The sequence below is a fragment of the Leopardus geoffroyi genome, chromosome A3, assembly GCF_018350155.1.
Source record: "Leopardus geoffroyi isolate Oge1 chromosome A3, O.geoffroyi_Oge1_pat1.0, whole genome shotgun sequence".
NCBI classification, from domain to species: Eukaryota; Metazoa; Chordata; class Mammalia; order Carnivora; family Felidae; genus Leopardus; species Leopardus geoffroyi.
The window spans coordinates 74,320,134-74,464,312 of NC_059336.1; the positions used below are offsets into that span (position 1 = coordinate 74,320,134).

The 144,179-nt window shown below is 37.2% G+C and overlaps 1 protein-coding gene and 1 long non-coding RNA gene across 7 annotated transcripts; one reads left to right on the forward strand and one right to left on the reverse strand.

The window, feature by feature from the left end:
- Positions 1-3,111: 3,111 nt before the first annotated feature.
- Positions 3,112-51,885, reverse strand: PNPT1 (polyribonucleotide nucleotidyltransferase 1). Of its 2 annotated transcripts, none has more exons than XM_045446109.1 (28): positions 51,672-51,885; positions 44,693-44,753; positions 44,023-44,097; positions 43,227-43,332; positions 42,652-42,701; positions 41,586-41,649; positions 41,442-41,489; positions 40,437-40,550; positions 33,126-33,312; positions 31,960-32,011; positions 31,541-31,598; positions 29,803-29,899; positions 29,259-29,361; positions 25,624-25,694; positions 23,613-23,649; positions 19,977-20,043; positions 19,805-19,894; positions 17,997-18,050; positions 13,329-13,435; positions 12,767-12,838; positions 12,612-12,675; positions 11,031-11,114; positions 10,627-10,710; positions 9,489-9,595; positions 9,357-9,412; positions 8,278-8,356; positions 4,509-4,556; positions 3,112-3,398 (listed from the first exon to the last, which is right to left on the reverse strand). In XM_045446109.1, exons 1-28 carry the CDS (start codon positions 51,830-51,832, stop codon positions 3,240-3,242), a joined length of 2,355 nt encoding a protein of 784 aa, XP_045302065.1. In that variant the 5' UTR covers positions 51,833-51,885; the 3' UTR covers positions 3,112-3,239. The 2 variants fall into 2 exon arrangements, with proteins under 2 accessions (XP_045302065.1, XP_045302066.1); XM_045446110.1 differs by having other exon boundaries at positions 44,023-44,128; positions 51,672-51,710.
- Positions 51,886-51,904: 19 nt separating this feature from the next.
- Positions 51,905-88,007, forward strand: LOC123580803. 5 transcript variants are annotated; one of them, XR_006703460.1, is made up of 4 exons: positions 51,905-52,035; positions 59,252-59,329; positions 80,206-80,339; positions 87,563-88,007. It is a non-coding gene; the product is annotated as an uncharacterized LOC123580803 (long non-coding RNA). The 5 variants fall into 5 exon arrangements; XR_006703459.1 differs by lacking the exons at positions 80,206-80,339; positions 87,563-88,007 and adding exons at positions 65,823-65,900; positions 70,604-70,912 and having other exon boundaries at positions 51,906-52,035; XR_006703463.1 differs by lacking the exons at positions 80,206-80,339; positions 87,563-88,007 and adding exons at positions 65,826-65,900; positions 70,604-70,912 and having other exon boundaries at positions 51,906-52,035.
- Positions 88,008-144,179: the final 56,172 nt, after the last annotated feature.

Genomic DNA, 144,179 nt, shown 5'->3' on the forward strand with positions numbered 1-144,179 from the left:
GTTCTATTTTTAGTTTTTTGAGGAACCCCATACTGTTTTCTAGAGTGGCTATACCACTTTGCATTTCCACCAACAGTGCAAAAGTATTCCCCTTTCTCTGCATCCTCACCAACATCTTGTTTTTTTTCTGAGTTGTTAATTTTAGCCATTCTGTCAGGTGTGAGGTGGTATCTCATTGTGGGTTTGATTGTATTTCCCTGATGATGAGTGATGTTGAGCATCTTTTCATGTATCTATTAGCCATCTGGATGTAGTCTTTGGAAAAGTGTCTATTCATTTCATGTCTTTTGCCCATTTCTTCACTGGATTGGTTTTTGGATGTTGAGTTTGATAAATTCTTTACAGATTTTGGATACTATCCCTTTATCTGATAGATCATTTGGAAATACCTGTTGGTTGCCTTTTAGTTTTGTTGATTATTTCCTTTGCTGTGCAGAAGGTTTTTATCTCAGTGAGGTCCCAATAGTTCATTTTTGCTTTTGTTTCCCTTGCCTCTGAAGACATGTCTAGTAAGAAGTTGCTGTGGCCTAGGTTGAAGAGGTTGCTGCTGCCTGTTTCTCCTGTAGGATTTTGGTTTCCTGTCTCACATTTAGGTCTTTCATCCATTTTGAATGTATCTTTGTGTATGGTTTAAGAAAATGGTTCAGTTTCATTCTTCTGCATGTCGCTGTCCAATTTTCCCAACACTATTTGCTAAAGAGCCTGTCTTCTTTCCATTGGATATTCTTTTCTGCTTTGTTGAAGATTGGTTGGCCATACATTTATGAGTCCATTTCTGGGTTCTCTATTCTGCTCCATTGATCGAGGTGTCTGTTTTTGTGCTATAAAATAGTACTTTTTCTTAATCACTTTATCCCTTTACCCAGTTGTTTTTCTTTAAAGAACCTACTAGCTGTTATGCTATATACTTTACTGTTGGCTTCCATCCATTAGAACGAGCATTGGAACTTCATCTGTTTTGTTTACTGATACATCTGTAAATGTTTACTGATTCATCTGTTTTGATACTGATACATTAATAGTGTTTGGAACAGAGTAAGTATTGAATAAATGAATGATTACTATGCTTGGCATAATTGAGCTAAGAAAGATATATTTATACTACTATCTTAAATCTGGAAGTGTAAGATACTCTATGAGAAGAAAAAATGATTGTATACAAACTGTAATTTATGGGCAAGGGGTTATCACAATAACTAAGAATATGAAGGAAAAAGTCTTGTACGTACCTGTAGTGCACGAACTACCAAAGATGGGCACTTCAATTTTAGTTCTTATAGCATTTTTAGCATATAATTATATGCACTTTCATTTTTTAAAATATTTTTCAACTTTTCCATTTTTTTAATGTTTATTTTTATTTGAGAGAGAGAGAGAATGAGAATGAGTGCCAAGTGGAGGAGGGGCAGAGAGGGAGGGAGACACAGAATGTGAAGCAGGCTCCAGGCTCCGAGCTGTCAGCACAGAGCTGGATGCCAGGCTCGAACCCATAAACCATGAGATCATGACCTCAGCCAAAGTCGGATCCTCAACCAACTGCAACGAACTAAATGCACTTTTAGAAGTACTTCATGGAAAATAGAGAAAACTATCTGGGGCGCCTGGGTGGCTCGGTCGTTTAAGCATCCGACTTCGGCTCAGGTGATGATCTCACTGTCCGTGAGTTCGAGCCCCGCGTCGGGCTCTGTGCTGACAGCTCAGAGCTTGGAGCCTGTTTCAGATTCTGTGTCTCCCTCTCTCTCTCTGGCCCTCCCCTGTTCATGCTCTGTCTCTCTCTGTCTCAAAAATAAATAAACGTTAAAAAAAAATTAAAAAAAAAAAAAGAAAATAGAGAAAACTATCAATATTTGAAGACAAAAATAAAAGTTCAGACATAAAGTGTAAGCTCTTGGTTTAATGGAATCTTTTTGGAGATTTGTTAGTGGGCTGTATTGTCACTTTATGGAACCAGAGTTTTAAGAACTAGCTTCATTTTTCTCCTAGTAGTAGTACTTGGGAGTCCCTCTGAAAAATAGAAATTTAAGAAAAACATAAATTACTATTTTGAAATTCTACCATTAAAGTTTAGGTCTTAGAAGGCAAAGTGAGAAATGAAAGATTTTGGTCACTATTAGAGAAAAATCAAATGTACAAAGCATATAGTTTATATTTAATGTCATTTTCAATTAATCTTAAGTATTTCAGAAAATGTGCCTACCATAATTATATATTATTTAATATATAATAAATATTATATAATCAGTATTTATGGACTTAAATACTTTTAAAAAATATTTGACTAAATTTTCAGTATTTTATAAACTATGTATGAGTCATGAATATACAAACATTTTATCAGAGTTATAGAAGGATTGCATATTCTAAATTATGGCTTCCATCAGCTATTCACTTTTTTGTGGATTATGTGATAAATGAAATCATGGAAATGAACATTTTATAGCTATTACTAATAATTATGTCAACAGCCTTTATATAGGACTGTTTCAAACATTAACTGAAAATCAAGGTCTTTCCATCCTTTATACCAGGAACATACCTATGTGAGCAACATACACAAAAAATGACCTAGATCCTTTTGATGAGTAAATGATTTTCCTGTATTTTCTAAATATTCTAAATATATTTGCTAAATTTGAAAAATGTACTCCCTCATTCTAGTTAGGATCCCATTTATAATATTTATTCCACTACATTTATGGTTTTGTGACCAATTTGAAAGATGGTGTATCATTAAAAAAACAGATCAAATTAGCTTCTTCACCTCCTTATTATATCTGGTAACTGTACTAAAGAAACTGGCTTTGAATACGGCAAGTCCCGGTCTGTGAAAGTTGTAGGCAAGAACAGCACTTGTGCAGAGGTGAGCTATTACATGACCAAGGGTAAACTGTCACAACTATATACAAAGAAGGAAAAGAAGATATGTAGGAAGAGATCCATTACAGTAGCAAATGTTACCTATTACTTCTAAGGTTTAAGCTATTTTGGAATTATAGGAACTGAAGGGCAATCTTTTTAAAGATGTATATAAATGGTTTAGTTTTAATATTTATTCATTTATAACATAAATAAAAAATAGAAGTAACTCTTAAAATAAAAAAATAGACCACATAAAATGAGCATTTTAATACAAATCATTAGAATATATTTATACTATATATAAATCTATACATTAGAAGACACTACTGAAATTTTGCTCTACAGAATATCATTCTAGAATTCTCTTTAAAACAACCAAATCACTGGGAAGAATTAGATGATGACTGTGAAACAGATTCTCCCATTACAATACTACTTCTGTCATTTAGAGTTTTGACAACAGTTGTAGCTGGAGACTGTAGCACTTTACGTGAGAGCCTCATTCTTCCATCAGCTGGATCACGTCCAAAGTATTTCACCTATATTAAAGAAACAAATTTAGTTTGAAAGTTATAGTACAGTGATTGACATCCAAATTAGAAGATATTTAAATTTACATAGTGCAAATAAAACACTGATTAATGTTTTTACTTGTCTGTTGAAAGCATAGCTCAGTGCTAAGTAGAGGTATATGCTAATAAATATAATTTGGTTAAACAGTGATTATAAAAAAAGAAGAGACCAGCATTTAGCTGTCCAATTATAATCTTCTGTTAGACACATCTGTGCCTTCCAGGTCTCTACACTGGAAGAACAGTGAAAGCCATGGTCAATGATTCTAGATAAGGGATTTCTGAGCCTAATGGTGCTACAAACTATATAGGATTATGCTTGGGTCATTTACACTATTTCTCAAAAAGGACTATCACACTGGAGATTATTTGGCTTGACCTTAGACAACACAAATCAGGGGGAATTGTGGCAGTTTTAAAGTCCCTTCCGATGTTAAAAAAACAATCTTATACAGATATATCTTAGTTTTTATTCTTCTCCAGAGGCTACTTGAACAATGGGACTACAGATTGGGAATAAACTAGAAACCTTAGTTACCCGGGTCATGGATGATAGGTGTAGCTGGAATGTGGTATGGAAGAACAATAAAACAAAAGAAACAAAACCAAACCACACCAGACTGGCAATGACTTCCTTTATCCACTCATAAAAGACTATAGAAAAGGTCAAACAACATGGCTTTCATCAAACTTAAAAACTTTTAGCCTTAAGCAGTGTAGAAGCAATTAAAGTCTCAACTCCTCAAATATGACATTCGAGGCCTTCAACAGAGTTATTACATTTTCAGGGTTCTCCTGTCCTATCTGCAAATCACTGCACAGTCATCATTGACCTCATATATTTTTAAAAGCTCTAAAGGGGACTACTGTTCTAACTAAACTATAAGCTAGGGTAAAGAATTGCATCTTAAATCTTTAGTGAGTCTATTTAAGAGCAAACCTAAAGTTTAAAAAGCACAGCATATAAATAATGTAAATCACAGATGTTGCTTTGATTCTTTCAGCTTACTTAAAAAAAAAAATTCAAACTTCGGATATAATTTACAACATTAAGGGTAAAAAGTTGAATACAAGTACCTGAATTTCTTGGCCAACTTCTAATCCTAAGGCAGTAGGATGTTTAATCTGAAAGAGAACATGTTAATCTATTAGTTGTTGTATATAATTTCCTAATATCCATAGTAGTACACATTTTTTAAGTAGAAACAGCTTTATTGTTTTTTTGATTATAAAATCTATTGATAAAGACTTAATACATAAGTATTCAGATGATAGCAAAAATTACTGAAGACCTCTATACTTTTAGATCACTACTGCTAATACAAGTATTCAAATGTCTACTTAGTGTGTATTACATTTGTAAAAATGGACCTTACTGAGCTTGTCTTATAGTATGTTAATTTTTCATTCAATAATATGTTGAGGACATCTTTTTACAGTGGTGAGAATGGACATCCCTGTTTTGTTCCTGACCTTAGGGGGAAAGATCTCAGTTTTTCCCCACTGAGGATGATAATAGCATTTGTCTTTTGTATATGGCTTTTATGATCTTGAGGTATGATCCTCCTACCCCTACTTTCTTGAAGGTTTTTATCAAGAAAGGATGCTGTATTTTGTCAAATGCTTTCTCTGCATCTATTGAGAGGATCATATGGTTCTTGTCCTTTTTTTTTTATTGATGTGATGAATCATACTGATTGATTGGCGGATACTGAACCAGCCCTGCATCCCAGGTATAAATTCCACTTGGTCGTGGTGTATAATTTTTTTTAACGTATTGTTGGATCTGGTTGGCTAATATCTTGTTGAGGATTTATGCATCCATGTTCACCAGGGAAATTGGTCTATAGTTTTCTTTTGTAGTGGGGGTCTTTGTTTGGTTTTGAAATCAAGGTAATGCTGGCTTCATAGAAAGAATTTGGAAGTTTTCCTTCCATTTCTACTTTCTGGAACAGCTTTAAGAGAAGAGGTGTTGACTCTTAACTTAAATGTTTGGTAGAATTCCCCTGGAAAGCTATCTGGCCCTGGGCTCTTGTTTTTTTTGGAGATTTTTGATTACTAATTCAATTTCTTTACTGGCTATGGGTCTGTTCAAATTTTCTATTCCTGTTTCAGTTTTGGTAGTGTGTATGTTTCTAGGAATTTGTCCATTTCTTCCAGATTGCCCATTTTATTGGCATATAATTGCTCATAATATTCTCTTATTATTGTTTTTATTTCTGTGTTGGTTGTGATCTTTTTTCATTCTTGATTTTATTTATTTGGGTCCTTTTTCTTTTTGATCAAACAGGCTAGGAGTTTATCAATTTTGTTAATTCTTTTAAAGAACCAGCTTCTGGTTTCATTGATCTGTTCTGTTTTTTTGGTTTCAATAGCATTAATTTCTGCTCTAATCTTTATTATTTCCTGCCTTCTGCTGGTTTTGGGTTTTATTTGCTGTTCTTTTTCCAGCTCTTTAAGGTGTAAGGTTAGGTTGTGTATCTGAGACCTTTCTTCCTTCTTTAGGAAGGCCTGGATTGCTGTATACTTTCCTCTTATGACTGCCTTTGCTGCGTCCCAGAGGTTTTGGGTTGTAGTGTTATTTTCATTGGCTTCCATGTACTTTTTAATTTCCTCTTTAACTTCTTGGTTAGCTCATTCATTCTTTAGTAGGATGTTCTTTAGTCTCCAAGTATTTGTTACCTTTCCAAATTTTTTCTTGTGGTTGATTCTGAGTTTCATAGCATTGTGGTCTGAAAATATGCATGGTACGATCTTGATCTTTTTGTACTTGTTGAGGGCTGAGGACATCTTTTTATATCAATGTATGAAACAATAGAGTATTCAATTATGTAATTTGTTTGATATCCTAAAGATGGTCATTTAATGTTTTCAATTCTGGTGTTGTAAATGTTAATAATTACTGAATCTAGGTGTAAGGTATGTGGGTGTTCAGTGTACTGTTTTTTCAACCTTTCTGTAGGTAATTATTATTTCAACAATTGTGTATTCATTTACTCAAATTATACTCTCAAAACAAAGTCCTAATGTTGAACTTCTAGGGCCAAAGGTACTCATACACATTTACCAAACACTCTCCAAAATGTCTGCCCCAATCCTGTCAACAGTATCTGAAGTATATGAGAATGTCCATTTGTTTTACCATATATTTACCCACACTGGGAATTTTCAACTATCTGAAAGCTGAAAAATAGTAACTTAGTTTTATTTGCATTTAAAACAATTGCTATTGCTATTGCTCTTTCTTACTGATCCATATAATCCCTTTGTATATGAAACCTCTCTCATGTTATATACATTTTTTCCCCTAAGTTGCTACTTGCCTTTCAGCTTAATTTTGCCACATACTTTTTTCCCCTTAATGTTTGTTTTTGCGACAGAGTGTGAGTGTGAGCAGGGCAAGGGCAAAGAGAGAGGGAGGCAGAGGATCTGAAGCAGGTCCTGCACTATTGGCACAGAGCCTGACACGGGACTTGAACACACAAACAGTGAGATCATGACCTGAGCTGAAGTTGGACACTTAACTGAGCCACCCAGGCACCCTTCTGCCATATACTTAAAAAAAAAAAAAAAAAAAAAAAAAAAAAAGGTCAAATTTAATCAATTTATTTACATTTTTGGCTTTGATATCATGCTGAAAACTATTTCCCCAGTCCCAATATTATTAAAATATCCCAATTTTCTGCTAGTGTCATTCCTCAACCCCACTCTCCCATGCCCAGATTTTCTTTTTCTTCCCTCATCACCTTAAAATGTTTTTTTGTTTTTAACAGCTCCTCAAAGCAGATGGGATTTTGGTATTAAAAAAAGTAGACATCAGGGGCACCTGGGTGGTCAGTCCATTAAGTGTCTGACTTCGGCTCAGGTCATGATTTCACAGTTCACAATTCTGAGGCCTGCATCAGGCTCTGTGCTGACAGCTCAGAGCCTGGAGTCTGCTTCAGATTCTGTGTCTCCCTCTCTCACTGCTCCTCCCCTACTCACACACTCTCTCTTTCAAAAATATACATTTAAAAAAAAAAAAAAAAAAGAGTCGATAGCAAATCAGCTACTCCAATATGAATTATTGAATAATCTTTGTTTCTTCACAGACTGAAAATGCAACTTTTAGAATGTATTATGTTCCCATGCATATACCTGAATGACTTCTGGTCTCTATTTTCTGTTGCATAAATTGTCTATTTCTGGGTCAGTAATACAGTTTTATTCTGTATAGCTTTATATTTCAAGGTTTGGTAAACCAAATACTCCTATTCTCTGCCCCCCCATAGTTTTCTTGAATAGTTTCGTATTTTTAGCTTTATCCTGCCATGCTTGGTTGGCCAAGAAAAGTGGCAAGACAGGGCTACAACTAGATATTTGTAGTTAACTGCCATGTGTTAACTCTAGATGTAATACTCAAGAATGTTTCTATTCCATCATGAAAGAACAAATATAAACATCTGTGTTAAAGAGTATAAGAACCTTTTGTCATTTTTAGTTTTCTTTATTTAGGCTAGTATTGGAGAAAGTACACAATCCTCATCAACCCAGGTAATTTCACTATGATTATTTTAAGGCAGTTTTATATTTTTTTTTAATTTTTTTTTTTAACGTTTATTTATTTTTGAGACAGAGAGAGACAGAGCATGAATGGGGGAGGGTCAGAGAGAGAGAGGGGGAGACACAGATTCTGAAACAGGCTCCAGGCTCTGAGCTGTCAGCACAGAGCCCGACGCAGGGCTTGAACTCACAAACCGTGAGATCATGACCTGAGCCGAAGTCGGATGCTTAACCAACTGAGCCACCCAGGCGCCCCTTTAAGGCAATTTTAAAAATAATCAAGTTATTTATTTATTTTTTTTACCTTTCGTTGATCAAGTTGTGTGTTATGAAGCAGTACTGCAGTCATATTTGGATATAGTTTAACCATTACTCCAGTGTCTCTGAAAAGGAAATAAGCCTAGTTAAAATAGTAATATCTGTGTATGTACTGATAATCAAACTGATTATGTATTCATATGGGAACAAAGTAAACACACACACACAATAAAAAGTAGGATTCTCTAACTTATATTTTCAATTGAACATACAACCCATATTTAAATACTTGTGAATCAAAGTACAGAGAAAAGATAAAAAGGACAAGCTTTTAAATTGTATATTTTTCTGTATTTCTTTTCATCGTATTTCCCAAAACATTTTGAAATGACATTAAATATTTTATTATACTTTTAAGTGTTTATGTATTTATTTTGAGAAAGAGAGGGAGAGAGAATCACAGGCAGGCTCCATGCTGGCAACACAGGGGCTTGAACCTATAACCGTAAGATCATGGCCTGAGTTGAAATCAAGAGACAGACACTTAACTGACTGAGCCACTCAGGTGCCCCTCCTTTGGTTTTTATTCTTTATTATTCATTTCATATCACTTTGAACATTCAGGCTACATCTGATATAGTTTTTTTTTCTTCTTAGATAGTGGATTTTCTCATTCTGAAAATCAATCTTTTAAGCTGATGTTGAAGCTGACATTTTAAAAAATGTGCTCCTTAGGCATTAAGTAATACTATCTTTACAACAAACTAACAAGAAACTACCAGAAAAAGAAGAAAGAAAAAGGAAATATTGCTAGGTCTTTTCTGGGCCTGTTTACTATTAGAAGATTTAAATGGTGGGAAATTTGGTTTAAGAAAACAATTCAGATATAAGAATATATTAGAATATATTAGAAGAATATATTAGTACAATCGCAGAAACTTACTGAATCAAACTGAAATCTTACTGAAAACAAACTAGTATAGAAAATAAAATATACCTTAAAAATAATTAATGATTCTATGGTAATTGACATAAAATCTAAATACCTTATACTTTCAAAGTACATAATGCAAATGTGAAGTTAATGTGCACTTATAAATCTTATAAAAACCAGAAAAGCATTACCTGATTTCAGTTATTGTGGCAGTATACACTGCTCCAAATTCTAGTTGGTGCTCTTGCTGTAAATGCAAAATAAGTCATAAGATTAATAAACAGCAACAGAAAAGAAAAAAGTATTATAAGATCTATACTTACATCATCTCTGCAGATTTCAGTAATGAAGTCTCTTGCTTCATGCATAGCACTGGGTGTTGGTGCAAATACAGAAAATGTTTCTTCATCCACCTGACTAATAGTTACTCCTTTTAAAAAGATAATTTAACATATTAAAGTTAACTTGCTCATGTGAGGGGTGCCTGGGTGGTCAGTCAGTTGAGTGTCTGACTCTTGGTTCTGGCTTAGGTCATGATCTCATGGTTTGTGAGTTGGGGCCCCACACTGGACTTTGTGCTGACACCACAGAACCTGCTTGGGATTCTCTCTCCCTCTTTCTCAAAATAAATAAATAAGCTTAAAAAAAAAGTAGATGTGACAGCAAGGGATTGACCTGTAAATAGCTGGGCAGGGTTGTGTTGTATTTAGTCACTGCTTTAGGAATGATAGGATTCATTCACCAATAAATACATATTGCACACCTGCTATGTATCAGACATTGTGCTAAGCCCTAAGGAAACAACAGTGAGTCACTGTTCCTGTGCCCTTGGAGCCTACAGTTTGGCAGGAGAAAGCATATATAAGTTCTAGTTTTGGAAGGTTTGGCTTTGCTCTCTTAATTATGAGTAGAAACTATACTATAATGTTTTCCTCACCTTTTCTTCTTTCTCTTACCCTTTAGAGTGATGAACAGACGGGTAAGGGATGAAATTATGTCAGTTTATCAACTAAAAAGCTGGTTAAGGCAACTCTGCTTCTCATTTTCCCTCAATAACTTCAAAGCTGGTAAGTACTAGGTAACTTAGATTGTTTCCAGAAAAAACAAAGTATACTATTTCTATACATACTCTTTAAATAAAATAGCTTAAATAAGACTAAGTGAAAAACAGAATAGAAGATTACAGCAAAATCCTCTAAAGTTGAAAACTAAACATTTTTCTAAATGTTCAATTTTAAAATGTTGCAAAGAAACTGATGAATTCTAGGTGATCCTTCTTGAATACAGTTAAGGATGAATGCTGATTTATTAAGAGGCATACAGAAAACGTAAAGACATGTCAATGTTACATTCTTTTCTCTTGTTCTTTTCTTAAACATATTTTTGGAGCATCACAATAGAGATGAAATGGACCCTTACATGGCCTAGCATTAAAACCCCCAAACTTCATACAACTCTCACCTGTTTCAGCCTGAAGCTTTTTTAAGTGATATCCACCTGGTCCAACAAATTTTGCCCTTTTTGATAATGGAACCTGAATAGTTTCTGAAATGTAGTACAGACAAAATCATAAATAACTCAAATATGTATATGAATATAAAACATGTCTTGATCAGTCAAGATTTTTTTTTGACTTAGACACATGTAAAAATATTTCATGTAAAATAGAAAAATAGTTATTTGACTAAAGTTTTTGAAAGTTCTAATGTCTAAAAATATCTCCCCAAATTTAAAGCATTTTCACTATGGAAGTATTTATAATATTTCTGTTTTATGTATGGAGTTAAAGGAAATTTAAAAGTAATAACATACTTTTATATATTAATGTTTACCTTATCATGGAATAAATAATTTTAATGCGTTACCTACAACAGGCCCATTTTCTTTTCTAGATGCTCGAGGTTTTGAAATAGTTTTGTTCATAATCTGTAAGATCTCCTTCTTTGCCACTACAAGAGATAAAAACATGATAAAAATTATAACTACAGTTGACCTTGAACAACTATAGACTAGGGACATCTACCCCTGCTTAGAAAATTCGTGTCTAACTTTTGATTCCCCAAAACTTAACTACTAATAGCCTATGTTGCCTGGAAGCCTTATCCATAACAAAAAAGTTAAGTAATACATTTTGTAGGTTATATATATTATACACTGTATTTTTACAAAGAAGTAAGCTAGAGAAAAGGAAATGTCATTAAGAAAACCATAGGATGGGGTGCCTGGGTGTCAGTTGAGCATCCGACTCTTGATTTTGGCTCAGGTCATGATCTCATCATGGTCCATGAGTTCAAGCCCCAGGTTGAGCTCTATGCTGACAACATGGAGACTGCTTGGGATTCTCTCTCTTGCTCTCTCTGCCCCCCTCCCTCTAAATAAATAAAAAACATTAAAAAAATTAAAAAAAAGAAAACCATAAGGAACAGAAAATACATTTACAATACTGTATGTTTGTTTATTGAAAAATATTTGTACACAGGCATATCAGGTAGCTTAGCTAGGATGGGGGCTCCCTGTAGAATGGCAGAGCTTCATAGCCTGATTGCCTAGGCTCAGTAGTGGCAACCTCTGGGTGGCCTGCAGGTAGCAACAGTTGTGTGGAGACAAAGTATAGCTGCCTTATCTGCCTGGGCATGTACCACAGTCCCATGGCCATTCACCTGACACCTGTGGCCACTTGTGAGTGCACTGGTCTCCAGGGGTTCCTTGAGGCCAAGGTGCCATGGTGGGGAGTGGGTCCCTCCCCAACCCCACAAGCACTGAAGACTTTGTGCAGGGACTCCTATGCAGTGCTGTCCTGCCCTCTGGGCATGCTCCTCCTTCAGCTGAGGCTTCTGCCAGCCAGCCCTGGGTGCTTAACAGGACCACCCTCTCAGCACATTGGGTGATCTTCAGCCCAGCACAATTATGGGCCCCCTGGGGGGCTGCTGATGGCCTCAGAAGGCCTCTCAGGATAGTCAAGAGTATAGCAGGCATGACCTTTGTGTGAGATGCCTTTAGTTGGTTGGATGGAGACTGGGATGGGCAGTAGAAAATAAATGCCTTTGCTGTAAACTTAAAAAAAAAAAAAAAAAATCCACATATAAGTGGACCCATGCAGTTTGAGCACATTGTTCAAAGGTCAACCGTATATAAAATAAATGAGATCAGATATAGCAGCATTCTTAGTTTTTCCAGAGTAAAACCCAAATTCTTTAACTTAATAAACAAAGCTTTTCATATCCTAATTACCTTTACAAGTCTACTTATAATCCCCCTTGTCCATAAATCCTATAAAAATTGAATTTTCTCTGGTCTCTCATAAAGGTTGTTACAAGAAATTTCATTTTCTAAAGTGGTATTTTATAAACAAACCCATTTTTAATAATAAGTTTAATGGGAATTATAGTTGCCATGAACAAATGAACAATGATGGAAAGAGAATCAGGCACACTGGGTTAGCTTACCTGAGGCTTGTTGAATGGCCTCCATTACAATTTTTATTGGTATTCCGGGTAATTTAATATCAGCCTAAGATGGAAAAGCCAAAAAATGATATAAATACTACTTCATGACATTATTTAAGTATTATACAGGTGAAACAAAATAGGTTTTAAAATACCTGTAATGCAGTTATTCCCTTATTAGTGCCAGCTATTTTGAAATCCATGTCACCATTGTAATCTTCGATTCCCTGAAAGAATTTAATAAAGTATGATACGGTTTTAAACAAAAATAAAATTCACCCAGTTACTGTAGAAGAATTAAAAAAAAAAGCTTTAGAAGTAAACCATGTCTTCTGAGACTAAAAACAAAGAAGTGTCTTCTACATTAACTACTGCTTCTCATTTGTGACTTTAAGTTGTAACTATTTCATCACAAAATCACTTTAAAATCATGTTCCTCACATAAATGCATAAGGATTCATTTACAATCACCCTAAAGTGAGCCATTATGAATATTTATAGTGTAATATATATATATATATATTTACTATATATATATATATATATATTTACTCACATCCTATAAAATTCAAGGCTAGTATTCAGAAGAAGAAAGTAAGCACAAGGACCTTTATTTCTCAAGTAATTATTATTCTTCTAAACATACAATGTTTATAAACTGTTTATAAAAATGCACAATCTTCACTCTTAAATATTTGAAAATGTGGATATACTTGCCAGAATATCTGTCAGCAATCGATAATCTTCTATTTCATCCTTGTCAGGATTGTTTTTAGTGACCAATCCTATTGCCACACCTGCGACAGCAGATGAAATTGGAACTCCTATAGTTGAGAAAAAGAGCTTGTGTGTAATGTGTATATCAGCCTAACACACATATCTATCATACTCTTGACATTTATTTTAATGTAGGTGAATAGTGTTTTAAATTGACAATCACCAGAAGTAAGTTGGAGAGGTCATCTGACTACCTCATTTCTTTTTAAGCATACGATAAAAGCCCCTTAAGACAATTCTAACAGGTAATTACTGTTCTCAGCAAAAACTTCTATAAACATAGCAACCTTAACTCCTAACAGAATCCATCCATCTTTTTGCTTTTGGTGTGTTTATCTTTTTTTTTTTGAAAAGTAACCATGTATTTGGTAAATTCTTCTAGCTTGAACCCCTCAGTTTACCTTTCCATGAAAGCCATCATGAGGTTTTGTGTATCCTCCCAGAAAATTTCTGTGCCCAAATATGAATTGTAGTGTAATCTTCTTTACTTATGGAAGCATACTGAATGCTCTCACTATCCTGCACCTTGTTTTTTTCACTTAATAACATACCCTGGATATTGACACATAATGCCACACAAAGCTCCACCTTCTTCTTTTGAATGGCTGCAGAGTACTCCCCCCATAGGTTTATAGGCCACATAACAGAAGTGGGATTACTGAGTCAAAGGGTGTGTGGGTTTACATTTATTATAATTCTGTCAAACTGCCTTCCAAAGAGTGTAGCATTTTATATTTTTACTGGCAGTATTTGAGGTTCTACATTCTTAATTCCCATCCAATCTCCTGACCTTTGTTCAGATAAAGGGTAAAAATGTAGCTTATTGTTTTTAATTTGACTTGTTTTTATGAGAAGGGCTAAACTTCTTTTGAATGTTTATAGGAAATATAAAAATAGATTATTTCCTAGTCAGTTGACTTTGTTTATTGTGATTTATTTTCCTGTACAGAATTTTAAATTTATATGCAATGATGGTTCCTGGATTCTGCCTAAAATGGTTTTTCCTAAGATTTTGATAAAATCTTCAATGTTTCATTTTTATATAAGCATTAAAAAAAAAATTTTTTTTAATGTTTATTTATTTTTGAGACAGAGAGAGACAGAGCACGAGTGGGGGAGGGGCAGAGAGCGAGGGAGACAACAGAATCTGAAACAGGCTCCAGGCTCTGAGCTGTCAGCACAGAGCCTGATGCGGGGCACGAACCCACGAACCGTGAGATCATGACCTGAGCTGAAGTTGGATGCTTAACCAACTGAGCCACCCAGGCACCCCAAGCATTTTTTTTTTTTTTTTAATCACTTGGAATTTATTATAAAGGAGTGTGGCAGGGGGGCAGGGGAATCTCATTTCATATTCTCTAAGTAATGTCACTTATGCCCATGGTTTTTAATCATCACCTATAATGCTGATGACCTAAAAAATCCCTCTCGCCTGCCTACTTCTCTTTGCTAAAGCCTTACATCTGTATACCCAATAATCTGCCTTGGACATCTCTTGCTAAATGTCCCAAAAGCACCTTAAATATATATATGTATATTCAAAATGTAATTACCCCCAATAAATCCTTTTTGTCTTGCCTTTCTTATCTTGGTTGAATGCAACTAAGACATTTATGCCAGAATCAACAGTTCTTTCCTCATGTCCTATATCCCATGAAGTCACAAAGATCTGATAGTTTATCCTTTAAATATTTTTTTTTAGAAAGTTGTCCTTCCCCCTAAATACTGAAACATCCATTGCTACTCCTTTAGTCCAAGTTCACATTATTTCTTGCTCTGACAGCATTCTCCCTGTCTAGTTTCCCAAATTTTAGTGTCTCCCCCCAGCTCTCATTCTCTCCTACTTCATCCTCCAGGGCTAACATCTAAGCTGGGAAAAACTACCAAAAAGAAAAAAAAAAAAATCAGATTAAAAAAAAATCAAATTCAAATCAAATCTACATAAAATTCTCTGAGTTCCCCATTATCTCCTTTCAAGAAATTTTTATACATTTCTATGGTCAAAAAGGTTAGGGAAATAGTATATATCCTATTTCTAGAGATTCAGAATTCATACTAGCATATTAAAGTTTCTTTAACTCATATTAAATAAACCTGCTTAACCCTGCTCAAATGTACTTTAGAACAGAAAAATTTTCAATAATCAATATCCAGCAGGAACACTAGTTCATAGAACGCAATACGGAGTTGTTAAATACTAGCTTTAATTTCAAAATCCTTAGCATAACAATAACCTTTAAAATCTGGTCCCAATTTAGTATTTTTTTCAAATACATTTCAGAAACACGCTATACTGCTTTCTAACTTTATACACGTTGTTCCCTTCAAATGAAATATGGTCCCTGCTCCTAATGACAGATCAAAAACTACTCAACCTTTGGAACAAGATGAAATGTAGCTGTCTCTATGAAGCAAATTTTCTTCAATCTAATTCTTCATCCATATTGTACATATTTATGCCTTTTACCTATTTGTATTATCTTTCTGATTTGTTAGTGTCTTTGGATTTTTCACACCTGTAAGATTTAAAAAAAATAGGTACCATTTGTATCTCTGGAGCACAGGACAGTGCCTGATATAGGGCGTGGCAAGCACTCAGGTTTTGAGTTGAATTGTATACACTTTGTTGGCTTTTCCCACAGGACTTGACATTCCTTCTTGTCAAATTAAATTTTTTTCAATCCTGTTTTTTACATTTTTTAGAGATCAAAATTGTCATTTAACATATCGGTTACCTACTCCTTTTTAGCAGTATCATTTTTATCAGCAGGCCAGTTTTCTCAGTTCAGTAACAAAAACATTGAAAGGGACAGGGTTTAGAATGAAGTATCCTCAAGCATTCCACTTGAGGTCTCATTCCAACATACTGATCTGATTCTCTTATCTCCTCTGCTCATCCTTCCACCAGTTATGAAGCTGCACCTATCATCCACCTCAATTTCTGCATCATTTACAGAAAGATCATAAACTGTGTATCTCTAGATACATAGCATAAGCAACATTCCCCACACCCCCTGCTCCAAATCTAGTACTATTTTTGAAAAATGGAACATTAGTTTACTATGACATGTTTTAAGTCAGTCCCTTCTGGTCCCTTCTCTTCACAGTCCCCTTCCTTCCTAAAAACACTTATACACCTTTCTTTTCATAATCTATTTAAGAGTCTTCCACAGTCAAGTTCACTGAGTTATGCTTTACAGAAAATACTTTCCTTTCTTTCAAAATTAAAAGCTTTTTGTGTCCTTGGTATACCACGTTCTGATTTTTCAAATACTGCCAACATAGGTCAGTTTTCTCATCCTGAAGATCGTCTTTTTAGGTTGGGTTTTTGTCTAGACCAAAAGATCTGAATTCATTTAATGCAGTTAAAGGCTCTCTCTTTTTACTTTATCTTTCAGTTCACCTTTTTGAGAATATGTTGTGTTTTCCAATATGAAATTGGAAGACTGATGAATTCAGGACCCACAAGGACAAGGACTTCATTTTGTTCATCTTTGTGTCCCAAGGGCTTAGATTAGTACTTGGCACAGGAGTGACATATAGTAAAGATTTGTTGAATGAATGCATGACGGTGAAAACAGCAACCTTAAATATCAGATTCTGTTTTCCTTCCACTAAACACAACTGAAAATTGCCTTTAGCATTTTTTTTTTTTTTTTTTTGCTTTGGCTTAAGTTTTCATCTTTCTAGATAATGTTATTACATATTCACACCATTCTTTCATCTCATTCTTGGTTATGGTATCCTTTCTATCCATTTCTCTGTACTATAAATGTGTGAACTTAGAGGGAACTCCTTGTATGGCCTCTTGAGTATCTTTAGGTTCCTTTTTCTTCTGAATGGCATCATTGGTGGGATGCAGGAATTGTTTTCAGAGCCTCTTAACATGTTGACTCTTTCCCTTTTGGTGTTTTAGACCCAGAGATTATACTGAACCACCTGCAGTCTTCCTTCCTAAAATCCTGTGTACCCTTCTATGGGTGGTATTGTTCTTCTTTTATCTTGCATAAATTGACTAGAAGATTACATGGTTACTTTCTTTTATGGGTCCTAAATACTTCTGCTTGGTGATCCAAACTTCCTTAGTGAATGGAATCAACTGCAGACCTCTTTACCTTTTGGAAGGTGAGAAAGCTCACTGCATCCCCAAGGCAAGTAAATAATTTCAGTGTTCTGCTTTTTGCCAAAGATAAGAATTCTAGTAGATATCTGTATAGTTGAAGGTGTACTTTGATCTTGCTCTAGTTTAGTTTGGTAATCTGTAATCTGACTTCTCCAAGTCTTAGTAAAACCCATTTTTTTTTTTTTAATTTTTTTTAACGTTTATTTATTTTTGAGACAGAGAGAGACAGAGCATGAATGCGGGAGGGTCAGAGAGAGAGGGAGACACAGAATCTGAAACAGGGTCCAGGCTCTGAGCTGTCAGCACAGAGCCCAACATGGGGCTCGAACTCACGGACCGCGAGATCATGACCTGAGCCGGAGTCGGATGCTCAACCGACTAAGCCACGCAGGCGCCCCAGTAAAACCCAATTTTAAAGAGATCTATATTTAATACTAATCAAATCCATATAAAGCGTTAGTAGTTTTGAGACATAATCCTTTTACCTGCATCCATTAATGCTAAGCTTCCACCACATGCAGATGCCATTGAAGATGATCCTATGGAAAGAAAAATACTTGCTTTATAATATACTGATTTTTTTAAGTGTTGAAAATTGTTATATTGGTTATTTCCTTGTACATATTCAGTTATCTTTCCTTCTTTCTTTTTATTTATTTTTTATTTTTTAAAATTTACATCCAAATTAGCATATAGTGCAACAATGATTTCAGGAATAGATTCCTTAGTGCCCCTTACCCATTTAGCCCATCCCCCCTCCCACAACCCCTCCAGTGACCCTCTTCTCCATATTTATGAATCTCTTCTGTTTTGTCCCCCTCCCTGTTTTTATTTTTGTTTCCCTTCCCTTATGTTCATCTGTTTTGTCTCTTAAAGTCCTCATATCAGTGAAGTCATATGATTTTTGTCTTTCTCTGACTAATTTCACTTAGCATAATACCCTCCAGCTCCATCCACGTAGTTGCAAATGGCAAGATTTCATTCTTTTTGATTGCCGAGTAATACTCCATTGTATATATATACACCACATCTTTATCCATTCATCCATCAATGGACATTTGGGCTCTTTCCATACTTTGGCTATTGTTAACAGTGCTGCTATACACATGGGGGTGCATATGTCCCTTCGAAACAGCACTCCTGTATCCCTTGGATAAATGCCTAATAGTGCAATTGCTGGGTAGTAGGGTAGTTCTATTTTTAGTTTTTTAAGGAACCTCCATACTCCTTTCTTTTTAAAAGCAATTAACACAAGCTGTGCTAAACCACAAACTACAGGACTACACAATCCAGTATGATAGGTACATGTAGCTACATGTAGCTACTAAATTTAAGTTAACTGAAATAAATTCAGTCCCTAAACTGCATAGCAGAAATAACTTTCATCATCACATAAAGTTATATTGGGTAGCAATGCTATAGGAGATTCTAAGAAACCTCCCACAAAAACCAGCACACCTCTTTTGTTGCTTAATCAGATGTCAATTAAAGATACAGGCTCTGGCTCTCTCACTGGACCCTAAGTCACACCCAGTAGAGAACAGAAAGTCTCTAATTTAAATTCAGAGGGTGTTTTTGTTTTTTAAAAATATTATCTGATCTATGTCTGATATATCTTTGAGATCTCTGTGATCTTTTTTTTTTTTTTTTAATTTTTTTTTTTCGACGTTTATTTATTTTTGGGACAGAGAGACAGAGCATGAACGGGGGAGGGTCAGAGAGAGAGGGAGACACAGAATTGGAAACAGGCTCCAGGCTCTGAGCCATCAGCCCAGAGCCTGACGCGGGGCTCGAACTCACGGACCGCGAGATCGTGACCTGGCTGAAGTCGGACGCTTAACCGACTGCGCCACCCAGGCGCCCCTGTGATCTTTCTATCTCTAATGACCATACCTTGCCTTGACCTGGGTACTTAATTTTAATTTAAATTTGTTCTTATAATTCAGACTCTCTCTGCTATTTACTTGTATCTGTGATATATGATAGGTGTCCCCTACCAAATGGATCACTCTCTTCTGGTGCTTTCTTGCTGTAAGCTGGCCTTGTTTATTCTAAAAATAAACATCCCCAACTGGATAAGTTATAAAAGATCATGAGAAATATTCACTTTATATTGCTTTAGAAACATCTCATTGACTAAGAACAGATTAGACAGTATATGATTAAACACATTTTTCTTTTGTAATGGACTTGGGCACTGTAGTTATAAGCATAATGTAACATTAATTATGAAAAGAATATATAGAGAGAGTTTGGTCTTTTTGACTAGAAAAAATTTATATTAATACTCTACCATTTGACTCTAGGACTTCAGATGTGACTCTTATGGTGAAAGGAAAATCCTTGGGGATAACAGGATACAAAGCTTTCTCAGCAAGAGCACCTAAATTAGAATAGAAAATAATAAGGATAAATGTATTAAGTCTCTTTAAGAATACCATTTGAGTTTACAGATTTGTACTCACCGTGCCCAAGTTCTCTTCTGTTCACACCAGTGACTTTGCCAATTTCATTAGTTGCATAAGGAGGAAACTTAAAAAAATAAACACATATACATAAACAACCAACATGGAAAGATATCTAACCTATATTACCAAAATAATAACAAAAGTTACAAAACAGTAGAATCCCATTTTTTTTTAAAGTAGATTTATATATGTAGAAATGTCTGAATATCTGAAATATAAAACAAACTGCTAAAGGTATCTATATCTAGTGTGTATATGAGCCAGAGAGGAACATGGATGGTTATGGGGACTTAATAACAATGACAAAGTATTACATTTTTATAATAAAAAAAAATATACAAATTAAAAAAAATGCACACTGAGGAAATAGAGATCTTTTTCAGTAAGGGTTTTCTTTTAGTCAGAGGTTGTAAACTATTTTATTTGACCAATACAGTATCTCAAAGGAATATGAATTAGTTGCAGTCATCTAAAATATTGGGAAATTTCCCATAAAAATTTGGAATTCCAGTTTCTTAAACAAAATATTTTTATTTAAGGGGTGTCTGGGTGGCTCAGTCCGTTAAGCATCCAACTTTGGCTCAGGTCATGATCTCATGTTTCGTGAGTTCGAGTCACACATTAGGCTCTCTGCTGTCAGTTTGGAGCCTGGAGCCTGTTTCAGATTCTGTCTCTTCCTCTCTCTCTTCCCCTCCACCACTCAGTTCTGTCTCTCTCAATAAATAAACATTGAAATTAAAAAAAAAATTTTTTAATAAAATTGATTTTGAGAAAAAGAGAGAGAGTGCAAGTGAGGTAGGGGCAGAGAGAGAAGGGACAGAGAGAATCCCAAGCAGGCTCCACACTGTCAGCACAGAGCCCCATGTGGCGCTCAAACTCGTGTGTGCAAGATCATGACCTGGGCTGAAATCTAGAGTCAGATGCTTAACTGACTGAGCCACCCGGGCACCCCTAACAAAGTATTTTTAAAAAGGAGTGGTGCGGGGGCGCCTGGGTGGCGCAGTTGGTTAAGCGTCCGACTTCAGCCAGGTCACGATCTCGCGGTCCGTGAGTTCGAGCCCCGCGTCGGGCTCTGGGCTGATGGCTCAGAGCCTGGAGCCTGCTTCCAATTCTGTGTCTCCCTCTCTCTCTGCCCCTCCCCCGTTCATGCTCTGTCTCTCTCTGTCTCAAAAATGAATAAAACATTAAAAAAAAATTTAAAAAAAAAAAAAAAAAAAAAAGGAGTGGTGCGGGGCGCCTGGGTGGCGCAGTCGGTTAAGCGTCCGTCTTCAGCCAGGTCACTATCTCGCGGTCCGGTCGGGCTCTGGGCTGATGGCTCAGAGCCTGGAGCCTGTTTCCAATTCTGTGTCTCCCTCTCTCTCTGCCCCTCCCCCGTTCATGCTCTGTCTCTCTCTGTCCCAAAAATAAATAAACGTTGAAAAAAAAAAATTAAAAAAAAGAAAAATAAATAAATAAAAAGGAGTGATGATGGTACATGAATCTGATCAAGCCTCTGGATCTAGCCATCAATTTTCAGGAATGCAGTCAATTTTCAGGAGATAGAAGGACAGAGAAACTTGCTGGATTGCACCATGAGTGTGTAATCAGCAACATGCAGACTGTGGGGAACTCTACAGGTCAGATGGCTCTGGGACTTCAACAGACAGACTGAAAAGAAAAGAATGTACTGGAGGAGAAACCTATAGATTAAAAGAGAAATCCCAAATTAAAAAAAAAAAAAAATGGACAAGACTATAGTGTCTAGGGATGTACACTAAAAATGCAAGGAAGTAATTACTATAAAACTTAGCAGAGTAGTTATTTTTAGGGAAAGAATGATATTGAGACTAGGATGAAAAGCATGGAGAGGTTTCTGGGGTGACTGGGAACATTCTACTCTCTACCTTGGGTGGTAGTTTGTAAGGGTCTCTGCCTTATAAAAACTCATTATGCCATCCTTTTATAGGTTTTTCAGTATCTGTGTTTCATTATACAATAAAAAGTTTTAAAAAAATGAAATGATATAGCAGGGGCACCTGGGTGGCTCAGTTGGTTAAGTGTCTGACTCTTGATTTCAGCTTAGGTCATGATCTCACAGTTTGTGGGTTTGAGCCCCACATTGGGCTCTGCATTGACAGGGTGGAGCCTACTTGGGATTCTCTCCCTCTCTCTCTTCTCTGCCTCTACCCTGTTTGCTTTCTCTCTCAGAATAAATAAGTACACTTAAAAAATTTTTTTTAAAAAATCAAATGATACAGCAGTAACAGCCTATATCCTTTTCATGCCCCACTTCTTTTCCCAGTAATCAGCTAGAGCTGCATTTTTCAGAACTGCCCTTTTAAAAAGACTGTCATGTGCTGTGTAGCTCACAATGAAGGATATGCTTCACTCAGTTATAATTCCTCTCTGGCTTCTATAACATCTGGGTATATCCAGAACAGGGTATTTATAAGGGACTGAAAACCTGTGAAAATCTCCAGGTTTCTGGATATTCTCTAGCAATTACTGTCTACATGAAGTGTTCTCTATTATTTATAGCAGACTCAATAAAATTGACATGTTGGGATTCTGGGCAGCCAATAATGGTCACTCAAAAGTGAAGAGACTTGCTACTTTTATACCAGCCTCCCTGCATATATGCTTCAAATACTAAAATTAAAATGCTATATATAGTGTCTGGTTCCTTAGGATTAGTTGTAAATAAAGTCAATCACAAACTCATAATAATTTCACATAAAGTAATTTAATATCAAATACCTTAGAGTTCTTTTTTTTTTTTTTTTCAACGTTTATTTATTTTTGGGACAGAGAGAGACAGAGCATGAACGGGGGAGGGTCAGAGAGAGAGGGAGACACAGAATCGGAAACAGGCTCCAGGCTCTGAGCCATCAGCCCAGAGCCCGACGCGACGCTCGAACTCACGGACCCCGAGATCGTGACCTGGCTGAAGTCGGACGCTTAACCGACTGCGCCACCCAGGCGCCCACCTTAGAGTTCTTTTACTATTTATCAACTGGGTAAAAATATGAACATTTAAATGAACTATAAAGGGAGAAGGTGATTTGTCGTTTGAGGTATTTGAAAAGTCCCAGTTTTGCTTCACACATGTGAATGGGTATGACTTTTTCTTGACTAAAACAAAGCTGTCTACTATACTTTAACTTTTATGTATGATTCAGAACATGAAGTTGTTGATTGAAGACTATGGCTTAGCTCTCTAAATTCCGTTCTGCATGTAAGAAAACAATAGTGCCCAAATCCCCCTTTTTTTATTTTATTAAAAAAAAATTTTTTTTTTTACATTTTATTTATTTTTGATAGAGAGAGACAGAGCACAAGTGGGGGAGGGGCACAGAGATGGAGACACAGAATGTGAAGCAGGCTCCAGGCCCTGAGCTGTCAGCACAGAGCCCGACACGGGCCTCGAACTCACAAACCGCGAGATCATGACCTGAGCCGAAGTCGGACGCTTAACTGACTGAGCCACCCAGGCGCCCCCCCAAATCCACCTTAACAGATATATAAAACGAACACCGTAAAATATTAATAGAACCGAAGTAGTGGGCATATAAGTATTCACTATAAAGTTCTTTCAACTTTGTGGTATCCCAGAAATTTTTCATAGTAAAATACTGGGGAAAAAATTTATCTTACCTCATAGTGCAGCATGAAATTTTTATCTTTTATCCCACTACAAACAAAAAGCATAATATTAAAAACATCACATAGATACAAAAACATAATTTCAAAGAACTTAAAAAGATTTAAGGGTATCTAAAAAATAACTAGGTATTAAAGAGTTGGTCTGAAATTGAAAACCAGAAGAACTAGAAGGATGAATGTCAGAGACAGTATTTTTTTCTGGGACTTATAAATGAATTTTACACAGATTTAGAGAATAATTTTGCTTTATAAGCACTTTAATATTCAATTTGAATACTAAAGACAGTAGACATTTATTTTTAAGCATTTGTAACTACTGAGAGAATCTCAAACGTTTAAACACATTAGTTAAATCTCAGAATTATGATCTTTCTCCCAGTCAACATGTGAAATGAAGATCAATAACTGAAATGATATATGGGAGAGCAATCAGGAGATCAGAGAGGCAGATTTTTTCAGGGTTTGAAATGAGAACTGTTATGACTCTGTCTAGAACAGTGGGGGGAAATAAGGATGAGAAGAAACACAATTCCTGAAGTAGGAAACCAGATTTATCTTTAACTGAAGAAAAGACTAGCATATATAGGGTCTTAGCTCAAATAGTGTCCCCTTTGGGTGGATGTTTAATTACAAAAAATACCTCTCTCCGCTGAGTATTTAAAAAGTCCTGGATTAGGGCTAAATCTGCATAATCATAAGCCACAGTCTTGGGAAAAGAAATATAAAAACCTGACTCTAGAAGACTAAAGGAATAATAGATTTGGGGGGCTAGAGAGAAGGATATGGATCATTAGCCCAGCACCTGCATTTTACAAGTATGAAGAAACCAAAAACCAGCATGGCTGACTGATGTGTGCCCTCTCACTAACATAGGTTACAGACCTAAGACTAGAACATAAAGAAGTGCCCTGGCCAAACACAGTGCTCTTTCTTATGAAGCTGTGTTGCCTCCTAGAAGGGAAAGGAGTCAAAGTGAAAAAGGGCAGGGCAACCAAATTGGGGCTCAGATGGGAATTTAAAATACAAAGTATAAAAGCTCCCCCCCCAAAGGATTATGATTACAATGAACAATCTCACCTTATACACACAGCTGCATTGTCAATTTTATCAGAAAACTGAAAAACAATTAGCAACGCTATCCTGAAAATACTAGGGATTATCCTCATAGGAAGAGTGCGAGAGAGTCTTATGGTCTTCTGAGACCCTTAACCAAGGGAAAGGGAAGCAATGCTGTTAGGCACTGAGGAAAGAAAAGAACTGTGGCTATGAGTCCCAGGACTGATGCAGTAACGCTGGTGAAGACTGTAACACAGATTCTCATCATCTAAAATTGATCAGCAAGATATTATTGCTGATTTTTTAGGAAAAGAGGAGGAGAGCCAAGTATTTCTGAACACAAATTCCAACGTGGCTTGGGATTAGATAAAGCTTTTTTTACTTATTAACAGCCTCCAGATTCTTTTTAGCAACTGGGACTCTTGCTTATTTATTTGCTCTCTGGTTTGTAATAGAAAAACCTACTTATATCTCTCCTGAGAAATGGTTCTAGAGACAGAGAATAAATGTACCCATGTTAAAAATACCTTAAAATCACCATTAAGTAAACAGAAAAATAAAGTACAGATATATAGGTTTAAAAAAGTAATAATGAGGGGAGCCTGGGTGGCTCAGTCAGTTAAGCATCCAACTCTTGATTCTGGCTCAGGTCATGGTCTCACTGCTGTGAGATGGAGCCCCATGTTGCGCTCTGCACTGGGCATGGAGCCTGCTTAAGATTCTCTCTCTCTCTCTCTCTCTCTCTCTCTCTCTCTTTCCGCCCCTCCCCTGCTTGCGCTCTCTCTCAAAAAAAACATAAATAATAATGAATAATATACTATGAGCTTCAATTATATGCTGTAAGACCACAACTTCAAGACATATCAAACGTATGTTTTAGAACATACCAAATGTATGTTTTAGAACATACCAACATACTTATAACTTACCAAAAAACTTAACTTACTTTATGGCTGTTATAATTCGGTCTGACTTAATACTGGATTCTAATGAATCAAATGTAACAGTACAAAGTACCTAAAATAATAAGAAAAAAAATTGTCAGGCTTTAATTTACTAACAATGAGAAGAAAATAAAGTATCTGAAGAACCCAATTAGTTATTAAAGAAATGGGACAAATTCTATACAAAGCTTGTCATGCTACTTAACACAGTAAACATTTATTCATTTTATAAATATTAGAGTTATGTGTAAATCTCAATAATGCAAAGGTGTAACATCACAGACTACTATGTAAAGCACTGTACTAAAAGTGCTGGGGGAGGACAGGAAGAGGAAGGTATATTTGACCATATAGGAAGCCTCAATAAAGGTCTAGCCAATAAAACTGCCTACTTAAAAAAAATCCAGTCTCATTTAGAGGGACACAATGTAGTCCAAACTCTACAGCACATCATTCACAACATCCGAGATACAACGTACAAAAAAATAAGAAATGGGAATCATTCTTCAGAGAAAAGACAATGAATAGAGATTGCCCCAAGCTAATTGAGATCCCGGATTAACAAACAAGGATCTTTAATAGCTCTTATAATTATACTTAAGGACATAAAAAAGAACCAATAGAAATTCTAAAACTGAAAAACACATTATCTTATAATGCAAATGAGATGACAAGAGTCAATAAACATGTAGATAGATTAATAGAAATTGCCAAATCTAAAGAACAAAGAAGAAGGGGTGTGGGACTATTTCAAAAGGACTAACATATATACTTACAATCCCATAAAGAGAGATAAGAGAGAATAAGGTAGAACAGTATTTTAAGTTTCATTAACAATACAAATTTACAGGTTCAAGCTCAGGAAACCCTTAGTATGATAAATACAAAGAAAACTACACTTTTTATAGTTATATTGTTGAAAACCAAGACAAAAAGAAAATCTGGAAAGCACCAAGACGAAGACAATTGGAACAATGATTTGAATGCATCTTGACTTTTTATTAGGAGAAAAGATAAACAGTGGAACATTTTTTAAGTGCTAAAAGAAAAAAAGCATCAACTTAGAATCTATACCTTGCAAAAACATTCTTTGTATGTGAAGGCAAAATAAAGATATCTTCAGATAAATGAAATATAAGAATTTGTTGTCAGAAGACCCACAGGACAATAGCAAAGGAAGTCTTGTCAGATTGAAGGTAAACAATACTAGATGGAAACTTAGATCTTCAGGAAGAAATATGAAGCATCAGAAATTATATATGTAGGTCAATATAAAAGACTATCTTTGCCACTTACCTTCTTAAAATACATGATTGTTTAAAATTCAAGTTGTAATATTGCCTTGTGGACTTTATAACATGTAGATGTTACTCATGAGACAACTACAGCATAATGTGTGAAACAGTACAAAATTAACTCTAAAATGAAAAGTTAATGATATATACCATATTCTCAATAGTCACCACTAATAATGTAAAGATATAGCTAAAAAGCAAAGAGACATATTAAAATGGAATTCTAAAAAAATATGCAGTTAATCCAAAAAGAAGGAAGAATAGAAAAAAAAAACAGAGGGGGTAATCAGAAACAAATAATAAAATGACAGGCTAAATTCAATCAAATCAGTAATTAAAACCAAACATCAATGGACTAAACACTCCAGTTAAAAGGCTGAGGCTGTCAAAATTGCTAACAAAAGTATGCAGGATATCTTAATTGAGTTATTTTTAAAATTTTATTAAAAGGCATAAAAGAAAACCTGAAACAAGAGTGAGGCTATTTATTGTAAAGACTGTGATTTAAATTGTAAAAATATCATTTCTCTGTCAAGTTACTTTATAAATTTAGTACAATACCAATCCAAATCGAAGGACCTTCCCCCCACCCCCCCCAGAACGTAATTTAACACTGAAATTCAAATGAACGAACAAATGCACCAGAATAGCTAAAACAATTTTGAAGGGCAGAGGAGAATAAAAAGGGAGGATTTGCTGGGTGCCTGGGTGGCTCAGTAGGCTAAGCATCTGACCTCAGGTCAGGTCATGATCTTGTGGTTCATGGGTTCGAGCCCTGTTTTGGGTTCTATGCTGACAGCTGAGAGCCTGGAGCATGCTTCTGATTCTGTGTCTCCCTCTCTCTCTGCCCCTCCCCCGTTCTCTCTCTCAAAAATAAACATTAAAAAAAAATAAAACAATTAAAAAAAGGAGCATTTGCTCCTCATATATTAAGACAAACTTTAAACCATAATAACTAAAACAGTTTGACACTGGCCAAGGAAATTCACAGAACAGAATATAGTTCAAAAATATATTTATAAGCTCAGAATATATCAACATTACAAGTCAACAGGAAAAATGAATTAGTAAATAAGTTGTAAAATTGGTTCATTCTGGAGGTTTCCACCTCACACTGTATGTAAGAGTAAATTCCAAGATAGATTAATGGTCTAAATTTGACAGCTACAACCAGAAAGTTAACAGAAAAATTAGGTGCACAATTTTGTGACTAGGAGGGTAAGGAAAGATTCCTTAAATAAGACTTTAAAAACACAAATCACAAAATAAAAAAGAGGAAGGATTATCTACATCAAAACTAAAGATTTCAGGTTCACTCTTCACAAAGCTAAAAGGCTTATGACAAAGAGGGAGAGGATATATACAAATTCTGGTTACTAAAAAGGATTAATATAAGAAGTCATTAGAAAATAGGAAGAAAAAAATAAACCACAGTAAAAAAAAAAAGAACAAAGAAAAAAAACTGGCCAAAGGGTATGACCAGATAATTCACAAAAGAGCAAACCTGAACCAGGACTAGCACGTTGCTTAAGTTCAGGGACCACTATCTAAGTGAAAAGAATGTCCTGGAGGGTGTGCAGCCCTCCAGGGTATGATTTATGCAGTGACCACACTGATAGGCTATTTATATAAAGAGATGCTTAGACTCATAGGGAAATACAAATGAAAGCAAGGACATAACACAGTTTGTACCAGTTAAACTGGCAAAATTAAAGTAGTGATTAATATAAGAAGAGGGAGGGAGTATACAGCAAATACCATACACAAAACAACGGATACACCTATATGTTAAATATAAGACAATGGGTGCCTAAGTAAAGGAAAAGAATAGGATTGAGGTATAAGCTAAATAGAGAAAACAAATGAGGGCCTTGAATTGACCAAAAATGACAATATGCCATAACTGAAGAGCATGGGTGATTCAACTCTGTGCATGAAAATTAAAAGAAAAATATGATAGAGATACCAGGTAATTCTAGAAAATGCAAACCAATTTACAGAGACAAAGGCACATCAACAGTTGCCTGAGGAAAGGGAGGGGAGCAGGAAGAAGGGATTATAGAGAGGCAGGAGGAAACTTTGCAGGGGTGATATGTTCATTATCTTAACTTTGGGGACAGTTTCTCAGTTGTATACACCTGAAAACCTATTAAACATACACTTTAAATATGTGTAGTTTTGTGGATGGCAATTATACCTCAAAAGCCATTAAAAATATTTTTAAAAAATCAGGTATTAACACATTCCATAAGATAAAAATCTATAGTGTCTACATAATGTACTTCTGTTAGATCTAATTAAGCAATCCTGAGTTAGCAAATACAGCTTTTCACATATATTACCTGTGTTTGTCCCCTCTGAAATAATGCTGATCCATGAAGAATTTTAAACATATCTACCTCACAATTTATATTCCTAAGTGAAGTCAAATCTCGACCATCACACCTACAGTAATAAAGGAATAAGTATGTAAAGCAGTGTTCAAAATCATAAATATCTCTTTATTCCTACCAGAAAGTTCTCAATCCCAATTGTGTCATATCACCTATGGAACTTTAAGAACTTTAAAAAAAAGAACAGTTCCTTGAACAAGTTGTCACTTTCAAAGCACCTTATAGAGACAGCACATATTTCATTCAGTTCCATCAAAAAAAGATATATTGGGGCACCTGGGTGGCTCAGTCAGTTAAGCATCCTATTGAGCTTGGCTTAGGTCATGATCTCATGATTGACCGAGTTCGAGCCCTGTGTCGGGCTCTGTGCTGATAGTGTGGAACCTGCTTGGGATTTTCTCTCTCCCTCTCTCTCTGCCCCCTTCCCCGCTCATGTTCTCTGTCTCTCTCAAAATAAAAATAAAATAAATTAAAAAAAAAAAGATATATTTACCTTTTGTATTCATTCAAGATAATACTTCTAAAAACCTCCTTTGCAACAACATTGAAGGATTCTATTATTTCATATGTATCAGCCTCTGGAAACTTTTCTGTAGAAGAAATACAAATCAAAACAGAGGTTTTCTCCTTTTGGAAGATAAGATTTCTCTTCATAGTATCAAATCAGTTAACTGTGGGAGTAAACCAAGGGGGAGGTGAAGCTGAACATTTTGTCCCCAGGCAAACAAAGTAGATGAATCAAATATTCTGAAGTAGGAGAGACACAAGTATTATACCTCAAATGTATTGTTATTGAGAACTCAGTCTGCTTTCTACAAGAAAAACAGTGCTTTGTAATTAGCTCTCTATTGTATTACATTAATAACAAATCCAGCCATATTATGAAAAGGTCTGAATGACACTCTTTAAGACTAATCACCTGCACTGTTCTACCTTAGGAACTTGTATCTTAGTCTGCAAAGAGAAATAATTTTCTTTATGTTACAAATCTATAGTTACAAATCTTTTTAGTTAACATTTATCAAATTCTTTCATGATCCATGTACTATATATATATATTTTAAAGTCTTTAGTCTTTGAAACAACTTATGAGGTATATTCTATTATTATCACCATTCTAAAGAAGAAAAATCAGCTTAAAGAAGTAAATTGCCCGAGATCACATAGTGACTGACACAGCTGTGACACTGTTCTTTAAGGCATTTGGTTTCTTAATTATAACTTTAACCAGAACTAAGAAATGGACACAGAGAGATATATTAAAAACTGTACCTTCATCAGGCAAGAATAATTTTATACACTTTAGTAGGAACTTTTATGCTCTGACTTGCACTTGGAAAAGAAAATAATTAGTAATTAAATATTTAAAATATTATCCTATGAACTCAAAATGTCCTCAAGATATTCTACTACATATAATATTAACACAAAATCACTTTTGTTTAAATAAGGCAACAAGTGTTATACAGCTCATTTTTAACAAATAGGATGAAACGTAATGAGAAAAGACTATACATTTTCAATGGCAATTATAGGCAATGGCCTTAGTATCAATACTAACAGCAGAGTTACAATCTTAAAAATAAGATAGGAGAGAGGACAATTATCTCTTAACCGAAAAATTAATAAGTATATGTCATTCTTGGTATACATTCAGTTTGTGATTGATATTAATATAATAAGATCCTTTGCTTAATAATTTCTGGAGAGCTAAATTCTCTAAAACCTAAATTTTACAATCCTACATATTAATAACAGTGTCAGTTAACATTTTTCGGACAGTTGGTATGTGGCAGGCACAAATGCAAATGATTTACCTATTTAATCCCTATAAACCAGATATTATCAGTATTATAATTTCACAGACTAAAAAGTCAAGAATTTTAAAGAATATTTTTCAGATGTTCAAATGACAGGATACAAAATTTCCTATCATAGAGGTTAAGAACCTGATCCAGAAGAGATTGGGAGTATTTCACATTCAACATTTACTGGTGATCACTCTGTATCAGGTACAGTGCTGACCACATTCACAGAAGTTAATTTAACAGTACCCCTGGGATGCAGCATTATTCTAAGTTTAAACTAAGTTTAAGGTAAGTTTAGGTATCCTGAACATAAAACTAAGGAACAATGAGAATAACTGATTCTTTGAAGTCTTAGAGTAAATTGAAATTTAAAAAACCTATTTCCTTTAAATATTTTCTTAAATTAAAAAAAACAAAATTTACCTTTTAGTTGTTCCTCTGTATCTAATCTTATCTTGTTAATAGCTTCATCTCTGGAAATCTAAAAAAAAGATGAAATTCAGTATACATGGCAATATTTACCATGTCTGTTTTTACATTATTATACAATTAACACAATGCAATACTCAGATTTTTCTACTGATATTCTTCAGAAGATTAGAGCTGGTTATTGATTTACAAGAGCTATTAGCTGTTTAATTCAGTCAAATATATTTGCACACTTCCCTAAAATTTGCATTAATCAACAAAAGGAGAATGGAGAAGCAAATTGCTATGCTTCTATTTACTTAGCTGTTTAGAGATTTTTAATAAAAATAGGACTAACATTCATAAATAAGATTATGTGAATTATGACAAAACAGAATTCCCAGAACAAGAAGACAAATTTCGGGTACACCTACTTTATCATGTTCATAATCAGTAAAAACTGCGTAGAGTCTTTCCATGGCGAGTCTATTTGAAGCACAAAATAAATGTCAGAATAAAAATACTTAGAAACATGAGGCAGTGTCTATTATAAACAAAACAAATACTTAATAGTAAGCTAAAATACTTAATAAGCATTTCGTAGAGAATTTAAAAATATATATTTATTATTCTTTAACACAGCTCATCTGTTTACTGTTTATGATACACAAATTTCCTTCTCCCCACCTGTCAGGGAAATCACTCACACATGGTGCTACGCCCTCCCTTTTTCTTAATTGTTCAATTTATTTCAACTTAGATTTTTTCTTACACACGAAGTCTCTCTCCTGAAACACTCTCTTTTAACTTCTTGCTTTTTTTCTATTCTGTCTACGTTGGCTGTTATTGCAGGCAACTGTTTTGTTGGGGACAGTTTACATCTCTTTACTCTCTCACTGATGGCTATGAGATTGATACTAATGGAAATATTAACTTTTTCAATTTATTTGAAGTAAAATGAAATATTTTTTCTGGTGATTTCATTTATATTTACTGAGTGCTTGCCTATGTACCGGCACTGCTGTAAGCACTGGGCATAAAGAGGTGGTCATACTTTTTTTTTTTTTTTTCAAACTTGATTTCTTTTCAAGAACCTCAGCAGTTTCCTTGGATAGATATCCTATACTTTCTTTTTACTTTCTGACACAGAGTTATGTGGATTATATGAATCTTAACCAATAAATTCCCTCCCCCTTGCATTTGGGATTCAAGCTTAGGCCCTTGAAGAGCGAGGTGGGTTTATCCTTTTTAATGCATTAATGACTGATACTTATGGCACTCTTAATTTTGGGGGGTGGGGGGTGGGTAAGAGTACACAAGTTGGGGAGAGGGGCAGAGGGAGGGAGAGAGAGAATCTTAAGCAAAGCATGGAGCCTGACATAGGGTTCAATCCCACAACCCTGAGAATCATGACCTGAGCTGGAATCAAGAGTTAGACACTCAACTGACTAAGGCACTCAGGTGCCCCTGGCACTCACTTTTAAAATAGAAGGGTACCATGTTAGTAATGCATGGACAATGCTTCCATGGGAAGTTTTTTTCTGAGAGGAAATTAAATCTGATAACAATTTCAAATTTTCTTTTGTACAGATATTCTTACTTATGAGTGTGTTCCACAATCTCTGGTGAAGGGGTAAATAACTTCTGAGGTGTCCTCTTGGTAACACCAATTTCTTTTACCAACTGCTGGATGCCCTGAATTATTTGTTGGGTATATTTTACCCCCACTTTAATAGCATGGCAAAAGTCCTGTTGTAAAATGTTCTCTGCAGAGGCTTCCATCATAACTATTTAAAGGGAGAAAAAAAAAAAGATTGTCATTGAACCTTTTACCAGTATAGCATTGTCAGTGCTACACATTACATGCATGTATATGACATGTATACATACATGTATACATGACATAAATACTACAGATCAATTTTATTAGTAGTATATCTACTTTTTAAATTTTTTCCCTTAAAATCAACATACTTCCAAAATGTAAACAGCAATGAATAAAGAAAACTTAATATCTGAAATTAGGTTTACATTTTTCTTTAATAAGGGACTTCTCATAACAAGTGAAACGAATTATGCATACTTATTTTTTAAATAAGTTCTGAGCTATAATTCAAATACCATAAAATTCCACTTTTTAAAGCATACAGCTGCATTTACTTTTAATATATAGTTAAAATGAAATTTAAAAACAACAGCATAGTAGATATCCAATAAATGTTTCCTGTTTAACAATTATTTGCTGTGACCTCCTACTTAATTTTGTCATTGTCACATTGTCTACTGCTTGCACAGGTGGGGGGAAATCTTTTGAAGTGATACTGTTTCAAGTAAGCCAACTAGTGGACAGTAGCTATTACCATAAAAAGGCTGTTTATGGTTTTGTAATAGTAAAACTCCTGTGTAAAGCAGAAGAAACCCCAAGCAGTGCTTCTAGCATGGTATCTAGCTAAAATCTGCTATTCATGTTTGACTTTGGTTTCTGCTAGGCTGACAGACTCTGGCCTGCTTGTGTGTCATTCCTGGCACTTCTCCATTTGTACCAAGTCAAAGATCCTGTAATGCAAAGATATGATAGTAACTATCACATCTAATATGTTTAATTATATCATGTTGTCATTAAGGTCACTTGTAAAGCTTCTAGTTATAATCTAGAATGAAAAAAAATCTTAAGTGCTTTGTATGTTGGAATTCCATCAGTCAGCTGAAGGAGACCTGTGAAACTAAAACGTTAAAAACCTAACATTTGTTGGGAATACAAGCTGGTGCAGCCACCCTGGAAAACAGTATGGAGGTTCCTCAAATAACTAAAAACAGAACTACCCTATGACCCAGCAATTGCACTACTAGGCATTTATCCAAGGGATACAGGTGTACTGTTTCGAAGGGACACATGCACCCCCATGTTTACAGCAGCACTATCAACAATAGCCAAAGCATGGAAAGAGCCCAAATGTCCATTGATGGATGAATGGATAAAGAAGATGTGGTATATATATACAATGGAGTATTGCTCGGCAATCAAAAAGAATGAAATCTTGCCATTTGCAACTACGTGGATGGAACTGGAGCATATTATGCTAAGTGAAATTAGTCAGTGATAGAAAGACAAAAATCATATGACTTCACTCATATGAGGACTTTGAGACAAAACAGATGAACATAAGGGAAGGGAAACAAAAATAATATAAAAACAGGGAGGGGGACAAAACAGAAGAGACTCATAAATATGGAGAAGAAACAGGGTTACTGGAAGGGTTGTGGGAGGGGAATGGGCTAAATGGGTAAGGGGCACTAAAGAATCTACTCCTGAAATCATTGTTGCACTATCTGCTAACTTGGATGTAAATTTTAAAAAATAAAAAATAAAATAAAACCAAAACCAAAACAAAAAAACCCTAACATTTGTGTCATCTGAAATCTGGAAAGAGAGGCTAAAGATGGCAGGCTGAAAAGTACTGGAAAAATAATAGCTGAAAAGTCCCCAGATTTGGCAGTGACATAAACCTACAGATTTGAGAAGCTGAGTAAACCCTATATAGGGTAACCCAAAGAAAAACATATCATAATTAAACTTCTGAAAATCAAAGACAAAGAAAAAAAATCTTGAAACCAGCCAGAGAAAAACAACACCTTACCCGTATGGGAAAAGCAATTCAAATTACACTAGATTTATCATTAGAAACCATGGAGGCCAGAAGGAAGTGGCATAATATTTTTTAGGTGCTGAAAGAAAAGAACTGTCAACCCAGGATCCCATACCCAGTAAAAATATTTATGAAATAAATAAATGAAGGAATGAATATTTAGGAATGAACTGATACTCTTAGATGAAGGAGAACTAAGAAAATTTGTCACTGGCAGCCCTACCCTAAAAGAATGGCTAACAGAAATTCTCTAAACAGAAACAATAAAGAAACCATGGAATATCAGGAAGAAAAATACCTGTTAAGCAAAAATGTAGGTGAATACACTTTCTTTCTCCTCTTGAGTTTTCTAAATTACGTTTGATGGCTGAAGCAAAAGAAAAAATTGTAACAGCCTGTTGTGGTTCTAAATGTAGAGGAATATTAAAACAGTTATATTACAAATGGGGGAGGGTAAGGCAAGGTAAAGTGTCAATACTTCCCTTTAGATATGAAGCAGCTTTTCTGTCACCATGACACTGAAATGGTTATATTCTTCTTCCCATCAGTATTCCCATGAAATCCTCTCTCACTTTTCAGATTAATTTGAACTGTTTTTTTTTTTTTTTTTAACATTTATTTTTGAGAGACAGAGACAGAGCATGAGCAGGGAAGGGGCAGAGAGAAAGGTTGATACAGAATCTCAAGCAGACTCCAGGTGCTGGGCTGTCAGCACAGAGCCCAACGTAGGGCTCGAACCCACAAACCGCGAGATTATGACCTGAGCCAAAGTCAGACACTTAACCGACTGAGCAAGCCAGGTGCCCCTGAACTGAAGATTTTTAAAAATGTATTTGACAAATGTAAATTATACCTCAATAAATTCATTTAAAAGAATATGAAAGGAAGAATATAATAAAGAAAATTAATGGCACAAAAACAGACACATAGACCAATGGAATAGAATAGAAACCCCAGAACTAGACCCACAAACGTATGGCCAACTAATCTTTGACAAAGCAGGAAAGAACATCCAATGGAAAAAAGGCAGTCTCTTCAACAAATGGTGCTGGGAGAACTGGACAGCAACATGCAGAAGACTGAAACTAGACCACTTTCTCACACCATTCACAAAAATAAACTCAAAATGGATAAAGGACCTGAATGTGAGACAGGAAACCATCAAAACCTTAGAGGAGAAAGCAGGAAAAGACCTCTCTGACCTCAGCCACAGCAATTTCTTACTTGACACATCCCCAAAGGCAAGGGAATTAAAAGCAAAAATGAACTACTGGGACCTTATGAAGATAAAAAGCTTCTGCACAGCAAAGGAAACAACCAACAAAACTAAAAGGCAACCAACGGAATGGGAAAAGATATTTGCAAATGACATATCAGACAAAGGGCTAGTACCCAAAATCTATAAAGAGCTCACCAAACTCCACACCCGAAAAACAAATAACCCAGTGAAGAAATGGGCAGAAAACATGAATAGACACTTCTCTAAAGAAGACATCCGGATGGCAAACAGGCACATGAAAAGATGCTCAACGTCGCTCCTCATCAGGGAAATACAAATCAAAACCACACTCAGATACCACCTCACGCCAGTCAGAGTGGCCAAAATGAACAAATCAGGAGACTATAGATGCTGGAGAGGATGTGGAGAAACGGGAACCCTCTTGCACTGTTGGTGGGAATGCAAACTGGTGCAGCCACTCTGGAAAACAGTGTGGAGGTTTCTCAAAAAATTAAAAATGGACCTACCCTATGACCCAGCAGTAACACTGCTAGGGATTTACTCAAGGGATACAGGAGTACTGATGCATAGGGGCACTTGTACCCCAATGTTTATAGCAGCACTCTCAACAATAGCCAAATTATGGAAAGAGCCTAAATGTCCATCAACTGATGAATGGATAAAGAAATTGTGGTTTATATCCACAATGGAGTACTACGTGGCAATGAGAAAGAATGAAATATGGCCTTTTGTAGCAACGTGGATGGAACTGGAGAGTGTTACGCTAAGTGAAATAAGCCATACAGAGAAAGACAGATACCATATGTTTTCACTCTTATGTGGATCCTGAGAAACTTAACAGAAACCCATGGGGGAGGGGAAGGAAAAAAAAAAAAAGAGGTTAGAGTGGGAGAAAGCCAAAGCATACGACACTGTTAAAAACTGAGAACAAACTGAGGGTTGATGGGGGGTGGGAGGGAGGGGAGGGTGGGTGATGGGTATTGAGGAGGGCACCTTTTGGGATGAGCACTGGGTGTTGTATGGAAACCAATTTGACAATAAATTTCATATACTGAAAAAAAAATAACATGATAAACAATAGATGGGATATTTCAAGCACAATGTGAGATTTTAGTAAAATAAACATGAGAATGAAGCTCCCTAACAACAACAAAAAATTCCTCAAAATTTGTTTCCACTAAACTTCAAAGCAATTCATTTTAAAAAATACTTGATAAGAAAATTCCTTACAGTTTTGTGTCTATAGACCCGTGCTGTCCAATATGGCAGTTATTAGTTCCATATGATTATTTGCATTTAAATAAATTAAAATTATATAAAATTTGAAATCCAGTTCCTTTAGCCATTCTAGCCACATTTCAAAAGCTCAGTTGCTACATATTCAAATATAAAACATTTACTTCATTGCAGAGTTCTACTGGACAGCACTGCCATAGAGGCTAAAAATTTACACAAAAATAGCTTGTCTAAATGCTTGCTCTAAACTGTTAACCATTTTAAGTAGTTGAAGATTTTTGAGATTAGTTGAAAACTATAAATTCTAGATATAAATTTCTTAAAAATTGTTACTGGTATACTTTTTCCTAAATTATATCCTAGCACATGTAGAAAGATCAGTGATATTAAGTGTACCAGTTGAACACAAGCAGAATGTGTAGAATGATGGCTGCTGAAGTCATCTGGCAGCTAAAAGCACAAAGAAATTATTCTTCCCCTATAAGGTCATGCTTTAAAGATTTGGATTACTAAATTTTTAAGTAATGGAATGGCAGTAATTAATTACTTTTCTGTATTTTTGTATCCCAGAAGTTCCATGACTTGGGCTCAATATTAACTTTAACACATGAAACATGAAGTAAAATGTGTATCTGGTGCATCGTTATCAAAGTAGAGAACTGGCTGAATATCTTCATGGAGACAGTGATGGCAAAAGACATAAAATGGAGGCTGGTAATTTCTGAAACCAGTCCTTTAAGAGGTTGCTTCTGAATCACTCTCAGTCTCCTAGTTACTCAAGATAACCTTCTGATGGTTTCTTCAGTCTCTAGACTGCAAGAGAGCAATCCATCTAGAGAGCAAGAGGTAAGAAGAACAAGTAGAAGGTTGCCTATGAGGTTTCTACAGCATGCCATAGATGCAATAAAGATCCTTAGTTCATTCCTCCAACATCTACATAAAATTAGGGGAGTTCAAAGTCCAAAGTAGGTAGAGGCTATATATATGACCATTTACATGTTATAAATTTTGAAGCAAGTTAATTTCTGTGTCTGAATGATAACAGCAGGTATGAACGGTATGCCTACTAGGTACTAGATATTATGTTAGGTACTTTACAAATCCTGACTCTAATCTTCACAACCCTATAAAAAAATAATTTACTAAGTAATGAACACTATTTGTTCACTTGTAACACTATTTTTAAGCAAAAAAAATTTCAGATTCAGACCAAGTAAACTTTAGACAGTAAACCAACACTTTGCTCAAGGCCCCTTCTGAGATGTTCAAGTATGTAAGAGTCATCTGTTATTCATGGCTTCCCCAAATCTTTGCAATGTTCTCTCTACATTGTAATAGTTCCCTACAGTATGAATCTCACCTTCTGGAGGTAGAATCCAAAACATTTCCTTGCTTCCCCTATAGTCAAGGATGCAGTCATGTGTTACAGTTCTGCCTAGTGTGATGTAGGTGAAAACTGCTATGTCGGGGCTCTAGGAAAGCTCCTTGAAAGGGAAGGTGACTTACTCAGTTGGCATACACCTTTTTGTTATTCCTCTCCTTTTTCCTTCCTCTTGCCTACAAATCAGCTAAGTTGGTCAGAGCTCCAGTAGCCAGTTCATAAGCATGAAATAAGGGCCACACCTTGAGGATAGCAGGGCAGAAAACTGAAAGGAATCCAGATTTCTTAAGATCTCATAGAGCAACTATAACTGTCATGGACCCATTTGTTATTTATTTTACCAACACAATCTCTAATATGTAGATAACATACAACTCCTATTATATGTGTTTTATCTACCATATAGTACCAGATTCCATCTCCATTACTGACCAGTATTCCAAAAGAAGCTGGAAATGAGGTATTTCATATGTTAATTGTACAAAAAAGTAATAAAAGCTCAGTAGTTTACATTTCATCAAAATATTCCCACATCAGAAGATCCCATGTCAGAAAGTCCCAGATATCAAATATCACACAGAATACACTGATATGAGACCTTAATTAATTTGTCCAAGGTTACACAGTTAACTGTGTGGCAGCTGTTGGGTTTCAAGCACAGGTTATTTTGACTGTGGAAGCCAATTCTCCTTCAACAGAAAACTATGCCACTTTTCATTCATACAATTATGACATTTTTGTTACGAGGAGCAAGGGTAACCTATGGTCAGTGCATTTCTTCATTAGTTTTCTACCTACTAGAAATAGGTCTCTTTTTCAGAGGACATTAAACAGGTTTTGAATGATGAATTAGCTAAATTAACATATTTAAACTAATAAAACAATTTATTACCAGATTTAGAAATTCAATTTTTAGACTAGCTTTTTAGTCTAAAAATAATTACCAGAACTGTCGTGGAAAATAAAAATTTTTGTAGATTTCAATTAAACTTATACAACATTCTATAATTCTAGGTATTGTTTGATATGTAGCAAGAGCACTACCACAATAGGGCAGCAATAAAACAGAACAAAAATCTTTATGGCTAATTGACAAAACAAATACACAGAAGTATACAAATGCATTTTTTTTTTTTCAACGTTTATTTATTTTTGGGACAGAGAGAGACAGAGCATGAACGGGGGAGGGGCAGAGAGAGAGGGAGACACAGAATCGGAAACAGGCTCCAGGCTCTGAGCCATCAGCCCAGAGCCCGACGCGGGGCTCGAACTCACGGACCGTGAGATCGTGACCTGGCTGAAGTCGGACGCTTAACCGACTGCGCCACCCAGGCGCCCCTACAAATGCATTTTTAAGGAGCCAGAATTTATAAGTAAAATCCAGAACAAATGTAGTAAACTACTTACCAATTTGACTTTTAGGTGCTCCAGCAACCACTAGATTTAAAGTACTGGAAGACATTTCTTTCCGTGTTGGATTAACAACACACTCTCCATCAATCATTCCTATTCGGACTGCCCCTAAGATATATCAAAATACAGGCAGTTGTGCAATAAAAACTCAGTTTTCAAGACATTATTTCAGTGATAGCTTCAATCCCTATCTTTAATTGTGACTACAATAAAATCCATATTTCTACCATGGTATTTAAGGCCCACAGAACATCCTACCCCACCTTACCTTCTGGCCTCACTGGAGCACTCTGAATTGCTCAAATACACTATTTCTTCCATACCTCTGTGATTATGCTCATGCTCTTTTCTTGGGCTAGACTGTACTTTCTCCAAGGCAAATGCTTACCATCTGATCCTACTAAGGTTCAGCTTTAATGGTGAGTACTCTGAAAAGCCCTCCTTGACAACCTGACTTCACAAGACTAAACCCACCCTTTTCTATCATTTTCTTACCATTTTTACTATACTTTTATAATGCTGTTTATAATTGTTTCCCCTGCTTACATTGAAAGCAAGAATTGTGCCTAGTCTGCCTTTATTCCTTCAGTTTTTACCTTAGTATCTGGCATTTAGGATATTCAAAAATTACTTACTTGATGAGTCTTTTTTATATTGCATGAATACAACTTTTAAGTGTCATTAAGTTCTAAACATGTTGTTTTATCCTGAAAGACTATGTACTCTAACAATTTCCTATTCCCCCGCAAAAAGTCCTTAAACAGAGGAGGCAACTAAGAAGTCAAAGTATCTAGGAACATAAAAGTCTCTAACACTATAACTTATTGCTATCAGAAATAAAACTCAAGGCAAGGATGAAAATATCTCAAAAAGGAATCTTACATGGTCATCTAACTAAACTCCCTATGAGATTTACAGAGCCAGTAAATCTATGCCCTTGCAATATATAGCATGCTCACTAGTAAAAAACGTGTTTCTTATTTTCAAATCCTAACTTACCAATAGGTCCATTCCAAGGAATATCTGATAATGAGAGGGCTACAGAAGCTTAACAAAAACAAAGAAAAAAAATAAGAGCTGAAATAAAATTATTTCATACCTTTAAAAAAAGGTGATAATTTTAATCTCAATTTTTAAACTTACCACCATTAATTGCTAGAACATCAGGTTCATTAACACCATCTACTGCTAACAGATTACAAAGTACCTGGTACAAGGGGAAAAATTTAAAGCACTTAAAAAAAAAATCTACTTGATTTAGGAGGATTATCATTTTTGTTAACATCTTGAACTAAAATAAAGGATCACCATGTGGTTAAAAATATGGACTTTATAGTCAAACCCTTATTTCTGGCTATCATTTAACTACATGCTTGACTATGGCAAATTACTTAAGCCTCAAAAGGTTTCTTGTATTTAAAAGGGAACGATAATAGCACCTCCCTAAAAGATATTCTGTAAGTTAAAGGTAATATTATTTGTAAAGCATTTATAATACTGGGCATGTTGAAAATATTCAGTAAATGTTAGCTATTTCTATTACATAAAAATACTGTTTTCTATTAACAAGCATATAGAAAACAAATGAGTGAATTACTTTATTATTACACTGCAATAATACGCCTATGTCATATACTGAAGAAAACAACTTAAAAGAGAGAAAACTTCTTGAGGCATCCTTGCAAAGGCATATTTATTTTTGTCAAATAAATAAAAGTTAATTAAAGTAAATTAATGGGTCATTATTCTGAGAGAGAATAATATTCACAAAATATTAAAATATAATAAAGTAGAAGAGGACACAATAAAAATAGGTAATAAAAACTAGTTGCAGTGATTGTCCTAGCCTCTGACACTAATCTGACTTTCAGGCCCCAGCCTGATCTGTCCCCGACCTCCTTAATTGCTATAAACTTTTGCTCTAAACCCTGTTTCCTGCATCAGAGCTTTTGTGCTTCCCCCCCATCTGCTCAGAATGCTTCCTCCACACTCCTAGGTTGGCTAACTCCTACTCATAATTCGGTATCAATTCAAATTGACATCAGATTAATATTAATTTTTAAAATTATTAGTATGTTTTAAAAAAAAATGTAAAATAGCATCACTAAAAATTCTTATTTTGTTCTTTAATATTTAGCCTAAGTAGGATTATAGAGATTCATTACGTAATTTTTTATTAATCTGGAAACAAACGTAAAACAGAATCTACCTGTGTATCATAAAAGTAGCCAGCTGGAAAGAGAGGTCTAATTGAACGATCTGCCAAAAGAAAAAGAAAAGTAAATAGTACTGACAAAAGCTGCTTTATAATTCAACCTTTTCACTCTATTAAACACCAGGCTGGAAAATAATATAGGTAGCTGTTCAGATGTTAAAAAAAAAAAATCCCCTTGGACTGACTTACTGAGAGGGGTCATGGATAAATGTCAGTGCTTCAATTAATCTATACCATGCCCTAATAACAAAAACTAGCAGGGCTGGAGCACACAAGTCTAAAATTGGGGAGCAACTTTTCATTTCTGTTCCAAAGGCATCAGTTACATATATACGCAGAGGAAAGAGACTTAAGGCCAATAACAGACCAAAAGAAAAGTATACCAAGTACCCAGGATTCAGTAGTGAATAAACAAAATTTTTTCTTTCATGGACCCCACATGAAAGTAAATAACCTCAGGCAGTGTTAACTTAATGGAAGAACATTTAAGGGAACTGTAGAATATAGACAGAAGAAAGGCTAACACAAGCATATCAGAGAGAGTTAATGTCTCTGTATTAATATCTTACCTATTACTCGACTTGTAAGAATTTCTTTATCAGAAGATCCAATCTCTCTTCTAAGATAGTTTGTGGGAATTCTACCTGCTGCAGCAGCCTTCTGTCTATAGTCAACCTGAAGTAGTAATGAAAAAAAAAATGAAGTTCATTTAACTCCTTTTTATGGCAACTATTTCCCAAGAACCACTATTCAGATACTAATTCTTCTGAGGTTGCTAACAATATGGTCCAGATTAAGAATGGAGAATATTTTATTTACTTTTAGTGTTTTGTATGTCTTTGGGAAGTGAAAGCTGATACAAGTATTTCAGTAAATTGATTTTTAAAAAGCCCTCCACTTAGCAGTGAGAGGACTATGTAGCCTCACTACTTCCCAGAGTGGCTTATTCTACTCAAATTAAACATTCCCTTTTTTATATCAACTCTGTTCAATAAAACTGCATTCCCCTTTTCATAATAGAAGGAAGCCATAAACTCCTAAAGAACTCTTTACTCTTCACCAAACATACTTGCAGACTCATACTGAAGGGAAACCTATGAAAGCAATGAATTCATTGCTATTCAACATCAAAGTATTAATGCACTTCACTGTTGTCAATCTGGACATTCTGAAGTATGCTTACTACTAACACGAGAATTGGTTATGAAGGAATCAGTCTAAATTCTTTAAATGACTCAGTATCAACTAAGGAAAATCCTTTACTGTGCAAAGTTTACATTGTGCACTCACTAGACACTAGACAAAAATATTGCAAATTCTACATTTGTGCCATATTACTGTTTAAATAAATCAGCAAATACTTACCACCAAAGGCATGAACTGGGAAGGTGAAGGTTTTGTTTTACTGACTGCTGTGACCATCACTGCAGTGTCACCTGACTTAAACATAAACAACAACACTGGCAAATTCCTTAAAAATCAGACATTAACATATAAGTAGTGACTGAATGAACCCTTGCTCCAGTTCAATACAAGAGAACAGTTCAATACAAGAGAACAGTTTCACCATAATGAAAATAATCACAACTAGTCCAATCTTGATCCTTTCTACAAGATCATGATCTGTTTTATAACGCTTGCTGAGCTTTGCAAAAGCAATAGAACTAAAACAAGAGGCTTACTGATAGCTTAACCACATCCAATCATATTTTCTACTTCTTATGAAGAAATTTAGGCTATAAAGATTTCTCAATTATTACTATTAAAATAAAAAAGTAAAATCACATTCTCTAGAAAAGCATTACAGAATATATTAACAGAATAAAACAGAACCCTAAGTTTGGAACACATCTTAAAGGTCATTTAATATATCCAGCCTTCTGACTCCCTACTTCTCTGGAATGGTTCTGAAACTAGAAATGGTCTGCATTAATTTCCAATACCACAATTCTAAGAAGTTATATGATGCTGTAAAGACAGTACCAGTCTCCATAACCATTTTTAAGATGAAAATTTTAAAATCTGGACTTTTTACCTTTACTACAGCAGAGCCATCTGCAAATCTGGCCAGTTTTCCAGAGGATATTTCTAACTTTCTGTTTAAAAATAAAAATTCAATACAAAAGGACTTAGGTCATCAGTACAAATTCCAGCTTAGTATAAAATACTCTAAAATATCTAACAGAAGAACCAAGCCACACAGGCTCCCACCCAGCAAAAAACAAAAAAGGGATAGAGTTCACACTTATTATCAAAAGTACTAGGGGGATTTAAGAGCTGCTTAAGGAAAAATATAGAAACCAAGGCACAGAAATAATCTGAATGAAAGATAAAGTATTTTGGGGGTGCAGAAGCTAACTGCATTCCTAAATGTTAATTCCCGTTTACAACCTTAGTTTACAACCTTTGTCTTGTTGATAAAAGTAGACTCTTAACTCACACACTGAATCATTTCCCTACTTACAGTCCTTTAAAATATTCTCCAATGCTTTCAGGACAAAATATAATTTTTAAATATTGCCTACAAAGACCTTCATGTTCGATAATGGTGCTAAGACAAGTCAATAGGGGAGAAGAATAGCCATTTCAACCAATGGTACTGGGACAACTGGATATCTATATGCAAACAAGTTAATAAACTGGACCCCTTCCTTTCTTCATACTATAAATAAAAATTAACTCAAAACAGAGTATAGACCTAAATGTAAAAATTAAAACCATAAAATTCTTAGGAATACACATAGGAGTAAATCTTCAAACTTGGGTTAGCCAACATCTTCTTATATATGACATCAAAAACACAAGTGACAAAAGACAAAAACAGACAAATAGAACTTTATCAAAATTAAAAACTTTCAGGTTTCAAAGGATATCAAGAAAGTGAAAGAAAATCCACAGAATAAAAGAATGTATTTGCAAAGCATGTAACTGGTAAGGGACTTGTATCTAGAATATGTAAAGAATTCTTACAACTCAATAGAAAGACCAACAACATTAATTTTTAAATTGGCAAAGGATTTGAAGTCTATCCAAAGAAAATCTACTAATAGCCAGTAAATACATGAAAATATGCTCAACATCGTAAACCGCCAGAGAAATGCAAGTCAAAACCACGATGAGATAATGACTTCACATGTACAAGGATGGTTATAATAAAACAGATCAATAAAAAGTGTTGTGAGGATATGGAGAAACCATAACCCTCATACAGTATTAATGGAAATGCAAAATGGTACATCTCCTTTGGGAAATAATCTGGCAATTCCTCAAGAGATTAAACACAGAAGTGCCATATGACCCAGCAATTCTACTCCAAGGTATATAACCAAGAGAAATGAAAACTTGGGTGGTGCCTAGGTGGCTCAGTCCTCTAAGCATCTGACTTCAGCTCAGGTCATGGTCTCATGGTTTGTGAGTTTGAGTCCCACATCATGCTATCTGCTGTCAGTGTGAGGCCTGCTTCAGATCCTCTGTCCCCCATCTCTTCTCCTCTCGCGCTTGTGCATGTGCTTTCTCGCTCTCAAAATAAATAAATAAACTTAAAAAAAAAAAAAAAGAAAAGAGGAGCACCTGGGTGGCTCAGTCAGTTGAGCATCTAACTTCAGCTCAGGTTACGGTTTCATTGTTTGTGAGTTTGAGCTCCACGTTGGGCTTTGTACTGACAGCTCAGAGCCTGGAGCCTGCTTCAGATTCTGTCTGTCTGTCTGTCTCTCTGCCCCTCCCCACTTGTGCTCTGTCTCTCAAAAAAATAAAGAACATTAAAAAAAAACATAAAGAACAAAAAAATAATAATAAAAAGAAATGAAAACCTGTATGTCCATTCAAAAATTTGCATATGAGCGTTCATAGCCACAGCATTTTTCATAATGGCCTCAAAAAGTAAACAATCAAAATATGTCAATGAATGAACAAAATGTGGTCTAATACATACAATGGAATATTATTCAGCCATTAAAAAAACGAAGTACTGATACATGTTACAACATGGATATGCCTTGGAAACATAGTAAGTGAAAGAAGGCAGTCACAAAAGACCACTCATCATATTCTATTTATATGAAATGCTCAGAATAGGCAAACCCATAGAGACAGAAAGTCTGTAGATTAGTGGTTGCCTAGGGCTATGGAGTTTGGGGAGAAATGGAAAGTTACTGCTAATGGGTCTGAGGTTTCTTTTGGGGGCGATGAAAATGTTCTAAAATTGTGGTGATGGCTGCAAAACTGTGAATACACTAAAAACCACCGAATTGTACATTCTAAATGGGTAAATTGTATGGCATGTAAATTATATCCTAATAAAGCTGTCTCTATATATAATAAACAGTCAGTATTATTAGCATTATTTCCCAGCTTCTGGTGAGTACAAAAAGAGGTTAATGAAGGCTTGAAACAGATCACCAAAACTTATCAAAGAAACTAAAATTCATCAGAGTATTGTGAAGCCTAACCAACTCAGTGACTCCTGAAGATACGGAGGAAAATGTTCTGTCCCATGAAAGCAGCTTCCAAAACTTTCTATCAAGTCCCAGCGCTGAACACACACACACACACACACACACACACACACACAATGCCCTGCCTCTGTACTTTATATACAAACAGGATAAAGGGATCACTCAATATTTCTACTCATTAAACACTTCTGTCAGAAGTCTGAGTTCATGAAAAGCACATTTACCTATTCAGATAGTCTCATTTTGTTAAATTTGAAAATCAAAAAAAGCATGTACACTTGTGTTATCAGTCTTGAAAAACTATGAGGATTTTTTTTTAATCACAAGAAATATTTGAGACATTCAACACAGATGTTGCAATGACAGCCTATAATAAAATGGGTTTACCTTGAGAGATGGAATAATGAGATGCAGAGATAAGAATGAAGCTGGAATAGAAGGTGGAGGGAATGAGATGCTTAGAGCCAGTAACACTGGAGCCTTAAGCAGAGCCCCACCAACCTATAGCTGAAATCAGTATTAAGGTTTTATGTGTAAAATGTAAATTTAGGGTCTTGAAATTTTGTTTAATCTGGAATAAGAATACGTTACCACTGTTTCTCAAGATTTATCAGGAATTGGCATTCCATCCAATAATGCAAATTCTGAGTATCTGAGTGATCCCTGTGAAAGGGAGAGTATCTCTAAATAAATTGAAGTGGGCCCAAGACAGAAGAGCTGTGAAAGCTACAGTTCTATTCCATTCATAGGGCTCTTGCCCCACAGTTTTTGAGATTGCCCACAGTGGCATATTCTTTTGAGTACCTTCAGCGATGGTTAAGTCTTTATTCTTAAAGGGGATATAATTTGTATAGGGGACGAAGAGAAGGCAGTAGAGAACAAATGTTAAAACATGGGTTCTCTCTGAATAATGGTAAGCGTCACTGGAATAAAATAAATACTTCAGTCTGTGGATAACCTGTATCACTTCATATTAGGTTTTGCTGGTGAAAACCAGTCACATAGCCCCACCTGTGTAGGGACTAGCAGTGTACCAAAGAGAGCACACATACAAAGAAAGCTTGAGGCAAGGAGTAGAGGACCCACTCCTCTCCTAAGAACCAGCCTTTCCCAGTTCTATCAGCAGGCAGAGAAGCAGAGAGAAGGCAACACTGTTAAGCTTCCAAAGCTAACCTGTTTACAGTGGGAGCTGAGTGAGAAAAACAAACAGGTCTGCAGTGTCCCTAGATCTTAGACGTGCACGCTTGGATTTATGTATTTATTCAAACATCCCATCTTCCTGCCGTCTTTGTTCTCTCTCTTGAGTCTACCCAGTGTCTCCATTAGCGGTCCTAGCCCACACACCAGACAGTCCTGTAGTCCTGCCTTGATGATTTCCCTAATTTGAACTTTTTCTTCCAGGTGTGTGCAATTTATATTACACAAAGAACCAGCCGGTTACTTTTCATTATATCTCATGATCTCAGCTGATGTTACCTGACCTTGTAATTTTTTTTCCTATTCATGCAGTTTTGGTTCTGTTTTTAGTGCAAACTGGTTATTACTTTTATACTTCATAGTTGGTTTTACCTTTTAACAACTTACTCTCTAGTATTTTATGTGTAAAATATCTCCAGATGCATACAAGATTGGTAACACAAGTGGCCTTTCGGAACTGGAATTAGGCAGCTATGGAACCATATGGGAAGGAGATTTTTGAACTTCTTAAAATGCTGAATCATGTGAATGTTTACCTAATTAAAAAAAAACACTTAAAAAAATAAATAAAAAGGATTAGGATGAGCAAGGAGATTCTGTTGGCGGGGAGAAGAGTGGGTAAAGGTAGCTGAGGAAGAGAAAGGGAAGAGCAGAGCCAGCTGCTACAGGGAGTAGAACTTCAGGGAGAGAGATGCTTAAAGAACATTTTTAGGGGTGCCTGGGTGGCTTAGTTGGCTAAGCGTCCAGCTTCAGCTCAGGTCATGATCTCATAGTTCGTGGGTTCGAGCCCCTTGTCAGGCTCTGCGCTGACCGCTCAGAGCCTGGAACCTCCATTGGATTCTGTGTCTCCCTTCCTCTTTGCCCCTCCCCTGCTCATGCTCTCTCTGTCTCTCAAAAATAAACATTAAAAAAAATTTTTTAGAAACATCTGCAGAATGATGTGGAATGTAACCACCTTGCTCCAACTTCCACAGAGAAAAATTGAGTAATACAAAACTAAAAAAACAAACATCTTTATGATTTGGACTCTGCCTATGTCATTTGACCTTTGATGCTAAACTCCCATTTTACCTTTTGCTTCATCCACATTGAGTTATTTGTAGTTACTCAAATACACTCTCTCAATTCCCTGTAATTGCACTTACCTCTTTCTCCTTGCTAATTCCTCCTCCTCCTCACCCCTCAAGATTCACCTTCAATGGAAAGCTTTAGAATGGAATATGCCTTTGCTCTCCTTTGGCACCCCATCCATACCTCGACCACAGTGATTTTCCCTGCACCAAACCTGTGTTTATCTTACTCCCTCATCAGATTCTGTATCTACAGCGCCCTGTACACAGTAGATTCTCAATAAAAGCTTGTTGGAATGTGGGGCACCTGGAGCTCACTCAGGTAGGTATCCAACTCTTGATTTCGGCTTAGGTCATGATCTCATGGTTCCTGAGCTCAAGCCCTGCGTTGGACTCTGCGCACACAGTGCAGATCCTGCTTGGGATTTTCTTTCTCCCCTCCCCAACTCATGTGCATGCACTTTCTGTCTCAAAGTAAACATTAAAAGAAGAAAAAAAAATGTTGAAATGAAAATTAAACAGTTGCCTCAAAGGTTACTCTGAGTATTAAGTACAGCATTTGAAAAACACCACAACAGTATATAATCTATAGTGTATTGTAAATAATACACAAGATAACAAATATAGAGTGAATGGTACATAGTCAAATTTAATAAATGCTGCAAAAAAAACAAACAAAACAAACAAACAAAAAACAAGACAAAGATGAAGGAACTAATTTACCCAGCGGGTATATTATTTATGAATCTAGTTGTTACAACACATGACACAGTTTAAAAGAACTTTCAGGCTGACTAATAAATGAAATATTTAAAGTAGATTGTTTATGGAAAATTTGAAAGGCAGGGACTAATACTGTTGCTTTTGTGTCCATTAAAGGAGTCTGTATAGCACACAGTAGCTGTCTGTTGAATGAAATGCTTTGAGGCATTTCTTTTTATTTATTTGAGAAAAAGAGCACGTGCATGCAAGTGGGGAAGATGGGCAGAGAGAGAGAGAGAGAGAGAGAGAGAGAGAGAGACGGTGAGAGAATCTCAGGGAGGCTCCACACCCAGCACAGGGCTCAATCCCATAACCCTGAGATCATGACCTGAGCGGAAATCAAGAGTCTAATGTTCAAACAACTGAGCCCACTCAGGTGCCCCCGCTAAGGCAGTTCTTCAAAGAATGTTAAGTCCTTGAATAATGGAAGAGATATCCTCTCCCTCAAAAAATCAGAATCAAAGAATGTCAGAAGTGGAAAGGGTGCTTAGAGATCATCTAGTTTAGGGATCAACAAACTATATAGCCTGTTTCTGTACAGCCTTTCAGCTAATTTTTTTTTTTTTTTTTTTTTTTTTACATTTTTAAAGGGTTTGTAAACAGGAATATGTGACAGTATGCAGTCCTCAAAGCCTAAAGTATTTACCATCTGGCCCCTTACAGAAAAAGTTTCACCCTTGACCTAGACCAGTCTTCTCATTTTGCCACAAAAAACTTAACTTGTTCAGGATTCGGTAAATTAGGAAACAAGACCTGTAATCCAAAACAGATTTTTCAACTTTTTGCACGAATGAGGGTCAAAGAATTTTAAAGTACATGTAAAAAAGATAGATATATAAAGTAAGTAGCAATTTAATTTATTCCAAAAAGGATCCATTTTGTTATTTTAGACGTGAATTGTGACAAACGGACCCCTAGTAGAAGCATGGGCTTGGAGAGAAACATAAAATCCACCTAGTCTCAAAGTACTGGCTTTGTTGACTCTGAGAGAGTTACTAACCCTTTCGGAGCCTCTGTTTTAACTATGAAATGGGGGAAACAGCACGTTTACCACAGGTTTAAAAAGAGTGTATCACAAAACTAGCGTTCAATAAACTGACGTTTTCCTTCCCTTCCTACCCAGGGTCATACTGGCCACGCATTTAAACAATAAACTGGATTGGATGACGTAGGCATCCATTATCAACTCATTATCCCGAGGTGGAATGTTACCCACTTAGGAGTCCAGGAATCCAAGCAAATAAAGGAGATGAAAGCCAAGTACACAGACTCAGCTGGAGAAAGGAAACCGGAACAGGGTAAAAGGGAGGACCGAGAGGCAAAGGACATGAGGCTGAGACAGCGCGGCAAAGGGGAGGGTACCAGGAGACAGACTCCAAACCCGGAAAGGGAAATCCAGCATTTTACGTTTGGGGTAAAGAGGGGTAAACGAGACTTGTGTTGCCGGATTTCTAGCCTGGGAGATGAACATACATGCGATAGCTAGGCAGGATGCCTTGTGAAAGGACAGAGAACGTACACCGTTACTCACCTGCTGCCTAAGTCCACGGCCACGGCTCGGACCCCCGCGCCACCCCACAGTGCTCGCACTTGCAACTGGGTGAGCGCCCGGTCCCGCCCAGGCAGGCGGAGGGTACCATCGCCGAGCGGCCGAAGCCGCAGGCACGAGCAGCAACGCCTGCAAGCCGCCATGACACCCGGCACGCGATCACCCCGGGCTGCACCCTGATTGGCTCACTCTGCAGACGGTGGGGCGGAGCCTTATTCAGTTTTGTTTCCGTAGTGCCTGGGGGCGGGGAACGCGGGGTTGCGGATTACTTGGCCGCTTCCTACGAAGACTAGAGAGGGTCAAACATAAATGAACGCAGTTGTGACAACCTGTTTTTCCTTTTGAGGTATCTACCAGTGAAAGACAATTGGGAACGTAATGCCGTCTGTGTGTGTGTGTGTGTGTGTGTGTGTGTGTGTGTGTGTGTGTGTGTGTGTGTCTGTGCGCGCTCTGGCGCTATCGTAGTTTTAAAAAGTTCTAGAATAATGTATATGTTTAATAAGTAAAGTATAGTAATAAGAGAAGCCACCAGACAGCTCATTATTATTTGGCTTCTGTGAACTGGCAATTACAGAATTTGTGTTGTGGTCCATGGAAAGAGATCTCGCCGCTTCTCTGCCCTGGTTTTTACTTTATAAATTTCACGCAAATATTACTGCAAAGGTTTATGTTAATTTATTTCTAGTAAGTTAATTTCACTTCTTATTGACCTGTATCATTTTAGATATCTTTAACATCATTTGTGATTCATCTTCATTTCCATTGTTAATATTTAGCAATTCATTTCTCTGCCCCTTTTGATCAAATGTTAATCTTTTTTAAACCAACTTTTATTAAATGCAAAATGCCAGCTAGTATTTAAAGGAAATGTTTCGGAAAATGAAGAAAAAGAATTTTTGGAATTCGAATTTGGTAAATTTTTAGGGAGTAGATAAATCTCTCCCACTCCTCTTAATCTTGTCTGTTAGAAAATTTTCATAATGGTTCCTTGAATGAACCAGTGATTTTTAAAATTATTATGAGGGTCATATTTCTCTTTTAAGGTCGTAACTTCTTTCCTCCAAAGAAATCCAAGCAAAAAAATCCAACACACAGTGGAATATGGTTTTAAGAACTAAAAATGTTGAACTTCAAACAAATGATTTAGTGGCAAAGCAGCTCCCTGACACCTTAGTTTCCAGGAGCTGTTATCACTGATTTTGGAAGGCATTACTACTAACACTGCTTAGGGGTATTTAGTGTTAAATAAGTTTTTTGCCTCTTGCTCTACATATGACTGTACTTTGTGTTGCCACAATGTTTTCAAGACCAATCTATTGAAACCTGTCCTAATGACAAATCTGTCATAAACTACTTGCCACAATACAACATGACTTTGGATTTATAAAATAAGAATACTAAATCACCTTTTGGTAAAGCACTTAAGTACTATAAAATCTTTCATTTAGGTGGTGTTGCCTACTAATTTAGAGCATAAATTTGAAGTTAGTCTTGAGTGGTCCCAATCTAAGCTCTGCCATTTACTAGTTGTCTGACTCTACCTTTGTAAGCCTCAGATTCCTCATTTATAGAAATGGTTACTAATATGTATCTTCTGGGGTTTTTGTAAAGGTTAAATGTGGTAGAGAATGTAAAATGTTAATCACAGTACCTGGCACATTGTCAGCACTCAGTAAATGGCAGATTCAGCTTTGATCCATCCTTTTCTTAATTTTCCCTCTAGTTTCCTCTGAAATACTGAACAACCCTCTTTCCTGTAGAGCCCCATGGATCTATTAAACTTTCATCCATCTGGAAATACTGGAAAGCAATATTCACACATTAAGTCCACCTGTTTCTTCACACCCACCCAAAATAACTGATATGGTAGTAATTGGATCATAAATTTAAAGGTAAATGTGGGTATCGAAATTTGTTATAACGTAGTCATAAAGATGACCCAGACTATGTTTATATTGAGTGTGGTGTCTCTCTTGATCAGATGAAGGCCCCCAAATGTGGGGTGACAATTGGGTGAAAAGTTTCACCCAAGGCAGAACAAAGGAGATAGTTTACTGAATGTACTACAAGGGAGCAGTGGGCAAGACAGCGGAGGAGAGGCTGTCTGCAATGAGGCAGTGGGGGCTGTATTTAAAGGGAGAAAGTGAGGAGGTATGGTGACGTTGGGAATTTTTTTCTATTTTGGTAACTGCTGTCCACTGATTAGTTAGGGTCTATGGGTATTTTGAGGTGAGTCGCCTGATGGTCCTGTCTGTATTCAGCCAGAGTGTCGCTGTGGGCCCTTTCTACATTCTATTGCTCAAGGCTGTTTGCCTAACAGTGGCCCCTACATTATGTATTTTAAGATTAACACAGAAACAGGGTGCCTGGATGGCTCAGTTGGTTAAGCGTTCGACTTCTGCTCAGGCCATGATCTCGTGGTCTGTGGGTTCGAGCCCTGTGTCAGGCTCTGTGCTGACAGCTCAGAGCCTGGAGCCTGCTTTGAATTCGGTGTCTCCCTCTTGCTCTCTGCCCCTCCCCCACTCATTCTCTGTCTCTCTCTTGCTCTCTCAAAACAATAAACGTTAAAACAAAGATTAACACAAAAGCAAAAATATAAAAAGTTTAAATTGTTGTGGTTGTGAGATAGGGAACCTGAAGAATTCCTTAAAAATGTGGCTTTTGCTCCTTTTCCTGCTCCTGTTCATGCTACGACTTGCACCACCACTTTACACGTGCCTCAGAATGTAGTGTGTGTCCCCCTTGTAAGGAACAAGGAGTTAAGGATTTCTTTAGAATATAGAACATCTATGGAAGGACCAGATGAGAATGATGGGACAAAGCTATCATATGCATATTCCAGACAACCAGGAGCTAGGCTTCTCAACGCCAAGACCTGCTGGCTCCAAGGAATGACACCTGGGCCCTGTCTTTATTCTAACCAGTCCCTGGATGCCTGAGAGGACAGGTATACCAGGCCACAATCCTCAGTAAAAAACCCCCAGACCTCAAACAAAGACAAGACTCATGCTCCTTTCCTTTCTGAGTCTCCCAGACACTCCATCTGTATCTGCTCTCTCTATATCTTCAATTAACTTTGCTCTCACTTCCTGCTGGCTCATGTTTGATTTCCATCCTATGTGAAGCCAAGGACCATTTTGGCTGGTCCTGGGGGACCCCCTCTGGGTCCCTGGACCCGGCCTGCCAGCATCATTTGTATTTAAAGAAGCTATGATTCACTGAGGTTCAATCTGAGATGTCACATTCTAGAAATATAGTTCTGCCAAGTATAGTTTAACAGCCAAAATATAATTTAAGAGGAAGTTCTTTACCTATAACTCCTGAAGGACATTAAAGATGATCTAATTTAAATCTACCAGCAATATTTTTCAGATCTCCTTTTCTCTTTTTTTCAAACTCCAACGAATGTGCATCCAAATAGTTAATACCACTGCCTACTCTGAGTGGCAATTTCGTTTAAGTAAAACATCATTGCATTAAATTACTGTTAATTAAAATTTAATTTGATTTGTAGTTTGGCTTATGAAGTATATACAATTGTTTCAGTTTGATGACTGTATAAGAGGTACCAGACTAAGGAGTTTGTGTCTTCTTATGTATTTGTACAAAAAGTATCAGTGTCCACCAGTGGACACCAAGTCCACTGATACTTTTTTCTCTTAAAGAAGTGTAGGCTGCTCAACTTTAAGAAGACTGCTCTATGTCACTGCCAGAGGGAGTTTTCTAAATCACAGCCTAATTGTATCTCCATTCTGATTAATTTTCTTTAATCACTTCCTAATCTTTAATCTACAGGATAAAACTCTAAACTGCTTTGTGTTGACTACAAACTTTGCCTTTTAGACTCATCAGTTTTGACTTTCTACCTATTTTCTTCTCTTCTCATTTTATAATCCAAGGAAACAACTACTTGTTCCCCTCCTAACATACAACCCTCTCTTCTGCCTCTGTGTCTTTGCATGTATGAGTCTCTGTGCTTGGTACATTTTCTCTCCTGTCAGTCTGGCACACTCAATCTTCAGGTCTTAATACGGGAGGTCTTCAATATTAGCCTCTCTGACTTCCGCATACTGACTTGTGGGTACAATCTATGTCTGCCCTTCCACTTTATTAATTAATATGCGTAGTCATTATTTCATCCATGGAAATGAATGTGGGAGTAGATATTGCATAGTGGTTAAAAGTGCTGGCCTTGGCATCAGATTCTCTAGGTTCGAATTTCACCTGTTACCTCCTAACCATGTGACCCTTGTTAAGTTGCTTACCCTTTCTATGCCTCAGTTTCCTCACTTGTAAAGTAAAAATATCTACCTCTTAGGGTTGTTAGGCAGATTTAAGTGCAATCTTATTTTTATGCAACTTAGCATAGTCTTTGGCATACCTACTTTATGCCAGGCAGTATGCTAGGCTCAGGGCATACAGGCGTGTAAGACAATCACAGGGCATAATAATTCCTGCATTATTAGCTTGAAGTTTAGTATGAGAGACTGACAAAAACACAACCAAACAAATAAAAAGGAAAAGTAGAGGGTGATGGTAAGAAGAAAATAAACTAGGTGAGAAGATAGGGAAAAATGAGATGGAAGAACTTACTTCAAGTAAGGTGGCCAGGAAAAGCCATTCTGCAGAGACATTAAAGCCACCCTGAAGGATGAAAAGGAGACAAGTTCTGAAACATGGGGCCAGGTTGGAGCAGTGACTGGGAAGGGGGACGGTAGCCCCTGAGTCTGCAGAGAGTTTGGCTTTTATGAGGACTTGGAAAAGCCAGTGTGGCTAGAGAGTAGTAAGTAGGGGTGTGGCAAAGATGAGGTAGGGGAGGACTACACTGTAAAGTTTAAACAGAAAAATGTCATGACCTAGTCTACATTTTAAGATGGTCCCTCTGACTGCTGAGTCTAGAATTGATTGGAGGAAGATAAGAAATAGGTGTAGAAATCAGAAATAATATGGTGACAAGGGTGACAAAGAGAAAGGATGGGCAGATCTGGAATATATTTTAGCTTGTTGATGAATTGGATAGTGGCAGGGGTGAATTAAGATAATTAACAGGATCAGATGAGTCAGAAATGCAGTGTAGGAGACACCCAGAAGTAGCTGTCAAGACAGTTGAATCTGAGTGTAGAACTCAAGGAAAGGAATGGTAATTGGGTGCCTGGGTGGCTCAGTCCGTTAAGTGTCTGACTTCAGCTCATGTCATGATCTCACAGTTCGTGGGGTTCGAGCCCCGCTTCAGGCTCTGTGCTGACAGCTCAGAGCCTGGAGCCTGCTTTGGATTCTGTGTCTCCCTCTTTCTCTCTGCTCCTCCCCCAGTCATGCTCTCTCTCTCTCAAAAATAAGGAAACATTAAAAAAATTCAAAAAAAAGTAATCAGCATACCAGTGATATCACAAGCCATGGAAATGCATAATATCACTTAGAAAGATGGTAGAGAGAAGAAGGAAGGTTCAGGTTTGCACCCTGAGGAGGGAGAGGCTGCCAAGGTTATGGAGGTGGATCCCGTGGTGATGCAGTAGTCAAGCTAGGATGATTATGCTGGGTATTTTCCATTTGCACCCACTCCATCCATACCCTTGGCTCTTCTCTGTGCCCCCATAGGTCTGATGTATGGATAGCAGCACGCCAACTCCCTGTCTCTTTTTTGGTTTGGTCAGCCAGTGAGAGACACCAGCAGCCGATGAAAGGGTAGGATGAGGGAGAAACTAAAAGTATAGAACATAATTACTTATGATGTGGCATTGACTGCAGCTGCCTGCTACCTGCTTGCTGGGCTCTAGCTATCACTCCAATTGCTGTTTCTTCTCCTTGCCACTTTAAGTCTTCACAGTTTCCCATCATTGGTCATCACTCAGTGCCTTCAGCATTCCTCATCATTAGTTCCACAATCTGCCTTCCCCACCAGAAATAGTCTCTTCATTAAGTTCTCTTTAGAACTCATCTGAGTGTGCCCTCTGTTCCCTGTTTCCCTTTGCACTGCTTCTCTGGGAGCATGCCCTGGCCTCTCTCCTGGCAGTAGACCACCATTACTTGTTAGGAGTAGCTTGTTACCCTGGAGGTGGGAGGTGAGGGGTGTGCAGTGCTATCTGCTGTTCTGACTAACCCTCAGTCTTAGGAAGGTAATGTGTCTATGGATTCTCAGTGCTCATGCCCCTCTCCCAGCTGTAATTCTGGGCCCAGCATGTATTCTACCCTTTCCCCTGGGGTAAAGCATTATGTTCTATTCCTTCTTCTACCTGGGTTTTCACAGCGCCTTAAGATTAACAGTATTTGTCACATTCCCACAGAGCATAGAGCTTTGATTCCTATGGAGAGATAGGGGAGGAGAATCCAGTAGGGCTTTTGCTTTCCCCACAGAGCTGCTGGGTGTCTTCCCCAGACCTGAACCTTTGTCAGGAGTTTTGCTTTTACCCCAGTCTTTTTTGTGAGTGCTCGGTGAAGTCCAAGAAGAGCCTGTGAGAGATTGTGAATTCCTGTGTCTGCAGTCTCCATGGGTTCTATATACTCTCATTAGTCCACACTGACCCATTAGCGATTGGTTAAAAAATCTAGTTGGATTCTTTTTACCCATGTCTGTTGGTGACTATGTTGGGTGAGCAAGAGCTCATGTCCTCTTTGTCTTTGGAGGCTCTTATCTTTAGATTTCAGACTCACTGGTTTTTCTGTCACTTTTAGCTCTCTGATGGGTTTCAGAAGAGTTGTGAATTTTCAGACTCTCTGGCTTTGTTGTAACTGTTGTTACTATTACTCTTGTTATAAGGATGGGATGCTCTTTCCAGATTTCTGAATCCTAAGCAGAAGTGGGTCTCACATGCGTTTGAAGACCTCTTTTCTCCATTAGTCTGGAGAAATGAAAAAAGGGCATAATTTGTTCTTTCACTATTTTTTGTAGCTTGCTTCTGCCTCCATAATTTTTCTGGTTCTTAAGAATTGGGACACAGGAACAGGGAATAGAAGAGGGATGAAAGAATTCAAATTCTGGAGCCAGGGGAATTTTTATTTGACTGATGCTTGTTGGTTTTCATGTCCACTATTAATGCGGACATACGAAAGCTGGCTATGATATGGGGTGGATGTGGGAATTGCCTGGTGACCTCTGCTGCGACCTCCAAAACTGCATAGTTTCCTAATGTGGGTACTCTTGGGGTGACCTTTTGTGACCTTCCCAGCTTCCACTCCTGGTGGTCTGTTGCACAGCTTCTTAGTGCTGAGATCCTCTTGTCTTGGCTCTTATCCTTGTTGGGTGAAATACCATCAAAACAGCTTCCCTGGGTTCTTTTGGCCCACATATTCACACATCTTTGCCCCTAAAACAAGTGGAATTGAAGCTTCTCTCAAACACTGATTTCTTGCCTTGTCATTGCAGGTGAATTCAGTAAGCCTCTACCTTCCAAATTCTCTTAAATGGGAAGCAGGCGCTGGTGTCTATATTCTTAAATGCCCCTGTATGGCCATTTTGTAGTAGCAAAGTGGACCCTCATCCAAAATTTGGCTTGAATGTCAAGACTGATGTTCTCTGCCCTCCTTTTATCTGCCTTAAAGCTGAACACAAATTTCCCTTTGTGAAGGTGGCGTAAATATACCCCATCTCCTATACCAGGACGAGGAAAGTGACCATTGTCTAGAGATGGAAGGCTGGCATTAAGGTGAGTCTGCATCAACATACTTTACTAAAATAACTCTTCCATTAGTTTCCCTCATTTATTTTCTACTCACTTTCCCACAATTTATCACCAAACCTCCCTTTACTTTGTCTAGTTTTTTTCTACAATTTATTGCCCTTTGTTATGTAATGCCTGAAGTTCCAAAACCTCCCACAAAAGTCCACCAAAGTCGTAAGTCAAAGCCAAGCGGCAAGGGTCGTTTATTGCAGGTTCGAACCTGGTCCTCTGCGCACTCATCGCCGGTGACGCAAGAGGCCTCGATCAGGGTTGGTACAGCGTTTTTATAGACAGAGACAAATACCACAGGTGAGGTTTCAAATTATGAGGGGCCTGATTAGTTGATTTTAAAGTAAGGACATTTGTTGTTCTCTGATTGAGCGTCCTTTGTCCTTTGGCGGGAAGGCTTTGTCCGTTACTTGTGGCAGGAGGAAAAAAAGGGGGAAGGGGGTAGGTGAGGAATGTGCTAAGCAAGCAGGTTTACAGAAGCGAGAAATGCCGGTTAGTTTATGTACAATCACTCATTCCATTACATATCAGACTACATTTAGGAAGGTTTACAACCCATTCTACTACACAGCGGGTTACATTCAGGAAAGGTCTCACAATGCTCGTAGCAAACAGCAAGCAAAACAGACTTCTCAGCAATTGTATTTCTTATCAAAGATCCATAATAAGCAGAAAAGAGAACCTAGCTTTAAACTAAGGTAGGGCTGTCATTTGGATTGTTCCTTTCAGTTAAAAGGTACAACCTCTGAATCTAACTACATCCTTAGGTTTTCCCTTTTTTTCTGTGAAGCCCCTATACATGTAAAAATATTAACATCAACAACATTTGCATGCCTTTTCTCCTGTTGATCTGTCTTTGGTCAGTTTAATTCACAGGCCTCAGTACTGAAATAAGTGGATAGAGCAAAAGCTTAAGAAAACACCTTTTCATCATTGTCATGGATTCATTAAGAAAGCCATGACTGGAGTCAATCACTGGCTCACATTTTCTGCTATGAGGAAAGCAGTAAAGGTTTACTCCTTTGGAATGGGCACCTAGCCTTGCTAGTATAGATAGTAGACATCTCTTATGTATCTTCACTGGGAACCAAGTGACCTGAGCAGTTTTGAGGTTCTGGGTTATTTGCATAACTGAAAGCTCCCACCTTCAGAGAGAGGGTAGGAGCAGATTCGGTAACCCATGGTAATACTTGCTACTACATATTTGGACAAGAATTCGGGATAGTGAAAACCCCTTCAGCTTGTTTCTTGGTGTACTGAAAATTTCCTCCATCCCAATAAAAGAGAATCAGAAAGACATCTGCCCCAGTAAGGGGATCATCCCTAATTTTTTCATACCTTAAAATAGCTAGGGTTCAGTATTCAGACCCTCAGTCTATAGCTCTCTCCCTCTTGTGTCAAGATACCTCCAATCACCATTATGGTTATTTATTTTCTTCTGCCACCACTAGTCATTGTAATTTTTCCTAATAGATTGATTTTCCTGTACTGACCACACTCCTGATGCCTTCAATTCATTGTCACAAATTACCTCAGACAGAGTGTTACCGAATTGTGATGAACAGAATCAATTTACAAATAGACTTTTGCATGAGTTGTGTGTCTTTAGAATTCTAACTAACTGCAACCTGCATTAGATTATTTAAATTTTCATGTTGGTTAGTTGTTTGTAGGATATTGGGATCATTGTTCCTTCCCACAAAAGTTTCTTAAAGTCAGCTTGAATGAACAGTAATTGAGCACAAAAGCCTGACCTTGCCAACACTGCATTGCATGCTCAGTCAAATTAGTTCAGACCATTATGGTTTATATTAACTATATTTGTCATTTGTAATTAACATGGATTAAGATTTGGAGGAGAGTTCTGGTACTTGTTTTTGGTTGATTATGCTAGTGGGAATTTCAGACCATATTAACATTTTCTCTTGCTTCTTAAGTTTGTTTTGTGTTTTCTTAACAGAATAATTATATCTTTGATCAGATTTTGGAATAGTCTGGCTAATGTTTGCTCAGGAAGAAAATAAAACCATCCCTTACCCAATTTTCTGCTTCTCCCTTTGACAAGTATATAAAAGATTGATCGGGAGAGAAGCAAACCATACATTTGAGTTTTGGCTCATTGTATAAGATGATGATAATGATCCAAATTTAGAATGTCATGAAATCTCTTAAGGTTTTGTTTTAAAATGCAATTACCATGTCTTGGATATGAAACAGGTGGTTCTGCAGACAGGCCTGAGTTATTGCCAATGAACAGACTATTGTGTGCAAAGTAGCTTTTCATTATCATTGTTAACCCTCATTAAAATCACAAACCTTTAGCTTTTCACAGCTTTGTTTTCTTTGAAAGAGATGATGTTCAAGGTTTTTGAAATGTCTACATTTTCTTGAAATGTTTTCATTTAAAATAAAACTTCTTTTGTGGTTATACACATGCATCAGTATTATGAGAGAGGAGGGTTTGAAGCTGAGCAGTAATATTAGTTTTAATATTTTATTGTCTTTTTCAGTCTTTCATAAAAATTTCAAAAATTAATAAATTCATACAAATTTCATTTGGGCATCTGTATTTGCATTTTCTCTTCCTTTAAACAATCCCTGTGTCTTTTTCCTGCTGGCAATATGCATCATCCTCGTTACCACTAAACATTTATGGAACAATATACCATTATGTAAGAAAACAGCAATTTCTGTAGCAAATGCCTGCACATTTTTGCTCTTTAAACACAAACTCCCATGGACTCATTGCAAGGTAATATCAGGGTGAGGAGGGCATTTGAGATTTCTTTTAGGCCTCAACCTACTTCTCATTAGGCCTCCTTTAATTTGGTTTTGGCCTTAGACATAGCTTAGTTTAATTGTTCATAGCTGGTTTGCTTCACTTTCCCCCTCAAAGTTTAACTCTTCTAGTCCTCCCAGTATTTTCTTATGGAAAATTTTAGATTGAGTTTTTATCTCTTGTAAAGTTTGGTTGCTTTGATGGTTAAGAAGGTACACTTCAGTCAAACCTTGAATTCTATGCACATTCAAATTGTTGCTCTTTTTGATGAAGATGTAAATTTTGAAATGGTACTTAGAGTATTAGGGTTCAGTTTCAACAATAATTTATTGAGTGTTGGGTATAGGCACTATGCTATTTTCACATTTGCTGTCTTACTTAATTATAAAGAATAAGGGATCATGGCTGTAAAGACTTGACCTAATATAAATTCATGAGCAATGTGTTATGGGGGAATTCAGACCATATGGAAGACTATCTTCTCTTAAGAAATTTGAAAGGAGGTATACAAATATAGTGAGATTACATTTTGAGATACTTATTCTTCCTTTCCAGTATTTTCTGCTATCCTACCACTCTCCCACACTCAGGAGGTGACCTGAGTGTAGTATTCTCACTGCCCCTAAGCAAGGTTGTTACAAGAAAGAAAATAAAAATACTTGGTTTATGACTTTAAAAATAGATGCAGACAATACTTTGAAAGAAATTATTTGTGAGATACAGGGCAGAAAGTTCTGCACATCATACAAAACAGATTAGGAAGAATACAGGATGATGTAAATTCATTTTTCCAGTTTTTAAAAAGATGTCCGAGAGAGAGAGGCTAAACACAGGTGTGAGAGGGGCAGCAATAGGAACTTCATGGAAGCTTGAATATCTGTGAGAAGAGAGGACTGCAGCCATATGAGCTATTTTCAGTCCCCTAAAGAGCCATGCTGGCATATGCCTTGATGATTTTGTTCATCATCATTTTTTGCCTATATTTCTTCTGACTGATGTGTGTCTTTTGCTATACAACTCCAGTGTCATTTCTGTTGGGAGGTCTTCCTAAGCACCCCCACTCTACTGAATTTCTATAAGTGGTAAAGGATTAACTCACTAGTAAAGGATTAATTGGTTGGATTAATTTATCCAAACCCTGCACATTCTGAGGATCTTCAGGACTGGTCTTGACCACCTCCTGGGAGATAACCTCTGATCCCTTGAATATTCTTCCTGATAACTGTGTCTTTGTATACCTAAGACTTTGTATCACACTAGATAGCTTATGTACGCTAACCCTGTTGGTGGCAAACGCTTGTTTTTTTATGCCTTGGGCTTTGGGTCATTCTGCATCAGTTTGACCTTTGGGTGGGGAGCTGGCGACTGTCATATAAGACTTCATTGCTTCAAGCCTATGTGATTAGCCCAAATAAAAACCCTGTAACAAAGATCTCAGGTGGGTTTCCTTAGTTGGCAACACTTTGCATGTGTTGTTATGCATCATTGCTGGGAGAACTAAGCACTGTCCATGAGACTCCTCAGGGACAGAACAATTGGAAGATTGAATATGGTTTCTCTTGGACTCTGCCCTATGCCCTTTTCCCTTGCTTATTTTAATCTGTATCATTTTGCTGTAATAAACCATACTGTGAATATAATAGCTTCTCTGTATCCTGTGAATCTTTCTAGTGAATCCTAGAACCTGAGGGTGGTCTTCATACTCTACAATAATTTTTGGTTATAACACTTATTATACTTTTATTCATTCATTAGTTTATTTATCCATCCATGCATTTGACTAATTAACTACTGAGTGCCCACTATGTACCAGATATTGTTAAGCCCTGAAGTATGAGAATGAGCATGATAGGCAAAATTCCTACCTTTGTGAATTTATAGTCTGGTGGGACAAAGGGAGAAGGAAACAGATAAAACAATTTGGTATGGTAGCAGCTATTATGGACATAGTACAAGATTACATGAAGAACAGAGACCTCAGACTCCAACACAATCTGGTGGGGAGGGGTGTCAGGTAAGCTGCTTGATAAGTAGGGAAGTGGCAAAGGGATAGAAAAACAGTGGTTATGCAGATTCAACACATATACAAAAGCCAGAAAGTAAGAGACAAGTGAAGGGAATTCATTGTGTCTGGATAAGCCTGTTTGAGGGAGAAAGTGACAAGAGATGAGGCTAGAGAAGGGGCCAGATGATGCAGGGTTCTGTTAGCCGCATTACGGAGTATGGTTTTTATCCTACAATGCGTGGGAAGTCATTGAAGGATTACAAGCAGGTGAGTGACTTGATTGGATTTGCTTTTAGAAAGAACACTCTGGCTGTGGTTTGTAAGAATGCATTGGTAAAGCACAAGCATAGAGGGGGCAGACTCATTAGGAGACTATTGCAGAAATCCAGATATGAGACAATGGAGGTCTAAACTGGGGTGTTGGGAGTTCATTGGAAAAGAGTGAATAGATTCACAAGATGCTTAGGAGGTAGAATTGATAAGACTAGCTGATACGTTGGATACTGGGGAGAGGGCATGAAAAGAGTTAAATATGACATAGTATGCCCATCTTAGAGAGGTGTGAGCATCTGTGCCTCTGTTAGGTGTGAAGAAAGTCAGATTTAGGAAAAAAGATGAATTCAAGTTTGGTCATGTTGATGTTGCTTAATGTTTTTTTTCTCCTCTAGTCTGTAATCTCCATTTGGTCAGCTAGTTGTCCCAATGCCATTGTTAAAAAAATATAATCTATTTTGCTATAATTCAATAGTATCATTCCTAAGATACTTTTCACAACATGAAGTATGTTATCAAAACAATTGTTTCAGTAGCAACAGGAAATTAGGGGTTAGAGAGTTTTAGATTGGCAATAACCAAGTTATTTTTGCTGCAGGGATTTCAATAATAAAGGAATTTTGAATATAAATGTATTTAGTTACTAGATGCTAAAAATAATAAATTATATTAAAACTGACAAAACACATTTCATTTTCTTTACATTCCACTCACTCCAGAGCCTCATTTTGCTCTTTAATCTTTGGCCTTACCTGGCAATTTTGCTTGCAGCACACTTCATGAATATCAAAGTTAACATAAGAACAAACATATACTCAAATAAATATCGGACATGCCAACAGAGTAGCCAGCCATTCCAGGAAAGTGGTTCTGTGTCCTATGTCTCATACAAATTTTCTCTACTCACTCAGCATTAGCTCCCTATCACAATCAAATTATTAAACTATTAGTCACATTGTATCATATATACACACACACACACACACACACACACACATATATATATATATATATATATATATAGTGAAAATTAACACTGTTGGAGAAATGGTTGCTATCTCGCCACCCCCAATGATGTGATATGCCACCTTTGAAATATGCTCAATTCCAACTAATTTATGTTTAAAAAAAGCTCTCCAGGATATGCTGGTAACTCAGTCAGCTTACTGTATGATGTCTATGAAGAATGTAAAGATATGTGCTGTAAGCCAGAATTCCTTCTCTCTACCAAATCACAGTCCTGCAAGTGAAATGGCATGAACATAACATTTCAGTTTAACTAACATTTATTGAGTGTGTGAGGCACTGGGCTAGGAGTCAGAGCTACAAAGACAAGTCATGGTCTTTGCCCTCAAGCCTGGTAATGGGAGAAGCAAGTGCATAACCAGATGTTTGTTTTAAAATATGGTAAGAAGCCATGTGCAAGACTACTGAAGAATTCCAGGAAAGCTTCTGGGAGAGATGAATTTTGAACTGGACCAAAATAACAGGTATGAGTTCATTAGGTAGAGAAGAGGGACTGAGGGTACCAAGGGCTATTGCTGGCACAACAAATTGTATCCTGTGTGAATGGTATCCCCAAGGGTAATGCAACGCAGAACACTGCAAAAGGAGTGTTGATGAGAAGGTTAATCCAGGCAAGAACAAAGGCAGACAAGTGTAAAATAACAGTGTGTTCAAGGAACTAGAATCAGTTTGCAGTTACTCAACTGTAAAGTGAAGGTGGAAAGTAGTAGGATGCAAAGTGGAGGATGGAAGTTTCTCCGCTGTGGATCTTGGACTGTGCTCTGTGGGCAGTGGAGAACCTACAGATGGTATTAAGCAGGAGAGTGGTGTGGAGTTTTGAATTTCCAAGAGAGGTCTTGTGTGGTGAGTTGATGCATTTGAGGAAGTAAGTAAGATCAGATACAAGAACAGCATTGACACTAATTGCTATAGTTCTGTGAACGATAAGGGGGAACCTAAACCAGGGCATTATAAGAGTACTCAGTGGGAGCTAATGTAAGAGATATTTGGGGAGTACAAAATCTGGACCCTGATTTACTGTAAGGGGTGAGGCTGAGGGAAGGAGGAGGATTCAGGTTTCTGAAAGGTTTAGACTTGAGAGATGATGACATCAGATGCGAAGTTTGAGGTACTTGTCAACCACTCCCGTGGATTTGTCCTGTAGCACAAGGTGAGAAACAATAAATGGCACAGGGGAAGTAGAAATAAAATTTAGAGGAGCAGAAGTAAATTCTAGTTTGCATAATCAGGAATGATGGAATCATAAAGAAAGTAGTATTTGGAGTAGGCCTTGAAGGATTGGTAAGATTTGCATTTAGCGACTTGATGGGGTGGAAATGTCCCAGAGAAGGCATGGATACCCTCAGAATATTGTTTGAGAAGAGCTGAGACTTCCTGTTTGTGACTGGAGTAAAGAGTTTGCTAAGCATGATAAAGAGGATGTGGCTGGAGTGGTGGGTTGGAACCAAGTCATGAATGCCTTAGGGTTCTATGCCTAATGGGCCTTGGGCTTTGCATTGGGCAAGTGTGCAAGCAGAGCCATGCTTTGGGAAGAATGATCTCAGGTAGTAAATGAGACAAAATAGAGGCAGAGAGATTGAAGCCAGACAGAAGAGTCAGGATGGTGCACCAGAATGCTAGAAACAGGAATAGAGAGGAGGGGACCAGCAGTGAAAACGATTGGGTAGTTCACTGCATTTGGTAGTGTGGCTTAGGTCAAATGTTATAAATGGTTGGATTACAAGGGATTGAGAACATGCTGCTGCCTCCATAGAAATAAAGGAGTCTAAGAGGAACAGATTTATAAAGATAATGGGGCACCTTCAAAGAGAATACACTTCAAAGTGTGTCCCCACTTGTCTTTTTCTTTATTATTGGCAAAAAGATTTAAAAAAAAGGAGGAGGTAGTATGCCTCCTTATACTGGTTGACTATAGTTAGAAATTCTTGGCTTTAAATCTCTGCTCTGTTCTTTATTAGCTGTGTGCACTTGGGTGAGAGTTCTAAGCACTTTAAGTCTGAGTTTCCTGATCTGGAACATGGAAATAGGAAGACATCCAGTAAGCTTGTGAATAACACATAGTTTACATTGAATAAATGCTAGCTGCTATTATTAGAATTCTAAAAAGAAGGAAATGCAGAATAGAATTCTTATTCAGTTACTATGTTCAAAAATACAATTTGTTCAAAATTTTCATCAGCTCTTCTGATGGACTGAAGGGTTGGTAGGAAAACATTGATGTCATGTTATAATAATCCAGCTGGTGGTTACTAGCAACCATGCAAACTCTAGAGATTACCTCTTCGACTTAATATCTTAAAGATGTCCTGACCTGAATCCCTTAGACCTGGCTCTGAACCTATAGCTCTGTGCTGTGAATTCAGAGAGATCCATGCAGTGGGTCAGGATACTTTACAAAATACAAAAGATTGTTTTTATTTTTACAAAATTTTTTTTTCAACGTTTATTCATTTTTGGGACAGAGAGAGACAGAGCATGAACGGGGGAGGGGCAGAGAGAGAGGGAGACACAGAATCGGAAACAGGCTCCTGGCTCTGAGCCATCAGCCCAGAGCCTGACGCGGGGCTCGAACTCACGGACCGCGAGATCGTGACCTGACTGAAGTCGGACGCTTAACCGACTGCGCCACCCAGGTGCCCCAAAAGATTGTTTTATATAATGTCAAGTAAATGGAAACAAGGCTGATGACTTCAGTGAAAGTCATAGGCATTTTCAAGTGAGACCAGTAGAATGAATGAATTTATTTATTTATTTATTTATTTATTTATTCTCTCTTTCTGAGAGAGTCAGAGCGTGAGGGCGGGAGGGGCATAGAGAGAGAGGGAGGCACAGAATCCGAAGCGGGCTCCGGGCTCCAAGTAGTCAGCACAGAGCCCTGTGCGGGGCTGGAACTCATGAACTGTGAGATCATGACCTGAGCCGAAGTCGGACACTCAACAGACTGAGCCACCCAGGTGCCCCCAGTAGAATACATTTATAACTTGAGATAATTTTAAGAGTTTTCCAGAATCCTAGTTATGTGTATTAACGTGCTATTTAGGTGCTTTGGAGTCTCTAATGCGAATAAAAATATTTTCTGTCATCATCATAGTAATTGATTCTTGCAAGAATCATCAATGGAGCTAAAACTAGTGGGTAAAAATCTGAGGAGTAACAGATTTGATTTAGATCAATCTCATCTAAAATTTAGCTTCCTTCTGTTTTCATAACAGTTCCAGAATATCTCTCCTCAAGTCAGTCTTTTTTCTTATATTTGTCCTCAATACACAATACATTCACTGACTTCAAAGAGTTCAAAAAGTAATGGAAATCTCATTTATTGCTGTTTAGCATGGGAAACACTCCTGCAGCCTTTGGACCATGGAGAATTCAGTTCCCACCAGAGGGCGCTCGGTTGTCACTTAAGTCACCATTTTGGGTTTTGGGACTTCCTTTGTAACTCAAAAAGTAAAATGGAATTTTTATTTTGTACATTTGTAGGTGAACTTAGAGATTTGAGGATTAATGTAACTAACATTTTAAAGCTTGGGTAGGTCTTGCTTTTACTTCCAGGTTAAGGACAATTACCTAAATGACATATCAATCAGAATCCCTTACCAGAAACCAAAAACCAAAAACCAAACAAAAACCAAACAAAACCACTATAGAACACAAAGCAAAACAAAACAAGTGAACGTCCATTTTTTGTTTTATTTTGTTTGTTTTTTTCAGCAAACACTTCCAGTCTGGGTTCATTGCAGGTTTGAGAGCCATAGTTTCTTCTTCACCTCATTCACTTACTCTGGAATTAGGTCATTAAAGGAGAGGTGGGGCCAGGATGGGAGGAACTCAGTTTCAGGGCCTACGTGCAAGGTGCTGACACTCCCGTGAGTCTTGCTTCTTTCCCAGAATGGTCTTGCCTTCCTTGAGACTGTGTCAGGTGTTCTCAAAGTCTCTCCACCAGCAACATCAGCATCACCTGGGAGCTTGTTAGAGGGCAAATTCTTGGGCCTTACTCCAGACCTACTGAGTCAGAACTTCTGGGGGTGGTGCCCAGCAATCTGCATTTTAACAAGTTCTCTGAGTGATTCTGATGTATGCTACAGTTTGAGAACCACTAAGCTAGACACTTTGTTTTTGCAAGGCAAGCTGCTTTTGGGCAATAGGAGCCTCAGGATTATTGTTTATTTTTCATTCCAAGAATTAGGAGCAGACTTTCTCTAGGCCAGGTCTCAAAACTTTTAGGTAAAAGGTAGTATCCAAGTGATTTTCTGCCTGCTTCAAGCTTCCAGAGAAGCTTGTTTTTCACCAGTCTAAGCAGAGGTACCAGCCCATGGAAGGAAGTTTTGGAAATAGATCACTCACATGTAGAAGGAACCAAGAGAATCCGTTAAGAATTTAGGAAGGAAGTGTAATGTGATGGTTAGGCCTACAGATTCTGGATCCATCTTGCCTGCTGTGACAGCTCTGTGTGATCTTGGGCAAGCTGTTATTGGTTTACCTGTCTAGAACTCAATTTCCTTATGTGCATATTAGGGATGATAATAGTACCTATGTCATATGCTTGTTATGAGAACTAAATTAGACAAGATTTCTAATGTGATTAGAACAGACCATTGGCACAATGTAAATGTTTAGAAATACTGTGCTCTCCACAGCACAGGTCCCCCTACCGTCCTACCAGCACAATACTGTCCCTTTTGGCTAGCAGCAAAACAACCATAATCATACTTTTTTCCCAATTCTTAATGGGAAAATCTTAATGTAAACAATCTCCATCACATTTATACAGGTGACAGGAGTCCTAAGAGCTCCTTTGGAATCAGAACTTTTCTTTTAATTTCAGCCCTCCTACCTAATAGATGTTCAGCTTTGAGCAAATTACTTAACCTCTCTTTAAATCTCACTTTCATTTTTATTTGTAAAATGGGATTATAATTCACATCTTATAGGGTTTAGTGTGAGAGAAAGGAACACAGTCAGTGGGCAAATTGTAGAAATAAAGCAGCGTTATCTGTATACTACTGTTCCCAGGAAATGCCATAAAGAGAGTAGGATAGTTCTTGGCACATAAGAGGGCTCAGTACACATTTGTTCCTTTTCATTCACAGCTTATACATTTTGAGTATTTAGGGACCTTTTAAATCACCAAAGCACTAATTATGTTCTCGTACTGTTTACTTTTCAGCTTCACACTTCAGCTCCTGAATTTCTGGCCTGGAGTGACTGGGAGAGTCTTGTTTTCCCTTCTTCTCACATGGGAACCTTTTGGGCTAGATTTTCTAGTCAGCTCTTTCCCATTTCTTTAGGCTGACTTGCCCCCAAGATCACAAAACTCATATTTTTCATTTTAGAAAATTTGGAACATTTCAATAAAGCATAAATAAGAAAACGAACATTGCCAATTCCTCTCCAAAAGAAAACATCATAAATGATTTGGTATATTTCCTGCTAGACTTTCCTACCTTTGCTTCAATAAAATTGCTATCATAAAGTATGTTCAATTTTCCTTCTTGCCTTGGGGTTTCCACAGATGTGATCCTCCTGGCCTGGCATGTCCTTCCATGGCCTAGGATGCTCCTTATTTTCCCACCCCTTCATCCTATCCCAGCCACCCCTGATGTTTCAGATGAGGCCAGGTTTCTTTTTAGACATTTTTAAAGCATGCTGTACTCTTTCTGGACTTACTTCTGGTTCTTAGTGATATACAGTATTTACTGGGTGAGTATGTGAGCAGTATTTATCTCCATGACTAAACTGTAAGCTCCAGGACAGTAGGAACCATGTCTGGTTTACTTACAACTGCATTCCACGTGCCACCACAAAGCTGGACACATAGTGCATCCTCAACAAATGGTTTTCAAATGACTTAATGAGTAAATGAAATGTGTTGTAAGCATTTCTCCATCCTGGGCATGATCTTGAATGTCTGGGTTTAAGTGGCATGATTTTAACTTGTACATGGCAGGGTGATAGGTAAGATGGTCTTTTAGAATTTCAGAGCACTCCATGGATTTCTAAAGCAGACTGTTATGGTGAGAGGGATCTGTAGGCCAGGAATCAAGAGACCAATGTATTCCTTTCTGCTTTACCAGTTCCTGTGACCTTGAGTAAGTCACTGACCTTCACTAAACCACATTTTCTTTTTTCTTCTCTATTTCTCTCTCAAGGAAACTCATACATAAAATAAAACAGTGTGTGTAAAGACACTTTTCAAATTATAAAGAGCTATATAAATATGTCCAGACCATTCAAAAGATATTTTTCTTGATAGAGCCACTTGCAATTGTGCATAGAGGCTCCATTTTCAAACTTGAAATTGACTCTGTTGCCAAGAAAATCTCCTATTTCAAAGCTTAATGTTTAGAAATAATTGTGAGTCTGAATGTCTTAAATAGCCAAAATACATTAACTACTATTTTATTCCTTAAAGACAGACATAGCAGAGTTTGTTTCAATTTCATACTTGAAGATTGCAATAAAATAATTATGGTGAGTTGTGAAAACAGAAACTTAGATTTACATTTCTTTCAAATTTCAGTTGGCTGATGCAGTCAAGATATTTCTGACAGACTAGTCAATGCATGTAACTTAAATAGATTAAAAAGAAACTTTAGTTTTTGAATATACTTTATACGTTATTCAACAGTCAAGGAATATGATAAGATTTGGAAATTCCAAAATGGAGTTAACATCTCTGTGACAGCATCAGTGTTCATATTTGAAGGCAGGATGGAAGAAAGAAAATTTCCCACCAGTATGTTACATGTTAGGAACTGGAATAGGTCACCCCATGACTAAATTTTATTGGCTGATTCTTTGGTAGTTTACCACTGCCTCTTAAGCAATTTCCTTTCCATTTTAGGTTATGTGAAGGTGCTTGAAATGTACACATTGAGGAGGTAAAATATTTCAGAGAACAGATAAAAATTGAAAGTATGATAGAAGAGAACAGTCTCTTACACTCTGTGGAAATTGTGAGTTCATGGATAGAATGAGGCTGTGTTTGCTGCTTTTATTTATTAATGACTCCAACACACCGTATTGAAAGGTGATTTTTTTTTCTCCTTCTTCATAGTACCAAATAGTAAATGCATAGCATTTTAGAAGAGGAAAATCCTTTAAAGGTCTAATGTCCTTGTTTCATAAATAATATCTGATATTTACAAAGAAATTTACAATTGCTTCCAGATAGTATGGTTTCATAGACTCGTCACAACTCTGTTACTATCCTCAATTAAAAATGAGGAAATGAAGACTCAGAGAGCTTAAATGACTTGTGTAAGGTCACAGAGATGATGATAATAATGATGGGTAATATTCATTGAGTACTTGCCTCTGTGCAAAGCCATCCTCATGCATGATCACACTGAATTCTCACAAGAGTCCTAACACCTTATACATAATACATTACAAGCTGAAATTATAAATCAGTGCTCAGAAACTGAAAATATTTTTTCACTGAATGCTCTTCTATAGACACAAGATAAATATTGAATGAAATTAATGTGATTCTCTTTTTAGCTTGTGTTGTATATGAAACTGATCAATCAAGTAAATAGTATTCTCATTTTGCAAGTGAGAAAATATGGAGAATTAAGACTACCATAATAGCATTGTGGTAGCTCATGCTCACAAGCTGAGGCAAGAACCCAGTTTTCCCCAACAGACCAAGTTTCCTTTCTTTGCCATGTATTTCAGAGTATTGAGTGGGCAGTTGGCAACTAGGAGCAAAGTTAAGGACAAAGTACACCATATTCTGAATATTGAGACCAGATATTACCTGTAGGATTTAATGAGTCAGACAAATGACTCTCTCTCCCTCCAGGAAACTCCTCCCTGTGCCCTGCCCATCATCATCTGAGTCTGAACCACTCCTCAAACCCTATCTACTTTTTGACTAGATAAGGGGAGGTGGACATGTTGTTAGAGTCATGAATTTTGGCCTACTGGAAAGCACTGCGGCTTCCCCTTTGAGGGTGCTCTGAGGACCATCTGCAGAAATTGGGATTAAAAGAAGATAATGATATCTTTTTTAAAAAAGTTCATTTTGAGAGAGAGAGAAAGAGAGAGAGCAGGGGAGGAACAGAGAGAAGGAGAGAGAGAATCCCAAAAAGGCTCTGCGCTGTTAGCATAGAGCCCGACACAGGGCACGATCCCGTGAACTGTGAGATTATGACCTGAACCGAAATCAAGAGTCGGATGCTTAGCCGACTGAGTCACCTAGGTGTCCCAGAAGGTAATGATATCTTATTTCTTTGTCATCAAACCATATGATTGATCCTAGTGGTTGTATCAGTGAAGGAACAGAGAATCGAAATGAGACAATAGGGCAGAGAGAAGTGAGCTAGCAGAGCAGCCTGTGCCTACCTTGTGACATGGCAGTGATATGTGAGCCTCCCAGAAGTCAAGAAGCCTCCATGAAAAGTAGCTGGACTTGAGCTGACTTGCCAGTACCCTCCATAAGAGGCCATAGCAACTGGGGAGTATTAGATCAAGGTGAAGACTTTGTCCTGCGGACACCCCTCAGTAGTCTCTAAAGAACCCTCACATGTACCCGATGGAAGAGCCAGTGTCAGGATGTCTGCCACCCAGAGGCCAATAAGCAGCATCAGCCAAGAGAAAGCCCTAATGCAGCACTGAAAGAGACACTTGTCCCTTTCCATCTCTGCTTCTACTAGCAGCTCCAACCCTCAAGCCCACCACTCGAGAAGGAAGGATGGAAAAGTGAAGGGGAAACCAGTCCCCTTTCCCGTTTCAGGCCCTAGTCACAAATGGCCTGGCCTACAGGAAGGAAGGGGCTGCAAGTAAAGTTTTAAATTGGGCTGGATTTCTTTAACATAGTCGTTTCAAAACTGTAGGAGCTGTCCCAGAATGTTGTTAGTGGTTGGAAGTTGTACTCTGAATTCAGGCTGTTTAGAATGGCTATTACATTTGCTACAAAAATATATGTAATAGTCATGGCTTACCTGGAGAGCTATGTATCCTTTTCAAATACACAGAAAGTTTTATGAGATGATATTGTCAGGAATCAAGTAGAATCTTTAAAATCCTTCATTATTGTATGCCCAAAAGGAATGGAATTGAGAAAATATGGACCAGTAAAAAGACAACCCCCTCCTTTCTTCTGATTATTCCTTTTCCTACAGCAGGTATCTTGGCATCTGACCTGCCAGAATGAAGATCTTTGATTCCAAGTCAGGTAGTTCACTTTTGCATAAGAAATCCTGACTGATAGAGTCAATCAAACAGTATTTAACAAGTGTCTACTATCATGAGAATTATGGCAATTAAAAGCACATAAAAACGGTTCCTACTTTCAAGGAGGTTACGATCTAGATAAACATGTACTCATCAAAGATAAGAGAGTGTATGACAAGTGCTAAACGAACAGAAGTGACAGCAAAAGTACTCTCTGAATTGAGATGACCTGGATACCTTCTTGCAGTGGTCATCAGATCAGAAAAGGTGAGACTTGAGCAATGCCGTGAAGAATGGGTAAGAGTAAGTGGGCAGAGACAAAGGGCTGCTGTATGAGGAAATGGGCAGAGATCAGGGTGGTTTGGAGGTCGCACTGGAAGGTATTGAGTCCCCTCAAACAAATTCTTCATTAGCCAACTTTTCTTTGCAAATATTGGAAACCTAATGCAAATTGGCTTAAAAAAATAAAGGACATTTATTTATTGGCTTATGTAGCTAAAGAGAAGTAGAGGTAAAGGGGGCTGTAGGGTGCATTAATTAGGGCTGTAGCTCCATTTCTCCACTGTTCTCATAGCCTTCTCTTTATTATCAGCTTGGTGTTCTTGTTGGTTGCAAGATGATTCCTCAAGTGTATAAGTTAACTATTGCTGCATAACGATCACTTCAAAATTTATGAATTAAGCAGTCAACGTTTCTTATGTCACAATTTCTGTGCAACAGGTATCTAGGCATGGCTTAGCTGAGTGGCTCTATCTCAGAGTCTCTCACAAGGCAGGAGTTAAGATGTCAGCCAGGCTGTGGTCGGTCATCTGAGGCTTCACTGGGGCTGGAGAATCTACTTCCAAACTCACTCATTTGGCTGTTGGCTGGAGGCTTCAGTTCCTTATTAGATGGGCCTGTGTATGGGTTTCTCATGTTATAGCAGTTGGCTTTCCAGAGAGCAAGTGATGAGAGAGAGAAAGGGGTAAGGAGAGGGAAAAGGAGGAGAGAGAACCCTGTATGTTATAATGTAATCTCTGAAATGACATACCATCATTTCTTCCCCACTCTATTGGTCATACAGACCAATTCAGGGACACTGTGAAAGGGGTATTATTCAAAAATGTGAATATCAGGAGGCTAGAATCATTGGGGGCCACCTTAAAGTCTGATTACTACATCTGGCTTATATGATTCCTCGTTCATATCCAGGAGAAGAGACTTGCCTCTTTTAGCCACTGAACAAAACTTCTCAGATTTGCTCTGATTGTACCATCCTTAAGCCAATTACAGTGGCCAGGTGAATAACAGCTACTGAGTGACTTAGGTTTGGGTTATGAGCCAATGTTAGTTTCAAGGAATACAGGATGACAATGATTGGCTTAGACAGATTAAGGTCCACCTGTAGTGGGAGATGTGTTTTGCTGCCAAACAGCATGGTTGCTCCACGAAAGGAGTGGGTGATATGTTTGGGAGGCATCCACAGCGTCCTCTACAGTCTGCCTCTGGCTATTCTCAGCATCCATACATATCTTCCTCCCTACCCATACACTGTTAACATGCATTTACAGCCTCTATCTAAAGGGAGACAATCCAAAGTTCAATTCAAGCTCCAAGTCCAGCTTCTCTGGGGGTGGTCTATCTCTATCAGGTATGGATACCATTCTTCACAGTTATTATCTAAGGGGTCCACTTGTAACACAACCAATATGGAATTGTGGAGAAAGAACAGGATAACTTCAATAAAACTTTCATTGGAAAAAGAGAGGCTAGAATACAATACATAGCTTTCCCTGGTCCACAGCACACATCATAATCCACTGGACAGGAATTTTAAGCTCCTTGCCCTGGTTAGAAGAGAGAGTCTGTGTAGGGAGGATAGGAAGTGAGGTCCCAGGAACTAATTGCTGCCAGATTGTTGAGAGCCTTTTAGAACTTTAGCCTGTAGGCAATGTAGAAAGAAAGAGGATCATTGAGCATTTTTGAGTAGGGTAGTGAAATGGTCAAAATTGCTTTGGTAAAATTAATTTGGAGGCATTATGCAGTATAAATTCACAAACTCCTTAAAATAATGCCCTGGGGATAAGTTTCCTCACATAAACTGAAGGTGATGCTTGCAAAAGAAATGTTAACAGCTTCCACAGTAAAAATCCATGTATAACCCAGGTTTGTCTCTTTCCAAATAGAAACTGTAAGTTGTTTCTAGGCACCTACATGAAACAAACAGGGTGGTTCACGTTGTGTCACTTCCCTGGCATTGATTCCAAATTAGAATGAATGAGCTTTTAAGACTGTTTTATAATAGAAAGGTAGAATTGGTAGGTAGAGAGTGATTGGGACTAAGTTTAACTTGAAAAAGTAAGAAAAAAATTAGTAGGGAAAGCTTTTTAGATAAAAATAACCCTTTATTTGTGCATGGTGAAGTAAATAAAAAAATTACTGTTTTGTTTTTTAAAGATTTTATTTTTGAATAATCTCTATACCTAATGTGGGGCTTGAACTCATAACCCCAAGATGAAGAGCTGCATGCCCCACCAACTGAGCCAGCCAGGCACCCCTAAATATTACTGTTTATTACTACTGTAAGCCCAATGCAGTTAGCTGGTTAAAAGTTTGTGTAGACTGTGAAGCATTTGTATTTTAAAGAATCAAGCTGGGGGTAAGTGAGGCTGTGAGCACACAGTGTCACCTGCCATTGTGAGGGGTCTTTACTAATTCAGGACATTAAGGAATATCCTCTTCATAGTGATAAAGCCTGTGAGATTTCTCTTCAGATGGTCTGGAAGGAATCCAAGAAGGGAAGTGATGGAAAAATGGATTATTCCTATTCGAAACTTCAGATTATTAGGATTGGATTTGTATTTTGACTTACTCCTAAGAAACAGATTCTAGAACCTCCCTCCCAACCCCAACACACACACACAATAAAGTTGTTATTTCTCTAGTCTACAGCCTTGAGTGAGTATGAGTGAGTGAAATGTATAAAAGAAAACATTTTTTGAGGTAGGAATAGATTCATCATTGAGTTTCCCTGCCAAATTCAGAATTAGATAGTGGAAAAATACTATTTATTTTGAGTTTGTGAATCTGCCAGCGAACTGTTGGGAAAAATAAAGACAAGCCAGATGAGGACTTGGGTTATGGAATGAACCATAGATGACATATGACTGAACTTTTTGAAAGAAGAATATAGTTTTTCCTACTTTTATTTCCCAGTTTTAGAGTCCTTAATAACTTTGATTTGCAGCATGCTTTTCTATTGTACTGAACTATAGCAGCAAAATGGAAAACACAGCATACTGCAGTGTTGAAATCGACCTTAAGGGTTGGGAAATTGAAAATATCAAGTTTCCATAGTAACACTAATTTAGTCAGATCACACATGTTGTTTCTGAGCCATTAGTTTACTCTTATGATGTTAAAAGAACATAATATTTACTCTGTAATGTGGTTAAGTTAATGTTACAATGCAAAGCAATTTCATATTTTCTGCATGTACATTTTATTATGGTAGGCTTGACATTTGATTGCTTGTAATATTTTAGAAAATGTGAAAATGTTCTAAAAGCTTTTTTAAAAAGTATCTTAAGATAATTAAACAGGAAATCATGAACATATCATACTTAGAAAAATAAGGTAAAGATTAACTGAATTTTGTAAGTTTGCATCAGCATTTTTTTATGTTTGTTTATTTTTGAGAGAGTGAGAGAGGACACAGAGCATGCGTGGGGGAGGGGCAGAGAGAGAGGGAGACACAGAATCCAAAGCAGGCTTCAGGCTCTGAGCTGTCAGCACAGAGCCTGACACAGGGCTTGAACTCTTGAACTGTGAAATCATGACCTGAGCCGAAGTTGCGTGCTTAACCGACTGAGCCACCCAGGTGCCCCTTGCACCAGCATTTATTGCTGAATTTCTGAGAATTTATTTGGTCTTCCAACTGGGTAGCTTTTACATGATCTGATTATAATTCTCACAGTTACCACATTCTTTATGATATATCCTTCACATCTACTAGGAATTTGTCCCAATTCCTTTTAGAATTCCCAAATTCATGAATACTACTATAGGCTGGTTGTGGGGGCCTATTATTCCACAAAGAAGCCTTTTCCTCCACAACTTTATGAGTTACTACAAAGATAATGATCTAGAGAAGGGCAAAGCTGCCTTCTCAGTGGGCCCTCCTCCAGTGCACACACCAAGCATATCTTTATGACTGGTCCTCATATATTGGTCTTCTCTTGTGTGTGGTTCAAATCTGCTTCTCAATAAAATGACAAAATGCTACATGTCATATATTCAAGGCCACTCATGATTGAGGATATTTATGCCTGTGTTTACAAGCAAAATTAGTCTGTAGTTTTATCTTCTGCTGCCATTCATGAATATTAGGGTATAAGCTACCCAAATTTCCATTCAGTTTACTAAAATTAAAAAAGAAAACAAGTAAATTCAATGAAAAAAAGTAACAGTCATGCTTTTTGAGAGATAATTCATTTGGTTGACTGGACTGTTCACTTCTTGCCTGAGTCTAAATAATGCTGAGAAATTTAATTCAATACAAGAAATAGCTACTGAATGCCAATTATGCTAGGCATTGTGCTAGGTACTGGGGATATATTGATAAATATGTATGGTAGTAGCAGTAATAAGTTGCATAGTGGGTAATAGTGCTTGGCACTTGGTAATCACTAGATACACTTTAGCTATTATTACTATTATTATTATTATTTTGAAAAGGAGAGAGAGAGAGAGAGAGAGAGAGAGAGAGAGAGGAGGAGCTGTAGTAGTATTCATGGGAACAGGAATAGAGAGAGAGGGAAAGAGAATCTTAGCTCAATCCTGCAACCGTGAGATCATGACCTGAACTGAAATCAAGAGTTGGACGCTTCATCAGTTGAGCCACCCAGGAGCCCCTATTATTACTATTATTATCACTATTTGTATTCCATGTGCCAGTACTTACTTACTTCATTTGATTCTTATAGCAACCCTGTTGAAGTTGTAGTGAATTGAAGTGGTATTACCTTCACTTTTATAGCTCAGAAACTGGGGCTTTTAAAGGCTAAGTAACTTGCCTGAGATCACCAATATGATACCTGGTAGAAGCAGAATTCACACCCAGAATACACTTGACTGCCAAGCCAGTGTTCACATACATTACTCTATCTAGCCTGTCCCTGGCTTAAAGAAGCTCTCACCTAGTTTTTCCAGGAACCTCTGTCCAATAACTAACTTATTCTGAAAGTTTCCAGAGGAGGTCTTCTGGGGCTGTATTCCAGTAACTTATTCCCCTAAAGTTAGTTAGAAAAAAAAGTCTAACACAAATCTCATGTATTACACTTGAAATCTATTCCTTCCTTAGTCTAGAGAAGAAAATATATCTACCCATGTTGCTACCCAAAGTCAATACGTTCTAGTATTTTCTCTGATGTATACTTAGAAAATTCATTGTTCAGTGAGGGGGAGGGCACAAGTTATATTATGAAAGCTTTGTTTTTCTGGATTTCTCTTTAATGTTAAAAAGCTCTGTTAAGGAACTGAATCTTTTGTTGTCTCTTTGGATACTCTTTCTGCCCTTGACTTTGATTGTGTTTCAACATTATTTTCCAGAGTCTTCTGACTGCCTGCTCATGGGATACGTTCTCACCTTGTAGTTTTTAAATGCTGTGTTTTCACACCAGATGATGGGCATAAGAGGTCATGAGAGGATGGGAAGAGAGTCAGTTAATAAAGTGAAAGCAAAGGTATGAACATTTAGGGCCAAGTTTAGTGCATAACTTCTCTTGTGTGAAATAGCTTTTTTGTGGTAAAAAAAAACTATCATTTTGGGGGAACCATGACAGAGTTTTGGATGCTGAGGCAACAGGGGAAGGAGTTGAAGTAGACTGAAACATAGAAAAGATACAGAATGAAGGTAGGGTAATTATTGTACTTCTACTAAGAGGCATCCTAGGACTTGACTATAGTCTTATATGCCCTTCAGGGTAAATGACATTGTAGAAAATCAACCTGTTTCTTCCAAAAGGAGAAATTGTTCAACATTTCCTCTTTTTTCTTGTCCAATGGCTCTTATAAGTAATGTTTTCAAACTCTAGATTAAGGGATTGTGCTCATATTTCCCCTAAAAATAAAGCCTTATGAGCACTGTATACTTAGAATTGAAGTTCTTTGTGAAAGATGGGTGAATACCTAAAAATCAGGCAACTTTCTGAAAGGAAAGTAGTCTTTATTTTAAAGGAAGAAAATTCCAGTGCATACCAAGTATGACACAAGGCTAATACCCACCCAGTGGCCAGATATATTTTCCTTAGGGATTTTGTTGTGTTTATTCCTCTAGCATTTTTTCATTCCTGACTTTTGGGGTGGCCCTTCTGTGAAGAGTTTCCTCATCCCAGCTGTTATGATGTTTAATATAGAGTTGCCAACTTCTGATCTGGCGGTTCCAAGACACAGGGTGAGGAAAACAAAGCTTTCCAGCATTTTGAATCCTATCCCCCACCCGCACTGGAATTAGTGCTTTCATCTCTGGTCAATCCTGAATTGTTTTCAACCCTAGCTTCGTCTCTGCTCTCCCCCGGAATAGCAGAACAATTACTAATCGTAAAGATCCATGTTCATGTCCGGAGTTCAAATTACTTATGCCTCACACAAACCTCAATTCATTTCTCTTTCTTCTTCTATCTCTCCCCTCTCCTCTCCTCCACCCAAGTAAATTAGCTGATTTTCTTTTGGGGAAATATTTACTTTAAAGAGCTGTTTTTTTTTTTTCCAAGATAAAAATTAGATTCTGGTTTTTAAATGAAGTAGGGTGTAATTTTTTCTTAGGAAAAACAGGATAATCATCTGGTTTTGATCCTAATGTTAGTCCATGGGATGGCTTGACATTTCCAATATGGAAAGTCATGGTATTTAGTTTTCGAAATATATAAGGATGGCTATTCCCTGCTTCTCCTTCCTGCTCTCTAGCCTTAATTGTTTAATGTTAAGGTAGAATGGTCCTGACTGGTCTTGTGTTTTATGCCTGGCCTGCAGATAAGGAGTTTGGGATAAGCAGAACTCAAACTCAAAGGTAGAAAACAAGGCACAGATATATGAAGAAACAGCCCATTTTACCAAATGTGGAAACACATAAATCTTAACAGTACTGTACCTTGTTGCTTTCTTCTGGTACATTCAACATGCTATTATACTGTGAATACTTCTGGCAACAGAAGGTATTTAGGAGATCAAATGGTGAAATAGGAAAATGTTCTTTGGTTTTCCTACTGCCCCCAAGTGTCTGGTACAACATGGCTGTTCCCATATGGCTGTGTTTAAGGACCTCACCCTCAGAGCCCTCACAAACCTGCTTTTAGACAATATCTCATGCTCTGGATCTTTTCTTCGTTGTTACCATCCAGAGGAAGGATGGGATTCATTGACCTGAAATAATTGTGTCTACTTCCCTTATACACACCTGTTCCTAGACACGTACAGGAAGGTAGACGGTTGGAAAAATATTAGCATCAATATAACGTTTTACACTTTTACAATAGGAATGTTTTAGAATTAATTCCTTATCCCCAAATAAACTCTACTTATATAACAAATTAGTGGAAATTTCAGATGATGTCAGGATAATTGGATAGGTATCTGGGAGCGGGCAGACCTTCTAGTGTTTTACAGGATTTTATGCATAAGGTCAAAGCTGCCTTGGAATCTTTACTTGTTTTCTATTGAGAAAAGTCCCTATTACTTCCATAAAAGGGTCTTAATGCAAGCTTCAAAGAAAAATGCAGATTTGTAATGAAGGAAGAATGGGTCCTTATTCTAAAGATATTTGGCCAGGGGTGCCTGGGTGGCTCAGTAGGTTAAGTGTCTGATTTTGGCTCAGGTCATAATCTCACAGTCATGGGTTTGAGCCCTGTGTCAGGCTGTGTGCTGAGAGCTCAGAGCCTGGAGCCTGCTTTGGACTCTATCTCCCTCTCTCTCTGCCCTTCCCCTGCTCGTTCTCTCTCTCTCTCTCTCAATCTCTCTAAAATAAATAAGCATTAAAAAAAAGATGTTTGGCCAAAAAATACAAAGATTAAATGGTGTCCCCAATATTTCATAGCAGTCTAGATGAGGACAACCCAGATTCCTATACTGTTTTCACTGTATTATTCTAGGACTTTTGTATGCTTGACAACTCTTGTTCACATTTCTTCTCTTTTTCCTTTTCTGCCTCATCGGTATTATTTATACTTTGTTTCCATATATGAAAAAATATTCCTTCCAAACAGTTAAAATTCCTATAAAAGTGCTTTTTTGTTTTTTAAAGAATGAAGGTAGGTACGAATCTACTTTTGCAGGATGGAGAATATTTAGGAGATCCAAGTCATATTTATATTATTATTGATATTGACATTATACTTGACTCATCCCTCAAAAATCACATATGGTGGAAACCTTTTATAATTGCTTGTGTTGAGTGGATTTGAGTATCTCGTTTACTGATGAGGCATGATTTCTTTGGAAATCTTTTGTTTATGAAAATATGCTTTGTATATCATCTACCTGAATTTGTATAATAATTAACTTTTGCAGAACTTAAGAAAATAATTCCTTCCTGTTTAAGCACTAAAATGTGCTTTTTAAATTTTATACCAATATAAAGCATAATTTTGTTTAGTATTAAGGAGCTGCATTGGTCAAAATATTAAACTATTTTTGGTTTGTTTACTCATTTTCAGTTGTCAAAATAAGCATAATTGGAAACAGCTGCCTTGAGATTGTTTGTGACAACTCTTCACATTCAGATCTAACATGGATAACTTTAAGAAAATGAGCCTTATCTAATTATGATTTTTCCTGGGTATATAGTCAGATTGCTATTCTGCAAATTAGAAGATAATTAAAAACAGAAACTGATCATTTAAAAAGTAGTACCACAGTTTTATAGAAAGACATTTTCCATGGCTTTCTCATTTTTACATAAATTGATTAGCTTCATTTGGCTATTTTATACACATCAACATTTTACTAATCTTTGGGATGATTAAAATGTAAGATTAATAAGATTAATGAAGTGTTTCCCTACCCTTTTATTTTTGTCCTCAAGCTGTACTTAAACTTTTTGTAATTTCCAGGACAGCTTAATAATATGATTTGATATTAATTAGTAAGAGATTTAGAAATTTTCAATATTTTAATACATTTTGTGATTAAATAAGTACATTTATTTTAATAGTTCCTCGGGTTAATTTATCTCACTCTAAGTGAGCTCTTGATTAAATTTAGAAATTAGGAAGCTATTGGAAATTTTTTTTAAATACCAGTTTTATACAAAATCCTACACTATTGGATAACTTTTTATTCTAAATTTATCCCTATAGTACTTACAATTTATTTTTGGAATTTAAAAAAGAAATATCGTGTGCTTAGATATTCTCTGGTCTCTCCTAGACCAGAGAGTTTGGCAAAGACCAGAATAAGGATAATCAAAGACACCTACCATGCATCTGAAAGTATGGGAACTGATAATTTTACTGTTAATGCTAGGATTCCATTCCTATGTGCACATTAACATAACTCAAAAAAGAAGGAATTGGGCTCAAAAAAACTTTGATTTTACATGGCAATATGGTAAGGCATGAAGAACACTGGACTATGGGTTGATGGTCCTGTGTTCCAAACTTTGCTTTTCTTTAAGCCATTTCTCTAGGCCTCATTCCCACCCCACCCCCCCACCCCCACTCCCAGATGTAATGATGACGGTGGATTAGATGAGTTTCCTGTTTTCACCCTCTTTGATATTTTGGAATATTTGGAATGCAGTCTACAACTGACTCCCTCTCATGTTTCCTACACTGTCCAACTCAAACATTTTGCATTTTCCTCAAGGTCTACACTTTATCACACTCATTGACTGCAGATGACTGTAATTCTGAGAACAACAAAAATAGCACATCATGAACCACAGTAAAAACAGAACCAAGGCAACAACACTTTGTTTAACACAAGCCCCTAAGTAATGAAGATGTTCTGAGTCTTTACTGAGAAGTCCCTGATGAAAAAAATAATTCATCTCCAACTTCTGCCATCTATATGTAGTAGGTGGTGATCCTTGCCCATATGGTAACCATATGAGGAAATGACTGCTTTTGCCCGCCATCAACAGAATTCCTGTTACCTTGGTAACCTTGCATTTTTTTCCCTTCAATACCTGCTGTATTCTTTGTTTGGGGAATCAATTCTATTAATGATTGGACTCCATTATAAGACTCCATTATAACATTAAAAGTAAAAATACTTTCTTTTTTTAAAAAGATCTACTCTTTTAGCAACTTTCAATTATGCAATATAGTATTATTAACCGTAGTCATGATGCTGTACATTACATTTCTCATTACTGATTTATTTTATAACTGGAAGTTTGTACCTTTTGACTTCCTTCACTCATTTCTCTGACTGCCATTTCCCCTTTCCCACCTCTTCCTTGCCTCTGGTAACAAGCAATCTGTTTTCTGTATCCATGAGCTGGGTTGCTTTTTTCTTTTTCTTTTTTTTTTTTTTTTTTTAAGGTTCTACATATAAGTGAGAACATCTGTATTTGTCTTTCTATGACTTAATAGGTGACTTATTTCACTTAGAGTAATGCCCTTAAGGTCTATCCATGTTGTCACAAATGGCAAGATTTTATTTTTTATGGCTGAATAATATGTCATTCTCTCTCTATATATATTTATCCTTCTATCTATCTAGATCTATCTACATATCTATATCATATTTTCTTTTATTTTTTTCTTTTAATGTTTTAATTTTTTTAGAGAGACTATGAGCAAGGGAGGGGCAGAGAGAAAGGGGGACAGAGGATCCAAAGTGGGCTCTGCACTGAGAGCAGTGAACCCAATGTGGGGCTTGGACTCACGAACTGTGAGGCTCAACTGACTAAACCACCCAGGTGCCCTTCTGTATTTTCTTTATCCATTCATCTGTTAATAAATACTTATGTTGTTCCCATGTCTTGGCTTTTGAAAATAATGCTGCAATGAACATGAAGGTGTGTGTATCTTTTTGAGTTAGTTTTTCCATTTTCTTTGGATAAATACCCAGAAGTAGAATTGCTGGACCACATAGTTCCATTTTTAATTTTTTGAGGAATCTCTACACTGTTTTCCATAGTGGCTGCACCAATTTACATTTCCATCAACAGTGCACAGAGTTTTCTTTTATTAATGTTTTGGTCTCTGAGTTTTTAATATTGTACACTTTGCTATCGAAGATCCTTCTGCCTCAAACAGGGTGTGTTCTTCCTCCTTTCAAAGACTAGCTCCTGCACTTGTGTTCTTCTGTCTCTCAGAACATTGTTCCCTCTACTCTGAACACCATCTTGCATCTTTAATATTTCCTCATTGTAGTCTATTTGTCTGAAATCATGGTACTCTTCTTTATCTGGAAAAAGGCCCTTTTCTTTTGATTTACTACTCATGTTATTTCCCTTTTACTACCAAAAGTCTTGAAAGGACCGTATTCACTTTCTCTGCATTAGGGTGATACAGAAATTCCAAAACTGTTTGTAGCCTGACTTCTGCCTTCAACAATCTGCTGAAGCCACTCTGTTTAAGGTGACTAAAAATTTTTCCATCACTGAGCACAATCACTTTCTCTCAGTCCTCCAAACCACTGCTGGAAAAATACTGAAAATCTTTCCTCCTTTGGCTTCTTTACATTATGTTTTCTGTTTTCCCCACCTTTCTGCCAGCAATTATTTGTCTCATCTTTCTTCTATAACTTTAGTGTTTCCTCAAAGATTTGATCAATTTGATCTTAGCATCTTTTTCTTCATTAAAAATGTTTTAATTAATTAATCTATCTATTGATTTTCAAGAGAGAGAGTGAGAGAACGTGAGGGAGGGGCAGAGGGAGAGGGAGAAGGAGAGAGAGAATCTTAAGTAGGCTCCACACTCAGCATGGAGCCTGACACAGGGTACTCTCCCACAACCCTGGATGATGACCTGAGCACAGTTTAGCAACTGGATATTGGATATTCAAATCTTTTCCCTATTTTTGTTCCTGTGTACTTTTTCCTTGTTATTTGTAGCAGTTACTTATATTCTGGATAATAATTCCTTATTAGTTATATGCATTCCAAATATCTTTTCCTATTCTGAGAGTTCTTTACACTCTATATTGTTGTTTATAAGCAGTTCTTAATTTTAATTCATCAGTCATTTTTTCTAATATGAGTACTTTTTGTGCTTGTTTAGAAAATCCTTCCTGGAGTGCCTGGGTAACTCAGTCAGTTGAGCATTATACTCTTGATTTTAGCTCAGGTCATGATCCCAGGTTGTGGGATTGAGTCCTATGTTGGACTCCACTGAGCATGGAGCCTGCTTGGGAATCTCTCTCCCTTTTTTTCTCTCTCCCCTGCTTGCACTCTCTGTCTCTCAAAAAAAAAAAAAAAATCCTTCCCTTGTCCAAAGTCAAGAAGAAATAATCCTGTATTTTCTAAAATTTGCTGGATTTCAGTTTTGTGCATGATATAAGAGTCCAGTTTCATTTTTTTCATTGTCCCAGTATCATCTTTTGGAAAGTTCATTCCATCCTCACTGCTCTGCAGTGCCATCTCTGTCACAAGCCAGGTGTCACACAAACCTATTTCTATGGTGTTTCTCAGATCTCCTGCTCTATTTTTCATCTACTTTTCTGTCCCTGTGCCAATACCATAATGTTCTGATTACTATAGCTTTGTAATATGTCTTGTTGTCCAGTACAACAAATTTTCTTCTGGATGTTTTCTCTTCAAAAGTGCTGTTATGAGCTGAATTGTGTCCTTCCCCCAAAAGATATACTGACATCTCTAAAACTTCAGAATATGACTTTTTTTTTTTTTTGGAAATAGGGTGATTACAGTAGTAATTCATTAAGATGTGGTCATATTGGAGTAGGGTGAGCCCTCATTCTTTTTTTTTTTTAATATTTATTCATCTTTTTTTTTTTTTTTGAGAGGGAGAGAAACAAAGTGTTTGCACTCATGCTCATGCAAGGGAGTGGTGAGAGGCAGAGAGAGAGAGGGAGAGAGAATGATGTGGGGCTCAGTCTCATGAACTGTGAGATCATGACCTCAGCTGAAATCAAGAGTCTGATGCTCAACCTACTGAGCTACCTAGGCGCCCCAGGTGAGCCCTTATTCTAATATAATGGGTATTCTTATAATATGCTGGCCATATAAAGACAGAGGCACAGGGAGAAGGCTATGTGACCATGAAGGCAGAGATTGGAGTTATGCAGCTGCAAATCAAGAAAAGCTGAAGATTTTCAGGAAACCGCTGGAAGATAGGAAGACACAAAGAAGGATTCTCTGTACAGGTTTCAAAGGAATCCGGTAACACCTGGATTTTAGAATTTTCGCTACCTGAAATATGAGACAATAAATTTGTTATTTTAAGTCACCCAGTGTGTGGTACTTTGTTACATAGGGCATCTCCAGGAAACTAATACAAGCGCCTTGATTGCTTTTGGCCTTTTGCATCAATATAAATTTTAGAAGTAGTTTGTCAAGTACCATAAAAGCTTGTGATTTTGATAAGATTGCATGAATCTACAAATAAATTTGGGGAAGAAGTTACATAGTTTTACTATTGAGTGTTCCAATAGTTGAATATAGTATTCTTCTCCATTACTTAAGTTGTGTTAAGTGTTCTGAACAAAGTTTTATGATGTTTTTTGGGAATGTTTATTTATTTTTTAGAGAGAGAGCACATAAGCAAGGGAGGGCAGAGAGAGAAGGGACAGAGGATCCAAAGCAGGCTTTGCGCTGACAGCAGAGAGCTCGATATGGGACTTGAACTCACAAACTACAAGATCATGATCTGAGCAGAAGGCAGATGCTTAACCGACTGAGCCACCCAGGCACCCCTCTAAGATTTTCTTTATAAAGGTCTTAGAAATCTTTCATTAGATTTATTCCTAAGTAATTGGTAATGTTTAATGCTATTGTAAATGATGTCTTTTGTAAACTTAGGTTTTCCATTTGTTGCTGGTATAGAGAAGAAATAGAGTTTTTGGACATTGAATTAATATTCAGTGACTTTACTAAACCTTCTTGGTCTAAATTATAACAGTTTATTTGGGTTTTTATAAAATCATTATCATCTGTAAATAATGATAGTTTTTTTTCTCTACTTTAGTTTCTTATTTTTAATTTTTTAAATTTCTTCCTGAATGGGTCCTCCCCTACAATGTTGATTAGAAACAGTGATAGCTGGGTACCTAGGTGGCTTAGTTGGTTAAGTGTCTGACTCTTGATTTTGGCTTAGGTCATGATCTCATGGTTGTGAGATTGAGGCCCGGAGTCAGGCTCTGCACTGGGTGTGGAGCTGAAGGCTGCTTAGGATTCTCTGTCTTCCTCTGCTCCTCCCCTTCTCTTTCTCTCTTTCACAAAACAAAACAAAAAACAAAAACAAGAACAAAAACAAAAAAACAACAAAAAGAAACAGCGATAGCAGTCTTCCTTGTCCTGTTCCTGATTTCCAAAGGAAAAATTTTAGCATTTAAATTAAGTGTGATATTTGCTGTATGTTTTGTAAATATCCTTTATCAGATTAAAAATATTTCCTCCTGTTCCTTGTTTGCTAAGAGTTTTATTTGGTTAAATCATAAGTGAGTGTTAAATTTTATTAAGTGCTTTGATCTGCATCTATTGAGATGATCATACTATTTTTCTCTAATTTGTTAATGTGGTGAATTACATTACTTAATTTTTGAATATTAAACCAGCCATGAATTTCTAGGATAAATACACCTTAACCATAATCTATTATTATTTTTACATGTTGCTAGATTAGATTTATGGATATTCTATTAGAATTTTTGCATCTCTCTGGTCATAAGTGAGTTTGGTCTGTAATGTATTTTTCTTTTCTTTTTTTTCTCACAGTTAAAAATTTTTAAATAATAAACTTTGGTTTTCAGAGTAATTGAACAGAAAGTAGAGTTTCCATTCACCCTTGCCACCATCCACAATTTTACCTATTATTAAAATCTTGCATCAGCATGATACAGTTATTACAATTATTAAACCAGTATTGACACATCTTTTTTTTTTTTTTTTTTGTAATAATCTTTCTTATATTGTCATTGTCAGGTTTTGGTATCAAAATTATGCTAGCCACATTAAATGAATTGGACAATATTTCTTATTTTTCTATTCTTTGGAAGAGTTTATGTAAAATGGGAATTATTTATTCTTTGTATGTTTGGGAGAACTTAAGAGTAAAGTCATCTAGTCCTGGAATTTTCTTTGTGGGCAGGCTTTTTTTTAAAAATTACTGACTTAATTTCTTTAACAGTTATAGGACTTTAGAGTTTTCTATTGCTTTTGATGCCAGTTTGATATGTTTTTCTATGATTTTTTTTCTACTTCATTTAAATTTTCAAAACTTACTGGCAAAAGATGTCAATAATATGCTCTTATTATTTGTTTACATGTGCAGAGTCAGTAGTGCTGTTCTCTTTTTTACTTCTGATATTTGTTATTTGTTCTTTCTTCCTTTTCCTGATTAATTTCATAATAATTTTATCAATTTTTAAATGTTTATTTTATGTTTTGAGAGAGAGAGAGAGAGAGAGAGAGCACAATCAGTGGAGGGGCAGAGAGAGAGGGAGACACAGAATCCAAAGCAGGATTCAGGCTCTGAGCTGCCAGCACAGAGCCCAACATGGGGCTAGAACCCACAGACTGTGAGATCATGACCTGAGCTGAAGTCAGAAACTTGACCTGAGCTGGAGTCAGACACTTAACCAACTGAGCCACCCAGGTGCCCTAAATTTTATCAATTTTGTTAGTCTTTTAAAAAAGAAACTTTTAGTTTTGTTGGTTCTTCTTCATTAGCTGCCCTCTATCTTTATTATTTCTTTCCTTCTGCTTTCTTTAATTTTATTTTTCTTCTCTTTGTCTAAAGAGATAAATATCTAGCTTATGAATTTCCATTCATTCTTTCCCTTTTTTAAAAAATTTAGATTCAAGTTATTTAACATATAGTGTAGTATTTGTTTCAGGGGTAGAATTTAATGATTCATCACTTACATAAAACAGCTAGTGCTCATTCCAGCAAGTGCCCTTCTTAATACTCATCACCCATCTAGCCCATCTCCCACCCATCTCCCCCCCATCAACCCTCAGTTTCTCTATATTTAGGAGTCTTATGGCTTGCCTCCATTCATGTTTTTATCTTATTTTATTTTTCCTTCCCATCCCTTATGTTCATCTGTTTTGTTTCTTAAATTCCACATATGAGTGAAATCATATATTTGTCTTTCTCTGACTGACTTATTTCACTTAGCATAATACATTCTAGTTCCATCCACATTGTTGCAAATAGCAAGATTTCATTCTTTTTGATTGCCAAGTAATATTCCATTGTGCATATATTATATACTGTATCTTCTTTATCCATTCATCAGTTGATGGACATTTGGGCTCTTTTCATAATTTGGCTATTGGTGATAGCATTGCTATAAACATTGGGGCACATGTGCCCCTTCAAATCTGCATTTTTGTATCCTTTGGATAAATACCTAGTAGTGCAGTTGCTGGTTCATAGGGTAGTGCTATTTTTAACTTTCTGGGGAACATCCATACTGTTTTCCAGAGTGGATGCACTAGTTTGCATTTCTACCAACAGGCAAAAGGGTTTCCCTTTCCCCACATCCTCGCCAACATCTGTTATTTCCTGAGTTGTTAATTTTAGTCATTTTGACAGGTGTGAGGTGGTATCTCATTGTAGTTTTGATTTGTTTTTTGGGTGTTGAGTTTCATAAGTTCTTCATAGATTTTGGAAACTAACCTCCAAAGTGATATACACATTCAATGAGTGATATTGAGTATCTTTTCATGTGTCTGTTGGCCATCTGCATATCTTCTTTGGAGAAGTGTCTATTCATGTCTTTTGCCCATTTCTTCACTGGATTATTTGTTTTTTGGGTGTTGAGTTTCATCAGTTCTTCATAGAGTTTGGATACTAACCCTCCAAAGTGATACACAAATTCAATGCAATCCCTAGAAAAATAACGCCAGCATTCTACACAGAACTAGAACAAATAATTCTAAATTTAGTTTGGAACCAGAAAAGACCCTGAATAGCCAAAGTAATGTTGAAAAGAAAAACAAAGCTGCAGGCATCACAATTCTGGACTTCAAGCTGTATTACAAAGTTGTAATCATCAAGACAGTATGGTACTGGCACAAAAACAGAAACATAGAGCAGTGGAATAAAATAGAGACCCAGAAATGGACCCACAAATTCATGGCCAACTAATCTTCAACCAAACAGGAAAGAATATCCAGTGGAAAAAAGACAGCCTCTTCAGCAAATAGTGTTGGGAAAACTGGACAGAAACATGCAGAAGAATGAAACTGGACCACTTTCTTATACCACACACAAATAGATTCAAAATGGATGAAAAACCTGAATATAAGACAGGAAACGCTCAAAATACTTCAGGAGAAAACAGGCAGCAACCTCTTTGAACTTGGCCCCAGCAACTTCTTACCAGACATGTCTCCAGAGGCAAGGGAAGTAAAAGCAGAAATGAACTATTGGAACTTAATCAAGATAAAAAGTTTTGCACAGCAAAAGAGACAATCAACAAAACTAAAAGGTAGGGCACTTGGGTGGCTCAGTCAGTTGAGCATCCAACTACAGCTTGGGTTATGATCTCATAGTTTGTGGGTTCGAGCCCCGTGATGAGCCCCATGTTGGGCTATGCACTGACAGTGTGGAGCCTGTCTCCCTCACTCTCTGCCCCTCCATTGCTCTCTCTCTCTCTCTCTCAAAATAAATAAACATTGAAAAAAAAAACAACTAAAAGTCAACCGACAGAATGGGAGAAAATCAACAAAATTAAAAGTGATTATTTTCTAATGCATTCAGTTTATATATTTCCTTCTAAGTACTATCATAGCTGCATCTTAAAGTTCTATATTCAGGTTTTTATTTTTTATTTATTTTTATTTTTTATTTTTATTTTTGTTTTTTAAAATTTATTGTCAAATTGGTTTCCATAGAACATCCAGTGCTCATCCCCAGCAGGTGCCCTCCTCAATGCCCATCACCCACCCTCCCTGCCCTCCCACCCCCTATCAACCCTCAGTTTATTCTCAGTTTTTAAGAGTCTCTTATGGTTTGGCTCCCTCCCTCTCTAACTTTTTTTTCCCCCCTTCCACTCCACCACGGTCTTCTGTTAAGTTTCTCAGGATCCACATAAGAGTGAAAACATATGGTATCTGTCTTTCTCTGTGTGACTTATTTCACTTAGCATCACACTCTCCAGTTCCATCCACGTTGCTACAAAGGGCCATATTTCATTCTTTCTCATTGCCACGTAGTACTCCATTGTGTATATAAACCACAGTTTCTTTTTCCATTCATCAGTTGATGGACATTTAGGCTCTTTCCATAATTTGCCTATTGTTGAAGTGCTGCTATAAACATTGGGGTACAGGCGCCCTTATGCATAAGCACTCCTGTATCCCATGGGTAAATTCCTAACAATGCTATTGCTGGGTCATAGGGTAGATCTATTTTTAATTTTTTGAGGAACCTCCACACTGTTTTCCAGAGTGGCTGCACCAGTTTGCATTCCCACCAACAGTGCAAGAGGGTTCCCGTTTCTCCACATCCTCGCCAGCATCTATAGTCTCCCGATTTGTTCATTTTGGCCACTCTGACTGGCGTGAGGTGATATCTGAGTGTGGTTTTGATTTGTATTTCCCTGATGAGGAGTGACATTGAGCATCTTTTCATGTGCCTGTTGGCCATCCGGATGTCTTCTTTAGAGAAGTGTCTATTCATGTTTTCTGCCCATTTCTTCACTGGGTTATTTGTTTTTCGGGTGTGGAGTTTGGTGAGCTCTTTATAGATTTTGGGTACTAGCCCTTTGTCTGATATGTCATTTGCAAATATCTTTTCCCATTCCGTTGGTTGCCTTTTAGTTTTGTTGATTGTTTCCTTTGCAGTGCAGAAGCTTTTTATCTTCATGAGGTCCCAATAGATCATTTTTGCTTTTAATTCCCTTGCCTTTGGGGATGTGTCAAGTAAGAAATTGCTGTGGCTGAGGTCAGAGAGGTTTTTTCTTGCTTTCTCCTCTAGGGTTTTGATGGTTTCCTGTCTCACATTCAGGTCCTTTATCCATTTTGAGTTTATTTTTGTGAATGATGTAAGGAAGTGGTCTAGTTTCATTCTTCTGCATGTTGCTGTCCAGTTCTCCCAGTACCATTTGTTAAAGAGACTGTCTTTTTTTCCATTGGATATTCTTTCCTGCTTTGTCAAAGATTAGTTGGCCATACTTTTGTGGGTCCAATTCTGGAGTCTCTACTCCATTCCATTGGTCTATGTGTCTGTTTTTTTTTTTCCAATACCATGCTGTCTTGATGATTACAGCTTTGTAGTAGAGGCTAAACTCTGGGATTGTGATGCCTCCCTCTTCAGTCTTCTTCTTCAATATTACTTTGGCTATTTGGGGTCTTTTGTGGTTCCATACATATTTTAGGATTGCTTGTTCTAACTTCGAGAAGAATGCTGGTGCAATTTTGATTGGGATTGCAGTGAATGTGTAGATAGCTTTGGGTGGTATTGACATTTTAACAATATTTATTCTTCTAATCCATGAGCATGGAATGTTTTTCCATTTCTTTATATCTTCTTCAATTTCCTTCATAAGCTTTCTATAGTTTTCAGCATACACAGCTTTTACATCTTTGGTTAGGTTTATTCCTAGGTATTTTATGATTCTTGATGCAATTGTGAATGGGATCAGTTTCTTTATTTGTCTTTCTGTTGCTTCATTATTAGTGTATAAGAATGCAACTGATTTCTGTACATTGATTTTGTATCCTACAACTTTGCTGAATTTATGTATCAGTTCTAGCAGACTTTTGGTGGAGTCTGTTGGGTTTTCCATGTATAATATCATGTTGTCTGCAAAAAGTGAAAGCTTGACTTCATCTTTGCCAATTTTGATGCCTTTGATTTCCTTTTGTTGTCTGATTGCTGATGCTAGCACTTCCAGCACTATGTTAAACAACAGCGGTGAGAGTGGACATCCCTGTTGTGTTCCTGATCTCAGGGGAAAAGCTCTCAGTTTTTCCCCATTGAGGATGATATTAGCTGTGGGCTTTTCATAAATGGCTTTTATGATCTTTAAGTATGTTCCTTCTATCCCGACTTTCTCGAGGGTTTTTATTAAGAAAGAATGCTGAATTTTGTCAAATGCTTTTTCTGCATCGATTGACAGGATCATATGGTTCTTATGTTTTCTTTTATTAATGTGATGTATCACAATGATTGATTTGCGAATGTTGAACCAGCCCTGCATCCCAGGAATGAATCCCACTTGATCATGGTGAATAATTCTTTTTATATGCTGTTGAATTCGATTTGCTAGTATCTTATTGAGAATTTTTGCATCCATATTCATCAGGGATATTGGCCTGTAGTTCTCTTTTTTTTGCTAGGTCTCTGTCTGCTTTACGAGTCAAAGTAATGCTGGCTTCATAGAATGAGTGTGGAAATTTTCCTTCCATTTCTATTTTTTGGAACAGCTTGAGAAGGATAGGTATTATCTCTGCTTTAAATGTCTGGTAGAACTCCCCAGGGAAGCCATCTGGTCCTGGACTCTTATTTGTTGGGATTTTTTTGATAACTGATTCAGTTTGTTTGCTGGTTATGGGTCTGTTCAAGTTTTCTATTTCTTCCTGTTTGAGTTTTGGAAGTGTGTGGGTGCTTAGGAATTTGTCCATTTCTTCCAGGTTGTCCAGTTTATTGGCATATAATTTTTCATAGTGTTCCCTGAATATTGCTTGTATTTCTGAGGGATTTGTTGTAATAATTCCATTTTCATTCATGATTTTATCTCTTTGGGTCATCTCCCTTTTCTTTTTGAGAAACCTGGCTAGAGGGTTATCAATTTTGTTTATGTTTTCAAAAAACCAACTCTTGGTTTCATTGATCTGCTCTACAGTTTTTTTAGATTCTATATTGTTTATTTCTGCTCTGATCTTTATTATTTCTCTTCTTCTGCTGGGTTTGTGGTGTCTTTGCTACTCTGCTTCTATTTCCTTTAGGTGTGCCGTTAGATTTTGTATTTGGGATTTTTCTTATTTCTTGAGATAGGCCTGGATTGCAATGTATTTTCCTCTCAGGACTGCCTTCGCTGCATCCCAAAGCGTTTGGATTATTGTACTTTAATTTTCATTTGTTTTCATATATTTTTAAATTTTTTCTCTAATTGCCTGGTTGACCCATTCATTCTTTAGTAGGGTGTTCTTTAACCTCCATGCTTTTGGAGGTTTTGCAGACTTTTTTCTGTGGTTGATTTCAAGCTTCATAGCATTGTGGTCTGAAAGTATGCATGGTATGATCTCAATTCTTGTATACTTATGAAGGGCTGTTTTGTGACCCAGTATGTGATCTATCTTGGAGAATGTTCCATGTGCACTCGAGGAGAAAGTGTATTCTGTTGCTTTGGGATGCAGAATTCTAAATAGATCTGTCAAGTCCATCTGATCCAATGTATCATTCAGGGCCCTTGTTTCTTTATTGACCGTGTGTCTAGATGATCTATCCATTGCTGTGATTGGGGTATTAAAGTCCCCTGCAATTACTACATTCTTATCAATAAGGTTGCTTATGTTTGTGAGTAATTGTTTTATATATTTGGGGGCTCCCATATTTGGCATCTAGACATTTATAATTGTTAGCTCTTCCTGATGGATAGACCCTGTAATTATTATATGATGCCCTTCTTCATCTCTTTTTACAGCCTTTAATTTAAAGTCTAGTTTGTCTGATATAAGTATGGCTACTCCAGCTTTCTTTTCCCTTCTAGTAGCATGATAGATAGTTCTCCATCCCCTCACTTTCAATCTGAAAGTGTCCTCAGGTCTAAAATGAGTCTCTTATAGACAGCAAATAGATGGGTCTTGTTTTTTTTATCTATTCTGATACCCTATGTCTTTTGGTTGGAGCATTTAGTCCATTTACATTCAGATTATTATTGAAAGATATGGGTTTAGAGTCATTGTGATGTCTGTAGGTTTCATGGTTGTAGTGATGTCTCTGGTACTTTGTGGTCCTTGTAACATTTCACTCATAGAATCCCCCTTAGGATCTCTTGTAGGGCTGGTTTAGTGGTGAAGAGTTCCTTCAGTTTTTGTTTGTTTGGGAAAACCTTTATCTATCCTTCTATTCTGAATGACAGAAAAATGCCTTTTTCCTTCCCCAGATCAGGGAAGGTCTCAGCTATGATTTGTTCAAGTACACCTTCAGCCCCTTTCTCTCTCTCTTCTTCTTCTCGAATTCCTATGATATGGATATTGTTCCATTTGATTGCATCACTTAGTTCTCTAATTCTTCCCTCATACTCCTGGATTTTTTATCTCTCTTTTCCTCAGCTTCCTCTTTTTCCATAATTTTATCTTCTAATTCACCTATTCTCTCCTTTGCCTCTTCAATCCATGCTATGGCTGCCTCCATTTTATTTTGCACCCCATTTATAGCATTTTTTAGCTCCTTATGACTATTTCTTAGTCCCTTGATCACTGTAGCAATAGATTCTCTGCTGTCCTCCATGCTTTTTTCAAGCCCAGCGATTAATTTTATGACTATTATTCTATATTCTTGTTTCATTATATTGCTTAAATCAGTTTTGATCTATTCATTAGCTGTCGCTACTTCCTGGAGTTTCTTTTGAGGAGAGTTCTTCTGTTTCATCATTTTGGGTAGTCCCTGCGGTGGCTCCAAACTGCAGGGCACTTCCCCTGTGCTGTCTGGAGTAAGTTGTGTTGGTGGGCGGGGCCGCAGTCCCCCATGTCTGCCCTCAGCCCACTGCTTGAGCCACAGTCAGACTGGTGTGACCTTATCTTCCCCTCTCCTGGGGCAGGACTCACTGTAGAGTGGTGTGGCCCCTGTCTGGGCTACTTGCACACTGACAGGCTTGTGGTGGTGCTTCTGTGGGATCTGGCGTATTAGCCGTGGATCCGCAAGGTGCACAGGGGCAGGAGGGGCAGGCTTAGCTTGATTTGCCCTCGGTGGTCTCCTGCGGGAGGGGTCCTTCAGCACGGGGAGGGAGACAGACCCTTTGGATGGATGAATCCACAGAAGCACAGCCTTGGGTGTTTTCGTGGTGCAAGCAAGTTCGGTGAGGGGAACTGGTTCCCTTTGGAATTTTGGCTGGGGGATGGGAGAGGGAGATGGCCCTGGCCAGAGCCTTTGTCCCCCCACGGAGCTGAGCTCTGTCTTCCAGGGCTCAACAACTTTCCCTCCCTGTGTCCTCTTGCCCTCCCCCTCTCCAAGCAGAGCTGTTGACTTTTAACATTCCAGATGTTAAGTCCCGCTGGCTGTCAGAACTCACGGAGTCTGGCTCTTGTGCTTTTGCAAGCCAGACTTTGGGGGCTCTGCCTTGCTGGGCGGGCTGCCCCTCCACTGCCCTGGCTCCCTCCCGCCAGTCCATGTAACATGCACCAACTCTCTGCCCTTCCTACCCTCTTCCATGGGCCTCTTCCATGGGCCTCTATGCTTGGCTCTGGAGAGTCCGTTCTGCTAGTCTTCTGGCAGTTTTCTGGGTTATTTAGTCAGATGTGGGTGGAATCTAAGAGATCAGGAGGACGAGGTGAGCCCAGCATCCTCCTACGCCGCCATCTTCCAAGCTCCCAGTCCAAAAGCTATTCAGGTTTTAAAATTTTGATTCAATTCAAATTATTTTCTAATTTCTCTCATTATTTATTTTTGACCCATTTGACCCCTTTTATAATTTCTCAAACAAGTGGAGATTTAAGAGTTTATGTTCCCACATTGTATGGTGGTCAGAAACCATTACCTGTATGATTTCAATCCTTTGAAATTTGTTACGACTTGCTTTATGACACAGTATATGGTCAATTTTTTTGCAAATGTTTCTGCATACTTGATAATAATATGCATTCTACAATTTTAGAGTCAGTATTTTATATATTTCTATCAGATCAGTTTGTTAATTATATCCTTCAAGTATTTTGTCCCTATTTTTTGTTTATTTGTTTTATCATCTACTGACAGAATTATGTTAAATCTTTCAACATAATTGTAGATTTGTTTACTTGTCCTTGTAGTTTAGCTTTTGGTTTACATATTTTCTAGTCATGTATCTAGTCATGCATCAGGTGCATATAATTCTAAAATTATGTCTTCCTGGCAAAATGAAGTTTTTATTATTCAGAAGCCTCATTTCTTTCTTTCTTTCTTTTCTTTCTTTCTTTCTTTCTTTCTTTCTTTCTTTCTTTCTTTCTTAATCTTTATTTATTTTTGAGAAAGAGAGATACAGAGTGTGAGCAGGGGAGGGGGAGAGAGAGAAGGAGTCACAGAATCCAAAGCAGGCTCCAGGCTCTGGGCTGTCAGCACAGAGCCCAACGTGGGGCTTGAACTTATGAAACTCGAGGTCATGACTTGAGCTGCAGTTGGATCCTTAACCAACTAAGCCACCCAGGTACCCTGGAAGCCTCTATTTCTAGTACATTTTTTCATTGAAGTTGATTTTGTGTGATATTAATATATACACACCAGTTTTACTTTGGTTATTATCCTCATTGTTTCCTTCCTTTTACTTTCAACTTTTCAGTGTTCGTTAAAATCCAGATTGAAAATCTTTGTTTCTTAAACTGGAACATTTAATGTTTGCATTAAGCATAATTACTAATATATTTCATTTAGTTCTATCATTTTATTTACTTATTTATTTATTTAAATTTGACCTACTGATCTACCTCCTTGTTTGCTTCTCTCCAGATTGACTATGTATATTTTTAAAAATCTTTTTTTCCCTTTATTATCTTGGTTGTTTTGTACTTCAGTTTTTTCATTTAGTTATTGACCTATTCATTACAATAATTTGCTTATTGAAGTCTAAAGTTAATACAAATTTGCCCTTCTTTCGGATAATACAAATAATTTAGTATGGCACTTACCCTATCCCAGCTTTATTTTTCCCTCCATTTTGACTTTCTGGGTTATTTCAACTTTATTACTCCACAGAAATGGAGAAGGCATTTTAGGAAGACATAATAAATTTAATATTGATAGATATAATCTTATAACGGTTTTAGCTAGAAATTCTAAATTTACTTTTATGGGTCTTTCTCTGAGTTTCAGAGCTGTTAAGGAACTTTTTAGTTAGCATATAAATTCTTATGTTTAAACTTCTAAGGATTTTTAAATAAACAGTACATTCTAGAGGTGGATTTTTTACTTTAGCATCTTTATTGCAATGGAACAATTCCAGGCCAAATACAGCAACTTATCCCATGTAGCACTTGGTGGGCATGTTTAATCTGAAAACTTCTGTATTTCTTCTACTTTGGAAAAATTTTAAAAAAACGTTTATTAATTTATTCTGAGAGAGAGAGAGAAAGAGAGAGCGAGCATATGTGTGTGAGTGGGGAAGGAGCAGAGAAAGAGAGAGAGATGGAAAGGGAGAGAATCCTAAGCAGGGTCCCAGTGTGCTGTCAGCCTAGAGCCTAATGGGGAGCTTAATCGATCTAATCTCATGAACTGTGAGATCACGACCTGAGCCGAAATCAAGAGCAGGATGCTTAACTGACTGAGGCACCCAGGTGGCCCTATTTTGGAAAAGTTTATGTCATGTCCTCAACAACTTTTTGTGGCCCTCCCATTAGACATATGTTGGAGACTCCTAATTGAGTCTCCATGTTTTTAAACTGCTTTTTCATAATTATGATTTTACTTCCTTATCTCACTGTCAGAGTTCTAGGTAAATTCCCCAGTACACTTCCATTTTATTAATTCCCTCACCACTATCTATCTCACTTACTAAAGTTGTTAAAAAGTTAAACCCCAAAAAATTTTTTTAAAGTTTATTTATTTTGAGAGAGAGAGAGAAAATGTGCAAGTAGGGGAGGAACAGAAATAGAGGGAGAGAGAATCCCAACCAGGCACCAAGCTACTAGTGCAGAGCCCAACACCAGGATCGAACCCATGAAACTGTGAGATTGTGACCTGAGTGGAAACCAAGAGTGGGTAGCCCAACCAAGTGAGCCACCCAGATGCTCCATAAACTCTAATTTTTATTTCAGAACTTCTAACTGGTTTTTAAATTGCCTGTTCTCATTTCATTTTTGCTTGTTTTATTTTACAATTTATTGATTTTTTTCCATAAAAGTGTTATTACTTTATCTCTTTGAAGATCCTATAGTCATTTAAAATTCCTTTTTAATTTTCATTTTTGCTTCTTAGTTTTCCTCATGTGTTAATAAACTTTTGATTTGTAGATTCATCTTGGGAGTAAGCATTTTTCCCTTTGTCTTTGCTCACTCCCCTTCTACTTTGTTGCAATTGTACATAGTCTTTGTTGTCCCCTTTTCAGAATCAGGTGATAGGGACAACTCAAGGCATTTATCACTGGTGATTTAGGGACGGAACAGATCTAATCTTAGCCAATGGCAGTTCAGCCCAGATGCTGACTCTGAGGCTATCTGTTTTGTCTCAGGAGGATGGGTATATAGCTTTATATAAGCTGTAGCCCCAGGCAGCTGTCAGGTATAGCTCTTTCAAGCCCCCTTTCCATTCTAGTCGGTTATGTTAAATAGTAAGACTAGCTCTGTTTTTCTGCCTCAGATAGGGCACTTTCAGTCATCATGATTAAAAATACAAGTTCTTGGCTGCCTTTGCCTACTGTGTCCTTCTGTATCTATCTGCTGTATCTTGAGAGAGACAGAGACAGTGCAAGTTGGGGAGGGGCAGAGAGAGAATCCCAAGCAGGCTCCCTGCTGCCAGCACAGAGCCCGACACGGGGCTCCAACTCACCTCAAGATCATGACCTGAGCAGAAACCAAGAGTTGGATGGATACTTAACTGAATGAGCCACCCACATGTCCCTAATATTTCCACTTTTTACATTTTAATCTTTCATTGCTTATTTGGGGTGGAGAGTGAGTGGCTTACAGCATGAATTCTCAATGCCTTGATCTGAGGTTGTGGCCAAAAATATATGTTAATACAGCCAGTCATTTGCTTATTAGGGATGAGTAGTATGTACTGCAGTTATTACTACTTATATCTCACATAGCCAAATATTTTAACAATTTAAGAATTTGAGCTTCACAAACTCAAACTCATTTCCTAAGCACATCTTGATTTAATTTTCCTCCATGCTCTAATGGTGGATGGCATTAAAAATTTTACATTATATTTGGCTTGATGGAAACCTGCCCAAAATAATCATTGAACACAGCTTGTCTAATTAGCCCTTTTCCGCATGACTGTAATTGTAAAAGTGGTGGAAAGTTCTGCAGAATATAATATGCCCAGATAATTAATTAGAAACATGCCACCAAGGAGGATTTGGCATATGTATTAGTTTTCTCTTGCTGCTGTAACAAAGTGCCACAAATGCAGCAGCTTAAAACAATATCCATTGTTATCTCATAGAACTGAAGATCAAAAGTCTGGCATGGCATAGCTGGATTCACTGTTGAAGGACTCGAAAAGCCAAAATCAAGGTGTTTGTAGGGCTGCATTCCTTTCTGGAAACTATTGGGAAGACTTCCATATCTAACCTGCATTAGTTATACCTTTTTGGTTTTGATGCTTTGACATCTGAGACGTTGCTGACCCTGAAGAGACTGCCTTTCTACAGGCTAATTTCTAGAGGCGGTAAATGACTTACCTGCAAATGTACCTTTCATATGCAAATTAACCAATCCAGTCAGGATAGCCCCTGTGCCTCAGAGCCTGAGGAAATTATTCCCGCTAGCCAATCCTAAAACTACCTACCCTGCTCAGTTCATTCCTTCCTTGGAAGCCACAATAAGGAAAATTGCTCACATTTTCCCCACCCCCTCTGCCTTTGACTGACACTAGCACTTCCCTGTGCGGTTGTGCGGTGAGCCTACTCTTCTTGCCAACAGTGAATAACAAACTATCTTTTTAATTGCAGCAGTCTCCTGATTCCTTGGCCTCACCATATCTGAACAATAATAAAACCTGCATTTTAAAACACAAGCTTATTCAGGTTGTGGGCAGAAACCAGTTCTTTTTCATGCCTTCCACTTGGCTCCTCTACCTTCGAGCCAGCACGTCAAGTCCTTCTCATGCTTTGACTTCCTCTTATCCTTTTAAGGGCTCCTATGATTACACTGGGTCTGCATTAATAATCCGGAATAATTTCTCCACTAATTTAAGGTCAGATGATTAGTAATCTTAATTATGTCTGCAACATCCTTTTACCATGCAATGTAACATAGCCACAGGACATATACCAGGGGACATATATCATGGAGGTCAAAATTCTGCCTAACACAGTGTTTTAAAAGTTAAATAAGAAAAATACTGATTTCGGGGCACCTCGGTAGCTCAGTTGGTTAAGTGTCTCTTGATTTCAACTCAAGTCATGATCTCATGGTTTGTGAGATGGAGCCCTGAGTCAAGCTCTGTGCTGATAGTCTGGAGTCTGCTTGGGATGCTCTCTCTCCCTCTCTGTCTGTCCCTCTCCTGCTCTCTCTCTCTCTCTCTCTCTCTCTCTCTCTCTCTCTCTCTCCCAAAATGAAAAAAAAAAAACATTTAGAAAAGAAAAATACTGATTTCAAAATTTGCATTGGGAAGACATCATGAGAAGTTGTAATATGACTGTATCTGTTCCCATTGCAGACTATAGTCTCTGAGTTCATCTGCTTAAAATTTCTGTGACTGAAATAGCTTAAATAATAGTATGATTGAAAGAATTAGTCTGGGAAGAATTACTCAGCTATGAGTCTGGTTTTGCTCCTATCATGCATAAACGTTGCATGACATTTTGTCATGAAATTCCTTAAATTTCTCTAAGGGGGTATCTAGGTGTTTCTGTGCTCCTTCATGTGCATTCACTGTCATAAGACACCTTACTACTTTCCATATTTTTCCATCACAGTATCTTTATTTGGATATTGTTTGTTTTCTTATACACTCATTGGGGGAAAAGTTCTGAGGCACAATGATACACTGATAGTTTAAAAGGTCTGACTTAGACTGTCTAGTACAAACACAGTTAAAAATACCTTATCTTCTGCAATTAATACAGAACCAAATAATGCAAATGTAAAGCATCTCAGAGGCAATCATTTTCCAAGATAACTTTACTGCAACCCAGAGGCTCTTTGAGATGGTCACAAATATGTTCCTCTTGCCATGTGAGTGCTCATTCTCACTTCCTCTAACCCTGTTTTACTATACTTTCTGTTTTTTTCTTCTTTCTTCATTCTTCTTTTCTTATGTCTACTTCTTGCTTTCTCCTTTCTTCTCCTATATTCTATTTTTTCCTTGTGTGCCTGTCCTGATCCTGCTTTATGTATTTCATTACTATATGATTTCATTACTCACTTTATCCTAGTTTTCCAGTTTCTTTGGATTGCTCTCTTACTTTCTTCTTTTCATTGTGTTTTTCTGGTAAGCATTGTTGTCTTATATCTTCTGTTCTTCAAACAGTTATTTCCTTGCAAAGTGCACTATTTCCTTGGCAAATAGTACCCATCGAAGTCTATTGCTAGGTGAGGAAAGAGAAATAAAACTAATAAAAAATTAATGGTAAACAAAAATAATTATAAATTAAGAGAAATAAAATTAATGATAAATTAAAAAATACTGATAAATTGTGTGACCCTGGTTTTAGACATAGGGTCTTCCTCACCCATAGTGATTAATCCCATTTTCTCAAATTTTATCTTTAATGTTCTAACTTGAGAATTTAGAATAACATGATGAGGACAGGTAACCACTTGAAGGTTAAGCATTTTTCAATTTCTTGCCAAAACAGGAGGGCATGGCAAACTTATGAGTTGGCTCAGGTTCAGAGACATGCTTCTCATGTTTTTCATGCCTTTCGAAAAGAAGTTCAGAGTTCCTCCAGCTCTAACATCTCATATGCCAAGAGTTCTGAATTTATCCCTGTAGGGTATACTGCGGTTAGTACACTATGTGCTTAATGAGTCTCTGGGGATAAAGCTTGACTCTGAACTCTCTCAAATCTGAAGAGTCGTTATTTTCCCAACATAAGTAGATTTACCATGACTTTGCCATTTGCTTGGTATGTAGCTATACTGCAGCTTTAACTCCTGAAAGATTGGTGGAGTTTTCATTTGGTTGTCATAATTTTAACAAAGTCAGACTTGGCCTTTGCAAAATTATTTTGCTTTCAAGAAATCAGACCTGGTCTTTGAAAACCCTTAGGACCTTTGTGAGGTTTTTAAGAAAAATATTTTGTGACAGTCAGTTCCAGTTGTTTTTTCCTTCTTTTAAAAATTTTTTAACTTTTTATTTCACTTTGGAGAGAGAGAGAGTGCGAGTGGGGGAGAGGGGCAGAGGGAAAGAGAAGGAGAATCTTAAGCAGGCTCCACATCCAGTGCAAAGCCTGATGTGGGGCCTGATACCACAACCCTGGGATCAGGACCCAAGCTGAAACCAAGATTCAGACACTCAACTGACTGAGCCACCCTGGTGCTCCTACCTTCATTTTTAAAAAACTGCTGCTATCATGAGAAATCTGGGCAGATGAATCAATTCCCTGTTTTGGAGTTAAAGAAATGCCATACATAATACAAATGTTAGCATTTTGCCTGTGCTAGAATATTTTTCTCCTGCTACAAATACAAAAACAAATAAAAAATATGCTATTTTCTTATTTAACCAAATGATTCCAGTCACTTCTCTTTGTTTCTTGGTTATTCAGAGTATAATTTCTTTCTTCAGCTGCAGAAATGGGATTCTTTCCTTGTGTTCTCATTATAATTAGTGGAACAACTGCTGTAATTATGAAACTTCTAGGGGCGCTTGGGTTGCTCGGTTGGTTAAACATCCAACTCTTGGTTTCAGCTCAAGTCAAGATCTCCTGGTTAGTGAGTTTGAGCCCTGCATTGTATTCTGTGCTGACAGTGTGGAGCCTGCTTTGGATTCTCTCTCTCCCTCCCTCCCTCTCTCTGCCCCTCCCCCTCTCTTGTGTTCTTTCTCTCTCTCAAAATAAATAAACTTAAAAAAATTTAAAAAAACGAGGCTACTATAATTGTGGTGCTTGAGAGATGCTTCTCTGTAAGAGTTCTATAATACCATACTGTCTACAGTAAGCTAATGATCAAGATCACTAACTTGAGGGTAGGATTTATATTCAGATTTTCCCCCTTTCATAGTCTAAAACTTGCAGTACATTGGTGCATGAAGATTATATATATATTATGTCTAATATATATAATATCTATATATCTGTATTATATCTATAATATAGATATAATATATAAAAAATAAAATATAAAATATAAAAAAAGCAAAATAGTATATATATAATATAATATAACATTTTTTACAGTGTCAAAAGAAATAGAATATAAAATGTAGCAGGAAAAATTTAAGCTCAAAACAATCTATTCAATGCTGAAATTGATAAGGAATTTAGCACTGATTGAGAGTCCACTATGTACCTACACTTTAAACATATCATCTTATTTAATTCTGCTAACTACCACATGAGGGAGGTATTATACTCTTCATTTTAAAGATAGAATAGGGACTCATAATTAGAAGTATTTAAGGTGACTGAAATTGAGGAAGCCAGGATTCAACAGCAGGTCTGTCTTCCTCCAAGTTTTTTGTTCTTTTGAGCACAAAAAGAGGTAGGACAGTTTTTGAGGTTTTATTTTCCTCCCTGAAAGTCTTTAAATTCTTATTCCCAGGGTCATTTAACTGAGATCTGAAGGTGAAAATAATCGACGGAGAACTCTCCTCAGTGTCAGGAGATCTGGGTTCTAGTGCTGTCCCTGGTCTCCACATGTGGAACTAGATGTACAGCTGCTGGCTTTGCTTGGACTTTGTCAGTTGCAAAGCACTGTTGACAGGCAAGGTGCTATTAATGAATAAGAAAATGTCATCTCTGGTTTTCTTGTGGTAAAGTAAGAACATAGTTTAGGGCTTTCCCATTACCACTCACTTTACTTAATCTCCTACTCTTGGTCAGAGCAGTTAGTTAAAATTAAAAAGTGCGTGAAGGAAGAAGACTGGGTAGTCAGCATAACTCATGTCTGCTACCTTGCTTAAGGTGTCACAGAACTAGTAGAACAAGAAAAGAATGTAAGTGGATCCTGTTTTGTGGCAAGAAAGCAAAAAACATAATGGCTTCTGGATTCAATCCAGGATCATAGGTCTTGTTGACTTTTGAATTCAATCCGGCATCACAGGTCTTATTGCCAGTCAGATCCTAATGAAATGAATATTCTGGCTCAGTCTATTTTTGGGCAGGCAAGGTTTCATTCCTACTTTCTGGGTGAAGCAACAGTGACTGAGAGGTTATGCAACTTGCCCTAGGTTATAGAAGGGTCCTGCAGAGAGGAATGAGAGAGTAGAACCACCTTTGAGTACAATGATCTTCCTGCTGCAAAACAGTAAAGCAAGTCTTGGTTTTGGAAATGTTTCTTTTCTGTGGGAGCCCATAGTTTTGTATTCTACAGCGGGGGAATGATCTCTCTCCTCACTTTTTTTTTGTTGTTTTTTTTTAACATTTATTCATCTTGGAGAGACAGAGAGAGAGACAGAGCGTGACAGACACAGAATCTGAAGCAGGCTCCAGGCTCTGAGCTGTCAGCACAGAGCCCGACGCAGGGCTTGAACTCACAAACTGCGAGATTATGACCTGAGCCGAAGTCAGACACTCAACCGACTGAGCCACCCAGGTGCCCCTCTCTCCTCACTTTCTAAATCAACCACTGTGTTCAGTGATATATCTAAAATGATAACTAAGACTTTCTGAAGTAAAAGGATCTTACATAATAGTTCCCTCCAACAGATGCTAAAACACATGCATTGCATCTACTGGCTCCAGGTCTCCACATCTTAGATCATCCAACAGTTGGATAAATCCTCTGGTTTCAGAACCAGGTTGTTCATCACTTTTTGCGAAAACTTACTTCAGCAGCCTCAATTTTCACTTCAGGTGTTTAGAGCCTTCTCTCTTATTTGTCATTCAATAAACTAAAACATCAAAAAAAATTGCCAGTCTCTGATTATACCTGGTATATGTATTTCTATGCACCACTCCAACATTAATGTTGCTCTGTGCCAGAATGGTCCTCATTACTGCATGTTATTTACAGCTTCTTGTTGGGGAAGCTGTGGAGAGGATCCATGCATCAGAGTAAGTCTTAGGTGAATTTTTGGACTCTTTCAATCCTTTGAAACTATGGTTTTGTAATAACAACATTGGTCAATTCAGTGCTCATAAAGGTAAGTGTACTCTTAAACCCCTTCACCTATTTCACCCATCCCTCCACCCATCTTCCTTCTGGTATCCATTAGTTTATTCTCTATAGTTAAGAATCTATTTTTTGGTTTGCCTTTTTTCATTGTTTTGTTTCTTAACTTCCACATATGAGTGAAATCATATGGTATTTGTCTTTATCTGATTGACTTATTTTGCTTAGCATAATATTTTGTAGATCCATCCATGTTGTTGCAAATAGCAAAAACCTCATCCTTTTTAATGACTGCATAATATTCCATTGTGTGCATGTGCGTGAGCATGTGCGCGCGCGCGCGCGTGTGTGTGTGTATACCACATCTATATCCATTTATCTAAGGTTGGATACTGGGTTGCCTCCATATTGTGGCTATTATAAATAATGTTGCAGTGAAAATAGAGGTGCATCTCTTTTTGAGTTGGTGTTTTCATTTTCTTTGGGTAAATACCCAGTAGTGGAATCATTGGATTATGTGGTGTTTCTGTTTTTAATCTTTTGTGGAATCTTCACACTGTTTTCCACAGTGACTGTACCAGTTTACATTCCTACCAAAAGTGCACAAGGATTCCTTTTTCTCCATATCCTTGCCAACACTTGTTATTTGTTTTTTTTTTTTTTATATTAGACATTTTTTATATTAGACATTCTGGTTTAAGGTGATATCTCATTGTGTTTTTGATTTTCATTTCCTTGGTAAATAGTGATGTTGAGAATCTTTTTATGTGTCTGTTGTTCATTGGTATGTATTCTTTGGAAAAATGTGTATTCTACTCTTCTTCCCATTTTTTACCCGGATTATTATTATTTTTTGGTGTTGAGTTATATAAGTTCTTTATATATTTTGGATATTTAACCCTTTATTGGGTGTCATTTGCAAATATCTTCTCCCATTTGGTAGATTGCCTTTTAGTTTTGTTGATGGTTTCCTTTGCTGTGTGAAAGCTTTTAATTTTGATGTGGTCCTAATAGTTTGTTTTTGCTTTTGTTTCCCTTGCCCCAGGAGACATAGTTAGAAAAATGTTGCTAGAGCCAATGCCAGAGAAGTTACTGCCTGTACTGTCTTCTAGGATTTTTATGGCTTCATGTCTCACATTTAGGTCTTTAATCCATTTTGAGATTATTTTTGTGTATGGTGTAAGAGAGTGGTCCAGTTTCATTCTTTTGCAGGTAGTTGTCTAGTTTTCTCAGCACCATTTGTCGGAGAGACCCTCTTTTCTAATCCATAAGTATGGAATATTTCCATTTGTTTGAGTAGTCTTCAAATTATTTCATAAGTGTTATAGTTTTCAGAGTACAGGGCTTTTGCCTCCTTTGTTAAATTTATTCCTAAGTATCTAATTTTGTGTGTGTGCAGTTGTAAACGGGATTTTCTTAACTTCTCTTTCTGCTACTTCATTATTAGTGTATAGAAAACTACTGATTTCTGAGTATTAATTTTGTATCCTGAAACTTTACTGAATTCATTTATTACTTCAAATAGTTTTTAGGTGGGAGCTTTTGGGTTTTCTATGTATCATATCATGTAATCTGCAAACAGTGACAGTTTAACTTCTTCCTTACCAATATGGATGCCTCTTATTTCTTTTTCCTGTCTGATTGCTGTGGCTAGGACTTCCAGTACTATGTTGAATAAAAGTGGTGAGGGTGGCTATTCTTGTCTTGTTCCTGATCTTGGAGGAAAAGCTCTTAGTTTTTCACCATTAAGGATGGTATTAGCTGTGAGTTTTTTTTATGTATGGCCTTTATTATGTTGAGGTACATTCCCTCTAATCCCACTTTGAGAGTTTTTGTGAACAGATATTAAATTTTGTCAAATGGTTTTTCTGCATTTGGTGTGGTGATCATATGATTTTTATTCTTTGTTTTGTTGATGTGGTATATCACGTTTATCAATTTGCAAATATTGAACCATCTGTGCATCCCCAGAATAAATCCCACTTGTTCATGGTGAATGATCCTTTTGATGTATTGCTGAGTGTGGTTTGCTAATGTTTTATTGAGGATTTTTGCATATGTATTCATCAGAGGTATTGGCCTATAGTTTTCTTTCTTCCTTCCTCTCTTTTTTTCTTTCTTCCTTCTTTGTTTTTTGTTTGTTTGCTTATTTTGTTGTTGTTGTTATTGTGTCTTTGTCTGGTTTTGGTATCATGGTAATGCTGGCCTCATAGAATGTGTTTGGAAACTTACCTTCCTCTTCTATTTTTTGGAATCGTTTGAGGAGAATAGGTATTAACTCTTCCTTAACTTGGTAGAATTCACCTGTGAAGCCATCTGGCCCTGGACTTTTATTTTTTGGTAGATTTTTGATTACTGAGCCAATTTTATACTAGTAATTGGTATTCAGATTTTTTATTTCTTCCTGATTCAGTTTTGGAAGATTGTATGTTTCTAGGAATTTATCCATTTCTTCTAGGTTGTCCAATTTGTTGGCATATAATTTTTCATAATAGTCTCTTGTAATCATTTATATTTCTGTGATGTCAGTTGTTACTTCCCTTTTGTTTCTAATTTTATTTATTTGAATCCTTTCTCTTTTTCTTGATGAGTCTGGCTAAGCATTTATCAATTTTGTTTATCTTTTCAAAGAACCAGCTCTTGGTTTTATTGGTTTTATTGATTTTTTTTTTGTCTCTTTGTCATTTATTTCTGCTGTAATCTTTATTATTCCTTTCTTTCTTCTCACGTTGGGCTTTATTCTTCTTTTTTTAGTTCCTTTAAGTGTAAGTTTAGGTTGTTTGAGCTTTTTTATTATTTCTTGACATGGGCCTGTATCACTATATATTTCCCCCTTAGAACTGGTTTTGCTGCATTCTAAAAATTTTAGACTGTTGTATTTTCATTTTCATTTATTTCCACATATTTTTTTATTTCTTTGTTGACCCTTGGTTGTTCAGTATCATGTTGTTTAACCTCCATGTGTTTTTTTGTTTGTTTTCTTGTGATTGATTTTTAGTTTCATACCATGTGGTTGGAAAGGGTGATGGTATGACTTATGTCTTCTTTAATTTATTGAGACTTCTTTTATGGACTAACATATGATCTATTCTAGAGAATATTTCATGTACAGTTGAAAAGAATGTGTATTCTGTTATTTTTGAATGGAATGCTTTCGTGTTTATCTGGACTTAATGCCATTCAAAAACACTGTTTCCATATTGATTTTCTGTCTGGATGATCTATCCATTGATGTAATTGAGGCATTAAAGTCCCCTACTGTTATTGTATTGCCATCTGAATGCATGTTAATACTTGTTTTATATTTAGTGCTCCAATGTTGTTTGCATGGATATTTACAATTGTTATATCCTTTTGTTGGATTGATCCCTTTATCATTATGTAATGCTTTTCTTTGTCTCTTGTTATAGTCATTGTTTTAAAGTCTATTTTGTTTGATAGAAGTATTGCTACTTTGACCTTTTTCCACTTCCATTTGCATGGTAAATGTTTTCCCTTTACTTTCTGTCTGTACATGTCTTTAGGTCTGAGGTGAGTCTCTTGCAGGCAGCACTGAGATGGGCCATGTTTTTTACCCACTCTCTCATCCTATGTCTTTTGATTGGAGCATTTAGGCTTAAATGGGCTCATTTTTAAATGCTTCATGAAGTTTTGAAGGGACATTGGGAGCTTTGTATCTTTAAGTTCTATTGGATATTGGCACAGAGACCTGAGGGATGATAGGAATAGGACAAATTTGTCAGTTTCACTGCTTGACTCCAACCATTGCTGTTCTTATTTTCTCATTATCTTCATTGTCTGATAGGTGTTCTATAATTTGGTTATATAAACTTCTCCTGCAAAGGGCCAAATAGAAAATATTTTAGCCTTTCAGGGTTTTATAAGGTGTCAGTTACATTTTTTTTCTTTTTCTTCTCTTTCTCTTCTTTGTCCTCTTCAATTCTCTAAAATTGTAAAAATAATTCTTAGCTTGCAGGCAGTACAAAAATAGGCTGAAGCCACATTCAGCTCAGAGGCCCATGGATTTCAAACTCCCGGGCTATGCTGCAACTTTTGTTTGTTTGTTTGTTTTTAAACATCTCCTTTTAACAGGTTGTTTGCATTTTCACTATTTCAACCAATGCTATAGTTAAAAATCCTACTACTTGTGCCTTTGCTCTGTGTGCCAATAGAAGACTAGAAGTGGAATTAGTCATTAAAGTATAATTTCATTTAGCTCTAAGATAGATATTGCCAAATTACCCTCTGTAAATGTTGTATCATTTATACTTCCAGTAATAGTATGAGAGTGCTATTCCTTTGTAAAAACTTCATATTATCAAACTGTAAAATTTTTTGCCCATCTGATGTATAAAAAATAATGCCTCACTTTTTAAAATAATGTTTTCTTCATTCCTAGCAATGCTGGGAATCTTTTTGTGTATTTATTAGGTATTTAAATGTATTTTCTGTGAATTTCCTATAAGTTTGCCTTTTTGTCTTTTGTTATTAATTTGTAGGAGTTCTCATTAATCTTCTCTCTATTTATATGTTGCAATATTTCCAACGAGACTGTCGCTTGTCTTTTAACACTGTTTAAAAATTTCATGTTTGGGGTGACTGGGTGGCTCAGTTGGTTGAGCATCCAACTTCAGCTCAGGCATGATCTCATGATTCATGGGTTTGAGCCCCACATCAGGCTTCGTGCTGACAGCACAGATCCTCCTTGAGATTCTCTCTCTGCCCCTTCCCCACTTGTACTTTCTCTCTCAAAAATAAATAAACATTAAAAAAATTATATTTACATTTTATTTTAATTTTTTTTTACCGTTTTTATTTATTTTTGAGACAGAGAGAGACAGAGCATGAACGGGGGAGGGGCAGAGGGAGAGGGAGACACAGAATCGGAAACAGGCTCCAGGCTCAGAGCCATCAGCCCAGAGCCCGACAGGGGGCTCGAACTCAACGGACCGCGAGATCGTGACCTGAGCTGAAGTCGGATGCTTAACCGACTGAGCCACCCAGGTGCCCCTACATTTTAGATGAACTAGACTTTTTTGGTTTGTGTTTTCGGGGGGTGTTGTGTCTTATTTTTGATGCCTTAATCTCAAGTTAGAAGTATGTCCTTTTTAATAGTACACTTGACTAAATTTCTATCAGAATTTGACATAAGGAAAATAATGGTTTCTTTCCAATAACTTATATGACTTTTTTTGCCTTGATTGTCAGGAAACAGCTAAATCTATGGTTCAGGTGTGGCAACTATCCTACCTCTTATGCTATGTAGTAGTTACTGTGAGCTGTCAGTGCTAAAATGGTAGCTATACACCTGAAAACAGAGGCTGAGTATAAGCTGAGCAAGTTTAAAAGACTAGCCCCTGACTAGAATTCCAAGGCAGAAAAATAGGTCATTAGGAGACCTCAAATATGAATGAAACATCACTGGGAATCTGAGTTTGGCGGACAGAGTTTATCAGCAGTATAGAAGAGTTGGTGGGGAGATAAGACCTGGAAATGGGAACAGATGCATACAATCTGGGAGAATGTATAGCCATGGTTTCTGATCCTGTGAGCTTACAACTTTTGCAGGCTCACAATGCTTTACCAGCAATTCTGAAGTCCAGAAAGCTCTAAAGACCCAGACTTAAAAAAATTTATTGTCAAAATCTGACCCAAATGGATGTGAGACTATTAAAAAATCTTTATTTGACTTAGTTTGGAAATGTGGGATGCCTGAATGGCTCAGTTGATTAAGCAGTGACTTCAGCTTATGTCATGATCTCACAGTTCATGAGTTTGAGTCCCACAATGGACTCTCTGCTGTCAGCACAGAGCCTGCTTTGGATCCTCTGTTTCCCTCTGTCTGCCCCTACCCCTGCATTCTCTCTCTCTCTCTCTCTCTCTCAAATATTGATAAACATCAAAAATAAATAAAATAAATAAACATTAAAAAAAGAAAATGCATTCATTTTGCTGCATAAATAACAAGGTAGCTGATTTGAAGTTGTTTTGGAGGGTATTGTGTAGTATCTGGCGTGTGTACCTCCTTACCTCCTTACCTTTCTAAAATTCAGTAAATTTTGAATTCTGAAACATATGTAGCCTCAAGGGTTTCTGTTAAGGGATTGTGGACTTGTAATAAGTAGCTGAAGGCCTGGGTGGAATCAGCTTTCTTTTTGCCTCTTTATGGCTTTTGGTTTCACTTTCTAACATTATTTTTAATAATTCTGTTACATTTGTATTTTTAGTCTATGCTCTCAAGGTTTTTGGCAATAGGGATATTGAAGACGGCCTCCAAGAAGACCCACAACAATCCTTGCCCTTTTATAGTCTTCCGCTACATTAACTCAGAGGTGCTCTGTGTATTCATAGAGAATATGATGATGTGTGACTTCTTAAAAAAAATTTTTTTAATGTTTGTTTATTTTTGAGAGAGAGAGAGAGCACGCGCGCAAGTGGGGGAGGGGCAGAGAGAGAGGGAGACATAGAATCTGAAGCAGGTTCCAGGCTCTGAGCTGTCAGCACAGAGTCTGATGCGGGGTTCAAACTTGTGAACTGCAAGATCGTGACCTGAGCCAAGTTTAACTGACTGAGCCATCCAGGTGCTCTGATGATGTGTGACTTCTGAGGCTAGTCCATAAAAGACATTGCAGCTCTGCTTGGGTTTTTTGGATCCTTTGTTCTGGAGAAAGCCAATTGCCATGGTGTGAGGACATACAAGGGGTTATAAGAAGAGGCCCAAATGGAGAGGAACCAACTTGTCAGCCATGTGGGTGACATACCTTAGAAGTGACTTCTCCAGCCCCAGTGAAGCCTGTAGATGACCATAGACTTGGTCAACAGCTCACCTGCAACCTCACGAGACACTCTTGAGCTTCTCCCGTACACACTACCCCACCAAGCTTCTCCCATACACACGACCCACTGAAACTTCGAGAAGAAGAAATAACTGTTGTTTTTTTAACTGCTAAGCCTTTGGGTGATTTGTTATGCAGAAATAGATCACTAATGCAATGAGTGATAAGTAATGAATAATTAATTCTAAAAAACATCTACTGTTTGGAAATTTTTTTCTGCAGGGCCTCATACCACTGAATAGACTTAATGCTTGATCCTTGATTACGTTTCCTGCATAATTGTGTATTGACAAAATCTGGGATTTTATCATTTATCATACATTATTTTTACATTTTTTCCCACTCTTTTTTCCCGTTTCCCCTTTGACAGAACTGCTGATATAGTCATATTTTCATGAAACTCCTTATTGTGTGACTATTCTTTTTTTTAATGTTTATTTATTTATATTTGAGAGGGGAGGGTGGGGTAGAGAGAGAGGGAGAGAGAGAATCTCAAGCAGGGTTTGCACTGTCAGTGCAGAATCCTAAGCAGGGATTGATCCCATGAACCATGAGATCATGACCAGAGCCAAAATCAAGAGTCAGACACTCAACCGACTGAGCCACCCAGGTGCCCCTTATTGTGTGACTATTCTGAGTCTGGTTGAGAAATAGTTTTGCACCAACTACCTATTGTTGTGTAACATACCACTCCAAAACTCATGTTTTGAAACAATGACATTTTACAGATGGTCCCCAACTTATGATGATTTGACCTAATGATTTTTTTACTTTACGATGGCGTGAAACCAGTATACATTCAGTACAAACCATACTTGGAATTTTGAATTTTGATTTTTTTTCCTGGGCTAATGATATGTGGGATGATTTTCTTGTGATGCTTTGCAGTGGCAGCCAGCCACAGCTTCTACCTGCACGATCACAAGAGTACGTGGCTGATACTTACAACCCTTCTATATCCATACAACCATTCTGTCTTTCGTTTTCAGTTTAGTATTAGATAAATTAGATTAAAAAGTATAAAATAAGCTTTGTGTTAAATGAGTTTGCCCAACTTTAGGATAATGTAAGTGTTATGAGTGTACTTAGGCTAGGCTAAGTTAGGATGTTTGGTAGGTTAGGTGTGTTAGATGCATTTTTGACTAGGATACTTGTAATTTATAATGGGTTTATTGGGAATAACTCTTTTGTAAGTTGAGGATGATATGTACGGTTTCTCATGATTTTGTGGGTTGGCTGGGCAGTTCCTCTGCTGTTCTTGGCCAGACTTCCTCATGGAGCTTCATTCATCTGCTGGGTCTGCTAAAGCTGAAGAGTCTAGATGGTCTCACCCTCATGTTTGGGGCCTCAGAAGAGATAGTTGGAAAACTGGAAACTCACTCTCCATAGGATCTCTCGTGAATATTTGAACCCAAGCTTTTCCCCATGGTGGCTGAGCCCCAAGAGAACACAGGTGGAACCTACAAGGATTCTTGGGATTTAAGCACTGGAACTTTCACAGTATCACTTCTGTCACATTGTAAAGGTCAAAGCAAGTCACCAGGCCAGCTTAGATTCAAAGGGGTGGAGAAGAGCCCCAGGTCTTTACTGAAGAAACAGCAACATCATTCTGCAAAAGAAACATAGGCACAGGGAGAAGTGATTCCTTGGGAGACATTTTGATAATGATATACTACATGCTTCTTAGGAGAAATTATAATTATTAGTTTATAGACTTCAGCAACCTGTGTTCCTGAAAATGGAACCAAAAGATCCAGAATGATTCATTCACGAAACATACATATATTGAGAATCTACTATCTGTTGGCCCTAGGGAATAAAAATATGTAATCCCTTTCTTGAAGCAAGAAACATTTTTTTTTTGTTTCTTCAAATTCAGTCCTTTAGGATTAGGAAATGAGTGTTCTACAAAGATAAACACAGTAACATATTTCTCAAGTGCCTTATGTACTTAGAATTCTTCTATTTCTCCCTGAGGTGCTTTGCTAGGAGATAAACGTGGCAGCCTCTGTAAGTTATTGATGCTCTCTGCAGATGTGCCTATGGATCCCATACTTTAGACTATAACATCTGCCCTCAGGGTGTTTGATAGGGCATCTGAGTCCTATTTAGCTCCACCTGCCTTTCTGTTATGCACTATACCATATGGCAAAGATGGTAGGATTGAACTCTCATGCCTTAAAATAATTGGAGTAGGTGTCAGAAGGAGGTTATAGAATTGTCTGTTCTGTATTTTATGCACACTACAAAGTGTTGAGCATTAGGTTACAGTGACCTGAATAAGATATAAGACATGGAATCATAGTGCAGGAAGGGAAAAACACAAATAATCTAGCCATCCCTCTCATTTGGCAAATAAGAAAATCGAGACTGAGAGACATTAAGTGACATACTCATGTTAAAATATCTATTTAGCAACAGGCCTGAAAGTACAATCTAGGAATTTTGACTTGCTGTCTTATGTTCTTTTCTACTGGTGCTTTCTATCTTAAGACTTTATATCCTTATGGAAGAGAAGTATTAATATCTAAAACTGATGGAGGGTTAACTTAATGTCTGTTAAGCAGGTTACTAAAATTGTAATTTCTCCATGAATCCTCACAATAACCAGAAGAGTGAGTATTGTTAGTACTTCTATTTATAAAGGAGGAGAGCTTAAGTTACTCCTAAATCCCAAGACTAACAATTTCAGAAGCAGGTTGTTATCTGGGCATTCTTACTCTAGAGACCATGCTCATAATCTTTGCACTAGTCCTACACTATGAATGAGGCTGACAATAATGAAAAGGCCTGAGGAGCCTGGGAGCCTGCTGAGATTACATGGAAGATCTTCAGGTCCTGAGTAAGGTACTAGGTTGGAGACAGAGGACTGCACATCTTGGGGGTAGAACACAGAGCCGGGTTCATGGTAGAGGCCTAGGCTGAGTTTGAATGAATGTTCAAACATTCCATTTCCTGGTGAACTGATGAGTCAGTAAGATACACATTATTACTGGAATTTTTCTTTTGCACTGAAGACATTGATGATGACAGTCTGGTCATGAATTAATTAAATCTAGCTATTCATTGGGATGGGCAGTGAATCCTTTTTTCCATATTCCAACTTAGAAATGATAATATTTGTGGTCCATTCATTTATTCACTCACTCATAGTTTTATTCAAGAAATTGAGCAAGAGTTTTTGTGCAAGAAGTCATTGTATTAGGCACTTCAGGGTTACCTTTGGAAGCTGGCTCTACCTTCCTGTTAGCTCTGATTATGTAATCCTATTTATCATGGCTCATGGCTTATGGTGGTCTCTTTTCTTTTTTTTTTTTTTCCTTGAGGCAACAACCAAAGTTTGACATTTTTCTTAAGTTCAAAGCACAAACAAAATTAGAAAGTCATATATTGTGCACGAGTTTTGATTTGGTATTTTTTAAAAGATCCAAGAAAGAAGGAACACATATCTGCCTTTGATCAATTTGAATGAAAAGGGCTTGTACTATTTAGAGTATAACTCACTGATGTAACAAGTCCAATGATAGATGATGGCTAAAACATGAAATGAGTTTGTTTCTTGCTCATATAAAATCCCAAATGGGTATTTATGGTAAATAAGGATATTTTCCAAGTAGTGATTCAGACATCTAGTTCCTCTCAAGGTGGTTGCACACATCCACATCCAGCTGGCAGCAGAGGGAAGAGTATGGAGCATGTCACACATGTGGGACTTTTATGGGTCAGATATGGAAGTGGCACCTATCTTTCAACTAATGTTCCTTTGACTACAACTCAGTTACCTGGTCAAGACCTAACTGTGAGGGAACCTGGAAAATGTACACCACTGTATGTCCAGAGAACAGAGGGAGTAGTGGAAAATGGGGAAAAGACTGTGAACTCTTCTGACTTACTCCACTTCTCTGTTAATTCATCAATCCTTCTTTAAACCTACCGATTTTTTTGAATTTCATGTAAATATTTATACATTTAAGTTTATCATTTTATAAAATTTAAAAATTACCTTGTCAAATTTCTTTTGAAATTACATTCAACCCTTTTATTTTATAAATTATTTTAATGTTTATTTACTTTTGAGAGACAGAGGGGGAAAAACAGAAGTGGGGGGAGGGGCAGAGAGAGAGGGAGACACAGAATCTGAAGTAGCTTCCAGGCTCTGAGCTGTTAGCACAGAGCCTGATGTGGGGCTCAAATCCATGAACCATGAGATCATGACCTGAGCCAAAGTCAGACACTTAACTGACTGAGCCACCCAGGTGCCCCTAACCCTCATTTATTTTATAGATGAGATATATGAGGTCTAGAAAAGTTAAATAATTTGCCTACCATCTTGCAGCTTGTAGATGACAGAGCTAAGACTAAAGCTTGGAGATTTCTTGATTTTCTTTTTTATTTTAATTTGCAATAATATCGATATCTTCCCAAGTTCTTATTATCTGTTTTATATTTTAACATCACATAGAACAGCTTGTTGAATTCATTTTGTAGAGCTTGATGTGAATGTTCTTTCTTTCTTTCTTCTTCTTCTTTTTTTTTTTTTTTTTTTTTTTTGCTTTTTCAAAAAGGTTCTCACTATAGCCTTTAGGTGGCACAAGTTAGCTAATCCAAGGTTATTTTGTAGCTACAATAATTATAGAAGGTTCAAGAAAAGTTTTTGGAAAAGAGAGTGTTGAATGATTTAAACCAAGTAGACGTATTATCAGCAAAGTCTCCTTGCATTTAGAATCAGTCTTCTGAATAAGTCTTTATGTACAAGAGACAAATGTTTGGAAGTTTCTCCACATGTTCTCTAACTCTGCCAGTGTCAGGAATCCCTAGGAATAGATGACTCTTGGGATAGGTTTTGTGATAAGGATTGGAACTGTAGAAGGTTCTCTGAAAAGTATAGAATATGAATCTGGGAGGTAGGAGGCCTCAGTTTTCCATGAATTCCTACATATTCAGGATGAATTTTCTATGGCTTGGTTCACGCTACTTATTGTGGACCCACATAGCTGTTTGCTAAAGCTGTTTGCCTCACCAGGGTGTTCTGAAGACGTATATGTTGATGTCTGGAAAGTATTTTATGTACTACTGTAAGATGGTGCTATAGTACAATGCTTTGCCTTTGTTAGGGCTCCAGCAATTATTTGTGGAATATAATTTTCCCACTTGATTTCCCACTTTCTCTCATTCTCATCCCTGGAGGGGTTATAAACTCCTTTCCTAAGGTGTCAAGGAGAAGTCGTATTTATTCAGTGCCTCTTATGTTGACCAGCACTCTGGTAGTCAGTGTGAGGAATCCTAGGAAAATCTACTTTTTCTTGAGATCTAATTCACTTCTGAAGACAATATTTAGCTAAGAAAAAAAATCACAGAAGAAGCACTATAAAATCAAAATACTGAGTGATTATGTGAATAATTAGTCCTTCCGCTGTGAGTGTGTGCAAGCAACCATCTTGTATGCCAAATAGGTGCAAATGTGTTGAATTGAGAGAGGAGATGATAAAATTTTCCTCTAGTATTCACCTAGAGTGTGCTCTTTGGTTTCACTGTCTCTAATTTTCTGAGTTATATGATTTTATAAAGAGTATTGGAATCTGAATTTCAGTTTGAATATGCTAACTTCATTTTTTTCTGACAATATCAGTTTCCAGGTCTATGTAATATGAAGTAGGCAAATCTAACTGTTGGTGTTCTTGGATTCAGCATTGTGAGTTCTTTCTCATTTGTGGTAGTATTCCTACCCTCAGCTAATTCTCAGTACCTGAAGTCTTCTTGTTGTCTTCCAACACTCCTCACAAAATCCATTCTCTCAACTTTCACAGTAAGGCATGTGTGACTGATGCTGGCCTCCATTGTTCCTGATATCCACTGAGTTTTCAATTTTAATGAATCTCAACAATCTCCTAAGTCAAAAGTTAAACAGATGTGCTACTTTTGAAAAAATGTACATATGGTCTGGGGCACCTTGGTGGCTCAGTCGGTTAAGTTTCCAACTCTTCGTTTTGGCTCAGGTCATGATCTCATGGTTTGTGAGATCGAGCCCTGTGTGGGTCTCTGCACTGGCAGCACGGAGCCTGCTTCTAATTCTCTCTCACCCTCTCTCTCTGACCCTCCCTCGCTCATGCTCTCTCTCTCTCTCTGTCAAAATCAATAAACTTAAAAATGTACACATGGTCATTATAAAAATTCAAATGATATAGATAAGTACACCCCAATTTCTATTTCCCAAGGTTTCCACTACAAACACTTTCGTGAAAATTTTTCTATATACATTTATACACGGATACATATACACAAAAATGGAGTATGAGGTTTTGTGGTGAAATTGAAGTCCTCCAGAGGGTAGCCTATTCCAACAACTATGTAATTTGCTTTGCCTACTGATAAGACACCTTGCATAACAGGCTCAGGAACTTAAAATACTTTGTATCCAATTTTCCTCTGCGATTTGATGATGTATCTATCTTTTAAATATTTTGAAATACAAAATATTATTTCTGATGATTCTCATATTGGGAAATAACTTAAGGTCTGATTAGATAGTCCATTTCTATTTTGGTACCTCTTACTTTCACAGTTAAAAAAAATGGTTATTTATTTATTTTGAGAAAGAGGGTGAGTGTGAGTGGGGGAAGGGCAGAGAGAGAAGGAGAAAGAGAATCCCAAGCAAGCTCCATGCTCAGCATGAAGCCCGAGGTGGGGCTCTATCTCTCAACAATGGTATCATGACCAGAGCCGAAATCAAGGGTTGGATGCTTAACAGACTGAGCCACCCAGGCAGGCTCCTCACTGCACAGTTATTGGTAACAAAATGGACACCTGCATTTTGGCCTTCAGTTTTCCACTAGGAGAGATTGCAAGTATGGTTCCTATTGACTGTATGAGGGAAAAGGGTTAGAAAATGTTGGGTATGAGTCAGCAAAAAAATGGCTAGAGACATCTTGATTCTAGTCTATCAGTCTAGTTACTATTATGTCTTCTAGAACGAAATTTGATATCATGAAACTACATTACAGCTTCACTATACATTAAATTTCAAAACTTTATTTACATTTTTATATGGAAATAGCTTCTGTAGAATGTAGAATTCTGTACACTCGATCTCTTGAGTACTTTTTTCCCACTCTGAATACCTACCAATCATTGTTTTATCTTTTAGGTTTAGATTTTTCCTTTCTCTTGTCCTTATTCTAATCTGGACCACCATTTTTTTCTCCTTGCTTCCATACTAAAGAATAGGGCTTTTTGTCCAAGCTAAACCATTAATTAGGTGAACAGTTAAGCTATTTAATAGTGTGCCTGGTACTTTCAGGCACTGTAAAGGTTATGAGAGGAGACAGTGCTGCTTAGTTGTCTAGCACTTGCATTTTGGACTAGGGTTGCATAGGTTTGTACATATGTTTTACTAGCTGTGTGAACATGGACACTTTCTCCTCTATGAAGATAACAGTAAGTACTTCCATTAAAGATTGTTGATATAATTAATAAAGATAATCTATGTAAACCATTGACCCCAGTACCTGGTACATAATGTCAATAGATGTCATCAATTATTATTATAATTCTTATTCTTCATTATTATTAAAGAATGTTAAACATGAAACCTGTCCCAAGGAAATACACAGTTTAACTGAATTAATATTCATATGTACAACTACAAAGAACAGAATAAAATAACAAAATTGAGTGATGTAGATTGTGATATTGGCAATAATAACTATAACTAAGGAGGAATTAATGAAGAATGCAAGAATTTAACAGAGCCTTAAAAGGTAGTCTTGGTCTGCAAAGAAGAGAGACAAAATTCCCTTGTGTAGACAATATGTGTTAAGGTTAGTTTTTCTTGAACATCAGGAGACTTGGGATCCTTCTATCTTTTATGGATAAGCTGCTTCTAGAGGTATATTCTGCCAAGACCAGGAACACCATTGCTTCAAGGCCCCAGGGTTTGATGAATATGTTCTGCGGGGATTAATAGAACAGATGAATGAGTAACAGAAATGGTAATTAAGCAATATGATAGGACAGACTGTGGCATAACGATGATTAATGGGATGCCTCAGGTGAGCACTGAGGCACAAGGCAGAATGAGGGCTCTTGGTGTACCAGAGAAGTGTCATTAATCAGCATTACATCATGCTTGAGAGTAGTTTATTGAAATTTTAAAATAGGTACTTAAAATAACATTAAAAGCACAATTTTAAACATGCACAATTGATTCTAGTGAAATCCTATGCCAGAAATGAATTCCAACCTTTCAGAGGACTGTACCCCAAGAAAAAGAAAAAAAAAACTATGCTCCTCAAAGCTGAAAGTAGCCCATTGACATAGTGTGGCTCTGCCAACTTTACCTTCTTAAAAACTGTTCTTTTCATTGGAAACCACAGTAGAGACCAGCAAAAACAGAAATGAAATTTTGGCAGTGCTTCCTCCTGCCTCATGTGCCTTGTAATGTCTCCCAAGCTGTCAGCCAAGGCTGGCTGTTTCTTCCACACCAGATCGCCAGGGACTGTGTAAAGGAAGGGGTTCTGGACAATGCACAAGCATCTGTTGAATGTGGGACAAACTATTGCATCTATACATCAAAGAAAAAAGATGGAGTTTGGGGGTTGATGGTTTAGGAAAGACGTCAGGTCTTTCATCTTGAGCTGGTATCATGGGTTTATCCCAGTAGGAGTACAGTTCAGCATCTAGCATTGAAAATCAAGTGGCTAGATAAGAGGTCAACATCCAGAGTCAGATTTGGGTTGCTATTTGGGAACTCAGGATCTGGAGAAGAGCTACAAGTTTGGAGAAGTCTCTTCCAAGCTACTTTGGATAGAAGAAGGAAAGGGAAGCAATGTGGTACAGAGTTGATGCACTTGGCAGGGCCCAAGAGGTGCCATCAGAAGGTAGGAGAGAGGCATGAATGTTCTCCCTCAGAACAATCAGAAGGAACCAAACGTTGCTGATGCCTTGATTTTGGACTTTTGGCTTCCAGAACTGAGAGAATAAATTTCTATTGTTTTAAGCCACCAAGTTTGTGGTAATTTGTTACAGCAGCAACATAAAACTAGTAACAGCCTCGTAGAGCTTGCCTCAAGAAACAATTTTGAGTTAAGGAGTTCAGAACCTTGCTACCTTGCTGACCGTAGTATCCAGCAATAAGCTCTACACCTCACTCCTGAAGTCTGGGTTTCTGAGGCCAAAGCAGAGAGCTTTGATATGGACGAATGGATGGATAATTCTGCCAGTTTATTGCAGATCATTTTTTTCTGAAAGGGGTGGAAGACTTTTTTTTTTTTTTTTTTTTTTTTTTTTTTACAATTCATGGCTACCAGCTTGCTTTGATAGCTGTCAAGTTGGATGAGTTTAAATACTTTGATCAATACCTAAAGTACCATCTTAAAATGCAAAATCTTTTTCATCTGTTGAAAGAGCACAAATCCACAGACCAGTGTTTTGAGCCCTGGTTTCATTAATTTATTCATTAAAATATATAATAAGCACATTCAAAGTCTCTGTCTTCTTGGGATTTACATTTTGTAAGATCCTTCACTTCAGTACAATAAACGTCGTTTGACTTAACTTACTCTTCAAGTTTCTCTCAGTTGATATACAAAGATCCATACTTGCAAAATGGATAAGAAAGAGGATGATGATTTTACAGAAGAATCCTGTGTTTCATAAGAGGATTAAATATGTGATTCATTCATTCATTTAGTGAATATTTATTGAGAACCTGTGTGGCAGACACCTTTCTATGCACCGGGGATACAAGAGTGAACGAGGCAAACTTCCCTTATCAAGCTTAATTTCTATTGGGAGAGACAGACACTGAACAGATAAGCCAATTATATAAATTAATAAATATATAATGTCAAACAATAATAAGTATATGAAGAAGCCCCTTGTCCTTCAGTTCCAGGACATATTTTGACAGGATGTTTCTGTCATTTATGACTTTTTTCTCCCCCCCCCCCCCCCAAAGGAAGGTTGGTTCCTTTAAAGGCAACAGCTTCCATTTTAACTCCTGGTTTCCACTCATGAATGCAAATCTATCCTTCATCTAGCAGCCAAAGTGATATTTCTAAAGCATAAACCAGGTTCTTTCCACCTTGGCTTTGGCCTTCAGTGGCTTCCCTTGCAATTAGAATGGAATCCAGACTCTTGCAAAGTCTTGCAGTATCTGGCCCTGCCAACCTGTAACTTTGTTTCATGCCCCTTACCCATTTGCTCACTTGTTCAGTCACTTTGCTTTTCTGTCAGTTCCTTGAGTACGCACACAGGTAACTTCCTTTGTCTGCAATGCTTTTCACTCTTTCCCCTTTCAATAGGTCCCTCCTGTTATTCCCTATCACAGCATCTATTACAGACTGGAAATACATTTTTGTTTGTTTTGTACTTGCTCCCTGCCAGTCTTCCCCTGACTTTGCTAGTTTGAATCCCCATGAGGGGCTGGGATTACAGTTGTTTACCTAGAACTAGCCCAGCACTTGGCACATAGAAACTATAGGCAAGTATTTTTTGGACAAATTAAAAAAAAAAGGGAAATGCAGTAGTTGGTAAGTTCTAGACTTTTAAGAAATCAACCCAATGCAAAGAGTTATTTAAATTATTCTTATATTGAATTGTATTATCCTCTGGTCCTTTTGTGCTTACTGTTGTAGGTCCAGAAAGGAGAAAGTTTACTGGGGTTAGGTGATTTGTTGCCTTCAGAAATACTTTTGTGTTCTTTTCCAGAAGCAATATATTTGTTAAGAAATAGAAGACAGCCATTTAATAAATATTACTGGCTGTGGGCTGTATGTATCACTAATAAAATAGGAGATCTGAGATCATTCTTTAACATATTCTAGCAATCAGGTCCCCAGTTTGCGAGCATTCAATCTACCAGTGACCTTTATACACTAAAGATTACTGTCCCCTTTTTTGGACCAGATGGTTTCATCTTCCTTCCTGCTATGAAAACTTTAGATGCTCTTAGTGCTGCTTGAGGGAGGAGAAGCCCACAAGGCCAGACCCTCTCTCTTTGTAAAGTCAAAGTTAGAAATCACCATTGCTTCATGTCCAATATGCACCAGTGCTGGTGGTTCAGAAATGACCAGCAAAGTCTCTTCCTTCTAGAAAGAGACTAGAGTTTGGTGGCTTGGTGTCATAGCTTTACCCATCCTATAGTTCAGCTCCCTTATACATTAAGTAGGATTTTGTGGACTGATCTGGAAACCTAATAGCCCTTCATGACATTGTTCTAAAAGAGGAATGCAACCAGAGTGCCAGATAATAAATCTTCAAGGAAAAATTCAGAACTTAATTCACCCACAAAATAAGAGTGAGCTTCACTTTTTTTATTCTCTGGAGAGAATCTGAAACCAATTTTTTTGAAGTTACTGGGCCAGTTTAGCTAGTTTGGTGTTACTTAGCCAAGAACACTTGATTTTTATATTTTCTGAATTTTCTATAATGAATATATTCTTTTTATTAGTAAAATATTTTTAGAAGAAAGCAAAGACATACAGGGAATACAATGGCATAAATATCATAAATGACATAAGGACCTATCATAGTGGAGGCAAGAGTAAGAAATGTGTACACTGCTGGGAACCACCCACACATGATGCTGGCAATCTTTGACGGAGCGCTTAGCCTCAGCGTGGGGAGGGATGGACATGAATGAACAGATTCGAAACTAGGGTTTACACTGATGTGAACAGCTTCCACTTGAACTGCTGGTTTCCACTCTTGAACTGAAGTCTATCCTTCATCCAGCAGCCATAGTGATATTTCCAAAATATAAACCAGTTCATTTCCCCTTTGGCTTTGGCCTCAGCTTTGATCTTTCCCTTTAGAAGATGAGTCTAACTCTTGAAAGCATATTCTATTCTCTGTTGGACAGTGTAGAAGGTGGCCAGAGAATGTATTTGCCATCAGGCTTGCAAATTGTCAGATTGTCATGTAAAAACCAACATGGACCCACTTTTTCCTACTCATTTCTGTTCTGCCATTGGGGCTGCTGAAATCCAGACACTGTCAGTTTACACTAGGCTTCTCCAATTTCCATAATTTATTCTAGATAGAGAAGGAATAAAAGTAAATCATGTAAAATCCTTTTCTGGGGAAACTGCTGATTTATAAATTATAAAGAATTAAGAACATTTTTAATAGTTTGCATGTGTTTGGCACTTTATTTTCTACCAAGTGTTTTCTTTTTAGAAATTAAAGAAAATTAAGTGTGGTAAATACACATAACAAAAAAGTTTTCATCCTAATAATTTTTAGGTGTATAGTTCAGTAATGTTAAATATATTCAAATTGTTGTGCAGCTGTCACGGCCCTCGATCTCTACAACTTTTCTTGTCTGGCAAGACTGGAACTCTGCATCCATTAAACAACAGTTTACCAAGTGTTTTCTTCTACACTATTTCATATTTCATGCTCTTCTCTATAGCTCTGAAAGTGAGAGGGAAGATATTAATTCTTAAAGCATAGCTGTTAATGGGGAAGGCCCTGGAGTAAGGCTATCTGGCTTAAACTTAACTCGTCAAGTATTGATTGTTAATAATACAGAACCTGTGTTATGAGGTTGTTGTGAGGATGGCACGGGTTATTCATAAAGTGTTTACAACATTATAAACCACAGAAATGCTGGCTATAATCACCCCCATTTTGCAGATAAGAAAAGTAAGACTCAGAGAACCTGAGCAATTTACCAAAACCCACACAATTAATAAATGGCCAGTGGAAACCTGAGCTGTGGTTGAGTTAGTGTTCTTTCCTTTCTATCAGTCAAGAACTAATCAAGTCTCAGCTCATAACCAACACAGACAGTATGCAATGATCAGATTTAAGGCTAGCAAAAGGAGGTGATTTCACTTGAGCCTTATTTTATGTTTTGACTTCAGTCAAGACCATGCAAATCTCCTTATCAGCTCTAGAATCCTATTGGAAGTACCATGAAGCCCTGACTTAAGTCATGTTGGGAATCTATGAAGCAAAAGCGGAAGATAGGGAAGTTAGAAGAAAGGTGGATGAAGGTTAAATAGGAGTGAGGTAAATTTAGTCCAGTTCGAAGCTGGTACTAGAGGCCCAAAGGGAGCTTCTTTTGGGGGGACTGGTATAGAGAATGATTTTAAAGTGCAGAATAGCAATGGTGAAGGAACCAGGCAAAGCTATGTTAAGAAGACTTTCTCAAGATAAGGTGAGAAATAGGAGAGATTCCAGACCCAGGCATAGGTGTGTATGTGTGTAGTGGAATTTAAGCAGGATTCTCTCCTTAGCTGCCTGCCCCACTCTTTGTACTAGTGCCCTGGGAATGTGAGGAACCCTTCTTGTCCCAAGGGAGGCTAGGCGGAAGGGACAGAGAAGTGATCTGGTCATCTTATGGTTTAGGGATTGGTAAGGGTGAGAAAGAAGGTCTGCAAGTTAATAACACTGTGAAAGTGCCTGAGTCTTGGCTCTGAGGCATGACAGGTCTACTAATTATTTCCAAATTCCACTGGTTTAGAGATTAAAGGTTCTTGGTTAGTGTTTCTAGTGGCAAGGTGGGGAAGTCTTTGTACAGCTGGTTGTATCCTTCAGAGCTGGTATGAGGCTAGAACAGGATAGAAGATAATATGGGAAGACTTTCAAGATAAGCTGCATACTTCCTTACCCCATTTCCTGTTTTTCCCCCAGGGACTATCTTCATCAACACCAATCTCCTCCCGACCCCACCTTTTTTCTGTACTTTTAACCTTTTCTCCATGGCACATGCTTTTTTGTGTAGAAGCACATTCAAATCCCTCATTATAATTCAGAATCAAAGAAACAAAACCAACAGAATAACCCCTCATCCTCAGCTCCCTGTTTCCTCTGGTTACTGCTCTTTATTCTTGACTGTTTTCATAGTCACGTACACTTTTCACTTCTTCTCTCCACTGCAACTGCTGCTGCAGAAGCCACACAATTCTCTGCAATCCCAAATCTCATGGCCACTTTTTCTCTTTTTGATGATAATGACTAGGTCTATGTTTGTTTTTCCCTGCTCTATCCTCATTGCCTCACAGCTCATACTTGGCATATAGTAGGTGCTCAATAAATATTTGTTGAATTGAATTCACCTCTCTGTGGTATCTCATACTTTACTATTCTCTCCTTTCTGTTCTTCATCAGGCTTCTTTCTTGCTTTCCTTCCCACTAGTTCCCTAAGGGTCAGTAGGTCCCAAGGCCTGTCCTTTGGCCCCTACTGTTACCACTCTAGTCTTTCTCTGAATGATCTAATCTAAACTGTCTGCTCTGAGATAATGATTTCAAAATCTATGTCTGTTCCTCAGCCCCTGTACTCCTAACTGCCCACTAGAAATCTCTAAGTGAATGTCTGCCATGTACCTCAAAGTCAACATTTTCTGAGCTGAACTCATGATCTCCCTCCTCAACCTGCCTCTCCTGTGATCCCGTAGCTCTGTGAGTTACACTCACCAGACACCCAATTGTCCAAGAAAGAAATCTGGAGCTGGGTTCATTCCTCATTCTTCCTAATCTCTCACACCTAATAAGTCATGAAATCCTACCAGTTACAACTCCTTAATAATTTTCAGATCCATCTTTTTTTGTCTGACACCACTGCCATCAGCAAAGTCCAGGTCACTGTCATCTCCCTCTCCATTATTGCAGTGGCCTTCTCATTGCTCTCTTTGGCCTCTCGCCTTCCTCAGACTCTGTGTCTCCTCTCTATCCTGCTTGGATAACTTCCTGCCATCCTTCAATGTCACTTGCTTTAGGAAACTTCCCTAAGTCCTCCCTACTCCTGTGCTCTAGGATATGTTGAGTGTTTTTATTATGTATGTTCCAAGCACTTCAAGCATTCTATTATAATTTCCTATTTAATTGCTGAATTATCTAACCCACTAGATTGTAAATGCTGTGTTCTGCACTGTTATATTTTTAGCACCTAGCAAAGAGCCTAGGGTGCATAGTACATAGTAGCACATAGTACATAATAGATACTCAACAAATATTTATCAAATGAGTCAGTGAAGAGATCCTCTAGACTGAAGAAGCACCACTTTGTACTTCATCTAAAAATAAACAAGATCAGTCGTTTGGCAAATAAATCTATGGTGTGTGTGCAAACCTCCCACTCTCAGTTCATGTGGTTGATGAACCTCAACTATGTAAGTAAAACCTTATTTTCCAAACAAACATATTCAGTGTGAATTGCAGTATCATAACTTTTGGTGCTCATGGCAACAAGCAGCTGCAACAAACAAAATTAGCAAAGAAACAAAGGTAACAAAATCTCATTTATCTACTTGAATCCTTTCTGTGTAACTCAGTAGTCTTAACAGTTCAATAATTCAACTGCAAATTTGTTAAGATTCATTGCTTTCCAAGTCCATCACATGCTTAGGCCTATTTGTCTGTGGAGTGGCCCAGAAAACAAATCTTTTCCACGTTAATTACTCAAAGATTACGAAAGGTAAAATAAGAGTTATGTAATAGAGGGTTTGTTTTCCTTGTGGATTACTTGGTAGCGAGCATGCATACTTTTCCTTGGGAATGCTTACAGTGATGTTATTTTATGAATGGTAGGTTTTCTTCTTGTGACTCTATGAATAATTTCAATTTCCAATCTCCATCAATTAAGTAGATTTGTCCAAACCCTTCTGTAAATTAATTTTTGGACTATTTACTATGTACAGGAATGTGAGAATTGCCACAGCAGTAGGAAATGTATTTTAGGTCCTCAGTACCATTGGGAGCATGTGTTTCAAACCCTTATGAAGAACATGGGATGGGGTGTGAGGAGGAATTGTAACCAAAACCTTATAGGCTGGGTGCTTTCCTATGAACCATCACTCAGTGAATATTGAATATTTCAATACTAAGCATGAGTTTTTTACAAGCTGCAAACTTGTTTTCTTCTGGAGTTGCAGTATCTAGAATTATGGTTGTGTTATTATAATGCTTTTATAAATTTTTTTAATACTATAGCATGTATAGAAATAAGTTTTAAGAAGAATTTTATTATTTTCTTTCTCCCTTCTTTCTTTTCATAAGAAATTAATACTTTCATGTTTTTCATCAAAATAATATGAGCACACGGTTTGAAAAGTCAAATAATACTTAAAAGCTTTAGGAAAAATCCAATATTTTCTTTAAAAAAATTTTTTTAAAATTTACATCCAAATTAGTTAGCATATAGTGCAACAATGATTTCAGGAGTAGATTCCTTAGTGCCCCTAACCCATTTAGCCCATCCCCCTTCCCACAACCCCTCCCGTAACCCTCAGTTTGTTCTCCATATTTATGAGTCTCTTCTGTTTTGTCCCCCTCCCTGTTTTTATATTATTTTTGTTTCCCTTCCCTTATGTTCATCTGTTTTGTCTCGTAAATTCTTCATATCAGTGAAGTCATATGATATTGTCTTTCTCTGACCGACTAATTTTGCTTAGCATAATACCCTTCGGTTCTATCCACATACTTGCAAATGGCAAGATTTCATTCTTTTTGATTGCTGAGTAATACTTGCATTGTGTATATGTATGTATATATATATGTGTGTGTGTGTGTGTGTGTGTGTGTGTGTGTGTGTATACCACATCTTCTTTATCCATTCATCCATCAATGGACATTTGGGCTCTTTCCATACTTTGGCTATTGTCGATAGTGCTGCTATAAACATTGGGGTGCGTGTGTCCTTTCGAAACAGCACACCTGTATCCCTTGGATAAATGCCTAGTAGTGCAATTGCTGGGTTGTAGGGTCCAATATTCTCTTAATGTCTCCAGCCTTCATTGCTTCTTATCCATCTGTCTTCCCCTGCCTCCCTCCAATAACTTTTTTCACACTCTTCAGCATTTTAATGCAGTATTTACTTCTAATATCAAAATACTATGCAAATACTGCTATTGTTTGATTAAACATTTTTTTTAATGTTTGTTTATTTTTGAGAGAGAGACAGACAGAGTGCGAGTGGGGGAGGGGCAGAGAGAGAGACACACACAGAATCTGAAGCAGGCTCCAGGCTCTGAGCTGTCAGTACAGAGCCTGATGTGGGGCTCAAACCCACCAACCGTGAGATTATGACCTGAACCGAAGTCAGAAACAACTAACTGAACCACCCAGGTGCCCCTGCTATTGTTTGATTTAACATTATTTAGATATTAATTATTTTGGCTTTCTTACAGCTCCTATCTCCATTCCATTCCTTCCAAAGTAGTAGAATCACAATTTTTGGTTGAATCAATATTCAGGGATTTATTATAACTGTTATGTAGTTATATATGTATATAATTGGTATATATATCACACATAATTTATACTACATATACAATCACATAGTTATACTGTATATACTATATATATAGTTTATACTGTATATACTATATTATTTAGTCAAATACATGTATATATTTTATATTATATGTAGATTATACTATAAACTATATTACATATACTATATAGCATATACATGCTATGTAAGTTTAAACATACTAAAACATAGTATATATGTATGTATATATAGTGTGTATATATGTAGTTTATACTATAATTGCATTTCTTATACAATTTCTAAGTTTTCTTGGAGTTAATTTTTGTTTTATATTTTCATTTGCTCAGTTTTTATATTTTTTGAATCCATGGTTGATTCTTGTGAAGTGGCTCTCAATACAGCGTTCCACATGATGAAATCTGTAACATAATCTGTAAGTTCCATTTTATTTGTTTCCTAGAGAAATCCATCCAACCATCTTTCATGTTCTTTTTTCAGTCAGGACTGGTTGCTTTTTAAGCCTGTTACACATCTGGTTACTAGGATTTGTTTTGACACCATCTTGTGAATTCCTTCTCAAGAAATTGTTTCTCTACTGTGTTGAATCTTCCTTTTTCTTGGTTTATTACATCATTTTAGTGGAGCAAATTTCTCAGGAGCTTCCAGAGAAAGGGTGCTTAAGAGTTTGCATGAGACTTTGTCTGGAAATGGTTTTATTTTAACCACATGTAGTTTGATGCTGAAATTTTTTTTCCAGAATTTTTCTTTTTTTAAAGTTATAACTTTTCTTCAAATATCTGGTAATTCTTGGCTATTATTCTTCATTTTTATTTACATGGTTTCTGTGGACCAGCTTGCTTTTTCTTTTTCTTTCTTTCTTTCTTTCTTTCTTTCTTTCTTTCTTTCTTTCTTTCTTTCTTTTCTTTCTTTCTTCCTCCTTTCTCCTTTCCTTTCCCCTTTCCTTTCCCTTTCCCTTCCCTTCCTTTCCCTTTCCTCTCTCTCTCTTTCTCTCCTTCTTTCTTTCCAATGTATTCATTATTCCAGTGTATTAATTTAATGACAGTTAAAATTTGTTTAAAAAAAAGACTTGTTTGAAGGAGAGGAAAAAGACCTGGATCGCATAAATTTATAGCTATATTAAAATAAAAAAAAAGTTTTATACACACATGCACAGTCACACAAGTTCATACACAAATATATACAGAAACATTTATATACACTTGTAAATGTGTATAGGTGTATCTATATAATATTTTTCATATATAGTGAAATGCAAGATCTTAAATGAACAATCGATGAGTTATGACATATGTATGTGCCTGTATAACCAACCCCTTAATTAAGAAATAGAATATACCTATGACCCCAGAAGTAAGCTTCAGTTTGGAAGCTTTTGAAAAAAAGCTGGAAGATAATTTTAACTAAATGTATTTAGATTAATCAATCTTCTGTTTAAAAAAATTTTATTTTTAACATTTATTTTTGAGACAGAGAGAGACAGAGCATGAACGGGGGAGGGTCAGAGAGAGGGAGACACAGAATCTGAAACAGGCTCCAGGCTCTGAGTTGTCAACACAGAGCCCGACATTGGGCTCGAACTCACGGACAGTGAGATTATGACCTGAGCCGAAGTAGGTCGCTTAACCGACTGAGCCACCCAGGCACCCCTCAATCTACTTTTTAAAAAAACAGTATTAACACATATATGTAGAGCTGTTTTAAAAAACATCATTAACTAAAGAGGGCACTTGTTTATTTATTTATTTATTTATTTATTTATTTATTTATTTATTATATGAAATTTATGGTCAAATTGGTTTCCATACAACACCCAGTGCTCATCCCAAAAGGTGCCCTCCTCAATACCCATCACCCACCCTTAAAGAGGGCACTTGTGATGAGCACTGGGTATTGTATGTAAGTGATGAATTCTACTCCTGCAACCAATATTGATTGCACTGTATGTTAACTAAAATAAAAAAATTAATAAATTCTACAACTGAAGAAACTTTAAATACTGTATAGAAGAGATAAGACATTATGTTTTATTTAGATATTATTTTTTCTTCCTACCTTAAAGTTTCCATAAAAGATTATCAAATTTACTAACTGATTTTGTATTGATTGTATTCTATTAATATTGTATCCACTTATTCTCAAATATCTGTCATCTTTTTTGTATTCATTAATTTTGAGGGGAGGGGGTTGATCATTTTTAATATAGTGATTCAACAATTCTATACATTACTCAGTGCTCATCAAGAGAAGCGTACTTTTAATCCGTTCACCTATTTCACCCATCCCCCCCCTCCACCTCCCCTCTGGACCATCTCTACAGTTCTCTATAGTTAAGAATCTGTTTTTTTTTTTTTTTGCCTTTGTTCATTTGTTTTGTTTCTTAAATATGGGCGAGATAATATTATATTTGTCTTTCTCTAGTTGACCTATTTCACTTAGCATTATACCCTCTAGACCCATCCATGTTGCAAATGGCAAGATTTTATTTTTTTATGACTAATATTCCATTGTGTATATGTGTGTGTATATATATATATAATCTTTCTTTATCCATTCATCTATCGGTGGACACGTGAGTTGCTTCTATATTTTGGCTATTGTAAATAATGTTGCAATAAACATGGGGGTGCATGTATTTTTTCAAATCATTGTTTTCCTATTCTTTGGGTAAATACTCAGTGGTGGGGTTACTGAATCATATGGTCATTCTATTTCTAATTTTTTGAGGAACTTCCATACTGTTTTCCATAACGGTTGCACCAGTTTTCATTCCCACCCAGAGTGCACGAATGTTCCTTTTCTTTTACATCTTCGCCAACACTTATTGTTTCTGTGTTTTTGATTTTAGCCATTCTGACAGGTGTGAGGTGATATCTCATTGTGGTTTTGATTTGCATTTCCCTGATGATGAATGACGTTGAACATCTTTTCATGTGTCTGTTGACCATTTGTATGTCTTCTTTGGAGAAATGTCTGATCATGTCTTCTGCCCATTTTTAATGGGATTTTTTTTTTTGAGTGTTGAGTTGTATAAGTTCTTTATATATTTTGGAATTTAACCCCTCCATTTTTTTGCATAATTATTGTTGGTGCAGGATGTTGTTGATGCTTTGTTTTAGGTATGCACTAATTTGAGATATTTTTCTTTCTTATTTGAAAGAGAAAAGTTAATTTGGGTAGATACTACACTTGTGGTTAGAATTTCATTTCTCTTGGAGAGGGAGTTCAAGAGATCTGATTTGGTTTTCTTACTATATATACTTTATCTTACATAATTATGTTAATTGTCCTTTGAGGTAGAATTATTATACCCATTCTAAATGTGTACAACAGAGTAAATGAAACCAAAGTCATATATCTAAGACTAGTGCCACTTGGATTTAACTCAAGTCTTTTCAACTCTCTGACCTTTGCTTTTCCAATTGGAAAATTTGGAATTGTTGTCCAAAATGTCAATGGTGCTAAGATTGAGAAATCATGGCTTAGATGATTTAGGAAGTTTAGGGAAGTTACTTTCTTTAGGTGAATAATATTTCCAAAATTACGTATGTCATGCATATTCCTATTAGAGATTCATTTTGAAGTCTTCCTTTTTTATTTTCTCCAGCAACTGTCCAAAATTACATCTGACATTTTTTTTTTTGATAGAATACAAAATATGGTATTAGTTCTCTTTTACAGTTGCAGGTATTTACTCTGGCACTTAAAACAAGGCTTTGACTTGAGGCATTTCCATTAGTACATTATTTATAAATCTTAACTATCACTTCTTTTTTCTCTTTATTCAAGAGACTTCATAAATTGGTGAATAAAGAAAGTGATTACATTTATAAAACTAACACAATAGACCTTTATCTTAACTTGGATCTTTTTTAGCTAAAGGCTTTTGGATGAAAAATATATTCTCGGCAAAGTCTTTTTAAGACTTGACTATTTTAAAGGGATTCTCAGCATGAACACACCACAACCTTTGCTCAAGAAATGATTTAGCATGTATGCTGAAAACTTTCAAGTTGAGAAACTGAACTAGACCAACTTTTCATTCCCTCTGGTTGAATTGCAAGTACTAATAAACACTATAGTATGAAAAAATGAGGCTATTTTGGGTTAGGGTGTTGGTTTGTAGTCTTGGTGAAAGTTTTATTAATTATTATTATTATTAGTAGTAGTACTTAGGGTTTAAACTAAGATAAAAAAGGAAGTAGGAGAGTTGATGCTTTGCTCTGAAGCTTTAAAAAGAGAAAAGGGAGGATTTGTGTCCAGTCTGATTAGTGCATCTTAAACTCCAACCAGGCAGATGACTTCCAGACTTCCTGAAAAGAAGTGGAGTCTCCATAACCTTCTCATCTTTCCTATGCATGTGGCCTTTAGAACATGGGAGTGCATTTTATTATTATTTAAATCAAGTGTTTACTGACTACATAGTGTGCTACATGTGGGGAATACAGAGAATTATAAGATGTAGTCTTTGCATTTAAAGAATGCATACATTGGGGCGCCTGGGTGGCGCAGTCTGTTGGGAGTCCGACTTCAGCCAGGTCACGATCTCGCGGTCCGTGAGTTCGAGCCCCGCGTCAGGCTCTGGGCTGATGGCTCAGAGCCTGGAGCCTGTTTCCGATTCTGTGTCTCCCTCTCTCCCTGCCCCTTCCCCGTTCATGCTCTGTCTCTCTCTGTCCCAAAAATAAATAAACGTTGAAAAAAAAAATGAAGAATGCATACATTAAAATATTAGCTGCTTTCCAAATTAGAACCCAGTAACTGCAGAAAGGATGAGACAGGCAGCTCCTGGTACCAAAATTCCCTTTCATTTCTCATGTAACCTGTCCTGCCTTGAACTGACCGTGGGGCAAAGTCTGTTCCAGGGATGTGCTGGGCATGACCCTCTTGCTTCTAGTGTGCTAGAAGCACACCCTGGCTCTTGGATATCCGCATGGACACTGGGATTTTGTGTCTGTGGCTAAGTTTCCTTGGCTTGGTGAATGATGCAGACCACCTTTTCTGGATTACTGACCTCTTTGCTTTGCCTATCTCTTCCCACTGCAGCCTGGTTTAATTATGTTCCTTAGCTGCTTCTGGGTGGTGATAGCCTAAATTGGGCCCATAGCACCCCAACCAGAGCTGAGCAGCTGACACTTCTGATACTCCTTTCTCCCACCCTGGTCATGCTTATTGTCCTGCCAGGGAAGATATCAGACTTCATGGGGGGGGGTTGAACTTCAGATGAACCTTGTGAAAAACAGAGCTTTGAAAAAAATCATCTGAGCGGGGCATGTACACTGGGGTAAAGATGGGGAGACTTCATGGAAGTTTTGCAATAGCCTGAGATCAGGGGGTAATTTCCAAGTTGGTGGTGGTAAGAAAAGACATTGATGGTAAAGATGTTACTAAGAAAGAATTATCCTGACTAGGTGGAAGGAGAAAAGGAGAAGGAGTCTTTGAATTGTTGGAAATGCTAGATGTAAAAATTAAAAATTTTGCTCTAAAGGTAAAACTGACCACCTGGGGGAAAACATGAGAGACTTTTAATGGATCATCCCTCACTAGGGTGACCAAATGTCCCAATTTGCCTAGCACTGAGAAGGTTCTCTAGGAATGGGAAATTGGATTTCAAAACTAGATTGGTCTTTGGCAAACCAGGATGAGTTGGTCACCCTATCCCCAACCGGTGCCAGTATCACAGTGTGTGGTGTTGAATAATAGCATTTACCTTTTTTTTTTTTTTGATGTGGGTGCTTTTTACATTCAAAGTCAACTTTGTGTAGGTAATCTTGGACAGGCATTTCAAACAGACATTGAGAATTTAATCAAAAAGGTCGAGATTTTATAAATGGGGGAGATGGCCACATATGAGAGGCAGGTGCCTTTGTGAGTATGACCAACCTTCATGCTTCCATTTAGATGAGAGGCAAATTTAAAAAGTAAAATCTTTTCTTTCAATGTACTTTCATTTTTCTCCCACCGGCCCTTAACTCCTGCCCCTCTCCTCCGCCACCCCCTTGCCCAAATCAGAGTTCGATTTGTATGGTGTAAGATGTTTTGCTCTTTCCTTTATGATTTCTTTCCTTATGCTGGATAATTGAATACTTACTGAAATAGCTCAAAGCAGGAATCAGAGGGACAAAGGGAGGACAAAAATAGGAAGAAAAAAGAACTCTGAGAGTGAACAAATTGGTTGCTGACTGCTACACTAGCTTGACACTGCAATACCCGAGGGCAAGTAATCTCTCTGCTGTGAGATGCAGATGAAGAGCTGAGGAAGAGCTCAAAGGACTTTGAGCAACCATAATAGATGCTGCACATTCATATACTGATGCTTATGTATTTATGAGAGGGCCGTGGCTCAGAATACCATCCAGAACTAATTGACCTTTAACATAGATGTTGTTTCAACAAACTTGTTTGGCTTCCCAGTCATCTGCATGCTGGAAGCAATAAACCCAAAGTTTGCTTCTTGGGGCTGACATGTGAACATCAGTGCAAAGTGAATCCTGAATTTTCATATATGGAAAGATGTAGAAATAAAAATAGAAACATTTGCGAAAGTAACCAAGAAAGTATAGTGGCCTGCTGAATGTAGGGGCAAATAATCCTATGCATCTGTCATTGTTTTATTACTGAGTTTAAAGATGACCCTAAATCATCAAGACAAAGTCCAATACATTTAGCATAACTTGTTTGAGACCCAAGAGAACTACTTAACATCTTAGAGTTTCTACCAAACTTTTACATTGGTAAGTCTTCAGTTATCTGAAAAATTGACTTCTGTGGAATACTTTATTACTCCAGGAACTAATAATAAAGGAAATGTTAGTGCATGTTTAAAACAAACAAAATGGAGGAACCTAAGCAAGATTTAGGACTCTATGCTAGAATACCAGGGACCCGGCATTTGTGAGGAAATTAATTTGCAATCTTCCTATTCAGCTGGGGCTGCACAATGGATGCCAACTGCTGGACAAAGCTGGATCTTGCAGACATTCTGTTGCCCCGACTGCCTGCCGGCAGAGAGCCATCACAAGTTTCAGTGCAGCCCCGAGGGGCGCATATATTAAAGAAAAAACAAGAGCCTTGCTCCAAAATGGCTTATTTAAAATGCAAAGGGTAACAAGAGAGTTACATTCGGGGAAAGCCCAGCTCTCAGAAACAGGAAAGTAATACCAAATCTTGGTTAAAGTTGCTTGCTCTTGAACTAATTAACTAGGGATTGAATTCAGCATGAGAAGTCAGAATGTGGGTTAAAAGTGAAGGAAAATGTTATTTTTCCTCTTAGGTACCAGCCTGGCATTTCAGAATGTAGTAGCAGGCAGCACATGACGAAATCCCAAAATTGTGAAAAACACCATGGCTAATTGAAAAGGGGTTCCAGAGATATAATTTGGTCCAGATGCATGATAAAAAGCATTTTTATCTTCTTTGGTGGTAACCTCTTTGTAATAAGATATGGGCACATTTGTCATTAAAGAAAAAAAGAGAGAAATGAATAATACAGGATCCAGTGGAACAACAAATATGTTCTCACCACTTATGAAATACTATTCCTACCTAGCATTGATCTGCTATTGTTTTCTTTCAAATTTATTTTCTTATTTTTCTAACATGGGAGATTTGTGAGAAAATCATACATAAAAGAAGGAAGCCAAGATCTTTTGCTTTTATTTTACTTGCAAACCTTTAAGGAAAGAGTAGAACCTTTTTATAAAGTCATACTACCCATTGATGGCATCCCTCACTGGATAGCACCCTTGACAGAACATGTCTGCATATAATAAGATCTTCTTAACAGGCCTGTTCTAGATTCAAAATTTTCATGCCTAATTAGCTGTGTAAACAAATTTGGAATTTAGGGAATTTTCTATGTCACACAGGAGTGAAGGTTTATTACTTATTTTGTAAGTGGGTCCTCCCCAAATTTGATAGTATAGACTCTCTGAAATCCATGCTATCCCCTATGGTATTCCCTTTGATTCTTAAATTGTGTATTCTGTGTTAATTTGGCTGCCGCTTCTGTATTCAGAAGTGCTCACAGTCAGAACCAACCAGTGGACTGTCTCAGGGAGAGAGTTATACTGCCCACAAAGTGCAGGGCACATTTCAGCAGAGGGCACTCAGCCCTTTGGGTCCTGCCCTGCCAAAGCCCAAGAGTTATGTAAGGTTCCCATGCCCAGATCTCTGCCAAATTCGGGAATTCTGTGAATTTCTCATTAGCTCATTGCAGAATGAAAGGAGAGGCAGGTAGAGACCATGCCAAATCAGGGGTCAGTAGAGAAATGCGATAATTGGATGTGGCCATCTATTGACAGACAGCACCCACCTCAGCATCAGCTGGTCAGGAATCCACAGAAAATCCAGGGGGCACATGGTACAGGTCACCCAGAGGTGGCTTTATCTTCTTTGACTGACACTTAAATGGCAAAGCTCATTTGATGCTGTTCCAGGCTCACTGCTGGGTATTTCTAACCATGTGTTTTAATTAATGTTTTTATTGTACTTGGGCCCAGAGGCTGTTTCAACAGACCAGCATATATTTAGAAGTCTCTGAATAAATAAATGTAAAGCAAGGAAAAACGGACTCTGCTGGAATGATGCAAGCGATTGTTTCTGAAAAGATAGATGAAAGTTTCAGACTCTACGGCTTGAAATGAACCCCTCTGCAGTATCATGGCATGTCACCTAAACACCCACTTTGCGTGTAACAGTATGAATTCAGGATCTTATCCAACGTCTGGCTTTAGAAGTCTGTCCTCTGGGTCTTGAGGCAATTGGGGAAACAGTAGAATTGATTGTGTCAGTTTTGACTTTAAAAAGTTAGCAAAGAAATAGTAGGGATGTTGGGCTGGCAGTGGCAGCAGATTTCTGAGGCAACATTTATTTGGACCAGTGTAGATTTCTTCCCACTGGTGGAGGAAGGAACTAGTTAAAACAGGCTAGTTCCTTTGTCTCCCCTTATTGTTTGCTCTTGAATTTTTGCTGTCCTTTAAAAAAAAATTTTTTTTAACCTTTTTTCACCCTCAAGAGACAGAGCATGAGCGGGGGAGGGCCAGAGAGAGAGGGAGACACAGAATCCAAAGCAGGCTCCAGGGTCTGAGCTGTCAGCACAGAGCCCAACGTGGGCCTCAAACTCATGGACAGTGAGATCATGACCTGAACTGAAGTCAGATGCTTAGCCAACTGAGCCACCCAGGTGCCCCTGCTCTTCTTTTTAAAAGGAGCTTTTATTTCTTTGCCATGCATTTTATGTCAGTAGCACTTTAATTCACTTTAGTCCATCTTTACTGGGAGAGGATTTAATTCACTTTAGCCCATCTTTACTGAACACCTCTTCATTCAAGGCAGGAGCCAGACTTTGTAGGGGAGTGAAATGTTTACAAGGTAAAGAAAATGTATTTATAAGATACATCTTGCTTCTGAATATGTGCTAAATTTGGAGTAGATAAAAGCATCTTCCTTTTCTTGTCAGGATCCATTATAAGTTAAATTCTCCAGTTGTAGTATTTTGGGGGGGCCCAGAGAACTCATGAAAGTTACTCAAGAGCTATAAGCCTGGAGTATTAGCAAATTGCCTGGTGATAGTAACCAGGTCTGGTCCTGGGCAGAAAGGTAAGGTTCTGCAGTCTGTCTGGTTATGTGCCATCATTTTTCGCTTTTCTCTTCCTACAGTGGCACCCACTTTCCTCCCTTTTGTCCATCTTGAGGGTTCCAAATTTTTCAAGATGCTCTCAATTAGTGGTTCTTGGCTCTGGTTGCAAACAGCATTGAAAAAATACTGATGGCTGGGCCTCACACCCAGAGCAATGAAAAACACTGCAGTGATTCTATTGTGCAGCCAGAGTTGAAAATAGTGCCCTTTGCCCACTGTCAGTGATTCTCCTCCATATGCAATTTGGCAAACTCACCCTCAAGAAAGTACTTGTTTAAATTACCCTAGTTCCTTGATTTCAGGACCTAGACAGACTCCCCTAGGCAACCACCTATTCTAGGTAATTGCAGTCAACCTACATGTCCTCCTCACTCCCTGTTTACATTTTTTAGATGGAGTTAATTTTCTTCTTTCTCTTATTCCATTCTCTTCTTTATTTCCTCTTTGTTTACTATTCTTTTCACGCCCCTTTCCTTTCCCTGACCCTAACTATAGGTTTTCTGAGTACTTGAAGTGTATATGTTTCATACTTGGCTTTGTCAATAGACATGACATGTAAAGTTCTTACATATACCATAGATTTAATAACAGCTTTTTTACTAAAAAAGAAAAGACAGCAAGAAAAAATATCACCACATTAAAAGCACACCTTAATTATAGGGGATAACAGGCTGTCAGAAATATTAAACTGTGAAAATCATGTAAATCATAGAACAAAGAGAATATGGTTTTTAGTACTATATTGTGTGGGAGCAAAAATTTACCTGTAATTTTTTGAGGGCTATTTGCATTGTGAAAGAGGGACTTTTTAAATGAAAATATTGCAAATGTTGCCTTTTTTAATGATAAATTTTCAAATGGGATTGTGGGCTAGATAAGGGTTTCTCAATCTCAGTATTATTTGACAATTTGGACTAGATAGTTCTTTGTTGCGTGTGTGTGTGTGGGGGGGGGGGTGGCGGGCTGCGCTGTGGATTGCTAGATGTTTAGCAGCATCTCTCGCCTCTCCCCACTAGATGCCAATAGTATCCTCGCCTTTCAAAAGTTGTTATAACCAAAATGTCTCCAAACACTGCCAAGTATCCTCTAGGCAGGGGACACAATCATCCCCATTTAAGAACCATTCAGCTAGTGAAAAAGATACTCTGAGAGCGGCAGCTTGTATCAGTTAGTGTTCAGTTGCAGAGAACAGACCCCACTCTAGCTAGCTTAAGCTGAAATGTATTAATGACAGGGTATTCAATGTTCTACAGAACCGGTCTGCGGGCTGAAGAAACAGACTCTAGGCTGGTGAGCTTCCAGAAATGAATCCCAAAGCCACACCACAGCTGAGCCATCAAAGGACTGCTGTGCTTGCCTTGATCTGGACGCTGCCTGTCAAATGCAGAAGTGGTGGTCAGGAAGCCACTTCTGCTAAACTAGGGAGTTAACACTCCATCTGCAGCAGCAGAATGATGTCCCATGTCCAGCCTCTCTCTTGTGTCACTCAGTCTTGATTTGCATTCTGAAAGGGAATCTGACGATGGAGCCTACATCGTACCCGGACCCTAGTTACAAGGAAGCATGGAAAAAAGCAGTTTTTTGTTCAGCAGCCTCTGTAATACAAAGGAAGCTTTTCCAGAAGAAAGCTAGAGTAGATGCTGAAGGAGCTCATCTCTCAGGTTCTTCTTAGAGATCCTTAACTCCTACCACTAGGCAACCACCTATTCCAGGTAATTGGATTGGCCCCGGTGTCCTTTTCACTCCTTATTTACATTTTTAAATTTTATTTATTTATTTTTTTAAAGTTTTTAAAACATTTATTTATGTAATCTCTACACCCAACATGGGGATCAAACTCATGACCCCAAGATCAAGAGTCGCATGCTTTCCAGCTGAGCCAGCCAGGTGCCCCTTAATTTACATTTTTTAGCTTAATTCAGTTTTCTTTGTTTTACTCCATTCTCCTCCCTATTTGCTCTTTGATTACCATTCTTTTCACAAGTCTTCCCTTTCCCTTATCCTAACTATAGGCTTTCTGAGGACTTAAACAGTACATATTTCATACTTGGCTTTGTCAATTGACATGACATGTACAAAATCTTTGCTGATGAAGTGTGAGCTGAAGCCTAGGATACTCAACTAATATCATCACTCAAGATGCTATGAGAATAGATATTTTGGGGCGAAGCTTGTATCTTTGAATCATAGAAGGATAGAGCACCAATGAACAGAAGCAATCACATTGTCTGATTTGAATTAAATGTTGATCAGTAGCCTTAAGTCCAAGAGGGTAAGAATGAAGCTCTACTTTCTGTCTCTGGATTATAATCTTTTCCAATTTAGAAAAAGGTGACTCCTCATGGCTAGGCATAGTAAATGATTGCTTGCCAAATATCACATATTTTTCTTCTAGTTTGTTGCTAAAAATATCCTAATTATGAATTGGTTTAAGATATGGGACTTTGACCCAAAGGTAAAATGAAGTCGATATTCTTGGGAGAAGTAAAGACATGAGTCATTTACTCTTTAGTATAGGGTTGCTACATTAAATATAGGACAGCCAGTTCAATTTGAATTTCAAATAAACAATGGTTAATTTTAGTATAAGTATGTTCCAAATGTTGCATAGGATATAATTATACTAAAAATTATTTGTTATTTATCTGAAATTAAAAT

Bases quoted from the DNA above. Each gene is read 5' to 3' on its own strand.
- PNPT1 (XM_045446109.1), bottom strand. From the start codon at position 51,832: ATGGCGGCTTGCAGGCGTTGCTGCTCGTGCCTGCGGCTTCGGCCGCTC. The intron at 12,676-12,766 runs GTATTTTAAAAC...TTTCCATCTTAG, and splicing joins AGGGAATAACTGCATTACAG to GCTGATATTAAATTACCCGG. The intron at 11,115-12,611 runs GTAAGCTAACCC...TATCTCTTGTAG, and splicing joins GGCCATTCAACAAGCCTCAG to TGGCAAAGAAGGAGATCTTA.